The sequence below is a fragment of the Myxocyprinus asiaticus genome, chromosome 8 (genome assembly GCF_019703515.2).
Source record: "Myxocyprinus asiaticus isolate MX2 ecotype Aquarium Trade chromosome 8, UBuf_Myxa_2, whole genome shotgun sequence".
NCBI lineage: Eukaryota > Metazoa > Chordata > Actinopteri > Cypriniformes > Catostomidae > Myxocyprinus > Myxocyprinus asiaticus.
In genome coordinates this window covers 44,462,421-44,606,599 of record NC_059351.1, presented here as the reverse complement: position 1 = coordinate 44,606,599, position 144,179 = coordinate 44,462,421, and the positions used below count along the sequence as shown (strand labels likewise).

The following is a 144,179-nucleotide window of genomic DNA, read 5'->3' as shown; positions in this document are numbered from 1 at the left end:
ATCGCTTAATTGCCGTTTAGAAGACAAGAAGGGGCCCTAGGGACAACACAAAAGGAACATGGAGCTGACCAGCGCTCAGGTGGAATTGAATTGGAAATCTTCCACAAAGTTGTTAGCATAACAAAAGACCTTGTTGCTTTAGACAAAAGAAGGGGGTTTAATGTAAAAAAAAAAAAAAAAAAAAAAAAATCTTTCAGACGAGAGAGGTATTGTGCAGGCAGACGTACAGGTGTTCTTCCCCCGCTCCTTAATCAAAAGTTTCAAAACAAAGTTGGAAAGTTATCTTTCCTGATGCTGGCAGAAGAGGCGTGTGTGCATATGTGAGAGTGTGTTCATCTATTGTTACAAAGTGCAGGAGTTGTAAGATTTTTTGGGTACAGCATAGGCGCCTAGTCTGAGCAAAGCATTTATGAATATAAAGCAGGGGTTTTCAAACTGGGGTCCGGAATGGGTATGCTAGTGGATGGGGCACCTGCAGGATTTCATGGGAGGGTGCACACAGAAACCTGACCAAGAAGCATACCTTTTATTATCTGGGGGGGTGTATGTGCCCTTGGGAGAACATTTTTGCAAAAACAAAACCAAAGCATTCACTTCTGGAGAGAAGCATTTTTTCATTTTCTTGAGGATGTGTAGCATTCATGTAAAGCATTTCCAAAAGACTCAAGGGCCAAGCGTGTCCTTGCGCTAAAAAAGCAAGATGCAGCTCAAACAACAGAGCAAAATGGAGGTGTCTCAAGATGTGTTTTCAACAGTTGAAGTTTTTTAATGTGGCACATCGTCTAAAAAATGCAGCGCTCCAGTGAGAGATGTAAAAAACAGCAAAACATGGCACAGTGGTCAAAGACATACATCCTGTTTACATAGGAAAACAATGGAGAAATAGCATGAGCGGATGTAAAAGCATGTTCAGTGTATATAGCTCCTTATTCACATGACACACTAGTTGAAGTTTCTTAAAGTTACCTCTCAAAAAAAGTAGCCTTTTGTGTCAGCTGATTTTAGGTAAATATCCACTTCATCCAATCACACGGGAAGTCTGCATGTTGTTTCCAAGAGTTCCAGTACCCTAGGATCGGACACTATTGCCAACTCACTGAAAAGCGCCATTTCCCATCTGACGTTTTTGCATCGGATCCAGTGCGTTTACCTTTACTTTTCATTGAGTGTGTTGCATCAACAGCATGAGAGACCCAGCTTTGTATCCTGTGTTGAAACCAGGAAGTAATTGCTTTTACATAATCAGTGACGAGTGAGATTCGGAGGTTGCATTTTTCCATCTAACATTACATTTTTACTCCACTGATGGTTAGGGTTAGGTTTAGGTTTGGGGTTTGGGTTGAAGGGTATAGTTTATCAAATATGCATTCCACACAGCTGAAAACAACTTGCTTTTTGCACCCCTCCATGGACATCATTTTATAACTCTGTAGGCCAATTCATTAAAATGAATCAACTCAACAGAATGTTTAATTCGCAAATCTCTGGCTAGTTCTGATTTTAATCGGCCGACAGAAATACGGGACACACGTCGTGATTGCTGAAATATTTTCAGGGATAATGTTCCTGAATGTTGGAGTGCTTATGGTACACACAGTGCGGACAGCTGTACAGGTACAAAAAAATAATAATTTTGAAGAAAAATTGTGTAAAAAAAGTAATAAAATAAAAAATGACTACATTTCACATTGTTTTATTCTTCTTTATAAAAACGGGATATCTTGAGATTTCTTGAGCCATAGTTTTTAGTAAGAAATAATAATAATAAAAAAAGCTGCATATAGTTGTGAAAAAAAAATTCTACAATTATATTGTAAGTATTCATCTCTCTTTTCTTGCAATGCATAGTTTGTACTTGTGTATTTCTAGGGAGTTTCTTCTCGCCATTATTGCCCTAGCTTGTTTGCTTGGGGTTGTTTAGGGCAATATTCTTTGTAAAGCTGCTTTGAAAGTAAATATGACAATACAAAAAAACTATTTAATTTAGGAAACAACATATTGTCTATATAATATCATGCTTACTATTCTCACACAGTATAAATGGGCCTTTATACATGAACATTTTAGGGAGAGGGTCCCTTGCAAGGGGCCACCATAAATATATTTGGGGGTCCATCAAAATTTTGAGAGCACCAATCTAAACAGTCTCAGTCTAGAGGTCCTTAACATTGTCTAAAATTGTAAGCCCTTGTGAGGGTCTAAGAGTAATAGAGTGCAGCTTTGGGACAGGTGTCAGATTTTTTTTTTCCATCCATTTTCTCCAAAATATTTTTTTTTTAAATTCCTGAATCAAGAGTTTTAAACCTTAAACCAAACCAAGCAGTTCTGAGATGAGTTACAATATTACAACTTATGTTATTTGATGTGCAAAAAAACATAAATTGTAAATTCCAGAGAGAGATCTGCACTTAAAGGTGTTTGTAAAGATAAAGTGAGTCTTCACTTATCAGCTCACCTCCAGCCATGTATTATCATAAAAATGATTTAAAGGCTCACTAATCCCCTCTAAGTTAATGCATGTCTTCATTTTTCCCAGCCAGGAAGAGAGGAAGTTACGAGTGTTAATGCGTGTGTCTATCCACTAGGTCTGGCACGCCATCCCGGTGGGATTGTGTTGTGTGTGTGTGATACCCAGCGAGTATGATGGGTAATTTTCCAAATATGCCTCTATCATTCGTCCCCATTCACATTCAGTGCATCACTCTTTGCTATTGTCCCCACAGCCACACATGGATAATTTACCAGTGTTTATGGGTATTAACCTGCACACAAAGCTCACTATTCATGGTTGCTTCCATCCAGAATGCTTAACTGCACCATACATAGTTTGCTGGCAATCATTGTTGCTCCAAACTTCTTGTCATGCGTTTGAATGCGCTAAATGCTAATGCTTGTGTAGAATTGAACTAGCAGGTGAAGTAAACCCGCCCTAGGTTCCCTCCTCCTATTTTGGCCACCCAGTCAGCTGTGTAAGAACCAATGACCCCTTATTCTCTGGGGAACTGACCCGTGGGGACTCCATATGCAAACCAGTTGATTAAAAAACAGTTAGCGAGACACTCAGCCAGAACGGTATGCAGAAGGATGGAGAGGGGTTGACGTGGAAACGGGTGTCAAATGACTCTATACCGCAAATGTTTCATATCTTCTTACAGCCTGAAAGAATGCAGACTGAGTGATTAACTGGTCTGATGAAAATTTAATGATATGTGATGATTACACTGTTTTTATACATGTTGCAAGTTCACTCCATGTCTCCACAGACTATAAGGTCTAAACATGAGTTTATAGTTGTTTTGGAGAGAAATTTTCATTAAAATGCAACCTTATGTCAAGCTTACCAGAGTAGGGCCCTATCACAGAAATCCAGTCATTAAAATGAAATTAACTATACAACACAGAATGTCACCGAATTTGACATATTTGGGATCAAAATTACTCAATTTAAATTGCAATTTGTCCAAATGTAATTATTAAACCGTTAAATGCAGTGACTTAATTAAATATACAGTCTGCATGCCCTGCACACTTCAAAATGAATCTGTGAAGCTGTGCATACGCTGAATCACCACATCACACACATGAGCATGCTCTCTATTTGCAGTAGACGACAGAGTAAGGTGCTCATTCACTTTGAAGTACACAGCACACAGACTATATATATGTTATGTATTTAATTAAATTGCTACCTTTTGCTGTTTAGTAATCACACTGGGCAATGTAGCGAACTGCTTATCTAAAGGTGAAAAACTACCATCATAAAATACAGAAACTGAAAATGTTTCACACAGTTTTCCACCAAAATAAAAGCTCCATTTAAATGGATGCATGAAATTGAAAGAAAATGGGACATAATGTTATTTTCACTGTAATAATAATAATGATATAATATTATATTTAAGAAGTATCTTGCATCTGTAATGCTCTGTTGTGCAACACTTAATTTGAACTTAAACTTAACTTAAAATAAATGCACTGTGTTTAGATTGTGATGTGAGAATCTGGATAATTCGAAATTCAGGAAAAGTAAACAAATAATTTGGGGTAAAAATCAAATGGAATTTGGAAAAAAATAAAACGGATTTCAGAGGGCCCTACAGGTTTTTCCTTACCAACTCAAGCTCTAAAATGCTAGATGTGAACCTGCCATTATGGGTTTCTAATAAATGAACAGGCCTAAATCATAACCATTTATAATAGTCAGTCAGCAAGCATGTGTCCTGTCATTCTTATTTTTCATTCTTATTTATTCTAAAATCTAATATATACAATATATACTCCTGAACGAAACGAAAGCACCAAAGCACCTTAGGTGAACGAAGCCTGTGCTTATACTGTGCAATGTTGTTTTAAAATTTGTTTGCATCTAATAAAAAGTGTACATTTGAACAACCTTGGAGAGACGGGCTTCAAAGTTATCTATTTTTAATAAGATAGTATCCTAGCAAGCTACAGTCATCTCAGCTGGCATGTGCAATTGCAACTAAAGACTGTCATGTCCTACCACACCCACAGTTAGTTTTAAATGATAATCAATGCTCTTCAACTAGCCGAGTTCTACTACATCAAGAATTTCAGGGATGTGTGCGAACAGGAGAAATATCACCAATGGAATAATTTAGCAAAACTTACCAAATTTTTAGGCAAAAAGAAGCCTGTTTGCCCAGTAAGTGTGAATTAGCCTTAACACTGGACCAAATGACCAATCAAAAAATCAATTTCCTAATTTTTAAATCATATAAAAAAAGGTGCATAATACCTATCAGTAGCCTGTGTCTAAATACCATAATATTTTCCACATAAAACGCAGTGTTTTGATGACCATCCTGGTGTAGGGATTTGTAATTGGGTTGACTGGAACATTCTGTGGATTTTCAGGGTTTTAGCTTGGAATGTTGAATTGCATTCCAGAATACCTTGGCAAAGGCCCTTGCACTGTGTAAAAATAAACTTGGCTTGGATGATGCAGGCTGGATTAAGGATTAGGTTCAATTGTTCATTTATGCGCTGTAAGTTGGAAACCTTCTGCTTCGTTCAAACAGATGACGGCAAACACTTCACACGCCCAGGTTTATGCTTTGAAAGATGCAGATGTGAAAGATTCATAAACAAACCAAGATTATCTTGTCACTTTGATTTGGTAAACCACGTAAACTGTCAAGATGGCCCCGCCAATTTGGATTCACGGATTACAATTTGATTTAATTAGAAGTACAGCGAAAACTGTGATTCAAACATTCAGAAAATGATTTAAAGTGTTCACTGTCAAGAACAATGTCATCTTGCAAGCAGCATTACTGAAATCTGTCCTTCAAATCCAGAACAGTTGGCTCTGTGTGGTAGGCTATCTATCGTTAACGCGTAAACTAGCGTCCTTGTCCAACTCGAACAAAGAAACAGACTGACAGCATGGCCCTTCTTTGACATGATTCTTATAGAATCCATATTTCAAGGCCTGTCCTTCATTATTATAAACACACACAAAAGAATCACATCATACACTGGAGCTGCAAAATATAGCAGACTTTCAACCTCAATTACCTCCTCAGGGCTTTTGACAGGGCCAGAAAACAAGAATCAATTTCTAATAAATTTCCAGTGTTGTCTCACAAAGACGGACAGTTTTTGACATGAAATAGGCCTCATCGGTACAGCAACAGCTGTGGACGACAAGGGTGACTTTGCATTAGACCACATGCTCATCAAGAGCAGATGGCGAGCCGTTTCTTAAATCAGTTTCATCTGAAATCTAATGATGTGTGTATAAATCAGGTTTTATCTCATAATTTACTTGTAAGCATATGGTTTAGCAGGTAAAGAGTCAAGTAAGCATGACTAATAAAAGTTCAACAGATGAATATCTAATTCAGATCTCACTGCTGACTGAAATATCTACTCATCCTCATGTTGTTCTAAACCCATATGCTTTTATTTTCTCTGTGGAACACAAAAGAAGAGAATATTTACACAGAACTTTCCATACATCTACAATTCATGTGACAACATCTGTAGTCCAAACACTGTATTTTAAGTCTTCTGAATCCATGTAATAGCTTTGTGTGAGGAACAGACTGAAATTTACATCATTATTCACTTATTATCTTCCCCTCCAGTGCAGATTGTGTTTAATTTGCGTTCAGGTCAGACATTTTTCAAATTGCTCATTCGGTTATCAATGCCAGGAACACCTGTACACCTACTTATTCATGCGATTATCTAATCAGCCAATCGTGTGGCAGCAGTGCAATGCATAAAATCATGCAGATACAGGTCAGGAGCTTCAGTTATGTTCACATCAACCATCAGAATGGGGAAAATAAAATTTATCTCGGTGATTTCAACCGTAGCATGATTGTTGGTGCCAGACGGGCTGGTTTGAGTATTTCTGTAACTGCTGATCTCCTGGGATTTGCGTTAGGGTGCATTAATTTTTAAATTGCTCATTCGGTTACCAATACCATGAGAAGAACCAATGCCATTTTGGTGTCAATTACATTAGTGGACCATTTTTGAATCTGAAAAAAGCAGCATTTGGGTTTGGAATGACATGAGGTTGAGTTAATAATGATTACATTCTTGGGTGAATTATTCCTTTAAAACAATATTTTAAACCAGTTTGAACACTGCCAGGGGCCATGTCAAAATTTGTTTAAGGTAATCTCTATTTCACCTGTTGAACAAGGCCTCTTGTATAATAGTTGACTATGCAAACACCTGAACAAATCGCTTAATATGAAATGCTTCCCAGAAGACTGCAAATTAATAGAGGAACGTCAATATTGACAAAGGGAAGAGCAGTCACGCCATCTCTTTTTCTGTTCCTCTCATCCCCCCATTCCTCCCTCTCTATCTGTTTTCCTCTCTTTCTCTCTGCAACGGACAATTGGATGCCGACTCCACTTGCATATTCTCTGGCAGGTGTGTGTGTTGAAGACAAATAGTGGTCTTTCGAAATAGACTTCCAGCAAATGCTAAACAAACGAACGGCTGCCCCAGAGCACAGCACTGACTTCACAATCAGCAAATGCTCAAATTCATGGTCTCTGGTTATACACATGATAATCACAGCATACAACATTGAGAATACATGATGCAAAGCTCTTCTTAATGCATTTGATAAAAAATGTATCAGTTTCTTTTCTACTTCATCATATAATGATTGTGACAGAGCTCTGAAGAACATTGGATTAAAAATGCACATTCCAAATAACTCATAAACCTCTAGATTCTGGAAATCCTGTTCTTCAACAAGCATTTCTACTGTTGCCGGGGGATTCCCCGGCCTGAGGCAAGGGAGGGAGGAGTGTGACGAGGAGAAGGGCGGGGCCAGGCCGTGAGTATGCACGCCCCCAATCGGGCTAATCAGCTGAGGAGAGGGATAAAGGCAGCCGGATTCGGCAGTTCGGGAGAGAGAGAGCCACACACAGCTGCCATGTGTGCATTTGTGTTTTGTCTTTATGTTTTAATTTTACATTAATCATTACTCTGATGGTTTGTCTGGTTCCCGCCTCCTATTTTCCCATTTTAACCCCGTTACAAGTATCTGTCTATCTATCTATCTATCTATCTATCTATCAATTATATTTTAATATAATGAGTAAAATTATGCACATAATACTATTTGTACTGACCAATTGTATATTGAATTTGGAGAAAGAAAAAAGCAAAATAGCAAAATAGAAGCATTATCACAAGTGGCCTAATTTTTTGAACCCCCAGTATACAAGGAACTGTCTGAAAAACATGAGTATGAATGAAGAGTGTATGGTGTGTAAAAATATAGTGAAAGCGAGATGCAGAGAGCAACTGAGAGTCTATGATTGAACCACTCTGTAATCATAGGTTCCCCTCTGACTAAATGCCAAAGCGGATTTGTTTCTGTCTCTCAACACAGTGTGTTTGTATCCGTGGTGTTGACACTGGCATTTCCAAGCATTCTGTTTGTGATAATCAGTGGAATGGTACAAGCCAAAAAGACCACAAACACACACATACATAAGGGGGCCTGGGTAGCTCAGCGAGTAAAGACGCTGAAAACCACCCCTGGAGTCATGAGTTCAAATCCAGGGCATGCTGAGTGACTCCAGCCAGGTCTCCCAAGCAACCAAATTGGCCCGGTTGCTAGGGAGGGTAGAGTCACATGGGGTAACTGCCTCGTGGTCGCTATAATGTGGTTCTCGCTCTCGGTGGGGCGCGTGGTGAGTTGTGCGAGGATGCTGCGGAGAACAGCGTGAAGCCTCCATACGCGCTATGTCTCCGCAGTAACGCGCTCAACAAGCCACGTGATAAGATGCGTGGATTGATGGTCTCAGACACAGAGGCAACTGAGTTTCATCCTCCGCCACCCAGATTGAGGCAAGTCACTACGCCACCATGAGGACTTAGAGCGCATTGGGAATTGGGCATTCCAAACTGGGGAGAAAAAGGGAATAAAAAATAAAAAATACGAATAAAAAAAAAAAACACACATACACAGACACAGGAACCAATAGATAAATTACATATCAATCTGGAAAATTTCAGCCAATATCAAATAGGGGAGACCATGGCTAGTTGTTGCACTAAGTTGTCACAAGTGCTATATCTCAGTAACTATCACACAAATGTGTTTTCACTAACAGAGGTTTCATACTGTATGTTGGTTTCAAACAACTACTTCAAAAACCTCTTGAACTACAATCATTTTTGTGAATTCAAATTTTTTTTATTTTATTTATAATATTTGTTGGCCAAAACAATGTTAATATGACATTTTCATATAGTACCTTTTCCATTTTTTTTATTGTTTCGTGAATCATTCTGTGCATAATAAATATTTTGCCTTTTGTTTTCTTTTTCAGAAAAGCATTTAATAGACTGTTTAATGCAGGTATAGATTAAAAGAGAGGTGTAGATTTTGTTTTGGTGGTTGTGATGATTGGGTGACGAGTGGATGTGTCTGCCACAATGGCGATAACAGTGAAAATGTTCAATAGCTTTTTTTTGTAGTCTATTTAGTCTAATTAGATTTTAAGGTAAATGGCTATGGCTATGACCTTTAAAAATAAACCTACCTAGAGTAATATTTACTGGAGTAAAAAGTGTGATAACTATCCCCGGTTTCCCCTTATTTATTTGAGAATATGTTTGCTTTATAAAACTGCCCCCAATTACATTTTATGCATCCTAAAATGCATTTTTACTTAAAATCATTATTTCAGAAATGGCAAGGTCAGGAAAATTTTGTTTTCATATGTGAAGCTACAAAGTGGCTTTAATCCAGTACAAGAATGAGATTTCCCATCCTTATAATTTAATGGTGCTTGTTAATTAATTAGCCTGATGAAAAACACTTTTAAATGTGTTCTGACACACACATTCACACCACTGACTCTTCAGACTGTTGCCTTAGGCGTCTTCAGACATCTTTTTCTAGCACACACACTCCCAGATACCCCTCCTGCCATCCATATGCTCCAGGGGTTGCTGGGAGCTCAGCTAAACACATGCAGAGCAAACAAAACACTGGCACCAGGTGGTGAGACTCCTAACTGATCCAAGATCAGCTCAATTTAACATAACATTCTTCAGGCTTTAAACAAAAATTCACAAAACTGACTTCAGAGCATCATTCAAAAGTCTTCTTTTTCTCACACCAGCTGCAACTGCTATTAAGCACCATATTGAGTCATTAGCGTATTGCCTCTATGCTCTAGAAAGCCAGAGAGGACTCTAGGGAGGGACCCAAAGAGAGCGAGGCCTTCAAATGTTGATTATTTACCTCCTAATTGAAACGCTGATGGAGGGATGCCGATCTCCTCCTTCCCTGGAGCGTCTGCCCTACTGATAGCTGGATAATTAATTTTAGTGAACGCAGGTTAAATGTGACACACGGGGGTTTTAATGAAAATCTGCCGACCGAAAGTCATTTATCATCTGCTGGGGAGAAAAAAAAAACATTGGGAAACCGAGGCGGAGGCTGTTGACAGTTTGAAGAGGATGAACGGAAGACTTTTACGGAAGGAAAAGATGAAAAGCACACACACACTCTTTAAGTGAGAAGACAGCTAATGTTGTACAAATTATGCAACTGTGGTGACATTTTTGCAATATTATATTACGTGGTTCCTTACATGTATCGTGGCAGTTCAGAGGTGAAATGTCCAATGATCTGCACTGAAAGTAAGTTACTGTAAGCAGGTGAGGTGTAAGGTTAATGCTCTAACGAGTTTTAAATCAACAAAATCTACCTCCTTACCCTAAACCTAAAGCTAACCTATAGTGTCATAAAAAAGCAAATGACATGATAAAAGCAATTGCTAAAGCAACCATGCCATTTTGTGGTGCTTCTATGACACGTTTGGTTCATGTGTCGACTTGCATGCCCTTTAAAACTTAAACCTTTCTCCCAAACAGATGAGGTTTTTAAGATCAATGTTCTATCGAGTTTTAAATCAACAAGACCATCCTCCCTACCCTAAGCCTTAAACCTAAATGTAACCAATAGTGTCATAAAAAAGCCCCCTACTCAAGGTAAAATAATTGTTTGCATAGTCTCAAGTGGTGTATTGCTTTTATAAAATGACAGCAAGAGAATTACGATAAAAGACACTGATTATCTCTGTTTATTTAGTTAAATAATTTATTATTATGTTATATTAATAATAATTTCATAATATTTGTTTCCTCATTGCACCTAATGTGAAAAAGAGGCACAGAAAAATAGATACAGTTACTGAAGGCCTTTAATAAATAAAAGGTCTTTTAACTTTCTATCTTCTTTGTCCCCCTCTTTTATTTTGCTTCTGAAATTGTGTTTAAATTCAAACTTAGAGTGTGAGGTCAATCTTTCTGACACAAGTCTTCTGGTTTTTAATGCAAAATGAATTAAGATCTGACCAGTGGGATTAAAGTCTTTTATATTAATTTTATATTTTTCATACTTTCACCCTCAACAACTGAAAAAGAGAACAACAATGCCTTCACAAATATTTTCAAGGGCATTAATGGGTTGCAATTTTTTTCTGACAATTTAATGGAACTGCTATTTGAAGTCAAAAAATAATAATAATTCAAATGTTTTCCAAAGTTCACATATTTAAATCTAATTTACTCATAAGTGGTTCAGACAGTTTAATTAAGGGAGTGAACTCTGACTTAGAACTATATGAATGGATGAATTTGTGAATTGAATGTAAGTGCATTTATGGCTGGAAATACAAATGAATCATGATCCATGAACAACTGACTACACACACAAAACAATGTAACCTAAAAATGTGCTTAATATGTTAAGATCTAAATGAACCTGTTTAACTGTAGTCATAAATATTATTTAACATGTCTGAATCAACCTGACTACATTAGATTGTGCCAACAAAACCCATTTTAAGGGTTAGAACAGAGATAGCTCCTTAAGGCAACAATTGTAGGTTACCACTTTTTACAGTGTGCAATCATGCTTGTCATCCCATAGGAAGAGACTGTAATTCACTGACTATGTTTCATACAGAATATTTCAGAAAATGCAAAATGTGAACTACAATACGAGAAAGGGGCAGTTGCCTGCTGCCCCTGCAAATCTACATAATATCTAGTCACAGTGTGTCAAAGGAAGTGTTGACCCCTTCTCCCGTCTCATGACAACTCGTAGTAATTTGTACGAGACAGTAAAATCGTAATATGTTGTACGACTTGGCTCGTACAAAATGGTACAACTTTTATTCCTATAGATACCAACTAATCAACAAACAGACTTTTAAATCAATACAATACAGGTAACAAATTTTAGTTAGCCTCCTATTCAACACTTTATTTTAGGAAAGGAAAAATCAGTAATCAGTAACCTGTAATATACTTCCCTCGTTTTGTTCCAAACAAACATTTCACGTGATGAACTTCTCAGTGGCGAAGAATTTCCCCTTGCAGATTTCACATGGAATTCATGTTTGGTGAATTTTGACAGGCGAATTTGCCATGTTGACACATAGGAAGTTGCTTGGTTTGGCAGTGACCTCTGTGTGGACGGTGCTTCGTACACAGCAACACTGAATATTCACAATGGACAAGGATATCATTTTAGCTGTGGGTTTCTTTTTCACTCTCCCAGAGTATAAAATGCGGTATTAAAAAGAGGCAGTTATTTTTTTGCTTATTTCACACATGCTCAACATCCACCCACGTCTTCTTTGCCTGTGGAATTTCACCGTTCAAAGGTATGTGACCGCGCCTTTATGAGGAGTCCGGGTTGGGAGTTAAACTTAGAAAAATCCGTAATAATACTGTTCATTTGTTTTTCTTGTTACTAGCCAACTCATACAATTTGTCATGATTTTGCTATCCAGTGGAATAACTACCAGCATTGTGGGCGGGTCAACCGCACTGGGCCCACAGTCTAATGGCAATTTTTCACTGCACGTTACAGTTCGACTTGACTCGACTCTGCTCGCTCTACTTTTCTGAGCTTGTGTTTCCACTGCAGTTTACTGCTGCCTCAACATGGGTGGGATTATAGGCTGATTGTCATAGTTGCGCCGCCTCTACTGCCGTGACATCATCTTAAACGCGACACAAACATTACTGACCATAAACAGTAACACGACCGCTAGCTGTTAACTACTAGCTCATTGTGCTGCATAAAGCAGTTGTTGCATGGTGATTTTACACAAGTGTAACAGTTAAATTGGCCTGGTTGTTTTAGAAGCAAGCTTTCCAGTAGCCGGTCAACTAAAAATGTGAAGCTTTCAAGCAGAAAATAGAGTTAACGTAACAAAACGTACCATCCTCCATCGTGGACTCCAACAATGCCGAGTCCAGGGCACTCTCCCTCCCATTGCTCGCCGGTCTATTGCCATAGATAGCGTCCATTTGGTCGAACCACTTCCACTTTCTTCTGTTTGAACCACTCCGGCTGTTGTGGTCCTTGATGGTTCTGTAGTCACTTTTAAGTTTTTTTTAACTTTTCCCTACACTGTTGGTAAGTCCGGTGGTAGCCGTGTGCGGCCAACAGCTGAGACACTTCCTGAAATACTTTTTCGTTTCGCGTCATTTCGTTTGTCGCTAACAAGAGGAACGTCTGCACCTCGTTTATTGACCACGGCGTGGTTTTGCGCACAGCCATTTCTTTTTACAATTCGAAAGTTGCGTGAACAAATTATATTGCTGTCGCTAACTTTAAAACTAGCGGGTTGATGTCCTGTGTCGCAAATCCAGTGACGATGGTAGTGACGATTCTCTCTGACCAATCAGTGATCTGCATGGTTTTGACGTCACATTTAGTATCGGCTCAGCTCGCTTGGAACCTCGACCGAGGTGGTACTAAAAAAAGTATTGGGTACCAGGTACTATCCACAGTGGAAAACCCCCAAAAACCAAGCAAAGTTGAGTTGTACCATGCAGTTAAAAATCCCTATAAGTAACAGCCAGAATCTTACCTACTTCAATGAAATAGTCTGCTAATTATGTTCCTTTATCAGCATACATTATATACCCACAACATGAGTAAAGTAAGTGAGCGACATTGAATTTATTGCTGGAATATATACTATGCATCTCAACCATGGTGACCGTCTTTTTTTTTTACCTAGAAACTTCTCAATTACAGTTTTTTATTATTAACATAACATCTTACTCTAACAATAATTAGAATATTTAATTACAAATTACTCATTTTAAGCTATATATATCGAATGATTCTCTGCATTTTTTGTTCGACATCGTAGGCATTCTTGGTAAATCTTACTGAGCCAGTGTGGTAGAGGTCTGCAACCCGACAGGACCCGAGAACCCGATAGGTTTCGGGCCGGGTTCGGTCAGTTTTTCAAGTAGGACTTCGGGTTCGGGTTGTAATTAATGAAAAAAATAAACAGGCTTACCGAACTTGCGCGAACAAACGAGTTAGTGGCCGTTCACACCGATTGTAAACTGACAGTAAATTCATCTAGTCCCAAAAGCATGGCTATGATCAGCTGAATTACTGGTATAATAGTTTTTATTTTAAATGTAGCTTTTTTTATGTAAAATGCAGCCTTCCAGAATAAATAGCACTGCTCATATGTGGAATTCCATTTTAATTATTTAAAAAAGAAAGACATTTTAAGATATATATAAGATATTTCTCATAATTTTTCAAAAGGTGCTTTGAGAGTATCAACTTTATTGAGACACATAGTAACAATATTGTGCAAACAAAATAACTACATTAAAATGTCATGTGTTTTAAGTTCATTCTTGTAGGCTTCAAGTGGGTGGGGGTGGCAGAGGGCCCCATCAAGCTTTTTTGCACTGGGGCACACAAGATCCTAGTTATGCCACTGTCGCTATCTCATACTATTATTATGACTTGTCATGAGATATATATAAAATATATTATAGCTGAGCAAAACTAGAAAAACACTATGTTTTTTTAAGATTTTCAAAACCAGTTTTAAAATTCCTCTCCCTCTACTGTCTCGTTCCCTCCCTGTTTTAATTTGTGTGTGTGTGTGTGTGTGTGTGTGTTTGTCTAACAAGTATTTTAGAAATTATATCTGTGAATAAATGTTAAAGCTTTCCAAGTTTTCCAAGTTTTTCAATAAAGTATTTATAAGTAAATAAAAAATTGAAACAATCATGGCACTCTTACTACATAAAAAGCCTTTATTATCATGACTAGCTTTTTTTTTTACTTGTATGAACCCTTGATCATGAAGCACCTTAAGTTTACACCCCACTTTTGAAGCATTCTCTATTTTTGGATGTTGTTTAAATTATTTATAGAGTAAATCTGTATTTGTGCCAATGACATATCAAAATCTACCTTTATGTGGACTGAAGAAAGTCAAAATTTTGCCAATATCAAACATTAGCAGGTGACAAACACTGCCTATCTGTGATGCCGTTAGTAACAGTAATAACCACAGGATATTTAGCCAGTCTTCAGTGTTTGTACAACTGCCCCAGGTTGCCAGATCTCCATTAGCATTTTTAGGATTTGGCCTTTGTTTTACTTTGACCTGTATAATAAATGTCACATCCACAACACAACAAATCAAACATTTGTTAATTTCCCTGGCTTTCCTCTGCAGCTGCGGGCTCCCATTGTGCCACCAGTTTTTAATTAATGTGATAAGTAATACTTGCAAGGCAGCAATGTGCTTTTTTCCCCTCTTTCGCTTTTTAATTGGGTGGGATGAAGCTTTATACACTCTAGATTTTTTTTTAATTGGACGAACATGCATATGCTTAACCATTTTTATCAGTTTGAAAGAAAATTAATAATAAAACAAATTCTAAAAACCTGAAGCTACAATACGTACGTTTTTTTGGTTACAATTAACAAAAAAGTATTGTTGAGTAAGCACATAAAAATCCATGTTCAAAACCCCGTCCTTGTCTCACCCCAATTCACTATGGTAAGCCACAAATAATTATTTGTATTTAGAGCTGTCGAGTTGGATTTGGCGTGAAATCGCAGGCTTATGTCATTCATCCTTGTGTGTTTACGTCATGTCCATTAGCTCAGGAAGAAGGTCTGACTGTGTTCTGTGAGTGTCGGCTGTGGGGAAGCTATGCCAGTAGAAGCGGACATTATTCTCTTCATGGATGTTTAACTAACTCAGCTGTTTGGCTAAGTTGTTTACTTGCTGTAATGCTCAAATATGCTTTTTTGGTTGAGTTGATGAAGCTTTTATTGGTTGTCATGCTTTAATAAATCAAACAATACTCATGTGTGCCAATCGTGATGTGTTTATACGTTTTTTCCGTTGAAGTTACTGTACCATATTTACTAATAGTCAAAACTTCTGAGTATTTAAAAACAGACACAGAAATTTACCCCAGACACAGAAATGCACAAGTTGTTGTCACTTTTCATTGGCCTTTTATCAAATAGTCTGTTTAAACAGAGTAGACCATTTAAAAATGCATCTAAAAGCCATTATATTGTAGGTACAAGGTTCCCCCTGAATGTATGCTCGTCTCAAGTTGTTTACATCGTACCGATTTCATAGCACAGTAATGTATATTGAATTGTTTAGCGTGTAACCATCACTCTATTATAACTTTATTTTCAAAGAATTGATTGAAGAAACTGTTTATTTTTGTAATTGTTATAATTGCATATTTTTGCATATTATTTTCATGTTAAACAAAGTATTTTCATCCCCATCATTACTGAATCCTTGTTTTGTGTTTTTATATGACAGTCTTGTTGTTCGCAGTGCATAGACCTATTGTAGTATTATGGTTCACTTGCATTGTCCACTAAGGCTGTAGATTGTAATATAAAAATATAGTGTCTTCAGTTTAACCCATGAAGATGTGTAGAACAATACAAACATTAACATGTATTGTTTATGGATAAAACTCTTGAATAATCATATTATTCATATTAAAATATGTCATTAAGAGTGTTGTTTATCTTCCTCAAAGCAAGTAATGTTTAATAAAATAACATAACATCAACATGAAAATAGCACGTCATGACTATGGCTCTGCTGGCAATAATCTCTGTGATCACAGGCTCACCAGAAGAGCAGTGCTGAATCACAACTCACGTAAAATGTTCCTTGCAAGAAACTTGCAGTTTTATTCTTCAGCCGCTAGAGGGCCAAAAGTTACATTGTGTAGCTTTAAATATAGAGTTTAACGTGACCGTTTGAAAAACACTAATGTGATGAATAGTGCCCTCTGGAGGAGCGTCAAAGAAGTGCACTTCAGAGAAACCTCAGGAACAATGAAATGCAAATTCAATTTCTGTCAAACAAATGCACTCTCAAGACTTTCCTCATCTTTCTCAGTGCTAAATAATTATCCCTTTAGAAGACAGGTTGCACCATAATACAGAAACTTCTAAACAGCCTATGTATGTTTGGTGGCTAGTTAAATAAACTGATTCACATGGATCAGTGCTCTCGAGAGCGCCTCTGTAATAACAGAAAAATACCTCACCAAGAGTCACTCTATTGCTGGAATCACCACTTCTGACTAACAACCGCAATTATGCGGTTGTTAGTCTACACAAACTACCACCGATCTCTCTCCAGGTAGGGTTAGAAACAAGTGTCACCCACTTATCAGGAGGGCTGTTGATCACAACCACAAATCATTGAAGAGGCAGAGGAGGACTCCCCCAAACAGACAGACCAGTGCTGTCAGGCACCACTGTATGTGCACTACTGAAAAGTGCAAGACTAGGGCACTGGTAAGACATTTTCTCTATAGGTGTTTCTTCAACTTTGAGCACTTTTAGCACTGTGAACTTCTAGAAAGCACAGTCTCGTTAAACCATTTTTTCATACTTTCAATAATTGTTTTAATCTACTAACAATGCATGTATGTAAGTTTTCATTTTTCTGAAAGTCATAAACGTTCTTCTGCACCACATCTCAAATTCTGTATTGTTTAGTAGAATTCCGTGGTGGAAATGACGGTGATGGAAATTATATTTTTTAAATTTTACAAATAAATATTAGAAAATAAAGAAAGTATGGCATGAGTTTTCTTAAATTAAAATTACCATATAATTTAAACATAAATACTTCAAGTAGAGCGAACCTAACTGAACCAAGTAAACCAAACCAAATGAATATGTCGAAATTACTCAAATTAATCTATTTTAGTGATATGCTAGCGACAGGAAATTTTAGCACGCTAAAACATGCCAGTGGAAAGCACTATGGAGAACAACTCAGTCATTATGGATAAAGCAATATGGATAAAGCAATATGTAAAATGCTCATAATGTACTTGTTCTCAACCTAGGCTCAAGCTCCACTCTTCACCATGACGGTAACCCCCAAAACTACAACATAACAGAAACTCTTATAAATCTAAACATAACAAAACATTAAATATTAACAAGTCTCTTCGTTTATAATCATCTTGCAAAAAGACACCTAAAATTACAGAAGCCCTGAACCGCACTGTGAAAAAACAATTTTCACTAGGTGAAAATTTTTTTTTTAGGTGTCTGTGCCTTCCTGAGCCTATGTTCTATTATTTATTTTTTTCTCAAAAATATTTTTTTCTCTCCAAAAAAAACCCCATTTTTATCTCAAAAAACATTTTTTTCACTCCCCCAATTTTTTTTCTCCTCAAGTGGCAACACAGGAGAATTTTTTATTTTTTTTGCTTGCTAGCTAACAATTAACATGCGGTACCAGCCTCGGCCACCACGAGCCACTATAAGTAAGCATGAAATAGTGTGCTTATGGAGACAGATGACAGCTGTGGTACTTGATCTGTTTATTTTTATTGTTGTAAAATATAAAAGGAATGTTTTGCAAATCTTAATCAAGGAAAGAAACATACTGTATATAATGTTAGAGAGTCTACTAATATGTGAGATCCCACAATTAAATGAATATACATCAGGTTACTATGTTTCATATGGCATTCATTGTGAAGTGTGACAACGGGAGTTCTTTCTGGTTTTTTTATAACATTAACCACCGGGAATATCTGATGCTGTTATTGATATTGTGCTGTTTTAATTTGTTGGCCCATGTAAACATGCGCTACATAGACGTCTTTGACCGTTGCGACACCTCTCACTCTGTTTTCAGTGCTGTGTTTAAAGGGATGACTCGTGTTAGAGTTGTCCAAATCAATGAACTCTTTGGAGCGACACGTCAGCTTCAACCATGGCACCGTGTCGAGTTAAAGGAAGATGCAGAGCTGCTTGAGGAAATGGTGCACGCTTCGTGTTCAATCATCGTCTGGCTTTCTGGTTGACCTTGGTCTGTTAAATAAGGGGAAGCACTAAGAACTTTGTGTCTCTTAAATATTGCAACGTAGGCAATACCTGTCCTTTTGTTGTGATGTGTGTACAACTGGTAATGTTAATCTTGTTGTAAGTAATGTTATAATTTCTGGACGAATAAAATAATGCATACATTGACCTAACGTTTAACAAAAGTAAAGTCGTGCAGACTTCATCACAATCGAATCTCGATGATATCAGATCATGAAATACAGGTGAAAATCCAAAGCCTGCATAGAGTTTGCGAAGCAAATTGTTAGATCTTAATAATCCTATAATAATGTGGGTTGCTTTCGGATATAGGCTACCAGGATGGTGTGCCCATTAAAACACTTCCAGCTCACATTCTCATTTTCCATATTGTGTTCCAGCAGCATGTGGTCAAACATTCCATAAAAGAAGCTGTTGATTTAAAACGCAACAACTCCAAAAGCCACCTCACGAGATGTCGGGGGAGGAAAATCACCATAAGCAAAGATGCAGCAATCACGGAGATTTAATGACTAATAATCTACAGGTGGTGAGAGTGGATGGCGAAAACCATCGCTTACATCATTGCATCATTGCCTAGGTGAAAATCCTCAACACAGATAATCGAATACAAACTTGAAATGTCCAGAAGCATTTAGCATTACATTGGCCTCGGCAGTCCTAAATTTCATGTGGGCGGCCGCTGAAAATGTTTCAATGGGGGAACATGTTGTTCCTTCCCTGCTGTCTACAACCCTGTCTGAATAAATCTGTGACCCACCAGTTGAGAAACACTGCTTAGAGTGTTTTGTCTGCATGCTCTAAACCACGAGGATTTTAGTAATACAGGAGTCACAGTGGCGAAGTGGCAATTTTGTTCTTTCATTAAAGTTCATTAAAGTGCACGAGCACACCAACTCGCGTCAATCGCTCATCTCATCTCAGCCAGTCATGCTTCGTTATGGGAGCTGTCCAGTCCAAAGGTGCTGATCACTTTGGCCAGTATGTCCAGGAGATTGTCTTCTAAACTTGAAAATAATATGGAAATACTAACAAACGTGGAAGTTGTCTGTAACCATGTAGTGGTGCCGAAGCGTATTATCTATTACATAATTTAATTAAATAATGATAGTAAGACAGAGTTTCAGATGTATTGATTTTCAATCATGGAGATTAATGAAAGTGACACAATAAATGCATGTAAAGTGAATGCATGCGATGTGACTCATAAGGGGCTCTCCTGTAGCCTCAGGTTTTGTTACTTTGGCTGGAAGCTGAACAAATGCACACAGAACAGGATTAAAATGACAGACATCAGTATTGAACTACTCATAGACCTGTCTAAATATTAATAGATCATCTGGTTAGAGTTTAAGGCACAGTGTACTTGTAGCCATTAAACTGCAATTACGCAACATACAATTTGTTACTGCCTTGTAAAAAGACTATGCGAGCCGATTTGAACCACCCATTGGAGGAAGGAAGGAGATGAGGCTCTGGGCGGCTGCCCATGTCACCCTAAATCTGCTACTGCTTAATAGACTTAAGAGCGGTTCAAAACTCTCGTTAATTTACGAAAGTTTTTACGAACTACTTAGATAATGATGCTTTTGGGAAACGTGCCTTAGAGATTAAATACTACTTAAGTGCAGCCGAGTGGACCGGCTCACTGAACATTCGTTTGACTGTTTGAAGAATCTGCACGTTCTTTTTGTTCTGGTTCTGCCTAGGGGCTGGAGTTTATTTTGTAGAATAACACACATTCAGGACGGTTTTATGGATGAAGCTACATGCTCTTTGTGTTTATTCTGCCTATTGGCTATAGTTTGTTTTATAGATTGAGCAATCCGACAGCAATTTTATCGCGGGGATTCTCGTAGGCGTGCTTGGACCGTTTGAGTTTGAAGGGATGGACATCAGTTGGCACTGTTGTGTACGGGGTTAATGCACACATTTTCCTTTTTTCTTCTTTTGTTCTAGGGGATGTTCGGGGTTCGATTGTTGCACTAATATTGGAATGTGGTCTTTATAATCTTGTCTTTGACACACAATCTATTTTTTCTTATATGTCAAAATGTCAAATGTTAATATGAGTGGATTGTCTCTCTCCATGTGGAATGTGAATGGGTTGGGGCACCCCATAAAAAGAAGGAAGGTTATTTCTCTTCTTAAGCGTAAGAAATATGATATAGTGTTTCTTCAAGAAATGCACCTTTTTCTGCAGGAAGCTGAAAAATTTGGAAAGCTATGGGGTGGGCATTTTTTTTTTATAGTGCTGGCTCAAGTAAGAGCAGGGGAGTCATTACACTGATAGGTAAACTCCTACATTTCAAATGTCTCAAACAGAGTAAAGATAAATTAGGAAGAGTCATTATTGCTTTAGCTGAAATTCAGGGACAAAGTCTTATTTTGGCTAATATATATGCACCTAACATTGATGATCAGGGCTTTTTTATAGATCTTGAAGGGATGTTGCAAGCCGCTGGCACCCCTCATGATATAATATTGGGAGGAGACTTTAATCTTTTGATGGACTCAGTCCTTGATCATAGTGAAGCAAAAGTGTGCAAGCCCCCTAGAGCAACACTGACGCTTCACAGGATGTTGGTCTTACAGATATTTGGAGACTTCTGAACCCATCTGGTAGAGACTATAATTTTATTTCATCAGTCCATAAGATTTAATCTATAATAGATTTTTTTTATATATCTAAGTCCCTCATTACTGTCATTGATTGTTCAACTGGAAACATTTTAGTCTCAGATCACGCCCTGGTGTGTTTAGAGGTGTTGCCACATATGAAGAAAAGGAAATCATATAGTTGCTGCTTTAAAGTATCCCTCTTGCAAAATCCTGAATTCCAGCAAATGCTAAAGACTGAAATCAATGTCTATATGGAGACCAACTGGTCTTCAGTATCCTCTGTGGGCATGGCTTGGGAGGCACTTAAGGTGGTTCTTAGGGGCCGGATTATACATTATGCCACTTTCACCAAAAAATCCAAAGCACAAGAACTCGTGGAATTGGAAGGTAATATTAAAAGTGCCGTGGCAGAGTTGTAGCGCCAAATGTCGTCTCAATGAGAATTTACCCGATTGAAATACAGATATAATACTATTTTGTCGCAGAAGGTTGAGTTTTGGCTATTCAGGGCAAGACAGTCATACTTTGAGTCAGGGGACAAATAAGGGAAGCTTCATGCTAGATATATAAAACAGAGAGAGTCTTTTTCTACCATTACCTCAGTGAAATCAGCTAGTGGTGAAATATTTACCTCTGCACTGATATTAATAATGCCTTTAAAGAATTCTATCTTGATCTTTATAGTTCCATATCTTTGTCTACTGAAGAGGATATTAGAAACTTTGTGGAACCATTAGAACTTCCTAAACTTTTGGCTGAGCAAAAACATTCTCTTGATTCTGAGATAAACTTGGAGGACCTTGGTGAGGTAATTAAGGCCTTGCCTACAGGCAGGGCTCTGGAGCCAGATAGCTTTGACACTAAATTTTTTTAGATCTTATGCTAAGAACTGGCTCCACTTTTGCTAAAAGTTTATACAGAATCATTAAAGAACAGAAAGCTTCTGCCAACCATGACACAAGCCTGGTTCAGTCTGATTGTTAAAAAGAACAAAGATCCAAGCGAGTGTAAGAGTTACCATCCAATTTCCCTGAACCAGCTAGACGTTAAAATATTGTCAAACATTTTGGCTAACCGATTAAGTAAAGTTATGACATCTCTTATACATATAGATCAGGTGGGGTTTATTCAGGGCCATAGCTCTTCTGATAACCTTAGTCGTTTCATCAATATCATGTGGTCAGTGGCAAATGATCAGACTCTGGTCGCTGCCATCTCACTTGATGCCAAAAAGGCGTTTGATATGGTAGAATTGGATCATCTTTCTAAGATTTTGGAAATGTACGTGTTCGGGAATACTTTTATTGGATGGATTAAGTTACTTTATAGACACCCGATAGCGGTGGTACAAACAAAAGTTAATTTCAGATTATTTTACTCCGGATAGAGGCACCAGGCAGGGTTGCCTTCTTTCCACATTATTGTTCTGTCTTGCCCTGGAACCATTAGCAGCCGCGATAAGAAAGAAGGATGATTTTCCAGGGGTGATGGTGGGAGGTGTGGCGCATCAGCTTTTGCTTTAAGCTGATAATATTTTATTATTCATCTCTGACCCCACTAGATCTATGCCTTGTCTCCACAGAATTATTATTCCTTTTTCTAAGTTCTTAGGATACAGAGCTAATTGGTCTAAATATGAAGCTTTGGCTCTGACAGTGTACTGCCCGGTAACGGCTTTTCAGCCGGGCGCCTTCCGTGGCCCAAACAGGGCATTAAGTATTTGGGTATTTTATTCCCAGCAAATTTGTGTGATTTACTGAGTTAATTTTGACCCTTTAATAAAAAGGTTTTCGAGCGATGTGGGCAGGTGGGCTTCATTACATTTATCTATGATTGAGAAGGTTAATGTTATTAAAATTAATTGTATTCCAAAATTCAACTACCTGCTACAATCTCTCCCTATAGATGTCCCCCTCTCTTATTTCAAGCAATTTGATAGCATAGCGAAGTCCTTCATTTAGAATGGTAAATGTCCCAGATTACATTTTAGTAAATTGCATAGGCCGATTGACAAAGGTGGGCTAGGCCTACCCAAGATTTTGTTTTATTATTATGCATTCGGTCTCAGACATTTGGCTCATTGGTCGCTTCCAGCTGTGCTGTAAATACCTAAGCCGGCACTGGCAAGACACAAACATGAGTTATTAATTAAGATTTGCATGGGGGCCTGGGTAGCTCAGCGAGCATTGACGCTGACTACCACCCCTGGAGTCACGAGTTCGAATCAGTGTGAAGGGTGTGCTGAGTAACTCCAGCCAGGTCTCCTAAGCAACCAAATTGGTCCAGTTGCTAGGGAGGGTAGAGTCACATGGGGTAACCTCCTTGTGGTTGCGATTAGTGGTTCTCGCTCTCAATGGGGCGTGTGGTAATTTGTGCATGGATCGCAGAGTGTAGCATGAGCCTCCCATGATGTGAATCTCCGTGGTGTCATGCACAGCGAGCCACGTGATAAGATGCGTGGATTGACTGTCTCAGAAGCGGAGGCAACCGCCACCAGGATTGAGATGACAAACCGCGCCACCACGAGGACCTACTAAGTAGTGGGAATTTGGCATTCCAATTTGGGAGAAAAGGGGATACATTTAAAAATAAATAAATAAATACAAATAATAAAATAAAGATGTGCATGGTATTCAAATATCAAAATCACTATTCGGTTATTCCACACATGTTTAGATGTCTTCAACCCGATCTGAGTCCGACGTTGCCCGACAAACCTACAGGTTTTGGTCCAGGTTCGGCTAAATTGTTGCTACACACTCTCACGGCGAAATCGTAACGATTCATATGACTTTTCTAAATTTGGCTAATTCGTATGATATCGTACAACTGCACTCATATGAATTCGTGTGACTTCCACTACAGCCAGTGACGTCGCTGGACATCGTTTCCATTTAATACGCGACAAGTACTTGCTTCTGTCACACACAACAGCTTCCTATCATGTTTACACACTCTACTGATGGTTAGGTTTAGATAAGGGATATGGGTAACGGCATAATATTAATAAGCATGTCCTTAATGACTCCGCATTAGACATCCGGGTATTTGTACATGATGAAATCCTACAAATTCATACCAACGAACTCTCATGACGAATTTTCATGAGACAGGTAGGCTATAGGGCGAGTTAGTGGCTGTTCACACGTGTGTCGAGTCCATGTAAATATGCACTGGACGGACATCTTTGATCGTTGTGCCTCAACTCACTGTTAAGTTTAAAAGAACTTTAATATTTATAAACACATCTCAAGACACCTGCATTCTGTTTTACAATTCGTTGTGCAGGACCGTCGCATTTTTTTAGACACTGTTAACTTAAAAAATAATTTCTATATTTGTTAGCGCATCTCGAGACACCTGTGTTCTGTTTCACCATTTATTGCGGTGCATCAAGCTTTTTCAGCTTTGTGTCACAAATCGGTGAGCCAATGTTTTTTCCCCCTTTTGCTCTGGTGTGCAGACAATAATTACACAAGTTAAATGTTGAATCATTTAAAAATCAAAGCAATCCAAAGAAGTCCGTAGCATTCGTTGCCTCATGGAAAGTGAACCTGCCTGGACAGAATTATGCATTTTCCATTTATTAAGAATAGGCCGATTATGTTGCAGGCAGTGACAGATTATTTTTGATCGACTTTAATGTGATTTTATCATTTGAAGGTCTATGTATTGTGCTATTTAGGCTCATAGCTCACTGTGCACTTTATTCCCTGCTAATCTGAGATTGTGTTTGACGCACCGATGTCATTAAACATTCTTTATTGTCGAGTTCGACTCACAACACAATAACCGTTCGTGAACTCTCGCGGTTAACCAAATATCACAGAAGGTTACTGTGCACATATTTAGGGTATTAAGGCACCTTTCTCTTTATCATTAAACATTAAATGCATGCAGGACTTAAACATTTTAAAGTCCTCTATACTGCTGCACGAATTCTGTCGCTTATAGTAGTGTAGTCTAAAGCTGCGTTCACACTGCCAGCTACTTTGTCGCTGCATGTCGCCAGTGGCTGGTGGTTGGGTCGCTAGTGGTGTGTATGGAGAGTCTAAACAGCACTGTTTCTTTACAATTAATATTATTATTAAAATGTTAGTAAGGTTATTAATATGGTACATTTATTCACTATATCTGATCATTTATATGGTTTTGTTTGCTGTCATACATGTAACACATTTTCAAAACAAATTATTTAATAGTTAATTTTACAGGCTATTTGATGATTTAAACCTACTTGGAATCCCCATGATCTCAGATACACCTTTCCACGCATCATTTTTCTTAAATATGTCCCTAAACATGGGCAGAGACATATAATATAACACTGGTAAATTGCTAACAGCAAGGATTAGCCTTTCCTCCATCTTTCCGTCACTGCAGGAGCTGAAAGAGAAAAGGATCACGTGAGCTCTACCATCTTCTCTCGTATTGGCTGTCGCTCCCGAAAGTCGCTCTTCATTTGCATAAAGTTAAACATTTCTCAACTTTGTCATGTCGCTGGACACGTCCACATCCAGTCGCCAATGGTCGCCGTTGCTCGTGTCGCCGGAAGTCGCCAGCTCTCATTGAAAATGAATGAGATGAGGTCGTTTTGTCGCTGCGTGTCACTGGCAGTGTGAACGCAGCTTAAGGCATACGCAGGCAAATGCCATATGCCCACCTATCTTTCTTAGGATTTTGCGTATGCCCACCTGAAATAAGTGATGACATGTGTGGCCGCCAAAACAACGAATAGTCTTCTCGAGAACTTCTCGTGACCGGGAGCGACAGCACGTCACACAGTTCTGGGAGCATTATGTGTGCGCATTCCTTTATTCTTATGACTTTGCCATGCAGATCTCTGAGATATTTTTCAAATGTGCCAATAAACCTGCTCTTCTGGACATTTCAAGTTTGTATTCGATTATTTGTGTTGAGGATTTTCACCTAGGCAATGATGTAATGATGTAAGCGATGGTTTTCGCCATCCACTCTCACCACCTGTAGATTATTAGTCATTAAATCTCCACTTCTATATTCCTGTGATTGCTGCGTCTTTGCTTATGGTGATTTTCCTCCCTAGACATCTCGTGAGGTGGCTTTTGGAGTTGTTGCGTTTTAAATCAACAGCTTCTTTTATGGGATGTTTGACCACATGCTGCTGGAACACAATATGGAAAATGAGAATGTGAGCTGGAAGTGTTTTAATGGGTACACCATCCTGGTAGCCTATATCCAAAAGCAACCCACATTATTACACAATTATTGAGATCTAACAATTTGCTTTGCAAACTCTATGCAGGCTTTGGATTTTTACCTGTATTTTATGATCTGATATCGTCGAGCTTCAATTGTAATGAAGTCTGCATGACTTTACTTTTGTTAAACGTTACGTCAATGTATGCATTCTTTTATTCATCCAGAAATTATAACATTACTTACAACAAGATTAACATTACCAGTTGTACACACATCACAACAAAAGGACAGGTATTGCCTACGTTGCAATATTTAAGAGACACAAAGTTCTTAGTGCTTCCCCTTATTTAACAGACCAAGGTCAACCAGAAAGCCAGACGATGACTGAACACAAAACGTGCACCATTTCCTCAAGCAGCTCTGCATCTTCCTTTAACTCGACACGGTGCCGTGGTTGAAGCTGACGTGTCGCTCCAAAGAGTTCATTGATTTGGGCAACTCTAACACGAGTCATCCCTTTAAACACAGCACTGAAAACAGAGCGAGAGGTGTCGCAACGGTCAAAGATGTCTATGTAGCACATGTTTACATGGGCCAACAAATTAAAACAGCACAATATTAATAGCAGCATCGATATTCCCGGTGTCATCAAAAAACCAGAAAGAACTCCCGTTGTCACACTTCACAACGAATGCCATATGAAACATAGTAACCTGATGTATATTCATTTAATTGTGGGATCTCACGTATTAGTAGACTCTCTAACATTATATACAGTATGTTTCTTTCCTTGATTAAGATTTGCAAAACATTCCTTTTGTATTTTACAACAATAAAAATAAACAGATAAAGTACCACAGCTGTCATCTGTCTCCTGTCATCTGTCTCCTGACCCCCCTCACCATTCTAAACAGCACTGTGGCAGCAGTGGAGTCATTCAGGATCCTGGGCACTACCATCTCACAGGACCTGAAGTGGGAGACCCACATTGACTCCATTGTGAAAAAGGCCCAGCAGAGGTTGTACTTCCTTCGCCAGCTGAGGAAATTCAACCTGCCACAGGCGCTGCTGTTACAGTTTTACTCAGCAGCCATTAAGTCTGTCCTCTGCACTTCATTAACTGTCTGGTTTGGTTCAGCTACGAAATCAGACATCAGAAGACTACAAAGGACAGTTCGGACTGCTGAGAGGATTATTGGTTGCCCCCTGCCCTCCCTTCAAGAACTATACACTTCCAGAGTGAGGGAAAAGGCTGGAAACATCACTCTGGACCCCACTCACCCTGCCCATTACCTTTTTGAACTGTTGCCTTCTGGCCAACGCTTCAGAGCTCTGAGCACCAGAACCGTCAGGCACAGGAATAGTTTTTTCCCTCAGGCTATCCATCTTATGAACAGTTAAATTGCCCCATTGAGCAATAACTATGTGCAATAGACAGTTTAGTCCTTTTTATATTTATCCAACACATCCAACCTCTTCTGCCATTTCATTCCTCTGAAAAAAACATTTGCACTGTACATAACAGATTTGTATTAGATTTGCACTACCCAAGTGTATGTGTGAATATATGTTTGTGTGTGTCTGTACGTATGTGTATAATTTGTTTTATTTTTTATTTTTTATTATTATCTATGTCTTGCTGCTGTTTTTGTATTGTTGTACACTGGAAGCTCCTGTCACCAAGACAAATTCCTTGTATGTGTAAGCATACTTGGCAATAAAGCTCATTCTGATTCTGATTCTGATTAAGCACAATACTTCATGCTTACTGATACCAGCTGCAAGCTAGCAAGCAAAAAAAAAACAAAAAAAAAATTATCCTGTGTTGCCTCTTGAGGAAAAAAATTAATTTGGGGGAGAGAAAACATTTTTTTTTTATTTTTTTTTTTTTTATAGTTTGGATAGAGAAAGAAAATTGTTGGAGAGGAGAAATGTATTTATTAAATGTATTTATTTTGTATTTTTTTGGAGACAAATCTTTTTTTTTTTGTTCTTTTTTTTTTTTTTTTGAGAGAGAGAGAGAGAGAGAGAGAGAGAGAAAATAAATTTGAGAAGAAAAAAAATACAACATAGGCCCAGGAAGGCACAGACACCTAAAACAAATTTTACCTAGTGACATTTTTTTATTAATTTTTTTCACAGTGAGGTTCAGGGCTTCCGTATAAAATAACAATTAATTTGAACATTTACTGTCATGCAAAGCATGCTCGGAACTAGTAATCCTCTCTCCAGTTTCAGTTAACCAAACAAAAAATATTCATGTTTTCCCAAAGCAAATGGATCAAATAAAGCTTACAAGACTATAATTTTAGTAGAATCAACTCAGTTAAAAAAACGTTCCCTTGATTACATGAATTCTTTGAGTAATATGAACATGGGACAATTGAGTAAAACTGTGTTTTGAGTGCTGTTTGTTTTAATAAAAATCAACCCCTTGGACAAGAAAGTGTCCAAAGCTAAAAAACAAACAAACAATTTTTACGTATAAAAAAACACCTTAAGTATTTGCTTATTTTCATTTTTTTTTTTTTATTTCTTCCTTTTAATACAATCCAAAAATGCATATTTTAATATTGATATACTAAACTAAAATAGTATATTAAAAATTAGGAATATTTAACAGGAACCTAGAAAATCCTGTACGTACAGCTTAAAAACTCTCCTCCCTCTGGAGCTGTTTTACTGAAGCAGGTGCCTCTTCCCTGGGTTATTTTCCTCTGGAGTGTGTTATTTAGCTGTCACAGACCGAGGGCAACTTGCCAGCAAACAAGACAGAATAAGATCAACTCTGAGCTTTTTGAAAGGGACAAACTGTTAGTTCCACTACTGCAATCACCAAGAACAAATCCTGTCCTACTCTTCGAGAAGGGTTAAGGGAAACACGTAACAGATAAAATGTCTGACAGTCTTTGTTTAAGAGGGTTAGAACTGATGTGCAGTAACAGTTGATTGTGACCAATTTTAGAATCTTAGGATCATTCAATTAAAATCAAAAGATTTTAAAAAAAAAACAATGTATTTCTTGGCTCATCTGTAAATTACAGCACAATTACCACTGAATATTTTGTCTATAGAATAGAGATTCAAATGAGAGAGTTAAAAGGTTGCATTTCTGCTTTAATTAAGATAATTAAGTTTGCTGTCTAATGCATTACCTGTCCTTTTTGATGTGTGCGCAACTGAAAAGAGAGAGAGTGGTTTGTTTCAAAGGCACAGTATTAAATGTTCCTCTGAGGAATGCAAGGGGGCTATAAATTAATTGTCTTCTCTGAAAGGCTTGATAACCTATTCAAAAACAAGCACTAAAGATTTTGATAGGCTAATGGAAAATAGGTGGCCGCACACTCCTTTGTAATTGGGCATCATAAATCTGAAGAGGCCTTGGCAGCGATACAAAGGGCTGTTATTTCTGTCTTTCTTTGACCCAAGCCCTACCCATATATCTCACAGTTTCCTCAATCGCTGATCTGAAGGGTGTGATATACATGTTACGCATAAGACGCATGACCACGGCTCTGTGACATCGATTGCCTTCCACAATGCCCCCTCCACGACTAGGAAATGGGCAGCCATGGCACAATAATACTGCCCTTTTTCTTATCAAGGTCGCTGGTGTACATGCCTCTGTCAGAGGACATTAACCTTGCCTCTTTCATCCTGACAGTGGTGATTAGCCCAGCAGTCTGATCCTGCCATTGATGTGGCCGCATCAGGGCAATGGGTTCTGAAGAGCAAAGATGGAATAGACTGAGCTGATTATTGGTGGGCCGGCACACAATCTAATGACTGCTGAAAGATGCTGTGCGGTAGTGTTTCAAAGTGTAATTGTACTAACAAGGTATTTTTCTGCAGAAGAATAGTCAATAATATCCCTCTGAGGAATGGAAGGCAGTGGCGTTTGAAAGCTATTTTGCCAGTCCCGTAACCAGAGAGACTCCAATCAGAGTGAAGGTTCGGTTTAATGACCTGAATATGTGTTTGTTTGTGTGGCTGTTTTTTGTAGATTTTTCTTATAGATGGCAACAACATTTAAAAAAAAATATTGATTCAAAACAACATTTTACCTTTGCTAGAGTGGATACTGCTGTTCAGGCACAAAAATTCTCTGGTTAGCTTTTTTTAAGTGTTTGACCTTTCTTTTGACTACAGTTTTAACGTTATTGAGAATTTAGTTTTTACTTAAAAGATTGAAATAGGATATCCCACTGAATCTTTCCAGTGAATTGTTGCTAGCTCAATTACACTGTACACCTGAGTCCTACAGATGTGTCGTTTGACTCGTTTCAGTTTTCAAAAGTGAAAAGGAGCTAATCATTAGGATGAAGCCAGCTAAGAGGGAAAGTTCTTGGGTAAACCATCATGAAACCTTTGAAACTTTTATGACCAATGATACAATTTTGCAGACTTTATGAAATGCGGAAATAAGAATAATAAGTTCTTAAAAGTTTTAAGAATCTAAGTGACCAAATTTTTCAACAAAATTGAAAGAATCATGCTGGGTTTCAATAATGGTGACTTAGCATTTGACATTTGAATACCTTCCTATCGCATTCTCAAAATAGGGGGAAAGCACGTGGGGTGAAAAGGCAGAGTGGTCGCCTGCGGCTGTCATGGCAACCAACAGGGCCGTAGCTAGGGGCCCACAGGTCCGGGCATGCTGTGTCATGGCCATTTCTCCTACACGGTTTAAGAGGCCCAGTGGTTGGTCACATCTCTGTTTTAGAAGTTTCTTTATTTCTCCTCACCATTGTCCCTCTCTAACTGCCACGTGTTGTCAGGCAATCAAAAAGTGAACAGGAAAAGAGCTGAGACGGTGCAGGAATTCACAGGCAGTTTGGAGACTGCACTTAAAGTTCACTGGCCCTTAACATTCCTGCCTATTTTTAACCCTTCCTGTAAACCCGGGGGTGTCTGTGGAAAGCCCACGCAGCTCAGTTAATTGTGCGAGGAATCTATAGATCAGTCAAAAATGCAGCCGGCTGTCCGTGGGGATAATTGTGTTAAAAGTACTGTGCTATTTGCTCCTGCTGTGGTCCACTATGAAATTTTCCACATGCAATTCAAGCCAGAATGACTGTCGAAAACAAATGAACTCGGGTCGCATTGTGCCAGGCATGGTGTTTCATCCACTTTAATATAAACGTCTGAATCTGCTTGACGCCTCTGGATGGTGGCGGCATCGGACCGGTGGGATACTTGTTTACAGTAATCTGTTTACAGCTCTTGCATTTACACACAATGTATAAAATAGTAGGATGTCTGATGGCTGGCAGTTCCGCGCCATTCAATGGAACACTGCGCACATTCTGCGTCACAATACAATAGACACCACATAGTGCGTGCTGTAGTGAGTCGTTGTAGTAGTAATGTATTTGAAATACGCACAGTGAGGTCCTGTTTTATTTATTGGAGTTTGTGGCTGTACGGGCCCCCGATAGGTCACTGAATTATTATAGTAAGTATGAAATCAACCTCTACTTAAAAAAAAAAAAAAAAAAATATATATATATATATATATACACTATATTGCCAAAAGTATTCGCTCACCCATCCAAATAATTGAATTCAGGTGTTCCAATCACTTCCATGGCCACAGATGTATAAAATGAAGCACCTAGGCATGCAGACTGCTTCTACAAACATTTGTGAAAGAATGGGCCACTCTCAGGAGCTCAGTGAATTCCAGCGTGGTACTGTGATAGGATGCTACCTGTGCAACAAGTCCAGTCGTGAAATTTCCTTGCTACTAAATATTCCACAGTCAACTGTCAGTGGTATTATAACAAAGTGGAAGCGATTGGGAATGACAGCAACTCAGCCACGAAGTGGTAGGCCACGTAAAATGACAGAGCGGGGTCAGCGGATGCTGAGGCGCATAGTGCGCAGAGGTCGCCAACTTTCTGCAGAGTCAATCGCTACAGACCTCCAAAGTTCATGTGGCCTTCAGATTAGCTCAAGAACAGTGCGTAGAGAGCTTCATGGAATGGGTTTCCATGGCCAAGCAGCTGCATCCAAGCCATACATCACCAAGTGCAACGCAAAGCGTCGGATGCAGTGGTGTAAAGCACACCACCACTGGACTCTAGAGCAGTGGAGATGCATTCTCTGGAGTGACGAATCACGCTTCTCCATCTGGCAATCTGATGGACGAGTCTGGGTTTGGCGGTTGCCAGGAGAAAGGTACTTGTCTGACTGCATTGTGCCAACTGTGAAGTTTGGTGGAGGGGGGATTATGGTGTGGGGTTGTTTTTCAGGAGCTGGGCTTGGCCCCTTAGTTCCAGTGAAAGGAACCCAGAATGCTTCAGCATACCAAGAGATTTTGGACAATTCCATGCTCCCAACTTTGTGGGAACAGTTTGGGGATGGCCCCTTCCTGTTCCAACATGACTGCGCACCAGTGCACAAAGCAAGGTCCATAAAGACATGGATGAGTGAGTTTGGTGTGGAAGAACTTGACTGGCCTGCACAGAGTCCTGACCTCAACCCGATAGAGCACCTTTGGGATGAATTAGAGCGAAGACTGCGAGCCAGGCCTTCTCGTCCAACATCAGTGTCTGACCTCACAAATGCGCTTCTGGAAGAATGGTCAAAAATTCCCATAAACACACTCCTAAACCTTGTGGAAAGCCTTCCCAGAAGAGTTGAAGCTGTTATAGCTGCAAAGGGTGGGCCGACGTCACATTAACCCTATGGATTAAGAATGGGATGTCACTTAAGTTCATATGCGTCTAAAGGCAGATGAGCGAATACTTTTGGCAATATAGTGTATATATATATTTGAAAATTCCAGTCAGTACTGTTCAATCACTTATTAAGAAGTGGAAAATTCAGGGATCTCTTGATACCAAGGCAAGGTCAGGTAGACCAAGAAAGATTTCAGCCACAACTGCCAGAAGAATTGTTCGGGATACAAAGAAAAATCCACAGGTAACCTCAGGAGAAATACAGGCTGCTCTGGAAAAAGACAGTGTGGTTGTTTCAAGGAGCACAATATGACAATACTTGAACAAAAATGACCTGCATGGTCGAGTTGCCAGAAAGAAGCCAATGCCACAAAAAAGCCCGGTTACAATATGCCCAACAACACCTTGACACGCCTCACAGCTTCTGGTACACTGTAATTTGGAGTGACGGGACCAAAATAGAGCTTTATGGTCACAACCATAAATGCTATGTTTGGAGAGGGGTCAAAAAGTATGTGCTCCTTGAAACAACCACACCGTCTTTTTCCAGACCAGCCTGTATTTCTCCTGAGGTTACCTGTGGGTTTTTCTTTGTTTCCCGAACAATTCTTCAGGCAGTTGTGGCTGAAATCTTTCTTGGTCTACCTGACCTTGGCTTGGTATCAAGAGATTCCCGAATTTTCCACTTCTTAATAAGTGATTGAACAGTACTGACTGGCATTTTCAAGGCTTTGGATATCTTTTTATATCCTTTTCCATCTTTATAAAGTTCCATTACCTTGTTACGCAGGTCTTTTGACAGTTCTTTTCTGCTCCCCATGGCTCAGTATCTAGCCTGCTCAGTGCATCCACGTGAGAACTAACACACTTATTGACTATTTATACACAGACACTAATTGCAATTTAAAAAGCCACAGGTATAGGAAATTAACCTTTAATTGCCATTTAAACCTGCGTGTGTCACCTTGTGTGTCTGTAACAAGGCCAAACATTCAAGGGTATGTCAACTTTTGATCAGGGCCATTTGGGTGATTTCTGTTATCATTATGATTTAAAAAGGAGCCAAACAACTATGTGATAATAAATGGCTCCATATGATCACTATCCTTAAATAAAAGACATGATCAGTCATATTTTCAAAATCAATGCCAAAATTTCACAATTTCTGCCAGGGTATGCAAATTTTGAGCACAACTGTATATACTGCAAGGAAGTAACCAGGAAATTACTTTTGGATGGGCCTCAATAAAAATGGATGGGCCAAGTTTTCACCCAATTTTCCCCCCTTAACAACAGAGAAGCAGCACATTCAATCAGTTCTTTCACATTTTCAGAAATCAGAATTTATGCATGTTTTATACAAGTTTATAAATATATATATTTGAAATCAAAGAATAATCTAAACAAACCCTAAAACCCTCAAATAATACATGAGTTTTAACAGAAGAATTAATGTAAGTGCTTTTATAAAATTATAAGCTTCTCATTTCTGCTTTTAAACCCTCCAAAAATTGGCCACATTCACTTCCATTGTAAGTGCCTCGTTGTAACCTAGATTTTTGCTTTTTTAAAGAAAAAAGGGATGAGTTGAAATAAATTTTTGTGGTAATCAACATTATGTCACAAATGCTGTCGACTGAGCTTAACTTGTATTGAACCTGGAACATTCCTTTAAAGCAAAGTTTAAAATGAATGCAAAAATATCCATGATAGATGTATTTAGACAGAATTGACTTTATAATGGTAGTACTTGCTAATTGATTCATACTCTTATGTGAAGTTGCCACGTTTGGTTCTCGTTTTAATTTTATGAATTGATACGAAAACGATTTTTGGAGAGTTTATTTAAACATTAATATGGCCTACAAATAGGCCTACTCAAGTACTAGCTGAAACAACTGTAACTGAACTCTAATTAAAATACTAGGCAAAACTGCAAATAACCTTGCCTGCAGATTGATCTTTAAAAAAAAAAAAAAAAAAAAACATATTCTTTGTTTGAACCTATTTTTTTAAAGGAGTGTATTAACCTGCACACTTTAGCTTTGGGTTTTTATTACTGTAGCAATATTTGACAGAGCGAAGGCGCCCTCTGCCCTCTGTTATTTGAAATAAATGAATCACAACAGGGATTAATTGGGTCAGTGCTAGTGGCCCAAGATTTAGCAGGCGGAAGTTAGTCATGATGCATGATTTAAAGAAATGTTCTGGGTTCAATACAAGTTAAGCATAGTCGACAGTATTTGCTGCATAATGTTGATTACCACAAAAATAAATTCAACTCATTTGTGTGTACAGTAAGGCACTCACAATGGAAGTAAACAGGGTCAATTCACAAAATACGTTAAAATATACATCGTTTTAAAAGTACAGCCTCATGTCTAAAACATAATGTGTTGACATGACTTTGGTGTGGTAAAATTGCTTACAAACCTTGTCTGTGCAAAGTTACATCCTATATTTTAACTTCATTGTCATAACATTACCCTGGTGAATCCTGTAATCCCAGTGATTTTCCCATGATGTCCAAACAACATTGCCAAAAAGGTCCTGTTACTATATACTCTACTTTACTGTTACTGTAGACTGCGTAATCTGCGTATAGAGAGCAGTGGAACTGCAACTCTGTACATATCGTAAATGGGTCATTCCTACAATTCGATGACATTCCGGCTTTGAAACTTTTGAAAAATAAAACTTACTTTTACAAATTTCTTCATGTTTCATCATTACAGAGACATATTAAAGATTGTATAAGCCATACTTGTCAAGCTAAATTACTAAAAAAAATTCAGATGTCCATCCAGTTAAATGGGCAGCATCAGGGTGGACAATAACAGGGTGGACATTCAGTGGATAATTTAGCCACTACATGCTCTGTGATTGATATCTAGGAAACATATTTGTAAACTAATATTGATAATTATATTTTTGTTAAATAAATACTGTACAGTATATTGAAATTTTTAATTATATTAATTTCCCATATATATTCCCATGACAGGGTGGACGTTATGCTTGACCACATATGACTAACACCACAAAATAAAGGAAAACATAAATAAAACAATAGAGTTATAAACTTCAAATAACTCAAAAGTAATTTTGCAGAATAGGTGATGTACACTACCAGTGTGTGTGATGTAATTTCCTAACATACAGTATATCTTCAATGAAAGGTCATAGTATCATGACATAACAGGGTGCTCAATAAATCAAGGGATACACACACAAAAAAACTCCACTATCAGTGTTGAAATTACACATTTACCAAAAATGAATACATGTTTGTGAGAGAATGTAACACTAAACTCTTAACTGTATGTGGGGGAAAAATAGAAATCCAATGATTTAGCTTTTATTTTTGTCAAAGATGTTTGATGTGCAGTTTTTGGGACATGAGTAAATGACAGTGCAATAGAAATGGATTTCAATTATTTAAAATTTAACTTTTAAGCCCACAGAAGTGTGTCATATTATAAAAAGTCTTTATTCTTTTTAACAAGCCTTTCAAAATTGTAATAGGGTGAAATTGAATAAATTAAATACCACACACACTTGTAATGGTGACTTAAATGACACAGAATTATAGGAATAACCCATATTTACAGGCTTTCCTGTGCGAGACGCTGTTTTACATTGAAAAATAGCTCAGACGGACGCAAAAACTTGTTCAGTATGAACGTCCCCTACTAAACTTAAAATGAAAAATGCTTTAATACAGCGACCAGGAAGAAGAGAAAAAGGGAGAGAAAAAGCTCAGCATGAAAATAGTGTATTTCTTCTTGGATTAGTGTCATTGTTTTGGCATTAAATAGTGATTATCATAACGAAAATGTAAAAAAAACACATTAAATGTTTTAACTACACCTGTACTACTGTACTTTTATTTTGAATTAATGCAGTAATGCAGTTTTTCTTACCCCTCTCTCTCTACAAGAACGAACTCTGACATATGCAATAAAATCTAATAGCATGTCATGAATAGGTGCGTTTACTGGTGTTTTAAAATCCCAGTGGTGGGAAACAATTAATATACACTGGAATGCTATATGATTTTGATGAAAGTATCTTGCTTCTGACAGAAAACACACGCTGATTGTCACTGATCATCCGTGTAAAGCAACAGCCAATATCTAACACAACTCACGTGAAAGGTGTGTGTGTTTCAGGTTGTCAGGGGTGGGGAATGGCAGAATTCAAGTGATAATGCACCAATTACAACAAACAATCTCCAGTTTCACAAAACAGCATTCAATACAGTTAAAGGCAAATGAACGACAGTAGATTATGGAATTCTGAAACAAGTGGGTATACCGAGGATATACGCATATATTGATCCTTAGAAGTTGTTATATACAAACAGCCCTGGGATAAAAGTAAGCATATGGCGTATACGAGCGTATGGCCCCGACTACACCACTGGCCATACATGCCGGGAAAATGGCGTTTTAGCGTAATATGTGGTAAAGAAGCACAATTTATGATTCCATTATTATCAGATTTTATTGCTGATTTGAAACATGTTCTTTGGCCATAATCTTGACCAACTGTTTTTTAGATTTTGGTCTTTCTCCATTCAAGTAGATTGGAGCTGCACTGTCATGACTGGAAATAGCCTCCCAAGAGTGTTCCAAAGATGTCCGACAGTGGACTGACTTGCTAGAAAGACTTTGCTTGTATTTACTCAGGTGCATGATGACACACTTTGTTGATCCACCAAACAATAATCCCACCCATAAAAAAAACAAGGGACGAGCAATTAACATTATGAAACAAGTGCTGTTGATTGAGCTGGTACAATACAAGTTAAGCTCAATCGACAGCATTTGTTGCACCATGTTGATTACCACCAAAATGTATTTTGACTTGAAAAAAAAAAAAGAAGAAAAATCTGGGGAGTGAATGGGTCCAATCCGTTAACTCTAAAATAATCACTGTTTCAAAAGTATAGCTACAAGACGTGAACAATTGTCATGAATCCTACCTTTGTTGTTCCTCCTGCTCACCACCAGAGGGCTCCATCACCTGGGGATTGACTTCAACTCTCTGGACTCCATTTCTCATAATCCCCGTACCTGTCACTGATTACCTGCTCAGCTGTTTCTCGTCTATTCAGCTATTTAAGTCTCACTCTCACTCTCTATCATTGCAAAGTCTTGTTTTGCCCTGGCTGACATTTCTGAGCATTACCTGTGTTACTACCTTCTCTGTGTATGATCCTGGACTGTTTACCGTATTTTGACCCATTGCTGCCTGCCTACTATTACTGCCTTATTTATCTGGATTTAACCTGTGATTGTCTGCTGCTTGCCCCGACCTCTTGCCTGGTTATTGAATACCCCTCTGGACTGCCTCTGGTATTACTGCTGCTGGTGATTTACCCCTGCCTGTCTGTATTACTATGTTTATTGTTATTAAATGCTGCACAAGGATCTCAACTCCGTTGACTCATCATTACAGAAGACTTCGCCACAGACCGATCCAGCGGCTTTTTTCAACTAACCACCGAGGTCTCAACTCTTTCATCCAACCCAGCGGCACACCCGGCCTCATCAAGAACAATTCACCGCACCATGGATCTAGCAGCATTCTTTGTTCAACTAAGCCAGGCGAACTTATCAATAAGGGAATACTCCCATTTCTTTTCCACCATTGCCGCAGCACACTGGTTTTGATGATGCCGCTTTGAAATACATACACTGGATCGGACTCACAGCACGCCAGTGGAGGGAATTGCCAGACTCCGGAGACTACACGTGGGAGGTATAAGTGAGGCTAGTACTCGAAACACTAGCTTCGGGGGAACCTCCTCTCTCAATCCCGATCCCGGATTCTAAGTCTTCTACGTCTGAAGCCTTCCCATGCCATATCACAGCCATGTCTGAGTCTGCTCCACACCAAGTCACAGCCACGTCTGAGTCTGTTCCACACCATGTCACAGTCAGATCTGAGTCCACTCCACGCCATGTCACATCCTTGTCTGAGTCTGCTCCATGCCATATCACAGCCATGCTTCAGCCTGCTCCATGCAATGTCACAGCCAAGCCTGAGTATGCTCCATGCCATGTCACAGCCACGCCTCAGCCTGCTCCATGCCATGTCACAGCCACACCTCAGCCTGCTCCATGCCATGTCACAGCCTCGCCTCAGCCTGCTCCATGCCATGTCACAGCCACGCCTCAGCCTGCTTCATGCCACGTCACAGCCAAACCTCAGCCTGCTCCACACCATATCACAGCAATGCCTCAGCCTGCTCCATACCATGTCACAGTCAAACCTCAGCCTGCTCCATGCCATGTCACAGCCACATCTCAGTCTGCTCCATGCCATGTCACAGCAACACTTCAGCCTGCTCCATGCCATGTCACAGCAATGCCTCAGCCTGCTCCATACCATGTCACAGACAAACCTCACCCTGCTCCATGCCATGTCACAGCCAAACCTCAGCCTGCTCCATGCCATGTCACAGCAACGCCTCAGCCTGCTCCATGCCATGTCACAGCAACGCCTCAGCCTGCAACATACCATGTCACAGACCAAGCTCAGCCTGCTCCATGCCATGTCACAGCCAAGTCTGAGTCTGCTCCATGCCATGGCACAGTCCAGCATTCCGCGACTCATTGCTCAAAGGCCTTCATGGCCCTTGTCTCCAAGTTGAATTATCCGGCACTGATATCGGTGCGTAGGGCCACGAAGACTCTTTCCGACAAATTGTCAGTGCCCTTGCCTGCCACGGCTAACGAGCCGTTGCCCACGCCTGCCATGGCCAATGAGCCGACGGCCATGCCTGCCACGGTCAACGAGCTGGAAGCCTCGTCTGTCCCAGAGCCAGCGTTGCCAGCTTCGTCCGTCCCAGAGCTTGCGTTGCCAGCCTCGTCCGTCCCAGAGCCTGAGTTGCCAGCCTCGTCCATCCCAGAGCCTGCACCGCCAACTTCGGCCTCCCGGAGGAGGAGGAGGAGAAAGGCTTTCGTTTCCAATTCTCTGCCCATGTTCACGACCACAGAGGTCGTCTCCGAGTCATAGCCTATGTTCACAATCACAGTGGTCTTTGCCAAGTCTCTGCCCATGTTCACGACCACAGAGGTCGGTTCCAAGTCTCTGCTCATGTTCACGACCACAGAAGTCGTTTCCAAGTCTCTGTCCATGTTTACGACCACAGAGGTCGTCTCTGAGTCTCAGCCTATGTTCACGATCACAGAGGTCGTTTCCAAGTCTCTGCCCATGTTTACAACCACAGAGGTCGTCTCCGAGTCTCAGCCTATGTTCACGACCACAGAAGTCGTTTCCAAGTCTCTGCCCATGTTCACAACCACAGAAGTTGTTTCCAAGTCTCTGCCCATGTTTACAACCACAGAGGTCGTCTCCGAGTCTCTGCCTATGCCCACGACCACAGAGGTCGTTCCCGAGTCTCTGTCTACACCCACGGCCACAGAGGTCGTTCCCGAGTCTCTGTCTACACCCACGGTCACAGAGGTCATTCTTGAGTCTCAGTCCATGCCCACGACCACAGAGATTGTACCTGAGTCTCTGTCTACACCCACGACCACAGAGGTCGTTCCGAGTCTCAGTCCATGCCCACAACCACAGAGGTCGTTCCTGAGTCTCTGTCTACGCCCACGACCACAGAGGTCATTCCCGAGTCTCAGTCCATGCCTGCGACCACAGAGGTCATTCCCGAGACTCTGCTCATGTTCGCGACCACTGAGGTCATTTCCCAGTCATCCTGGACTCTTAGTCTCGAGCCTACCATGGTTCTGCCATCCACAACTCCGCCCCTCGAGTCTCCCACGGCTCTGCCTTCCATGGCTTCGCCCCTCGAGCCTCCTACGGCTCCGCATGCTACGGCTCCACCTTCTACTGCTTCGTTCCTCAAGCCTCCCATGGCTCCACCTTCTACTGCTTCGCTCCTCGAGCCTCCCACGGCTCCGCCTTCCACGGCTTCACCCTTCGAGTCTGCCATGGCTCTGCCTTCCATGGCTTCGCCTCTCAAGCCTCCTACAGCTCCGCCTACCACGGCTCCAGCCTCAGAGTCTTCCATGGCTCCAGTCTCCATCCAGGCCCCCTGACCCTGTTTCAGCTCTGTGGTCATCAACCAGGTCCTCTGATCCAGTCCCTATCCTGAGATGGCCTCCTGGGTCTCCTGGCCAACCGCCTGATCTGCTCTGGGTCTCCTCGCCATCTGCCTGATCTGTTCTGGTCTTCTGGATCTCCTGGTCATCTGCCTGATCTGCTCTGGTCCCCTTGGTCTTATGGCCGTCCACCTGATCCACTCTGGTCTTCTGGGTCTCCTGGTTGTCCACCTGATCTGCTCTGGTCTTCTGGGTCTCCTGACCATCTGCCTGATCTGCTCTGGTCTCCTGGGACTCCTGGCCATCCGCCTGACCTGCTCTGGTATCCCTGGTCTCATGGCCATCCACCTGGTCTGCTCTGGCTCCCTTGGTCTCCTGGTCATCCACCTGACCTGATCTGGTATCCCTGGTCTCATGGCCATCCGCCTGGTCTGCTCTGGCTCCCTTGGTCTACTGGTTGTCTACCTGATCGGCCCTGGTTTCTTTGGACCCCGGCGTCGCCTGCCTCCTCGCTTCAGGAGCCGCTCGTAGGGGGAGGGCTCTGTCATGAATCCTGCCTTTGTTGTTCCTCCCACTCACCACCAGAGGGCTCCAACACTTGGGGATTGACTTTAACTCTCTGGACTCCATTTCCCATAATCCCCGTACCTGTCACTGATTACCTGCTAAGCTGTTTCTCATCTACTCAGCCATTTAAGACTCACTTTCACTCTCTATCATTGTGAAGCCTTGTTTTGCCCTGGCTGACATTTCTGAGCATTACCTGTGTTACTACCTTGTCTGTGTATGATCCTGGACTGTTTACCCTATTTTGACCCGTTGTTGCCTGCCTACTATAACTGCCTTGTTATCTGGATTTAACCTGTGATTGTCTGCTGCCTGCCCCGACCTCTTGGCTGGTTTTGAATACCCCTCTGGACTGCCTCTGATATTACTGCTGCTGGTGCCCCTGCCTGTCTGTATTTCTACGTTTGTTGTTATCAAAAGCTGCACATGGATCTCAACTCCATTGACTCATCATTACAACAATATGCATTAACATGATTTTAGTTTGATTAAATCACTTAATAACCTTTTCTGCATAAAGTTATATCCAATTTTACAACTTTGTTGTCATGATGACATTGGCACAAATAATACACAAGTTTTAAAAGAAGAATAAGTAAAGGAAGTGCTTTTATCAAATTATAAGCTTCACATTTCTGCCTTTTAACCTGCCAAAATTGGCCCCATTCACTTCCATTGTAAATGCATCCCTGTAACCCAGATTTATTTATTTATTTTTTTTAAGAAAGGAGGGATAATTTGATATACATTTTTGTGGTAATCAACTTTATGCCACAAATCCTGTCGATTGAGTTGAACTTGTATTGAACCCAGATTATTCCTTTAATCTAATTGTAGGCCTAGATTTTAAAGATAACATTTGGTTTTGAGAATTTATTAACATGCAGTTTTGACAAATATAGATTCCTGATATTTACGAAGTTTATTATTGGGTCTGCTGATCTACTGGTCTTCAGGTTTGTTTGCTCATGAATTTCAGAATTCTAAAAAATTCTGAGGTTCAGGTTTTCTCTCTCTCTCTCTCTCTCTCTCTGTCTTTCTCTCTCTCTCTCTTCAGCTTGCTTTTTTTATTCACAAATTGAAATCAGTGTCATGTCTACATTTGTTTAAGTACTAAACCCACAAGTGCAAAATACACCTAAAATGTGGGATCTTATTTTTCAGTTTTTAATTTGCATTGATTAAACAAAATATAAAGGCATAGAATATTTGGTATTACCCCTTACATTGAGCCTCAATTGGATACTGAAAATGTATTCTCTTTATGGCTCTGTAATCCTCACACTGGAGGTTTAAAAAAACATAAAACTACAGACAAGTCATGGAGTATGCTGCCATCTTCTGGTGCTTGATTCAAATGCAGGAACACAGGAAGTTCTTTGAATTCAATACATTTTGAACAAACCTAAGCTTATAACAAATCTAAAACAAAATGGGATTTATTTTAAACCATCATAATAAAAATGTGCTGATGAAAAACTTTCTCTTTACTTCACTTTTGGAGAGTTCATTTCGGGGAACTTGGCAAATTCAATTCAGATATTAAATGTAATGAAATGAAATTGTGTACGAGTCAGTTCTCAGATCAGTTTAGCTGATTTTACTGTTCTGGTTCCGATTTGCTAAAGAATAGTCCTAAAGAAGGTAGTTGTCTTCTCATGCTTAAGATGCAGAATGTAATTTCAGAAACAGTGTCATTTTCACCTTAATCCCTCCATAATCTCACCAAAAGCCATGCCAAATGCAGTGTTTTCACGTGAGTGTATTTAAGCGTTTTGCTGAATAGAGCATTAACAGTACTGTATTGACTGTTTTAACTAACCAACAGTGCTGATCAGTTCTATTGATTGCAGTTGGTGACATGAAATGAAACTGACCCATCTTTCCATTTCTTTAAGTGCATTCTCACAAGTGCTAAACTTCGCTCGCTTGTCTGAAACACGTATACTTAATCATCTGTCATTATGTGTTCCATTATTAAAAATCAGCAATTAGTTCATCCTATACTAATATGGAATGACACTGATGTAGACATTTGGATCATATTTTAAAAACAACATCAATGACTAATTATCAGAAATATGTTCCACTTTGTATGTATTCACCCTACTTGCTAATGTAATTAAAATATACATTACAAAGGTACATAAACTTTTTTCACAACAAACCTCTCGCACACACCCTCTCTTTTTTATTTCTCATTCTCTCTAGGACAAGAAGAAAAAAAAGAGATCACCTCTCTAATCCGCTTTACCCGCTCCCATCAGAGCATCTGCTTTTCTTTTCTCCCCTTTTCTTTCATTCCCCTTCTCTGTCTCTCTCTTTTTTCTCTCTGCATGTCATTTTTATTTCCTCAGGCAACTTCCTGACCATTGCTGATCCTTAACAATTAAAATAAATAATCGGGGGGTTGGCGGATATGCCATGCGAAGAGCAGACGTGTGAGAGACAGCTCTGCGCACTTCGCTAATTTTTTAAATTATTTTCATGATATAATCTGGTGAAATACGATACACCCAGTTACACATTTACTGTTTGAGGTAAACATGGCAAAGAAGTCAAAATCCTTGGGCTCTGGAGACATTAAAAGACACTTTTGGGTTCAAGATTAAAGCCCAGACAAGCCTGTGGACCAGGGACTCGATTTGGATGGCGCGGTGGGAGAAGGAATCCAGCGTCAACTGTCCAACATGTCGGTGATGTTGACGAAGGTACTTGCGGACTTGGAGGACCTCGCTGTAATACGTCGACCGATTACGGCGATGGAAAAAAATTCTCTGAGCTAGTCACAAGAGTGACAGATGTTGAAAAACGAATTGATTATTTGGAGTCATCAGAGAGGGAATTAGCTGCTAATACGCCCACGACCAAAGTTGATTTGGAACGTGTTCTTGAAAAGCTTGAAGATCTTGAGAATAGAAGCCGCAGGAATAACATTCGAATTGTTGGAATTCCTAAGCATGAGGAAGGCAGAGATGGTGAAATTCCTAGACAAGCTTTTCCCGAGTCTGCTCGACATAACAGGCCACAAGCTGGAAATCGAGCGAGCTCAGAGTCCCAGCTCACAGATCTGCTGAGGGAGGAAAGCCCCGATCGATTCTGGCCAAATTTTTGAGATCATCCGATAAAGATCTCGTGTTGCACCAGGCGAGAAGCAAAGGAAAGCTTTCTTGGAAGAATTACAATATTTTCTTGTTCCCGGACTTTGCGAACTCGACAAGAGAGAAACGCAATCGGTTTAAGGAATGCAAGAAACTCTTACATCAGCGGAAGATCACTTTTGCTCTGATGTTTCCAGCCAGACTGAGAATAAACACCAAAGGCAGCAGCAAAGTATTTACATGTCCCAATCAGGCAATATCTTTTATTGAAACAATGGGTGAGTAACCATTGGGTGTTTTTCTTGTGAGTGGATTGACTCACTGTACATACTCTGGCTTTCGGAAGAAGCTGGGCGCCATATTTGTTTCCTTTTGCGTTGGCTCCGCTGAGCGGCTGGAGTTTGTTTTGTTTTGTGGATTAACACTTTTCCTTAAAGAAACTTTTGCATTGACAGAAGATCACTTTTACAATGAACGGATGACCGCAAAATATCTACATGCCCACACAAAGGATGTCTTTTATAAAGTTGGCAGACTGTGTAAATCATGGGATATACTTTTATGCGGCCTCCGAGTGAATTGACTCTTGACCATCCGAGGAACCGGGATGCGTGTTTTGTTTCCTTTGTGCTGGTTCCGCCTAGCGGTTGGAGCTTGTTTTATTAAATAACATTACTTTGGGACAGTTATGGATGAATCTGTCAGTTCCTTGTGCTTATGCCTCCTGTTGGCTGGAGTATGATTTGTGGAGTATTTTCGTGGGACATTGGAATGATTATGTCATCTGCTGCACTCATCAGCTGGCTCACTGAAGATTCGTTTGTCTGACCGAGGAAACTGAACGGCTTTATATCGGCTGGAATTTGTTTTGTGAAGGAACACTCCTTTGAGACAGTTCTGTGAATGAGTGTTCACGTTTTTTGTGATTATTCTGCCTATTGGCTGGGGTTTGTTTTACAAAATATTTGATGTTATGTAATTTTGCCTTACAAATTTGTGAGGCAAAATTGAGCAATCCGATGGCAAAGTTGTTGCGGGGGCTCTCGTAGGCGTACATGGACTCTTTGAGTTTAGAGGGATTGTCGCCGGTTGGCGCTTTCGTGCGTGGGGTTAATGCGCACGTTTTTCTTTTTTCTGTTTGTTTTGTTCGGGGGGAAGTTCATGGCTTTATTGTTGCATTGATGTTGAAATGTGGTCTTCATAATTTTGTTTTTGGCACACAATTTATTTTTTCTATTATATCAAAATGTCGAATGTTAGTATGAGTGTACTATCTCTCTCCACATGGAATGTGAATGGGTTGGGGCACCCCATAAAAAGAAGAAAGGTTATTTATTTTCTTAAATGTAAGAAATATGATATAGTGTTTCTTCAAGAAACACATCTTTCCCCGCAGGAAGCTGAAAAATTTGGGAAGATATGTGGTGGACATGTTTTCTTTAGTGTTGGCTCAAGTAAGAGCAAGGGATTCATTATATTGGTAAATAAACATTTACAATTCAAATTTCTCAAACAGTTTAATGATAAATTAGGAAGAGTCATTATTGTTTTAGCAGAAATTCAGGGGCAAAGTCTGATTTTGGCTAATATTTACGCACCTAACACTGATGATCAGGGCTTTTTTTATAGCTCTTGAAGGGATGTTGCAAACCGCTGGCACCTCTCATGATACATTCTGGGAGGAGACTTTAATCTTTTGATGGACTCAGTCCTTGATCACAGTGAAGCAAAAGTGTGTAAGCCCCCTAGAGCAACATTGACGCTTCACGTGATGTGTAAAAATCTTGGTCTTACAGATATTTGAAGACTTTTGAACCATCTGGTAGAGACTATACATTTTTTTCATCAGTCCATAAGATTTATTCTAGAATAGATATTTTTTTTTTATATCCAAATCCCTCATTTCATCTGTTGTTGATTGCTCAATTGGAAATATGTTAGTCTCAGATCATGCCCTGTGAGTTTAGAGGTGTTGCCACATATAGAGAAAAATAAATCATATAGTTGGTGCCTTAATGTGTCCCTTTTGCAAAATCCTGATTTCCAACAAATGTTAAAGACTGAAATCAGTGTTTATATGGAGACCAACTGGTCCTCGGTATCCTCTGTGGGCGTGGCTTGGGAGGCACTAAAGGTGTTTCTTAGGGGTCAGATCATACAGTATGCCTAATTCATCAAAAAAATCCAAAGCACGAGAACTCGTGGGGTTGGAAGGAAATATTAAAAGTGCCTAGGCAGAGCTGAAGCGCTGTATGTCGTCTGATGGCCTCAGAGAATTGACCCGATTGAAATATAGATATAATACTATTTTGTCGCAGAAAGTGGAATTTGGTTATTCAGGGCAAGACAGTCATACTTTGAGTCGGAGGACAAAGCAGGGAAGCTTTTGGCTAGATATATAAAGCAGAGAGAGTCTTTTTCTACCATTCCCTCAGTGAAATCTGCAGGTGGTGAAATTTTTACCTCAGCCATTGATATTAATAATGCCTTTAAAGAATTCTATCTTGATCTTTATAGTTCCACATCTTCGTCTACTGATGAAGATATTAGAAACTTTGTGGAACCATTAGATCTTCCTAAACTGAAGACTGAGCAAAAAAACGCTCTTGATTCTGAGATAACCTTGGAGGAGCTTGATGAGGTAATTAAGTCCCTACCTACTGGCAAGGCTCCGGGGCCAGATGGTTTTGCCACAGAATTTTTTAGATCCTATGTCACAGAACTGGCTCCACTTTTGTAAGAAGTTTATACTGAATCATTAAAGAACGGAAAACTTCCTCCAACCATGACACAAGCCCGGATCAGTCTGATTCTTAAAAAGGACAAAGATCCAAGCGAGTGTAAAAGTTACCGTCCAATCTCCCTGATCCAACTAGATGTAAAAATATTGTCAAATATTTTGGCTAACCGATTAAGTAAGGTTATGACATCTCTTATACATATAGATCAGGTGGGTTTTATTCGGGGCCACAGCTCTTCTGATAACATCAGGCGTCTCATTAATATCATGTGGTCAGTAGCGAATGATTATTTTACTCTGAATAGGGGCACTCGGCAGGGTTGCCCTCTTTCCCCATTATTGTTTTGTCTTGCCCTGGAACCGTTAGCAGCTGCGATAAGGATGATTTTCCAGGGGTGATTGCGGGAGGTGTGGCGAATAACCTTCTGCTTTACGCAGATGACATTTTATTATTTGTCTCAGACCCCACTAGATCTATGCCTTGCCTCCACAGAATTATAAATTCCTTTTCCAAGTTCTCAGGATACAAAGTCAATTGGTCTAAATCCGAAGCTTTGGCTTTGACAGCATACTATCCAGTAACGGCTTTCCAACCGGGCGCCTTCCAGTGGCCCAAACAGGGTATTAAGTATTTGGGAATTTTATTCCCAGTAAATTTGTCTGATTTAGTCAGAGTTAATTTTGATCTCTTAATAAAAAGGTTTTCGAATGATGTGGACAGGTGGGCTTCATTACACTTATCGATGATTGGGAAGGTTAATGTAATTAAAATGAATTGTATTCCAAATATTTTAGAGTGGAGTATTGAGACCTTTTGAAAATTTGGTTCAAAATTTTGGGATTCCCAGATCTCAATTTTACAGCTGTGCCACCTACTCTGCACTGTTTTTGGGAGTGGCATGCACCCCCCTGTGCGGCAGATACTCTGGGAGTGGTGATTACTGCTTTTGGAAAAGGTCATGAGGCATCAGTGTATTACTCCCTGCTAATTCAGAGTCTGGGGGATGGAGCTTTAAATTCCCTCAAAAGATTATGGGAGTAAGATTTAAATTTGTTTTTGGAGGAGGGAGTGTGAGCTAGGATTCTTAAAAAAGCCTTATGCAATTTAAGATTCTACATAGATTTTATTGGACCCCTTCTAAATTGTATAGGCTTGGTCTTAAGGAAACACCCACCTGCTGGCGATGCCATTTAGAAGATGGAGACACCACTCATGTTTTTGGGGGGTTTCGTAAGATACAGGAGTTCTGGTTGAGGGTCCAGAATTTTATGGCTGACGTATTGGGAACTCGGATCTCCTTTTGCCCCAGGCTCTGTATTTTGGGTGACAGGGCGGTCATTGATGTAGGCGGGCAGACAGGTTATCCTTAGAGGATGGAAGTCAGCTGGAGCCCCCTCATTTCGTGAGTGGTGCGAGGAGATGGGCAGGGTGGCAGCTTGGGAAGAGTTGTAATATAGAAGGCTAGGCAACATGGATATGTTCATCAGGAGGTGGGGCAGCTATTTGGCCTTTCTGGAGGGCTCTCGGGGAGGGGCAGTGGAGGGAGAGTGTTGTTTTAAATGTGTATGTTGTAGCCTTTTTTTTTTTGAACATATACTTTTTTTAAATGTATTTCTAAATATTTTCTTCTTCTATTGTTTGTTTGTGTGTCTTTGTCAATTGTATTTGACCACTGGGGTATCTGTTTGTGTTGGGTGGTGGGGTGGGGTGGTTAATGTTTGGGAGGAAGGGTTGTAAATAATATAATGTGATTCCAAATATTCTGTTATTTTTTTCTATACGTATATATTTATATTTTTTATTATATGTTATATGGAATCAATAAAAACTTTTAATTAAAAAATAAATAAAAATAATCAGGCAGAACTGTCTAGAAATCAACACTTCTATTCCTCTGAGTTTCTCATAAGGTCTCAGAGTCAGAGAGTTTAACGGTAAAACCAATGTGGAAGTCAGACATCGACTTTAGCTGAGGAAGCACCAATAATGGATGCAGCTGCCATTTATGGGGAGGAGAATGTCACATTTTTGTAGGGGACAGGTTTCCCATCTCACTACTATGCAATCTGATTCTCAAACAGTTCATCTTGAGTTGTTGCTCATCATATATTATACAGCTACACATTTTATACAGTGTAAAAAATAAAAAATAAAAACAAAATGCTGATGATCGCCATCTTCAGTATACACCCATATGCACCCATATACACCCAAATGCTTTTAATTGTGCTTTGCTCAGTGAGGACTCTTTAAATTAAGTGAAAGCTTATTTGATTTAGTAGAAGTTTAGGATTCTAATATTCAGGTTTGATCTGTCACTGATGAGTTACTCTCAAAAAAATATTTTAGCCTGTGTTTCATATTCAAGCATTTCAGTTTCAGAACTAAAATCCATCAAATTGAATTGTGTAATGTTTAACCAAATTAAATTAACAAAACTTAAAATATTTAGTTTTTTATTTTATTTTATTAAAGGTTACTCAATTCAGTTTGATGGAATTTTGTTATGAATTTGAAATGCGTAAATCTTAAAATAATTTTTTGAGTGTGCACTCAACCACAAAAAAAAACAAAAAAACTGAGATGTCTCTTCAAGCACTTGACAACAATGTGCAATCATATGACAGTCATTATCTACGCATTAATCATTAAGTAAAAAAATAGACAGATAGATAGATAGATAGATAAACAGACAGACAGACAGACAGACAGACAGATAGATAGATAGACAGACAGACAGACAGACAGACAGATAGATAGATAGACAGAGCATCTAAATATTACAAGTGCATGCAATTACAACCAGTATGTTATTTACTACAAATACAAGATGCATTTTAAAATTGGTACTGCCCAATGTCCTACTTAAACATGCATAGCAAATATATTATATATGAATGTGTTCAAATGTAAATCACAAGCTGTTTATGAATGCATGTCATTGATCCATAAGGTGGAACAGTGCAGGTAACAGCATCACACTAAACTAGCCTACTTCCTTATAGCACTACTGTAAAGTTCACTGCGTTAATTTTAGAGGTAAGATAAGGACAAACCAATGCATTTTTGGACAACATTGCCCAGCAGTAGCAAAACAATTGGAGCATTAATTAGTTCCAGCAGTACTGGGTCTCTACTTAAGATCATTGAGGATTAATTGATAGCCTACTTTCGACTGGTAATTTTTTCCTACAGAATTGTTCAAAAAGTTCAGAATGTTACATAAAGTTCCTACTCACCATGTGATCTTATGATCAATTCTTGGTCTTCACCGAGGTAAATAGAATAAACTTTTCCTCTGTCAGTATCCATCCCACTTGCATAGCATCGATGTCTATGAAGAGTGTCCTGTTTGGAAACATCCCATAGAAATCCACCTTCTTCCTCCCAATAAATCCAGTCAAAGTCCATGCAAAAGTCATCCTTTTTTTTTTTTTTTTTTTGTATTAAGAATTTCATATCATGCTGTCAATCCTTCCAGAGTGTTCTGTCTCCAATCCAGCATTCACCTCCTGTGCAGGTAATTCAGTGGTCTTCTGACACACCTGCTGCCAGTTCAGTTCACACCCACTTCTAAAGATCCTCCAGGCTCTCCTATCCCTGTCAAACACCAAAAGCCAGTGGAAAGGAAGTTATGAAGCACAGAGTGGCAGAGAGAAAGAGAGTGACTGAGAGAAAATTACAGTGATATACACGCAGAAAGAAAGGCAGAGAAAGTGAGTAGTGACAGAGAGTAACATCAGTTATTGCTCTGGCAGTAGCTCAAACCCCTGTAGCTCTTTATTCACTGCTCTTCAGTCCTGCAGCTACACTGCTGCCTCTCTCTCTCTCTCTCTCTCTCTCTATCTCTCTCCTTCCTTTTCCTTCCCATTCTCAGAGAGCATGAATATGTTATTATGCTCACAAAAGCCTTACGTATTGTTTATGAATTACCAGCCTTCCAGTCAACAAAGGCTATTTTCATAAGAAACCTCCATTTCATTTCAGCTTCAATTTGATTGCCAGCTAAAGAATAGAAGCCCTTCGGCCAAACCCCCAGCGGCTCCCCTCTGTTCTCCCTGGTTTTATTCATGCCGATTGAAAGACCTTTATTGCTTTCCTTTCATACTAACAGAGGGAAAAGCTTTTAGGTTAAACCACTGACAAAAAAATATTGCACAGCTATTTTGCACAATAACCAATGCATGCAAGCGCCCAGTCTATGGCATGAGCCCTAGCTGCTCTTGTTTCTTTATGTTTTATTTATATATTTCACTGTTTAAAAGGATGAGACGGTATTGCGTGAGCAGGGAATGAATGGCTGTTTGGAGATAAGACTTCTCGCAGCCACACAGTACATGTCAGTTTGAAATGATCACTACCTATTGAGAACAGTTGTTTGGGTGGAGAGAGGGCAACAGGTTTATAGAGTAGCTTGTGAGTTAAGCTGTTAATTTTTTCCTGAGCCACTAAAAATGTAGATACTTTGATGGCTTCAGACCTCAAAAATTGACCAGGTTATCTTTGGGACTCATACAAACCAACTGTCACTCTGTTCTGAACAGTTATGGTCAGGAGCCAGATATCTGGCCCTTGCAACACAACACAATCTCTCTGTTGTACTGTGGCCAGATCAGGGAAGCAGAATCATTTTTCTACATCTCAGTGAGGAAAGAAAAAGAAAAAAGGAAAGAAAGGAAGGAAGAAAGAAAGAAAGAAAAAGAAAGAACAAATGCATGAAAGAGAGAATGAAAGGACAAATGCATGAAAGAATGAAAGAAAGAACAAACGAATGCATGAAAGAAAGAATGTAAGAAAGGAAAAATGCATGAACAAATTAATGTGTGAAAGAAAGAATGAAATAAAGGACAAATGCATAAAAGAAAAAATGAAAGAAAGAACAAACGAATGCGTGAAAGAATGAAAGAAAGGACAAATGCATGAAAGAATGAAAGAAAGAACAAACGAATGCATGAAAGAAAGGGCAAATGCATGAACAAATGAATGTGTGAAAGAAAATGAAATAAAGGACAAATGCACGAAAGAAAGAACGAACGAATGTGTGAAAGGACAAATTCATGAAAGAAAGAATGAATGAAAGAAAGAAAGAAAGAACGAACGAACGAACGAACGAACGAACGAACGAATGTGTGAAAGAAAGAGAGAATGAAAGAAAGGACAAATGCATGAAAGAAAGAATGAAAGAAAGAACGAATACATGAAAGAAAGAATGAGAGAAAGGACAAATGCACGAAAGAAAGAATGAAAGAAAGAGAAAGAAAGAAACAAAGAAAGAACAAACGAATGTGTAAAAGAAAGAGAGAATGAAAGAAAGGACAAATGCATGAAAGAAGGAATGGAAGAACGAACGAATGCATGAAAGAAAGAATGAAATAAAGGACAAATGCTCGAAAGAGAATGAAAGAAAGAGAAAGAAAGAAACAAAGAAAGAACAAACGAATGTGTGAAAGAAAGTAAGGACAAATGCATGAAAGAAAGAATGAAAGAAAGAACGAAAGAACGAATGCATGAAAGGACAAATGCATGAAAGAATGAATGAAAGAATGAAAGAAGAAAGAAGAACGAATGCATGAAAGAATGAAAGAAAGGACAAATGCATGAAAAAAGAATGAAAGAACGAACAAATGTGTGAAAGAAAGAAAGAACAAACGAATGCGTGAAAGAAAGAATGAAAGAAAGGACAAATGCATGAACAAATGAATGTGTGAAAGAAAGAATGAAAGAAAGGACAAATGCATGAAAGAAAGAATGAAAGAAAGAAAGAACGAATGCATGAAAGGACAAATGCATGAAAGAAAAAATGAATGAAAGAAAGAACGAACATTTTAATGTGTGAAAGAAAGAGAGAATGAAAGAAAGGACAAATGCATGAAAGAAAGAAGAAAGAACGAATGCATGAAAGAAAGAAAGAAGAAAGAACAAATGCTTGAAAGAAAGAATGAAAGGACAAATGCATGAAAGAATGAAAGAACGAACAAATGCATGAAAGAAAGAAAGAATGAAAGAAAGAACGAAAGAATGCATGAAAAAAGAATGAAAGAACGAACAAATGCATGAAAGAAAGAAAGAATGAAAGAAAGAACGAAAGAATGCATGAAAAAAGAATGAAAGAAAGGACAAATGCATGAAAGAAAGAAAGAACGAACAAATGTGTGAAAGAGAGAATGAAAGGACAAATGCATGAAAGAAAGAAAGAACAAATACGTGAAAGAAAGAATGAAAGAAAGGACAAATGCATGAAAGAAAGAAAGAAAGAAAGAATGAATGTGTGAAAGAAAGAATGAAAGAAAGGACAAATGCATGAAAGAAAGAACGAACGAATGTGTGAAAGAGAGAATGAAAGGACAAATGCATGAAAGAAAGAAAGAAAGGACAAATGCATGAAAGAAAGAATGAAAGAAAGAAAAAGAACGAACAAATGTGTGAAAGAGAAAATGAAAGGACAAATGCATGAAAGAAAGAAAGAAAGAATGAATGTGTGAAAGAAAGAATGAAAGAAAGGACAAATGCATGAAAGAAAGAATGAAAAATAAAGAAAGAACGAACGAATGTGTGAAAGAGAGAATGAAAGGACAAATGCATGAAAGAAAGAACGAATGTGTGAAAGAAAGAATGAAAGAAAGGACAAACGCATGAAAGAAAGAATGAACGAATGCGTGAAAGAAACAATGAAAGAAAGAACAGAATGAAAGGACAAATGCATGAAAGAAAGAAAAAAGAAAGAACGAATGCATGAAAGAATGAAAGAAAGAACGAATGCGTGAAAGAAAGAATGAAAGAAAGAAAGAAAGGACAAATGCATGAAAGAAAGAATGAAAGAAAGAATGAACGAATGTGTGAAAGAGAATGAAAGGACACATGCGTGAAAGAATGAAAGAAAGAAAGAACAAATGCGTGAAAGAAAAATGAAAGAAAGAAAGAAAGGACAAATGCATGAAAGAAAGAATGAAAGAAAGAATGAACGAATGTGTGAAAGAGAATGAAAGGACAAATGCATGAAAGAAAGAACAAATGCATGAAAGAATGAATGAAAGAAAGGACAAATGCATGAAAGAAAGAACAAATGCGTGAAAGAAAGAATGAAAGGACAAATGCATGAAAGAAAGAAAGAACAAATGCATGAAAGAATGAATGAAAGGACAAATGCATGAAAGAAAGAAAGAAAGAACAAATGCGTGAAAGAAAGAAAGAAAGAACAAATGCATGAAAGAAAGAATGAAAGAAAGGAAAAATGCATGAAAGAAAGAAAGAATGAAAGAAAGGACAAATGCATGAAAGAAAGAATGAAAGAAAGAACGAACGAACGAATGTGTGAAAGAAAGGACAAATGCATGAAAGAAAGAGAAAGAAAGAAAGAACGAATGTGTGAAAGAAAGAATGAAAGGACAAATGCATGAAAGAAAGAATGAAAGAAGGAACGAATGCATGAAAGAAAGAATGAAAGGAAGAACAAATGCTCAAAAGAAAGAACGAACGAATGCATGAAAGAAAGAATGAAAGGACAAATGCATGAAAGAAAGAAAAAAAACGAATGTGTGAAATAGAGAATGAAAGAAAGGAAAAATGCATGAAAGAAAGAACGAATGTGTGAAAGTATGAAAGAAAGCACAAATGCATGAAAGAAAGAATGAATGAAAGAAAGAAAAAGAAAGTAAGAACAAATGCGTGAAAGAAAGAACGAATGTGTAAAAGAATGAAAGAAAGCACAAATGCCTGAAAGAATGAATGAAAGAAAGAACGAACAATTGCATGAAAGAAAGAATGAATGAAAGAAAGAATGAATGTGTGAAAAAGAAAGAATGAAAGAAAGGACAAATGCATGAAAGAATGACAGAAAGAACGAATGTGTGAAAGAACGAATGTGTGAAAGAATGAATGTGTGAAAGAATAAATGTGTGAAAGAAAGAAGAACTTGTATCAGTGACTCTGTCAAAAAACTCAAAGGAATGATTCACCTATTCATTGTGAATGATTCATTGTCTCCCTAATGTCTTTCCAATCCTGTATTATTTTCTTACTTCCTTGGGACACAAAAAAATATTTTGACAAATATTCACGCTGTTCTTTTCCATACAATGACTTTAAAAATGCTTGTGAACAGACACCGCCAAGTTCTAAAAATGTCAAAAAGCATCATAAAGCACCACAGAAGTAATCAATATGACTTATGCACTACATTCCAAGTCTTCTGAAGACATATGATAGCTTTGTGAGAAGAACAGACCAAAATTTAAGACCAAAATTAAGTAAAATCTTCCTCTCCACCACAGCTCTTGAATCCTATTTGCATTTACAACTATGGCACGTAAAGATGAAGCCAGGTTTGATGTTAGTTAAATTTAATTAAAAAAGATTACTTTAATGGTGCTTTTACTTTTTTTTTGACAGCATCCACACCCATTCAATTCAGACTGATCTCACTATGAATTCGGTGACAGTAGGGATTAAGTTCTTCAGCTGAAATCGGTCTGTGATTACTGAAATTTGAACCACTGCCCCCAGTGGCCGACGCCGGAAGTGTTGTTGAATGTGTGAGCTCCAGTGTCTGGGTGAAATGTCCACAGAGTGGCATCAAAAACAAGTTGTAAAGCGAGTTGTTTTTAGTTGTAAATTATATTATACAGTTAACAGGAATGCATATTTTATTAACCATACACAGAGGAAAGTCATATGGGTTTGGAGTGACATGAGGATGAGTAAATGACAGAATTTTCATTTTTGCATGAACTTTTCCCTTAAACCCAATGTCATGGACCCAGTTAAGCAGGTGTCCCCCCTCAAAATCACATCTGCCTTTTCTTAAAACCCCACATACATGTATGTGTGCACACTTTGCCTCTTGCCTCTTGTGTAACTTAACGAAAACGAAGCTGAACACAAAAGACAGCAGTCAGAATTACATCAGACGTTTGTTCCAGATACAGGAGACAGACATGTGAACAAAAGTGTTCTTCTTTTACCTGCCTGTCGTTAAGAAAAACAGATTGTGCACCGAGTTATTGCAGCGTTTGATCTGCACAATAAAAGATTAATTAGATGCTCTTTTATGTGTTTTATGAGTCTTTGTATTTATGTAAGAATATTCAGCAGTAGATAAAGGTGACTGATCCATTATTCATCCCTGGGCTATAAGGCAGGTCTGACAGTTTGAAAAGAGGCTGACATTTGAGCTTTTTCACCAGCATCTGCAAAATTATATCCTTGCTATTGTGAGTCAATTAGGGGCATTCAGCACCCATAAAGGAATTAATTTTTGCCTGTCACTTTCATAAGGGTGAAAGGATACAACCTTAACCCTCAAGTGGTATAAATGGAGTGAGGAGATAGAGCTGGCTTTTGTCTCTCTTCTAGCGTCGTTCAGTCTAATGGGGATTAGGATCTGGTCATAATAATGCTATACACAGCCTTAATGCTATACACAGCCTTATAGTCAAGCAAGAACAGGCCTGGCTCCAGCTCTAAAATGTAAGGTGGGCCATAGGACCCACCGGGTGGGCCGAACATTTGGAGGGGTGGGTGTAGGTGTAGTTCTCCAGGTGGGCCAAGTTCATGATTGGGTGGGCCAGGCCTGAGCAAGAATATAAAGTTGGACACATCAAAAAATCTACTTTTTAACCTGTAGGTGACTTTTGTTTCAAAATGACTGGGATCAGATCAAGCAGTACCACAAAGCTTTAACTTTTGAGCTTCAACTTTATGAACTGGACTAGATTTTTCCATTTTCTGAAGCTAATATTTGTGCCTGCCTGTGCAAAACTTGCTTTGACAATGCCAGGGTGTTGCTACGTAGTTGCTAAGGTGTTTTGAGTGGTTTTGGAGTGTTGCTATGTGGTTGCTCGGGTGTTCTGGGTGATGCTAGGTGGTTTCTAGCTGGTCCAAGTTAAAAGAGCCCACCCTTGATATGGATCGTGCCCCTTCTTCAGTGCAAGTATATATATATATATATATATATATATATATATATATATATATATATATATATATATATATATATTTTTTTTTTTTTTTTTTTTGCTTGTTTTATCATCTGCCAGGCAGAAATCATAAACCTGATTACTTAAAAAAGAAATAGCACACTGGTCCTCAACAAGCCCAAACAATTTGAAATCTCATTAATGTCTGTAACACAAACAGTGCGGGACAAGTTGTATTTTTTTTTTTTTTTTTTTAAATTGCGTTTATTTTAATTTTATTTTTTTTGCAGAGATTTGGTCTTGCAGTGAAAATTAAATTTGTGGACCAAAAATATTTTCCCAAAAGAAAAAAATATCTATGGATTTTATGGAGGCATTAAGACCACTCAAACCTGCATATCAGGCCATGTACAGTGTTGTCTGGTAGTTGATTTAGTTTACACAATTAAAACTTTTGAAACAGCATGCACAGAGTAGCTCAGTGTAGTGACAGCTAACATTTTCTGTCTCTCAATTCCATGCTTTTCAGTATCCTGGGCTTTGTCCTTATGCAAATGCATCCTAAACATCAGTCTTTCTTGAAATGTCAAAGTCACCTCTGTTCTTACACAAAAGATAAACATGCCTCCTTCTGTATGAGCCCCAGCCAATGATTAAATCTCCCACAATGCCTTACTGTCTCTGAGGATTGTGAGTCTTTGGAACCGTTTGGTGCCAGTCATTGTTTGACATAATCGGGTGGAGGTGGAGGTAGCGGTGTTGGAAAAACAGATGTGAAACACACATTTTTGCCACACCTGCATCATAGCCCTGTAGGTTGGACTATTACTCTGCCAAGATCTCAAACAATGCTCAAAATTATGAATTCAGATTTTCTTCATCAAAATACAAAGTTATGACAACACACAAAAAATTTCCCTATGGTATACAATGGCTTGTTTAGAAGAGATCTCTGAGTACAGTGAATGCCAATGAATATTGAGTTTGTTTGGAAAGACAGTACAGAAATATTTAGTGACAACAGACTCCAAAATCCACCCATATCTCTTAAGTGTTAGCCTGTGTGTTTGTAATGATGTGTGTCCAAATCTGTGTAGTTCAGATACACGTTTAGCAGCTGTGTTGCCAACTCAGCCCTGGATTACCCACAGACAATGAGAAGGAAACAATGGAGGAATAAACAGGAAGAGTGTTTAGGTTAGTGCCATTTTGGTAGTGGGCATTGCAGAGGGTTTGGGCCAACTGTAATAAATAAATTGCTGAGGTTTCACAGTATATTACTGAGAAAAACACTTGTGGTATAACAAGAGACTGGAGGTTCAAATCTACTTTCAATGTCATTGAGAAATGTATAAATGGAAGAATAATGATGCAAGACATTAACAAGAAAGGTAATTATCATTTGACATGTGGTAACAACTTTATTTAATTAAATCAGAAAGAAATAGTAAGATCGAGAGAGTTCTTTAGGGAGAAAGAGTAGTTGGGTTTATCTGGAAGAGAGGGATCAGTTTCACAATACACAGTAATTTTGCAGTAGACAATAGTTCATTTAAATACATAAATTAGACAGACAACAAACAAGACTTTTAATCTGTAGGTTTCTGACCACAGATTTAGTGTTAATTTAAAATCAATTTTATCATATGGTTCTCTCACAAAGGTTCTTTAAAATGCTGACGGAGCTAGAAATGCTGACAAAATTCTGGAAATCTCTGTCCAAAAAGGCATATACCTGAGCATTAAATAAAATATAAGATTATTTCTGTACAAAACAAAAATCTGTGAATTAACATCCAATAAGTATAGCTGATCGTAATAAAAGTAAAAAAGTTAAAAGCTGCAATATGCACGAGCAATCGGATGAAATTAAAATTGAGGTCATTTTAAAACCAACCTTAAAATGTTAAAAAAAAAATCTCTAAAAATAAAATTAGTTCCTATTGAATTGTCTCTAGTACTGTATTGCAAGGTTTTTCCATTGGAAAAATCCAAATTAATGTCATCACTTATTAAATATATTGGCTAATGATTCCAAAAGTCAGAGGACACAGGTAGTGATGCAGGCCTGGCAACATATTTGTATGTGCAGTATGTCTATCATCCCTGAGACATCCAATTTCCGACTCGGAACCAATGACCTGTCCTTGAGATGAACTAAATAATCCAAACAGCAAGAAGTCACTTGGAAAGGTTGATCAGACCACACCTGATCCTGTAGGACGAGATCACGAGAGGTATGTTTCTGGGGTAATACATGATGTCCAGACTCATATTCTTTATCATTAGAACATTTGAAATTGATCGAACAACATACTTGGCACTGCAAACAAAAAAGGCTCGAAAAGTGTTGGGTAAAAAAAAAAAGAAAACAAACAAAAAAAAAGGCTTAATACTGTGAGTGAGGGGATCAATATTTACATTAGTTTTTGGTCAGAAGTTAAGATTTATCACAATTATAGACACAATTATGGCAATTTCCATATAAAAAGTGATGCATTTAGACAGGAATGCAGTAAATGAGCTAAGCGTCATTGAATGTCTCACAAATTAGTCTCATCCCAGGACGGGTCGTTCATACTCTTTAACACTTTCCTGACAATCTTCTCCAGCTCTTTCCGTGCTTTTTGCTCTTCTTCAAGAGTTCGCTTCATTCTCTTGTTGTCCTGGTAATGTAAAATAAGAGCATCCGGGTCACGGCACCAGATTTGAATGAACATTCAACAAAATGGCATTGCTTTACATATAAACAAAAGTTTGAGGATTCACCTGCTTAAGTTCTTGCACCTCATCCCTTAAGGCATAAACTGTGTCCACCAGACTCCTTTAATGGACATAGAGGTTACATTATAATGATCATTATGAAAAGACATAGAGACATTTATAACAACAAACAGTAAATTAATAGATGAAACCTTTCTTCAATTACGGTTTGACCGTTGCTCTTAGTCTCTTCCACAATGATTTTCTCCTCTTCAGGAAAAAGCATATGTGGCCCCGACTCCTTCCTTGATCCTGAAAGAAGTTTAACAATGAAGCCTACAAAGTCATGTCATTCTTAAAGAAACAAGCTTATAGGATGGAGTACTATTTTGTCTTACAGTGTTCCCACTCTTTTGACCAATGAAATTCCAACTTTTCCAGGCATTTGTAATTACTCAATAAAGATTTTAAAAAATAATTTTGATTCAGACCAATTCGCTAAGAAATCATTTAGACTGATTTCTCAACCATTTTGACTAAATCATTAAAAAAAGAACTGACTCAAAAGAACAATTCACTGACAAATCAGACATAACTATGGCTTGGGAGCATGTTTTACTCTACAATATACCAATATCTAGCTGAATAAATATTTTAGATTTAAAAATCTATTCAATCTAGAAATTTCCATTACTTTTGAAATTTGATTCATTCCATGATTTTTCCAGGCCTGGAAATCACTGTTTTAAAATTCCCTGATTTGCAGGTTTTTCATGACCCTGGAAAACCTGGTCTTAAGAAGAAAAACAACTAATAAAAGCTAGAATAAAATCAACAAAAAAAAGAATCAAAACTCTTATGTCTTCTCTGTAACCCATCGAATAAAACTTAAGCAGTGAGAAACAAGGCAATCAGAAACACTGCCTATTAATCATTTTGTGGGTTCAGATTTGGTGAAATTGGGTTTTCCAACACATCTTTGGAAGACAGGGTTTTGGAAATGCTTACAACACCTTTATGTTACACTTAATTTTAAATTAATAAAGGAAATGTTAGGGTTTATAACCACAAAACATGTTCACAATAAATTCATTAAAGAACACAATTCTGTCTCACTAACACACCAACAGGCATCTGAATACAGGACACACAAGAACATAGGACCCAACATTACTTGTTTACCACCTACCATGACAGACAAAACAACTATGGAAAAAACATAGAAAGATATAAAACATGGCACTGAAAAAAACAATGGGGAAACAAGTTTGAGAAATCATAACATAAAAGCTTTTTCACATCTATATGTTAAACACTCAAAATAAAGGGCTCTTCACATTCAGTGAAGAAAGGAAAAGGCAGAGCGCTTTAATTTCGATGTGATGTGAATATATACGAGCAGCAGCTCTTACGGGACATAGAATCCATTCTGTTCGCATGAGCTATCCATATACTGTCGTAGTCCGAGTCTTCTGATTGGTCAGAAGAGGGAAATCCACTGCTACGGCAACCAACGGCATCCACACACGATAGGTCAACATCAGCCAGCACATGATTATGCATCAAATCAGTGCCCTGCCATGCTAATAAGGGATGGGGATCAAACCAATTCAATTGGAGAGGAGTTGAGAGGATGGACCAAACCAAGAGGTGTAAAATAAGGGAGAACCCAATAAATTATTAATAAGTGACAAAGGAAATTGAATAGAACAGAAAGCAATAACAATCACAGGACAACATAAGACAAGGAGAAATGGGCGAAAAGCAAAAGAATGAAGGAGGGGAGAGGAAGAGAGAAAGAGATGCATGTTAAAAGAGCAGAAAATATTAAAATATATCAACATAGAGGTAAAGAGTTTAGTTAACAGACAGTTAAAACACTGAAGGCCACAACAGTTCTGAAAGGTTGTTAATCTGACAGACGACCTTGAAAATGAGAAGTGTTCCTAGGCTGAATACATTTAAAGGCCCCGGCACACTCACGGCGAAGTGCTTCTTCGCTCAGAGCCAAAAAGAAGTTCAAAAAAGCTGAGAAACGACAATCTGTCTGCGAACATTCAGACACTGGCCACACCGCTCTGTGAGGTGTTTAGAGGAGCATTTAAATATTAGGACGCTAAAGACTAGCCTACATGTAAAACCTTAAATAATATGACAATAAATTGTGTTATCAATGACTTCATCCCTTATTCTATGAGTAGAATTTGCACAAGAATAGTAAAAGAAGCTGTTTTAACTACTTCATGATGATTTAAAGTAATATATATGGTATATGCAGTAGATAATTTGTAATTTGTCATTTTTACCTTTTGCATTCATGGCGCTAATGTGCTAGCACGCTACACAGGGCCACAGTATGCAGAAAATCATGCTTTAACCGAAAATGAAACTGTAATATCTATAAAGTCTTAAGAGTAATCATCATTGTCGAGCTTCAGATAAATTCGTAAGGTACTCAGAATATGTATCGTTATGCTTACTACTACGCTTTAACGTTTATCACCTTTTATTTAGTATGGCCTTTTGTTTATAGGTAATCAGAGAGTGTAAAAAGATGTGATGAGTCTGAGGGGTGTTGGCAAATTTGGTTTGAAAATATACTTTGTTTTTGGTATTCCGTTTGGTGCCAGTAGCAGCGCAGAAATTACACACTTCACCTTTAAAGCTAGGGTGTGCAATCTTTTCCAGAAATGTTTTTTGTTATACTGGTTGAAAGTCTCTTAACATCCTGATAGCAATCAATAATTTAAGTGGTCTAAATGTAAAAAAAATATATATATATCTTCTGTGGAAGGGACAGCACTAAAAAATTATCAACCAATCATTGCACTCGGTCCGAATGTAATGATAGGATGTCATTCCTGTCTGTCAATCTATATTTGCATACCGCTGCGCAACTTGTTCGCGAAGACAATAACACATCATCAGCGCGGGTTCCTTGACGCTGTGCAGAGCGAGCGTGAGAATGGAAGGCGAACCGTAGCTACCTTATGTTCCTCCTGAACCACCAGTAAAACGAAACAAGAAAAGAAAGACCATGTTAGAAACTTCTACAACGAAAAACGTCTGGATCAAGAGCGTGCTAAAAGCAGAATTAACACTGTGTGATAGAGGAGGCATGGCTTTGGAGACAACTCTGAAGCGAGGGCGGGCTCTATGCTTTCAAAGTTAGCTTGCTAACTGCTAGCCTCTCTGGATTACACACCCTAGCTTTAACTGACTGAAAGGGAATTAGCCTTAAAGAAGGTGGAGCTCCAGATCACACCTACCGATGAATTGGCCAATGGTAGTAACAGGGTATCTGCAGGTATCAGCTCATCCAATTTAATACTTTTTAATACCCTTTTCAAGACCTTTTCAAAAATATTTAAGACTTGCTCGTACTTCAATCACTATCGGGGTTAATGCATATACTTATATAGCTATACATATACCCACCATTAGATGCAACATGAAGTCACAAATTAAAACGTATGTTAGGATGATTTGTCCGAGGTATAGTAATGTAAGAAAGATATTGATTTCTAACCTTAAGAAAATTAAGTTTTGTGAGTCGACAGGCATTCTAGGAAAAAATTCTTGTATGTGTGTGTGTGTGCGCGCGAGTGCGAGCGTATGTGTGTGTGTGTATGTGTGTGTGTGAGCGTGTGTGCAAGCGTGTGTGCACACATGCGTATGTGTGTGTGTGTGTGAGAGCGTGTGTAAGTGCGGGGGAGACAAAGGAGGGCGAGGGCTCTTTTTAACCGAAATTTAAATAAATGTAGGATATTTTAGACATTGTTTTGACGTTCTTAACCGATTTACTTTAACCAATGTCTTTGTTTTAATTGGTTATTTTGTTGTGGTGGACTGTAGGGCTCTTTGAAATAACTGAAATAATATGGCGAAGTGATATGGAACCAATATGCAGTCAAGACCTGGAACTACTTTATAGGCGTGCGTTTACTTGAAAAATAATTGCACACCTTAGAACGTCCGTCAACAATCAAGCATTCAATAGACCCGTGGTGTAAGTATGTAAAATATGTACGTAACCTCGGTTCCCTGAGATGAAGGGAACGAGACATTACAATCTGCTAACGCATATGGGGAGTGTCCTTCAACATGACCTAGTTGAAACCTCTCTACAATAATGGCAATTTTCTAATATTGGCTATGGTGCATCGCTCGCACCTCAAAGAACTCAGAGTCTTGTAGAGCGGTCAGCATTCGCAATGTCTCGTTCCCTTCGTCTCAGGGAACCGAGGTTACGTACGTAACCGAGACGTTCCCTTATGACTCAGTACACTTGACATTGTGTTGTGCTAGCGCATATGGGGAACAGAATCCCATCACGTCGCACTATATGACATAACCTTCCAGAGAGGAAACATGTTGACGCAGTCCCGCGGGACGGCGACCAACATAAGTATGCCACAAGTGAGTGACCCTGGACGGGACGGGAGCACTCAGAATGGATATGTGAACTCTAGTCATATAGTATTAATTAACTCCTGCACGAACCCAGTCGGGAAGGAAGTTTATTTATAATGAAAGAGCTTGTGACTTTATGGTAAATTACAATGGCCTGAATGCAGGTGGTTGTGTAAAATGATGGGGAGCCTGTATTTAAAGAAAGGGGCATAAGTATATGTTTGGCAAACTAAATAGCAAGTGCTCTAAACAGAGAGGACTTTTGAAGAGAGTGACGTTATGTCTAGGTTGTAAAACCTTGCGAATGTGTTTTGAGAGGAACATCCTGCTGCAAAACCTATGTCTTGTAAAGACACACCGTTCGTCCATGCCCATGAGAAGGCCATGCCTCTAGTTAAGTGTGCTTTAACACCAATTGGGCAAATCTTACCCTGCGACTCATAAGCCAGGGCAATCGAATCAACGATCCAGTGAGAAAGTCTTTGCTTGGAGATGGACATTCATTTTGTGTGTCCTCCATAGCACACAAAGAGCTGATCAGACAGTCTGAACTGGCGGGTGCGCTCAATGTATGAGTGTTGTGCCTGCACAGGGCATAACAAATGCAAGGATTGTTCCTCATCCAAATTAAATGGAGGAGGAAAGAAGGCTTGAAGGTGAACCACCTGTGCTCTGAAGGGCGTGGTTAGAATCTTAGGCACATAGCCTTTTCTGGGTTTGACAGTGGCTTTTGAAAGACCGTGACCAAACTCCAGACATTAATTTTCAATTGATAGTGCATGTAAGTCACCGACCTGTTTTACTGAGGCCAGAGCCAGCAGAAATGCGGTCTTAATAGAGAGCATGCGCAAATCAACAGAGTTCAAAGGCTTGAAGGGGGGCCCTGCGAGTGCTTTTAGGACCAAAGTTAGGTCCCAAGTCGGGACTATAGCCGGTCAAGGTGGATTTAATCATCTTGCTCCTCTAAGGAACTTTATAATTAAATCATGTTTGCTTATAGTGGTGCCAGCTTCAGGCGCGTGATACGCAGATATAGTCGCCACATAAACTTTGAGCGTTGACGAAGTGAGTCCTGCATCTAATCTTTCTTGATGAAATATGAAAATTTCATGTATGGGGCAGTTTACTGGGTCTTTGCCAGGTGAAAGACACCAATCAGTGAACACATTCCATTTTAGCGCATAGAGGTGTCTCATGGACGATGCTTTGGTCTGTAAAATGGTGTTGGATCCCTCCTCAGTGGTATTTCCCATGGCGACCCATACAACATCTCTATCATTTCCGGAAACCATGGCTGATTGGGCCATTTCGGCGCAACCAATAGAATCGATTCCTTGTCATCTCTGACTTTCCATATGACAGAGTGAAGGAAGCACACTGGGGGAAATACATATTTGTGTTGCCGGCCATTTGTGGGCCATTGCTCCACTCCAAGAGGGGCTTGGGACTTCAAGTACCAGAGGGGACAATAGGTGTTCTCCACTGAGGCTAATAGATCGATTTCCGCTTTGCCGAATATTTCCCATATCCTCAGGACAGTCTGAGGATGAAGTCTCCATTCGCCCAGTATCACACCTTGGCATGACAATAGGTCCGCACCATAATTCAGCCTGGGACATGATGCTTGCTCCAAAGGAGGAGGAGACACGTCAGTCTCATCAATGGCGGTGAATGAATTCCGCCCTGGCAGTTTATATATGCTACAACTGTCATGTTGTCTGAGCGAACCAGAATATGACAGTTCAATATTTCTGACTGAAAAGCCTTCAAGACTAGGAATACAGCTGATAGCTCTAGGCGGTTAATGTGCCATGCCCCCAACCTGTGTTGGAAGCACCTGTAATCACCACTTTTTGAAAATCTGCCCCAGCATGACACCTTGCTGGTAAAAGGCAGGAGCTGTCCAAGAGCAGCTATACAGCGGCGGGATATAGCGATGCGCATGCGCCCAAGGCACCAAGCATGTCTTGGCACACGATGCTTGAGCCAGCACTAAAGAGGTCTCATGTGTAAAAGACCTAATGGAATAACGGTGGATGCTGCCACCATAAACCCACTGAAACAGTGGAAGTGTTCAGTGGAAGAGTTCTCCTCAGTTTGAACTGAGACAGACACTGTAGAATGGCCTGAACGCGCTCGCCCGCTCACGGAGTCAAGGCGGACTCCAAAAAAGGAGATTTGTTTGCTGGGGAAGAGCATGCACTTCGCCCAGTTGACATTGAAGCCCAAGCTGTTTAGATGCTGAAGCAGTAAGTCTCTGTGCTGGCATAACAGAGCCTCTAATTGGGCCAGTAACAGCCAATCGTTGAGGTAGTTCAAAATGCGCACACTGCTCAGTTTCAGAGGGGCGAGAGCCACATCGATGCACTTTGTGAATGTGCGAAGAGCCAGAGACGACCCTAAGGGCAGGACATTAAACATGACATTGATATGCCGTTCCCTCAAACACGAATCGCAAAAACATCCTGTGATGTTGTACAATTTGGACATGAAAGTATGCATCATTCAGATCTATCAACGCAAACCAATCATGTAGGCGGACGTGCGATAAGATCCGTTTCTGAGTAATCATTTTGAATGGGCCCTTTTCGAGTGCACGATTAAAATGTCTCAGACATAGGATTGGCTGAAGCCTGCCATCTTTCTTTGGGACAAGAAAATAATGGCTGTAAAACCCTTTTTGCGTTTGACCATTTGGAACAACCTCTATTGCGCTTTCACGAGGAGATTGTGTATTTCGGCTCGTAACACTGCTGCGTGTTCGGACGAAACCATGGAAAACAGAACGCTATTGAAACAGCGTGGCCGACGTGCAAACTGGATTGTATACCCATGTTCGCCAGTGGGAAGCAGTTGTGCACAATGTGTGGGCTTTGAAGAGGAAAAGAGGAAAATTCTTTATTAAGAATGTGTGAGAGTCTTGTGCTTGTGCAACGAGTGCTGTATTCTTTTTTGCATTTTTTATTGCATTCATTTGAATGTGAAACAGAAACATTTTAAACAATATTGTGAACGCAATATGCCCAATTCCCAATGCACTGTAAGTCCTCGTGGTCGCATAGTGATTCGCCTCAGTCCGGGTGGCAGAGGACGAATCCCAGTTGCCTCCACATCTGAGACAGTCAACGCATCTTATCATGTGGCTTGTTGAGTGTGTTGCCACGGAGACATAGCAAGTGTGGAGGCTTCACGCCATCCACCGTGGCAACCACGCTCAATTCACCATGCGCCCCACAGTGAACAAACCACATTATAGCGACCACGAGGAGGTTACCCCATGTGACTCTACCCTCCCTAGCAACCGGGCCAATTTGGTTGCTTAGGAGACCTGGCTGGAGTCACTCAGCACACCCTGGGATTCGAACTAGCGAACTGCAGGTGTGGTAGCCAGCGTATTTTACCACTGAGCTACCCAGGCCCCCTTTGATGAGGAACAATGTTGTGTGTCTCCAATCGAGCCTTCTTTGGAGCAGACCCGAAGGGAACAGTGAGCTCTGCATTCCACTTCAAAGGGCTGTGTGCTTCAGGAGCGCTTTTGCTGCACGGGGGGGGGGGGGGGGTTCACCATTGGCGCGGGGCCTGCGCTGAGAAGGCTGCTTCCATTTGGGCCACAGCATGCGTGGCCTCACCAGTGGCTCGGCGGTGGCAGATGGCGGCGCTGAGGCAGCGGACATGGGGCTTATGGCCGGGCACTGGCTCGAAACTGAGTCACGTAACGCACGGGAAATTCATTGCCGAAGAGGCCAGCTGGAGACACTGGAGCATCCAACAGAGTGGCTTTTTCCTTGTCAGGAATTTCTGTGAGGGTCAGCCAGATGTGACAATCCAGAGCTACCAGGATGCTCATTGACTTGCAAATGGCCTGTGCAGTGATTTTCGTGGCACGCAGCACTAAGTCCGTAGCAGCGTGGAGCTCTTTGAATGTCTCTGGATCGTAGCCTTGCTCATCCATTTGCTTGAGGAGCTTAGCTTGAAAGACCTGGAGCACCACCATCGCGTGGAATGCTGAACCAGCTTGGCCCACTGTTGAGTATGCTCTTCCAGACAGTGCGGACGTCAGTTGACATGACTTGGAAGGATATACGGGACATGATTTCCACGCCCTGCTACCTGCCGGACAGAGGTGTGCACCTACCGCCTCCTCCACAGGGGGTAGTTGGGTATAACCTTTTTCTTCCCCGTGATCCACCTTAGAGAGGATGGAATCACTGCGCAGGCGAGCTGAATAGGGTGCACACCAGGATTTTGACAGTTTGTTATGAACTTCAGGGAAAAACGGGGCAGATCTGTGGGATGTGTTTGCTTGATGGCGTCCAGACTGCAGGAGCCATTCATCAAGGCCAGATTGTGTAGGTTCCTTTGGAGTAGACCACTCGAGATCGAGCTCATCGACAACCCTTGAAAGGACACGAAGCATCTCTTTGTAAGTGGTGCGTACATGCTCCTCGCTCTCGCTGGGGGAAGGGGCGGTAGCGTCATCCACTGACCACTTGCCTAATGCAGCGAGAGACATGACATCGTCATCACCTCCAGCGTCAGAACTGCCGAATGAGACGAGGCCGTGCACTCCTGCAGAGGGCTGGAGCTCGTCATGCATATAATGTATCGGTATAGATGCGTTACATGGAGATTGAGGGGCTCGCGGGGCGTGTGCCGGCACGAGGTCCACCTCAAATTCATCCTGCTCTACCTCGCGGCCCTGCCGTGCCTCCTCGTGTGATCTATTGGGTGTCACAGAAGAGGCAGATGGGAGGATGCAGGAGGCTGAATCGTCCCTCAGAACAGTGAGGGCAGTCTGTCTCCATGATATATATATATATATATATATATATATATATATATATACATACATACACACAATATCACAATATGACAATTGCTTATAAGGATACACAACTCCTGCCAAAGCGCTGTGGGGAATCAGGATGCTGAAACGGCCAGTACACCAGCGAAGCATCAAGCGGTGAGGCGGAGTGATGTTCACCGGAGCACTGCAGGGGATCGGCAAGTCTTCTCATTGCCGTGAAGATCCCGACCACTGAGGTGTAGTTGACAGCGAAGCAAAAGATTTCTTAAAGACGAGAGATGAATCGCTGTCATGAAGGAAGAAAATTCTGAGGAATGGTGTTTGCATGCCTGCTTTTATAGCGGACAGCTTTGCGCCTAAAAGGGCGGGGCTCAAACACCATAGCCATTCGAATATTGGCATTATTGTAGAGAGGTTTCAATTTAGGTCATGTAGAAGGACAATCCCCCTATACGTTAGCAGAACACATTGTCAAATGTACTGAGTCGTAAGGGAACCACACACCCACTCCATTCTCTGCTATCTGCGAGGTGTGAAAGGTTTTCACTCGTAAAGTTTTTATTCAACCTTACGGCCCAAGGAGGGAAATGTTCAAACAAACAAACAAACAAAAAAAGTAATACCTCGGGTATTGTAATTTAAGACTTTAATAGACTTATTTTTTACCAAATTGATTTAAAACCTTTTAATACTTTTTAGTGACCTGCGAATACCCTCAGTAAGAATGTGTTAAGCAGCCAGTAAGAAGTTTTCCTGAAATTTAATCCTGGCATAATGTTACGAACCACCGAAACAAACTCTTTTTGGTCAGATTTTGTTCTAAATTATGTCATACCTATTCATTCTTCGATTTTGTAGGAAGTGTGACGGAGCCTTAAGAAAGAACTTCAAGGAAAAGTTAACCCAAAATGAAAATTCTGTCATCCATTACTCACCCTCACAAAAGGAGAAGCAGAATGACAGCTTCAGTCACCATTACTTTTTTATTATATGGATAAATATTACAATGAAAGTAAATAGTGACTGAGGCTGTTTTTCTGGCTAACAAAGTCACGCAGGTTTGAAACAAACCATGACGATTTGTAAACGATCACAGAATTTTAATTTTAGGCTGAACTAACCCTTTAAGAAGATTTTTCTAAGATACACTACTGCATATTGTTTTCTTTAACTTCACTCACAAATCTCAGTCACACAGTTTTGAAAAGGAGATTTCCAATTTCCTTCACAGCATATGAAAACACATGAACACACACATAATCATGTGAAGACTGCATAAAGCAGCAGTGCTATTTTCTGGCATATCTAGGTTGATCTTACTTGAGTTTAGTGTCTGCCGTGTTTTAGCGCTTGTGCAGTATGCTTCAATCACTTTCAGGATCTGTGCGTCCTCCTCAAAAGCCACAGTGCCTGGTGAGAAACAGGAAGGGAGCACAAAGAATCTTGGATCAATTTTGGATCATTCCTCTACAAAGAACTGAACACATCACAGTTGCAAGTGTAACACAATAAAATGTGCAACATTTAAGTGGCAGAACATTTCTATTGTGTTGTAACGTACTATTTCTCACTGCAACATCTTCATCAGATGGCTTCCTCTCTGGTTTCCTTTTAGGCAGAAGCTTCTTCATACTTTTGGGACTTTTACTGAGATCCTGAAAGACATAGGACACAAATATTAATACAAAAATTACATCAAACCTAGTAGTTAATAACTAAGCTGAAGTGCAGCCTAATCAAATCAGTGTATACCTGCTGTTTTATAATAAATAATTCAATAAAGTGTTCCATGAACAGTAACCACATAGTTAATCCAAAAATGAAAATTCTGTCATCATTTACTCACCCTCTTGTCTCTCGAAACCCGTATGACTGACTTTCTTCCATGGAACACATAAGAAAAAAAAATATTCACAAATTTTCACTCTGGGATGTCAAGCTCCAAAAAAACTAAACAAAAACAGAAAACCAGGAAAAGTATTTGAAGTGACAAAATTCAAGTCGTTATTCACTCTCAAATCAAATCAAACCAAATCATTGATTAACTCACACAAATCAATAGGACTGGGTAAAAATGTCAACTTTCCGATGTGGCACCCCTTTATAATTCAAGTCAAAATGTCAATGATTAGACACTGGCTGGTAAACTCGTTCCTTGTAATGCATGTCCAAAGATGAGATCCATTCCACGCAATACGTATGTCATTGAATAATGTCTCTAAATATTATTTCTGTTTACAGTCATTGATAAAAAAATAAAATAAAATTTAATATATGCGACAAAATATTGCGTTATGCGACTAAAATATGTCTGTTATTATTCACTGGCGAGTAATTATTAAGATTTCACTCGCCAGTGATTGAGTTGTGTAGTGGCAAAGCGCTTCAGCTGGATTCAGACTTTTGTGTTGTGTCTCGTGAGCATGCATTCTGAAGGAAATTGACCTTATTTGGCTGCACTTTTTCACAGACTGTTTTTACAACATACTCTGTTTTACAGCATGGCTTCAGACCAGTAACGCGCCAGCCATGTTGAATGGCAGTTGGAAGGTAATAGTGTTGCAAAACTCAAGAGCTTGTAGGACTAATTTGAGAACTTGTACAATAAATATTTACAATATATATATAAGCAAGTCAATACTTATTATGCAAGTTGAAGTTTCCTTTTGGCTCATTCTGTAACCAGCCAATCAGCAGCGTGCACAGGATGGGGGGTGGGGGCAGAGTGAGAGGGAAATTCATTAGAAGAGTGATGGCAAATCTGGCTGATGCGAACTTTCTAAACTCCAAGGAGGACAAATGGCTGAGAAACAGACCAAGAGAAAAAGGTCAGACGAATATAAACTAAAAAAGAAGGATTATAAGTCGAGGGCTAGGAGCCGCTTCAACATCGGCGAGGCTTTTCAGCGGTGGAGAGACCTCCGAGAGGTAAAAGGCTTGAAGACGGATGCAGAACTTGCTCTCGATAGGTGGGTAACATAAATTTTGCTATGTTTCACAGAACCCACATATGCTGCTGTTGTGATGTTAGATTTAGTAACAGGAGAGTTGTGAGTGTCTGGAGCTGGTGTGCATAAAACCGTCTCACATTCATGAATTTGGGGGGGTGGCCTTCCAAAGGAGCACTGAAGGGAGGGGTGTGTTTTAGCAGTTGAGTTTGAATATCAACAGTGTTTCTCAGGAATCGCTGAGTGCACCTTTAATGTGAGCTGTGCTCATTCAACCGTAAACACTTGCTCACGGAGCAGCCATTCTCTTAAAGAGACAGTACTTGTTAGTCATATAAATGTAAACTCAATGTAAATCGCACATAAAACATTCAACAAAATGTAGTAAGTGTAATAAATGTGTCAATACATAAATATTTAAAGGAACAATCATACATTATGAAATATTTTAACTTCAGAAAACACTGTAAATATGAAAGAATTTAAGAAATAGGCTTGTGCTGAATCTATGCAAGGGTATAGAAATGTTTTTTTTTTTTTTTTTTTTTGCATAGTTTTGATATAGTAGCACTTAAATATAATTTTTATAATATAACAATTAAATAATTGTTATATGTGTAATTCTACAGTTGAAGTCAGAAGTTTGCATACACTTAGGTTGAAGTCAATAAACATCCTTTTTTAACCACTCCACAGATTTCATATTAGCAAACTTTAGTTTTGGCAAGTCTTTTAGGACATCTACTTTGTGCATGATGAGTAATTTTTCCAACAATTGTTTACAGACAGATTGTTTCACTTTTAATTGACTATATCACAATTCCAGTGGGGCAGAAATTTACATACACTAAGTTAACTGTGCCTTTAAGCAGCTTGGAAAATTCCAGAAAATGATGTCAAGCCTTTAGGCAATTAGCTTCTGATAGGCTAATTGGAGTCAATTGGAGCTGTACCTGTGGATGTATTTTAAGGCCTATCTTCAAACTCAGTGCCTCTTTGCTTGGCATCATGGGAAAATCAAAAGAAATCAGCCAGGACCTCTAAAAATAAATTGTGGACCTCCACAAGTCTGGTTCATCCATGGGAGCAATTTCCAAAAGTCTGAAGGTACCACGTTCATCTGCACAAACAATAGCAAGCAAGTATAAACACCATGGGACCACGCAGCCATCATACCACTCAGGAAGGAGACGCATTCTGTCTCCTAGAGGTGAACGTAGTTTGGTGCGAAAAGAGCAAATCAATCCCAGAACAACAGGAAAGGACCTTGTGAAGATGCTGGAGGAAACAGGTAGACAAGTATCTATATCCACAGTAAAACGAGTCCTATATCGACATAACCTGAAAGGCTGCTCGGCAAGGAAGAAGCCAGACTACAGTTTTCAAGTGCACATGGGGACAAAGATCTTACTTTTTGGAGAAATGTACTATGGTCTGATGAAACAAAAATTGAACTGCTGGCCACAATGACCATCATTATGTTTGGAGGAAAAAGGTGAGGCTTGCAAGCCGAAGATTGGAGTGGCCATCACAAAGCCCTGACCTCAATCTGATGGAAAATTTGTGGGCAGAACTGAAAAAGCCTGCGCGAGCAAGGAGGCCTACAAACCTGACTAAGTTACACCAGTTCTGTCTGGAGGAATGGGCCAAAATTCCAACAACTTATTGTGAGAAGCTTGTGGAAGGCTACCCAAAACTTTTGACAATTTAAAGGCAATGCTACCAAATACTAACAAAGTGTATGTAAACCTCTGACCCACTGGGAATGTGATGAAAGAAATAAAAGCTGAAATAAATCATTCTCTTTACTATTATTCTGACATTTCACATTATTAAAATAAAGAAGTGATCCTAACTGACCTAAGACAGGGAATGTGTTCTACGATTAAATGTCAGGAATTGTGAAAAACTGAGTTTAAATGTATTTGGCTAAGGTGTATGTAAACTTATGACTTCAACTGTATGTTCTTTATTATGTTCCTATCTTGTGAATAGGCCTATTTTGTATCTCTATTAATTTTCAAATAGAGGCAATAGCTTGTGTCATTCTTAAAAAATTATATTTCATGACATTACATTTACATTTAATCATTTAGCAGATGCTTTTATCCAAAGCGACTTAGAAATGAGACACAAAGCAAGCAATTTGTCATACAAAGTTTAACAACATCTGCAGTATAGGACTGCCAAGTTCTCACAGTGGCTGGAGTAGCAAAGATGCTAGCACAGAAGAAAGAGACAGACAAAGATATTATTTATTTATTTTATTTATTTTTTTGTACATTAAGTGCTGATTAAGTGCAGTATTAAGTGCAATTAGTGTGGGTTGGTTAAGTGCTCGCGGAAGAGATGTGTTTTCAGCTGGTTCTTGAATGTTGAGAAGGTATCAGCAGATCATGTGGAGGTTGAAAGTTCATTCAACTACAGAGGAACAGAGAAAGTGAACAATTGTGTAACAGACTTTGAGCCTCTTTGTGATGGGACCACCAGGCGTCGCTCGTTCATAAACCGCGGAGAGTGAGTTGGAGCATAGACCTGAAGAAGTGAACTGAAGTAAGATGGTGCAGTTCCATTGGATGTCCTGAAAGCCAGAGTCAAAGCCTTGAATTTGATGCGGGCAGCTACAGGTAGTCAGTGAAATCAAGAGTGGAATCATTCTGGACCATCTGCAGTGGCTTAACTGTGTTAGCTGGAAGGCCAGCCAACAGAGCATTGCAGTAGTCCAATCTTGAAATGATCAGAGCTTGGACCAGGAGCTGTGGAGCATATTCAGACAGTATCTAAATCGTAATCAAATCGAAAGCTTGTGATTCAGAATCTAATCGGAAAATATGTATCAATACCCAGCCCTACAAATCAAATATGTTTGGTCATTACGCGCAAGAACAAATGTGGTTTGATGTTATTGACGTATCTGTATTATATGGTATCTGTATTACACTATATCGTATTAAATAGTGAAAAGACTTTTTCAGATTAAAAAAAAAAATTGTATGTGTTCCACAGAAGAAAGTTATACGGGTTTTGAACAACATGCGGGTGAGTAAACGATGACAGGATTTACATTTTGGGTGAACTACTCCTTTAAGACTACTTTTAACAAAAAACATGACACACAACATGATACCTCCTTGTAGAACAATGCAGCTGATGGCTTTAGGGGTGGTGCAGGTCGGAGACAGCCTAGACTCCAAGGTTTCTGGGTTTTGGGGGGTTCGAGGGGGCCCCAAATCATTACACTGTGAGGGGTACCGTGAGAAGAGAGGTGAGGAAGAGTGTGGTAGACTGGAGATCCACTTACACCTCGATTCTCTGAGAGTCTGGATGGCATGAGTGGGTGGGATGGCAGCTGAGATAGAGGAGAAGGTCAGATGAGTAATTGACACTGAATATCAATCATCAATTCTAATCATATAAGAGTGATTTAACCTAGTCGCTATTAGAGGCTGAGTTTATTAAGACTCTAAATTTCCTCAATACTTCCTTATTGAAAAGAGTGAGTGTTATTCTCACCGTATGGCAGGGTACATTCTGTGGTTTTAAACTGCTGGTTGAAGTGCGTTTGGTCTGGCGGTTTAGATTGTCCACCCACTCCTGAAGATCTTGCTGGTTATTACAGATAACCTGGATCCGCTCGATCATATTTCCTACACACACATCATTATGACTTAAGCATGTATGCTATCAACATCTAGCATGACTACATTTTTATACACATGATGGTAACTGGGCGGGAAACTCACCAGATATTTCAAAAGCATTTTTTGTCGTATCACTGTCCTCTATCTTATTAACAGCCATTCCTGTTAGAGGGAGTTTTCCCTGTATAAAGCCAATCAGCCAATGAGCTTCCAGTATTTTAAGAGAGTTACAAACACTTGACCAATAAAACAGTTAAAGGAATAGTTCGTCCAAAAATTAATATTCTCATCAATTACTCACCCTTGTGCTGTCTCAAACTCACATGACATTCTTTCTTTTGCGGAACACAAACGAAGATATTTTGATGGAGATATGATGTGAATTTATCCATACAATGCAAGTCAATGGGGTCCAACACATCCAAGCTCCAAAAAGGACATAAAGGCAGCATAAACGTAATCCATACGACTCCAGTGGTCTACTCCACGTCTTCTTAAGCGATATGATTGGTACACGCGCTGTACATGCACTTCAAATCATGGTCGCTTCTAGGAGACTGCAATGGCAAGATTTACAGTGAAGGAGGAGTTACATTTTGGTCTGTTTCTTATCCAAAAACAATTGTGTTGCTTAAAAAAACATGGATTAAATCACTGGACTTGTGTGGATTAATTTTATATTGCCTTTTAGTTCCTCTTTGGAGCTTTGAAGTGTTGGACCCCATTGACTTGCATTGTATGAATAAATTCACATAACTTCTTCATCTAAATACCTTTGTGTTCCGCAGAAGAAAGTCATACAAGTTTAAGACTACATAAGGGTGAGTAAATGATGAGAGAATTATCATTTTTGTGTGCACTTTTCCTTCAAGACAGCAATATAGAAATTCTGATGGAGTAATATAAGAAAACAGTGAAATAACAGAATAATATGGAGTAGCATGAGATTGCAGTTACACTATAATGGTGAAGGAGTGATTTACCTGGTAGATGAAACCACTCATTCGAGGGCTGGCGGACAACATGAGAAGAACGTGAGGAAACAGCAACAGGTATCGCTCATTCTTCTCCTGAGGAGGTAGAAAAAGACATCATTTACTCAACCCCGTGGAACACAAAATCAGATGTTACCCTCAGTCACCATTCACTTTCATTGCATCTTTTTTTTTTAAACAATGAACATAAGTGGTGACTGAGGCTGCCATTCAGCCTTTTGTGTTCCACGGGAGAAAAAAGTCCTACTGGTTAGGAACAACATGAGGGTGAGTAAATGATGGCAGAATTAGAATTTTTGCGTGAACTATTCCCTAACAAATTCCCTTGCATTTTAGTTAAAACATCCCAGATGAATTGCATTATTCACCTCAGTGCCGTGGTTCTGGATGAGGACCTGAGACATATAGAGAACAGAGCCCAGGGTCCTAATGCCCTCCCCTTCCCAACCCCGAATCAACTCGGTCAGAATCTGCAGCTCAAGTTCCTTCCTCTTCCTCACTTCTTGACACTGAGCCTGCAGCCATGACAAAAACCAACAAAAAAGAACAGCTCTACATTCTGATAATACAACATTTAATTGGTGATGTTGGCTTTTAAAACAAGCGAAAGACTCACAGAGAGATTTTTAAATGCTGTTATGCTCTTCTGAATGTCTGGACGGTCAGGGTGGATCTCCTACACAGAGGAAGAATATGAGTGTTTTATCCCTTCGATGCATGGGCATTTTGCCACACATTATTACATACCTCTAAGTAAAATGCATTCTGCTGGTCCTGGGGGCTATTGCACTTGTTCAGTTCTGTCTACACATTATTACATACATACAGTACTTTGGATCTTTAGCGACCCAGCACTTATATCTATCACAAATGGATCTAAGAAAATGCCCTAATTAGAAAATATTACAATAGAATATATACTGTTATATTTTGATGTTTTATTTTTCACATATCAAAGAGATGATGCAACAAATGATAGAACAGGATTCATTACTTCCACGTTGAAATTTTATGAGACTCAACTGGCTGTCAAACACATCTTGAGCTATACATATCACATACTCTAGACATATGTATTTTCTCAGGGACTTATTGAGTCCTAATAGACATACAACTTACAGAATTTCAGTAGTACATCCAAATGTCAAGAGCCAAATCATAATGTTCATATGTTACACTTGCTATAGTTTACTTTCATGTTGCTTCTTCATCAAAGAGCAATCTCAAATGTAAATCAAGTCAATCACTGAAACAACAGTGCCATCTTGAGTAAAAAATGACATGTATAATATGTGTGTACACGCTTACAGCATACTGATAATTCACCACCATTTTGCAGAAAATCGTCGTGATATAGCAGTCAATCGTTTGAATACGCCACACATTTTTCTTGTAGTGAACAATGAAATAGATATCCTTTGATAGTAAACTTAAATAGATATGAAATAATCATAAAAATTGATTTACAGAAGTAGAAATATATACTACGACACAATTATAAGTCTCGGGTCACTAAAAACACTATACACTGTTGGTAATTAAACAATTAGACTTTGTTTTTGTTAGAAGACTCATAAGAGAAAGGCTGAAGAATACTAAAGTAGTGGGGGCATAACTACAAAAAAATGGATGAGGAAAAGAAGGCGGAATGAGGTCCCGGGTCACTAAAAACCCGAGGTACGCAATTAAGGGTTAATTTACTATATTATATTATATTATATTATTATAATTGTATATATATTATATTATATTGTGGGATGTCAATCTATTCAAATTTTTAATCAAATTAATTACATGAGGTTTAATTAATCAAATTAATTTCATTTTATTTGCTGAGAAAGCCCCCCAAATAACATTAATTAAATATAAAATAATTATATTTCAATAATTATAAACATAATATATATTGTAAATATAATTTAAATAATTAAAATGCATTAGATGATTGTGGCAGATGTGTAAAGCATTGGTAATACAATACAAAAAGTGGCTTTAGAAGTCAATATATTACTTATTTCCATATAACTGAACATGTCTCGAGATCCCTTCATTCGGAATTGCGCTCTGTTCAGCTGTTTGAACAAATGAACACGTTCTCATCTTATGTTGTTGCTAGTGTCAAGCAAGCCTGAGTGTTGTTTGTTGTCTGTACAGCTGGAGTGTCACTTACTGCCCCCTGCTGAAAACAGGTGGTACTTCAAGCTTTAATTATTCAGATGCAGCGGAGGAATGTAACAAATTACAACTACTCTCATTACAGTACTTGAGTAAATTCTTCACATTTTTCAAATTTAAGTATAAATAATAATAGCACTTTTATTTGAGTTGATTAAAAATGAAGTATTCAACTTCACTACAATTATTTCTTAACACAATTACAAAGTCCAAAAATGCCACCGAAATTCATAAAAATATCCCAGAAATTAAAATTATGGGAGCAAAAAATGCCCACGCAACGAGTTCCCAAGTTTAATTAATAATATCTGATATAGTTACAATTACATATAGTCTTTTCTCTGAATATAATTTTTGCCTGCCATCCGGTTCCTCACACCATGGCTCTCCGCTTCTATCAATCCGCATCAGTTCGGTATTGTACTCCCGCGTTAAAATCCGTACCCGTTCGCCCCTCTTATTCAAATTAAACTGTCCTAGCGGGTAACTCTCTCGCTCACAATGCTGTACTGTAATTCCCTGCCCTGTGCTGCTGTGGGGTAACATAGGGGTAACCTCCTCGTGGTCGCTATAATGTGGTTCACTCTTGGTGGGGCGCGTGGTGAGTTGTGCGTGGATGCCGTGGTGGATGGCGGTAACGCGCTCAAGCCATGTGATAAGATGCGCGGATTGACGGTCTCAGACGCAGAGGCAACTGAGATTCGTCCTCCGCCATCTGGATTGAGGCGAGACACTACGCCACCATGAGGACTTAAAGCGCATTGGGAATTGGGCATTCCAAATTGGGGAGAAAAATGGGAGGAAACCCCCCCCCCCCAAAAAAAAACAACAACATTTCACTTGCTAGTGTAAAGCAACTTGTAAGAACTCAATACCTCACAAATAAGGAAAAATCCCACTGTATTGTGATTTCCGCATGGTAGCGCAACCATTTTCAATTGTTCTAATAATAAGAAAATTTTCTTGAGTACCAAATTAGCACTTTAGAATGCTTTTGTAAGGAATAGGTGACACAGTATACAGTATGTTTTCCATCACGATAAAGAAAAAATGTAATAAATACCACTTAAATCAATTATTTCAAATCAAAATAATAATTTGCAATTAATGATTTTGGCAGTATTTTTGATCAATTTAATGCATCCTTGGTGAAAGGAAGCATTAGTTTCTTTCAAGAACATAAATGTGCTTGTGTTCAAAAAAATGGAAGCGTATATATTAAATATAATATAATTTTCATAAAGTAACTTGTAAAGTAATTACTTGAGTATTTTTTCGGCAAACTACTTATTTACGCTTTCTTTATTTCTTAGTACTTCTACTTGTACTCAAGTGAATTATTTCTTCAGTATCAGTACTTTTACTTAAGTAAAAAAAAAAATCTGTACTCTTTCCACCACTGCTCAGATGGTAGGAATATTCCTTATTATGGCTTGGGAACATGATTATTTGTGTTAATTTTGTTTAGCGCATTTTTTTCATATAATTAATTGTACTGAATTAACGTATTAAATCAACAGCCCTAATTATATTATGTTATATTAAACTACATCTGTACACACACACAGATCAGTACCTCCATGTGTCGCTCCATCTCTTTGAGTAGTGTGGGGTATTTTTCCAGTCTCAGGAAGGGTTTGCTCAGGCCTGATGTGAGTGTGAGAATTCCAGGGCTGGTCGCACCCTTACTTTCCATAAACTCCCCTAATTCTTCACTGAAAACAAACAAACACACAAACAGATGACGTAGTTAGCAATATGAATCAATAAAAAGCACCTGCCCAAAGGTATCTATGTTCAGTGTGTCTGTGAGTGTGTATACATGTACCTGTATAGTGTTGTGTTTTGTACCTGTGTTGTGTGAGAACATTAACAGCAGATGGATGGTTGGAGCAGTAGGTCACGTACAGGCTCCTCAGCTGAGGGACGAGAGACAGGAAGAAGCCTCCTATTCTCTGTTGACTCTCTGGAACTCTGCAAAACACAACAAAACCAGCATTTAGAAATAATCATTAGTCATTATAGATATGAACTTCATACTATGGATTAATAAACCTCAATATTCTAAGCAAACTTACATTTAATTACAAACTAACCACAAATCTACAAAAACCACGATGAAGAAACAGTAATGGTACCATTACCAAGTCAATATTACAAGATACCTTTTCATCACTTTATCTTAGACTTTTTTTTATTTGTTTGTCAATCATGGAACATCTACAAATGTCAATACTGTTAACCTGATTTTGTAGACAATTTTAGTAAACAATTGATTCTGAAATTTTATATATTGCATATACTATATGATTTATGAAATATATATTTGACGTGTTATATTTGAAGGCATATCAGTATTCAATTCTCTTTTTTACCTTGTAGCATCAAGGCTCAAAGCAAGTACGGTAATGTTAAATTAAAGTGTAAAACTGTCATCCGTGTTACCTTTCTGAAGGCATAGCTAAATCCCACCATACACAACATTAAAACCACCTGCCTAATACTGTGTAGGTCCCCCTCGTGCCGCCAAAACAGCGCCAATCTGCATCTCAGAATAGCATTCTGAGAAAATATTCTTCTCACCACCATTGTTCAGAGCGGTTATCTGAGTTACCACACTGTTTTGGCGGCACGAGGAGGACCTACACAATATTAGGCTGGTGGTTTTAATGTTATGGCTGATCAGGGTATATTCGTACTTATTAATGATATGACCCGTTTGTTAGATTGAAACTTAGTTGGCCATAACATGAGCTATTCTGGGGCAGATCACCAGATTAAATAAACAACACATCCACACAATCTAAAAGGTCAAAGCCAGAACAATACAACAGCACATTACAGACACCTTGCTGATAATTAACACTAGATGTCACTGCAGACTGATTGAGAAAGTGTGTGTGTGTGTGTGTGAGAGTGCGCAATGTTAAAAACTCTTACTTCACACTTTCTTCCAGTGAATGTACCAGTGTCTGCTGAAAAGAGCTGATCTCTTCCAGATTGCCCATGATGTGACTGATATCCAACACACTGAGCCTAAGAGGGAAAGAGGGAGAATGATAGAATCCAGATCTAGACAATATTCCTCTTCATTTAGTGATGTAGGACATTCGTGTGTGCTCTTACCTGTCAGTTGGCTGTAACACTCTCAGATACGTCAAGAGGAGAGTCTGCAGCTCTTTAAAGTACTCTGTTTCCATCTGGACAATATTTTGAAGCACCTGCACATATGACAAGAATTACTGGAGAAATTAAACTAAATTTAGGAAATAACATAACATATGACATCTTAACCAATCAATAAGTTAGCTACAGTTAACTGACATACTGAGATAATACAGTTGAAGTCAGAAGTTTACATACACTTAGGTTGAAGTCATTAAAACTCATTTTTTAACCACTCCACAGATTTCCTATTAGCCAACTATTGTTTTGGCAAGTCGTTTAGGACATCTACTTTGTGTATGACACAAGTACATTTTCCAACAATTGTTTACAGACAGATTTTTTTACATTTATTTGACTATATCATAATTCCAGTGGGTCATAAATTTACATACACTAAGTTAACTGTGCCTTTAAGCATCTTGGAAAATTCCAGGCAATTAGCCAATTAGTTTCTGATAGGAGGTGTTCTGAATTGGAGGTGTACCTGTGGGTGTATTTTAAGGCCTACCTTCAAACTCAGTAACTCTTTGCTTGACATCATGGGAAAATCAAAAGAAATCAGCCAAGACCTCAGAAATAAAAAAAAATATGTGGACCTCCACAAGTTGGGTTCATTCTTGGGAGCAATTTCCAAATGCCTGAAGGTACCACGTTCATCTGTACAAACAATAGTACGCAAGTATAAACACCATGGGACCATGCAGCCATCATACCGCTCAGGAAGGAGATGCATTCTGTCTCCTAGAGATGAACGTAGTTTGGTGCAAAAAGTGCAAATCAATCCCAGAACAACAGCAAAGGACCTTGTGAAGATGCTGGAGGAAACAGGTAGACAAGTATCTATATCCACAGTAAAATGAGTTGTATATTGACATAACCTGAAAGGCTGCTCAGCAAGGAAGAAGCCACTGCTCCAAAACTGCCATAAAAAAGCCAGACTACAGGTTGCAAGTGCACATGGGGACAAAGATCTTACTTTTTGGAGAAATTTCCTCTGGTCTGATGAAACAAATATTTAACATTTTGGCCATAATAACCATCTTTATGTTTGGAGGAAAAAGGGTGAGGCTTGCAAGCCGAAGAACACCATCCCAACCGTGAAGCATGGGGATGGAAGTATCATGTTGTGGGGGTGCTTTGCTGCAGGAGGAAGTGGTGCACTTCACAAAACAGATGGCATCATGAGGAAGGAAAATTATGTGGATATATTGAAGCAACATCTCAAGACATCAGCCATGAAGTTAAAGCTCGGTCACAAATGAGTCTTCCAAATGGACAATGACCCCAAGCATACCTCCAAAGTTGGGCCAAAATTCCAGCAACTTACTGTGAGAAGCTTGTGGAAGGCTACCCAAAATGTTTGACCCAAATTAAACAATTTAAAGGCAATGCTACCAAATACTAACAAAGTGTATGTAAACTTCTGACCCACTGGGAATGTGATGAAAGAAATAAAAGCTGAAATAAATAATTCTCTCTACTATTATTCTAACATTTCACATTCTTAAAATAGTGATCCCAACTGACCAAAGACATTGAATGTTTCCTATGATTAAATGTCAGGAATTGTGAAAAACTGAGTTTAAATGTATTTGGCTAAGGTGTATGTAAACTTCTGACTTCAACTGTAGATTAACTTCATGTATAGTACATTATTCTGTGTTCTCCTGTATATAGTTTATTATTTATTTTTGACTACTATAATTTGTATTAAGAATAAATGACATTTGACAGAATCAGAATGGCATGGGAATTATTATTGATGAGTCCATGTCATGATGACATTTTCCTCTTGTACCTAATGAAAGTGGATCAGATCTTGTTAATGTAATAAAATAATGTAAATAAACAGATAAAAATGAACAAATCAAAAGTAAAATGCATTCTGCTGGTCCTGCATAATACTATTGCACTAGTAATATGATAAAGTTCTATCTACAGAATTTAATAAAATAATAAAATAAAATATACTTCATAGATAATATATTATTGTGTTATATATTAGATATGATTTATTTTGACTACTGTAATTTGTATTCAGAATAAATATTCAAAATAAATAAATAAATAAATAAGATAAAAATGAACAATGAAAAGTAAAATAAAATGCATTCTGCTGGTCCTGTGTTATTGCACTTGTAGTATGATAAAATTCTGTCTACTGAAAAAAAAAAATTATAATATAAATAATAAAATATAATATAGGTCTATAATAAAATATTCAAAATGTTTATACAACATATATTTTGTTTATAATATATAATCAAATATATTTTATGCATACATACATACATATACAGTATATATACCAACATATTAATACACACATATACAAATACTGTATATACAGCATATACCTATACAGTACATATACTGTATAAGTGTGTGTGTGTGTGTGTGTGTATGTGTGTGTGTGTATATATATATATATATATATATATATATATATATATATATATATATATATATATATAAAAGTTTTTGAAATTGATGAGATGGACCAAATAATAAAGAAAAGCAGCCAATAAGTGCCCAACATAGATGGGAACTCCAATACTGTTTAAAAAGCATCCCAGGGTGATACCTCAAGAAGTTGGTTGAGAAAATGTCAAGAGTACATGTCTACAAATTCTAGGCAAAGGGTGACTACTTTGAAGATGCTAAAATATAACACAGTTTTGATTTATTTTGGATTTTGTTTAGTCACAACATAATTCCCATTGTTCCATTTATGTTATTCCATAGTTTTAATGACTTTACTATTATTCTAAAATGTAAAAAAAAATAAAAATAAAAATAAAAAGAGAATGAAGAATGAGTAAAGTGTTTCAAAACTTTTGACCGGTAGTGTGTGTGTATATATTATATATATATATATATATATATATATATATACACACATATATATATACACACTGGCAGCCAAAAGTTTGGAGTAATGTACAGATTTTGCTCTTATGGAAAGAAATTGCCACTTTTATTCACCAAAGTGGAATTCAACTGATCACAATGTATAATAAGGGCATTAAATACATGAAAAATTACTATTACAATTTGAAAAAAAAAATTTCAGAACTTTTTTTAACTACTTCAAAGAGTTCTCATAAAAAAATCCTCCACGTGCAGCAACAGCTTTGCAGATCCTTGACATTCTAGCTGTCAGGTTTTCCAGATATTCAGGTGATATTTCACCCCACACTTCCTGTAGCACTTGCCATAGATGTGGCTGTCTTGTCGGGCACTTCTCACGCACCTTACAGTCTAGCTGATCCCACAAAAGCTCAATGGGGTTAAGAATCATAACACTCTTTTCCAATTATCTGTTGTCCAATGTCTGTGTTTCTTTGCCCACTCTAAACTTTTCTTTTTGTTTTTCTGTTTCAAAAGTGGCATTTTCTTTGCAATTCTTCCCATAAGGCCTGCACCCCTGAGTCTTCTCTTTACTGTTGTACATGAAACTGGTGTTGAGCAGGTAGAATTCAATGAAGCTGTCAGCTGAGGACATGTGAGGGGTCTATTTCTCAAACTAGAGACTCTGATGTACTTATCCTCTTGTTTAGTTGTACATCTGGGCCTTCCACATCTCTTTCTGTCCTTGTTAGAGCCAGTTGTCCTTTGTCTTTGTGTACACCCTGGTATGAAATGTTCAGTTGGGTTTGATTCAGTTTTGGCAATTTAAAGCATTGTATATTCATCAAAACAATGATTCATTGAGTTTCTAGAGAAAGCTGTTTCTTTTTTGCCATTTTTGACCTAATATTGACCTTAAGACATGCCAGTCTATTGCATACTGTGGCAACTCAAAAACAAACACAACGACAATGTTAAGCTTTATTTAATGAACCAAATAGCTTTCAACTGTGTTTGATATAATGGAAAGTGATTTTCTAGTACCAAATTAGCAATTTAGCATGATTACTCGAGGATAAGGTGTTGGAGTGATGGCTGCTGGAAATGGGGCCTGACTAGATTTGAACAAAAATGATTTTTTTCAAATAGTGATGGTGCTGTTTTTTTACATCAGAAATGTCCTGACTATACTTTGTGATCAGCTGAATGACACTTTGGTGAATTAAAGTACCAATTTCCTTCCAAAACAGCCAAATCTGTACATTATTCCAAACTTCTGGCTGCCAGTGTGTGTGTGTGTGTACACACACACACACACACACACACACACACACACACACACAACACCACCACCACCACCAACAACCGACAGATGCAAAAAGCTATTAACATTATGCTTTTAGGACAAACAAGTCAAATAAGAATAGACATAAAAGTTTGCTGTCTGAACCTAGATATTTGAAGAGTGCATTTCAAAATACTCATTATCCCTGCAGTTACACAGAGAGAGAGAACGAAGGAGAAAGACAGAGAGATGACATAATGGGGCCAGTCACTGCATGTTATAAAAGTGCCTGATTTAAGTCTAATGTGAGTTTGAGTATGAACTCTCCTGGTTGGGTAAAGCAGTTTGACCTCACTGGAAACATCCCACAATTCAAAGACGTCACAATACATTTTCAATTCATCACAGACAGTCCTTACCTGACACAGTATAAAAGTACACTATATGGCCAAACGTATGTGGACACCTCCTTCTTATTAACAAGCTAGGTTACTCCAATAATTCCAGTGAATATTAATCATAATTCTACTCCATACAATGGCATTTTAGGGCAATGTGTGCTTCCAACTTTGTGGAAGGGCCCTTATCTATTCCAGCCTGCCCCTGTGCACAAAGCAAGGTCCACAAAAAAATGGTTTAAAGTGCCTGGTGTGAAAGAACTTGATGGGCCAGCACAAAGCGCAGACCTGAACCTCATTGAACATCCTTGGGCTGAACTGGTATGCCAACTGTAAGCCAGGCCCCATCGCCCAACACCCAACACCAGCAACTAACCTCTGATGCTCGTGTCTGCTGTAAAAGACTGAACTCTGCCTGACTCTGAATTCTCTCATCCTGAAAAATACACACACATAGTGTGTTTGCTTTAGATCGGTCTTGTAGAGATGTTAGGTCAGTGGTCAGACCGCTACTAAACATTCTCACGAAAACAGAAACAGTTTGATTAATCACGCAAAACACAGACAGAGACAGCGCAGGACCTCCGGCACAGCTGTCCCAAGAGTCAATGAGATGGAAAAGATGACCTATATTACAGCGTGCTCCAGAGACAAACATGCACGCGCGCACACACACACACACCATGTCAGCATGATGCAATATGGAGAACTAAATTCAGACAGACATTCATAACAACAGATTTACATTTGAATGTGCAAATATATGTTCAAACTCACTCTTTCTCTATATCCACCTCCGATATATAACATCAGAGCATAACAGCACTAGCGTAAAACATGGGTGCGCACGGACACACACACGTTCCATTTAAATAAACTAAACAAGGGCATACCACATAGAGGGTTCCCACTCGTGTTTAACCAGATTTCCACGAGATTTTCAGATGTTTGTGATAACTGGATAAGGATTTTTAAGTCATTTTATTTAGATTGCACTCCCAAAGAGCAAATTCTAAACGATTAAATGTGTTACAGCAGAGCATTAGGAGAAAAATATATATTAACTACAGAAATTTCCACAACATTTCCATGACTTTTCCAGGTCTGGAAATCACAATTAAAAAGTTTTCCCATGACTACGGGAACCCTGCAAAGACATCATTTTTTTAAATTTATTTTTAAATTTATTTTTTTATAAACAGACAATTTTAATTACTATAACCTAACCTAAAAAACTAACCCTAAAAGAAAAATAATAATAATAATAATAATATTTGATTTAATTTAATACTATTTCATCAACCTTACATATAATTATTTTTATTTTTATTTATTATTATTTTTTTTTTTTTTACAAATGAGGGCATCCCAAAAAGTCCCTAAAAGGGAAGTTTTTGACAGATCTTCTGGGTACACCTTTGTCCCCAAATAATAGCTATGTACATACACGGACACATTCACATTAATGGCTCATTGGGTTTGTAGCGGCTCAGAGGGAGGCTACAAGGACATATCGCAACAGGAAATGGAGCACAATAAAGGCCATGACACACACCTACACACACAGCTTTACAAATAAATAAACTTTATTTCAAAGATGTGAAATGAAAACGACTTTCATATGCTGAATTTTGTACTTGTGGATGTCTTAACTGTTGATGTTAAATCAAACACAACTCTTCGCAGCATTAGCTGGCGGGTGTTTAAAGCCGGCGTCACACTAGCTGATTTTTCCAGCAATTTTCAAGCGTAACCTTTATTTACATAATCGCCGACCAGTAGGAAAGAAACAGAACTCGGTTTGGAATCTGCCACCGGGAGGTCAATAATCCTACTGAGTTAATGGCTCTGAGAACTGGAAAAGCAGATCAAACTTGTTAAAAAAAAAAAAAAATAATAATAATCGCTCTGCCGCTCAGCTAGGCTATTGTGGTCCTGACATCTGACCAATGAGCTTCTTTTACTAAAGAACTGACAAGACGTCTGTAACAGTTCAGGAAAGTAGGATGTGGGAGCCAAATCCACATTCAACGAGACTTTAATTAGAACACAACATCAAACTGAAAACACACACACAGAGCAGCCGCATGTGCGTGTGTGTGTGTGTGTCTCTCTCTCTCTCTCTCTCTCTCTGGCATCCCCAGCTCTTCCCTTATCTCCTTCCCGCTGATTAGGCAACTCAGCACCGGCGTGCATCCTCGCGGCCCGGCCACGCCCTCCTCCTCGTCACAATGTCATGCTGATCTGAACGTATCAGCAATCACACTCACAGCTGCACATCATCACAAATGCTGATTGTAATCCATAGTGATTCTGTCACCAAGCATTTTCCTGTGATTTTCTCCTACACAAAAACTACTAATAATCATAATTTAATGGAATCGCCTACAAATGGCCCTTTCACGTAGAAAGCGACGAAAACGTTTGATCAAAAAGCAATTTTAACCCAGTACGGTACATGCCGTAAAGCACCTATCAGCTGGTCTTACCCTCCATCCATCATGGACGAGAAGAATGTCAAGTTTACAAACAAACAAGTTCTCTAGCAATCAGATCGAAGAAAGAAAACAAATTCCTCTACAAGCTGCTGCAGTGATGAAGAGAAAGAAAACATTCCAGACCCTTTCACAAACTATTTCAGTTCTCCTGCTGGACAAGCTGACTGGCAGTATTATGATGTGCACGCAGTCTGAGGGGTAATTAGAGAAAATAAAGTGTAAAAAATTATATTAATGGTTAAAACATGTTATCGCTTGGAACAAGAGTGATTATATGCCACTGCCACGCATATACAGTATACTTGTGTTAAGTACATTTGTTTGAAATCATTGCGTAATGCACACTCTCAATTACTTTTAAAACAGAATGTTTAACTGTATCTAATTTGTTCAAAACCCTTAAACGTGATGACACTTAAAATCTCCAAGAGTCTATATAATGCACACAATAAAACATAATTCCTCTCCAACAAAACCCATAATCAGATACTTTAAATCTTAACTGCTGTTGGGGGCCTGGGTAGCTCAGTGAGTATTGACACTGACTACCACCCCTGGAGTCGTGAGTTCGAAGCCAGGTCTCCTAAGCAACCAAATTGACCCGGTTGCTAGGGAGGGTAAAGTCACATGAGGTAACCTCTTGTGGTCGCGATTAGTGGTTCTTGCTCTCAATGGGGTGCATGTTAAGTTGTGCGTGGATCACGGAGAGTAGCATGAGCCTCCACATGCTGGGAGTCTCCGCGGTGTCATGCACAACAAGCCACATGATAAGATGCGCGGATTGACGGACTCAGAAGTGGAGGCAACTGAGACTTGTCCTCAGCCACCAGGATTGAGGTGAGTAACCACGAGGACCTACTAAGTAGTGGGAATTGGGCGAAAAAGGGGAATAAAAATACAAAATAAAAAACTTAACTGCTGTTAATGACTGTAAACATAAGCACAGCAATAACGATTACATAATTTTGTACAGCACGTTTGTGGTATACAAAGGCATTATGATACAAATACATTTATACAGAATGTAGACAGTCACAGCAAAAGTATTAATATTATAAATATATGGGGGGGGGGGACACTTAAGATCAAAGATTTGTATTAAAAAGGTGATACAAAAGGCAAATATGCCGCAATATTTATTTTATTACTGAATTAAGAGAACGCACGTAAGATAAAATGGGAAGTGTAAAAATGTTGCAATACGGAATACATTATGAAGACAATCCTTGAGGTCAGACAGTTTTTAAAGGGGATACAAAGCAGTGATGCAGAAATATAATTTACATGTTAAGACAACCCACATGAGAAAATATGTTTCAGCTTTTAAGGCATTTGATGCAATACCTGCATGTTACGAATTAAACATGAGGAAATTTAAATGCTCCAAGAGTCTATATAAATGCAATAAAACACAGATCTCACCCAACAATCTGATCCTTTATTAGATATTTTACCAATGACAGCTGTTAATGACTATTAACAATAGCACAACAATAAAAATTTTGCGGAGAGACACCCCCAAGTATTTTGGTATACAGAGGCAATTTGAATACAAAGGCATACCTGCAGTCCACTGCAAGTCACAGCAATAGTAATGGCAAAGAATAACACTTAAAGTCTGTAAAGTTGTTTATTAAAAAGGTGATACAAAGGCAAAGATGTTGTGATATACAGTATATTATATTAGAGATATGAGAATTCACTGAATTTGAAATAAAAGGGCAAAAAAATGCATCAATATGGAATAAATTATAAAGAAAATCCAAATAAGATCAGATCATTTTTAAAGGGGATGCAGAAATATAATTTGATACAAATGAAATACACATCCTCACTGCTGGTTCAGGATTTCTTCCTCGAGTTCCTTCAGCATTTAATGTTAGTGGTCAAAACAGCTTTCTGTGCTTTCGTGCCACCTGTTGTGCTGGTTTTGGTAACTGCAACGGCTTCTGATGTGATCCAACGCTCATATTTTATTGGTCAGGGCATTTCATTGCCCAGCGAAGAAAAAACAAATTAAACACACTCGTAAAAATAAAGGTTCTTTATTAGCATGCATGGTTCTATGAAGAACATTTAACATCCATGGAACCTTCCCATTGCACAAAAGGTTCTTTAGCCTGGAAAAAGGTTCTTTAAAATGGTTCTTTGAAGATTTTGGGGAACCGGAAATTCTTCTATGGCATCACTGCAAAACAACCTTTTAGTAACCTTTATTTTTAAGAGTGCACTCGCCGTGAAAAAAGCCTCGCTTTGTCGGCATGGGATCCGGTGCACATGTTTGCTTCAGGTGTGAATGGTGTGAAATTTCGAGTTTGGAGTGTAAAGGCCTTAACAAGTACAACTGTAAATTCTAGGATTAATCTAAAGCTGAACCTGAAAAAATGGCACTGCTTCCAAAAAAACCCTCGAACAAATCTAATTTCCTCACAGGACACCATTTCAACACTAAACTAATAAATTGAGTTAAATTGTAAAGAAAAACATCTTTTTTTTTTTTGTGCTATAAATTTTCTTTAATAGTAGGGATCTGTCTCAAAAACGACCAGTTAGCAGCTGCATAATTTTTTTTAGCTCCTTGTTAGCCTATGAGAGCTGGTTTGTTCTCCTTGTGCACTCTACATACCTGCACATCAGTATGCAACAATGTCAATAATATCAATGGATACAGAGACTTGGACTATGATATTTACTTAAGTCCCGAGTTGAATATGCTCTTAATAGTTAAAGGCAAAATAATCCATATCACATTACCCTGTTCAAATATTTCAGGAGTGCAGTTCAGAGTCCAAACAGCTCAGGGGAAAGTCCAGACAGATTTAGAGAAGGCTTATTAAAAATTTAATCTTTAATTAATAAAGCTGCATTAGATAAACATTAGCGGGAGTCAAAAACATTTGCTTTGCATTGACCCCCTTTACTCAAGAACCTGTGAATCATATCTTCAAACAACTCATTTGTAAATTATACAATCATGTATCAGGAGAATGGTCTTATTTTTCCAAGCACAGACAGGTGTGTGTGTGTGTGTGTGTGTGTGTGTGTGTGTGTGTGTGTGTGTGTGTGTCAGTGATTATTTGGTTAGGGAAATATCTGTGCAACACAAACTCCCAAGCAGCACCTCTTCCACCTAACACACATCATAAATAATGAACCTGATCCATGTAGGAAGTGTTACATGCCAGTATCAATAATGCAGTGCTGCAGCACATCTCCCTTACCACATTATAGTAAGTCTTGCAGAAGTTAGTGGTCTCAAACCCCTTGGGTGGACTCTTCAGTGATACAGACTTGGGAGACACAGATTTGTCTGTTTGAGAGAGAAACAAAACAAATGGAGGCTCAACATCTGGAGTCATTTTCTTTCTGTGAGATTCAATATTACAGTAAACCTCTCCTGCAGTCAGTGGAGGAATATTAGATTTAGATACCTAGAGGGGGAGATCTGAGATAACAGGAATATATTACAAAATATTCCTCTCTTCAGTTCAAGATCATGTGCAAGATATTAATTCTTACTGGGTTTTTTTCCTTACATTGATTGAAATATGCATACTTCCTTTGTAGTGTTAAAATGTCAGTATTTGGTACCCATACCAGTAAAATTTCATGGTTCTCAATACCAATTTCAATACCACAGAATATGTTATATATGTTAATATGGTAATGTGCTATTGAACACACTCCTTTACCCCATTTAAAGTAAAATTTTGACTCAGTTTCACTTTTTCCAAAATCTTTTTATTTTTTATTATTATTTTTCCAGAATTCAGTGTGTTAAAGTTTAATTACATTTCATCATAAAAATGGTGTCTAATCAAATTAATTCATTAATTAAGTGAAAAATAGAAAAATATATTTTAAACTTTTAACAAGTAAAAAATAGAACAATTACTTTTCAACATAACATTGCATATTTTTAACAAACTTTTATTCAGTACAACAGAACTCTTGCTTGTAATTGCTTAATTTTTTATTATTTTTATATTATTATTACGATTTTTTTCACTATTGATATTACTACAGTGAATATTACATTTTACTATACAGCTGTAATATATTTCTGTTGCAATTTCTTAAATTTCAAGCATCTAGCTTTTATTTTTAATCATGCTTTCATTTTTACGTGATCTTTTATTTTAATGTTTGTTTAACAGAAACTTCACTTCTCCAGATAAACAGTTTGCTACATGGCCCAGTGTGTGATCGTTAAAGCGCATATGCTTTGATTTAATTATATAAATGAATAGTCTACATGTGCTGCGCACTTCACAGTGGATTAGTGCTCTGCTCTTGCATCTCACACAACGTGAATGACTCTCAATGTCTGAGGTTATTCCAGTGTATGAGAGGTCAGCTTAACACAGCTCATGCAGACTAAGATTGCAGCCTTTCGCAGCTTTATAATCACACAAGGATATATCATGATTTTAATTTGATTAATTGTGCATTTCAATGTAAAAGGAGTAACAGAGCACGCGTGTGTGGTATCTGATGGAGTCATTGCTCGGTTCTACCGGTACTGCAGAAACACTGATCTTGTGACATATTTTTTATTTTATTACCGACCTAGTACCGGAGTACCGGTACATTTGACAACACTACTCTTACTATATAGTATGCCAAAAGCACACTACAGTATGTGAATAGAGTAGGGTGACTGAATCCTCAGTGTTAAATAAAACAGTAGAGACGAAATACCCAGATGACCAGCTACATCTGGCAAGTATTTATAGAGCGCATCCACTGGACCTTTTACTATTTTATAATGCCACAGGAGCTGCAGATATGTTGCATGCAAAACGCTGAATAAAAATAAAATAAAAAACTGCGGAGAACTGCAAGTATTCGAGTCACGGAACAATGCACACTTTCCCGGATGAAGTATGTCTGGGAATGTATTCATACTCCTGTACTCTATACTACCTGCATTCCTAAAGAATGTATTTTTTTTTAACAGCAGAAGTAACATTTTTATCAAATGCAGTACAAACTCCTGACAGAACGCAATTTCGGACACAGCCAAAATATACTCTTTTGAACGTGAGCCTACACAGTTGTGTATGTCGAATGCACACCACAAATGCTTTGTGAAACTCTTTTAGCACAGTCAAATCCAGGCACATATGGCGTTGACGCGACTGTCCGCGAGACGTACCAACACATGGAAAACCTTAGTATACTTAGGCCATACCCATGTATAGAAAACTAAGCTACGCATACTGTGCTGATGATGAGATTTGCATCACATGCATTGTGCGCATAGAGAAAAACGAAAAATACTTTGGTCTTTAGGGTTAGTGGTGTGTTAAAATCCTGACCCTAACCCTAAGTATTAAACTTTGCCACATCCTGGTACCGCACCGTTTGTGCTACAAACATAAGTGATACCCCAAATCTGCTTATTGAGACGAGGTGTGCTATTACTTTTAATAGCTATAACTTAAGCAATTTAACTTACTGTAGCAACATGTGGCAACCATCCACAACACCCTAGCATTGTGGTGTCAAGTTTTGCACAGGAAAGCACCACTAACATTTTCTTCAGATAATGTAAGAGTTTAGTTCTAATCATGTAATCTGCACCAAACCAAAATGGTGCTATCAAGTACACTATGTCCCTTGGCGTAACTGAAGCCATTTGGCAGATGTAACGCATCTCCTAAAATTACATTAAAATACTATTACTGTCTACTACCCCAGCAAACATCTGTCATGCATTTATAATACATGTAAATGATATAAGAGAGTCTGGTTCACTAATTGAGCTCAAAGTATGGAGTGAAAAGGAGTGTGGAGCCATATTCAGAGGAAAGATGTAGTGGAGTCTTCTGGCTGCAGCACTTCCTGTCTTTGTTTTAAGATGGCGTTTCCTTCCTGTTCAGCCCTGGATGTTCAGGCTGAAATGTCATGCTAAAGTATTTCCATTCAAGCTGAGTTGAATACACATTAAGGTTGTTTTCCCATACATGTGTGGGAAGCATCTGTGTGGTATCATGGGGTGTACATTCTATTTATGCTTGGAATGGAGAACAAGAATGGTCAGGGAGGTTTGTTTATACTACTATGTGCATATATTGAGATAAGTTTTTTTCTTTTTCAAATATCCAAAACAAAACCTCAGTACTGACTGGGGGTTGCACTGAATAATTGACTAGTGGCAGAAGTTACTGACTACTAGTCAATCAATATGTTTAGATTCCAGTCAGACTAAAACAATAATTTGTCTTTTTAAAATGTAAACGCTTCAGTCTGGCTGAAATTGCTCCAGACCGACTTTTGTTGGACTAAAAGACCTAGATAATGTGATTGCAGCCCGGCTTCGTCAAGCATGTAGCCTATCCACATAATCGGACCACAGCTGGCCTCTGCGTTTTGTGCATGCATGCTTCGAAAGACAGAGGTGATGTGCTGCATAGATACATTATTTTATTAGTATCGTAATTGTACAGTATATTAATGTTTAATGGCTAGATACATTTGGAATTGCATAAAAGGTAAAATAGTGAACCGCGACTGTTTAGCATTCATTAAGCAACCACGCTGCATGTGCTGGGGGACCTAAGAGATGGTCTGAATTTAATTGGAGCATTGAAAAATAAAAGAAAAAATTCTTGCGAACCACTCTAAAACTAATTAAGTATCGCCCGGAGGATGACGGAACCTAAGCAATATACCCTTAAGGCTCGGCACACTCACGGTAAAGGGCTTCTTCACTCAGAGCCAAAAAGAAGTTTGAAACAGCTGAGAAACGACATACTGTTTGCGAACATTCAGACACCTGCCACACTGCTGTTAGAAGTGTTTAGAGGACCATTTAAATATTAAGATGCTCAAGACTACATGTAAAACATCAACTTATGTGATATGACATAAACATTTCTTATCAATGACTTCATGCTTCATTCTATGAGAAGTTTACATAAGATCAGTAAAATAAGCTGTATTAACTACTTAAGATGATTTGAAGTACACTGTAAAAAAAAAATTTTTTTTTACTGACATTTACCGTCTTTTTCATAATAAGAGAATATACCTGTAAAATACAGAAAGACCAAGTTTTTCCAATAAATCTGCTGTAAAAATACAGTCAAAGTCTGTAACTTTAAATTATAAGAATCCAGCGTGTTATAACACGACTGCACAATTTATTTTTCGGTTTTGAGTGTTTAGTAGATATCAGTGTAAAAACAGTTATCAGTGTCAAAACACTGACCATTAAATTGTTTTTTTTTACATTTTTCCTGCTCTGTGCGCATTTATTTAAAAACACAGAATTTTTGTTTTTTACTCATGTTTTCTGTAAATTTTAAGTAATAAACACATTATAAAACCTAATGAAAATCTATTTTACAGAACGGTTCTATAAAATTACTTCGAATAGAGTGTAATAAAAAAATATGACAACTGCAACTTAACAGTCATTTTCCGTTTTCTAACATTAAATGCATGGTCAATTTATTTAAGTTCCACATCAACAAAGACATTACATTTAATCAAAAACAGTAGCTTAACATCTGCATTTGACCAAAACTGGACTTATGGTCAAATATTGATTTAAAAGTAAAAATATATTTGGACAGGGATATTTTAATCTCTACACTCTAGCACAATACTTGTTTTTATTATAATGCACTGGTCCTCCATACACACACAGCGCACACACTGAACGGACAGCTAGCATACTGTGAGGAGATATTCGCTGAATTTGACAAAAAGACATGTATTGGATTAGAATCGCATACCCCACCTTCAAAGTCCCAATCCTTTACATTTTTTCAGCACACTTTCCATCTTATTGTTACTGTTGAAAATGCACTAAACAACTGTGTGTAGGCCCCTTTTAAGGACTGTAACAACTGTTTCAGTATTAGGTTCTGTGATTGGCCCTTGTGCTTTGTTTTGGTGGGGTGGGGGGGGGTGGTGGTTATATATGTAAAAATATTAAGAACACTTTACCCTATTATTTCACCATTTTAATTCTACTTAATTCTTAATTGTATGTGTGTGTGTATATATATATATATATATATATATATACACACACACACACACACACACACACATATACATATATGTATGTATATATGTATGTATATGTGTGTGTATATATGTGTGTGTGTGTGTGTATATATATGTATATACAGTTGTGCTCAAAAGTTTGCATACCCTTGGAGAATTGATAATATATGTACCATTTTTAAAGAAAACATGAGTGAGCAGGCAAAACACATTTCTTTTTTTTTTCTTATGGGATTCATATTCAAATGTAGGTTATAACAGAATGGCACAATCATAAAACAAAACATGGCAACAAAGAAAAAACCCGTAGTTCTTAATACTGTGTATTGCCCCCTTTAGCATCAATGACAGCGTGCAGTCTTTTGTAATAGTTGTCTATGAGGCCCCAAATTCTTGCAGGTGGTATAGCTGCCCATTCGTCTTGGCAAAATGCCGCCAGGTCATGCAAAGTCTTTGGTTGTCTTGCATGAACCGCACGTTTGAGATCTCCCCAGAGTGGCTCGATGATATTAAGGTCAGGAGACTGTGATGGCCACTCCAGAACCTTCACCTTTTTCTGCTGTAACCACTGGATGGTCAACTTGGCCTTGTGCTTAGGGTCATTGTCATGCTGGAAAGTCCAAGAGCGTCCCATGCGCAGCTTTCATGCAGAAGAATGCAAATCGTCTGCCAGTATTTTCTGATAACATGCTGCATTCATCTTGCCATCAATTTTCACAAGATTCCCCGTGCCTTTAGAGCTCACACACCCCCAAAACATCAGTGAGCCATCACCATGCTTCACAGTGGGGATGGTATTCTTTTCTCTATAGGCCTTGTTGACCCCTCTCCAAACATAGCACTTATGGTTGTGACCATAAAGCTCCATTTTGGTCTCATCACTCCAAATTACAGTGTGCCAGAAGCTGTGAGGCGTGTCAAGGTGTCATTGGGCATATTGTAACCGGGCTTTTTTGTGGCATTGGCGCAGTAAAGGCTTCTTTCTGGCAACTCGACCATGTAGCTAATTTTTGTTCAAGTATCGTTGTATTGTGCTCCTTGAAACAACCACACCGTCTTTTTCCAGAGCAGCCTGTATTTCTCCTGAGGTTACCTGTGGGTTTTTTTTGTATCCCGAACAATTCTTCTGGCAGTTGTGGCTGAAATCTTTCTTGGTCTACCTGACCTTGGATTGGTATCAAGAGATCCCTGAATTTTCCACTTCTTAATAAGTGATTGATGTGTACTGACTGGCATTTTCAAAGCTTTGGATATCTTTTTATATCCTTTTCCATCTTTATAAAGTTCCATTACCTTGTTACGCAGGTCTTTTGACAGTTATTTTCTGCTCCCCATGGCTCAGTATTTAGCCTGCTCAGTGCATCCACGTGAGAGCTAACAAACTCATTGACTATTTATACACAGACACTAATTGCAATTTAAAAAGCCACAGGTGTTGGAAATGAACCTTTAATTGCCATTTAAACCTGTGTGTGTCACCTTGTGTGTCTGTAACAAGGCCAAACATTCAAGGGTATGTAAACTTTTGATCAGGGCCATTTGGGTGATTTCTGTTATCATTATGATTTAAAAAGGAGCCAAACAACTATGTGATAATAAATGGCTTCATATGATCATTATCCTTAAATAAAAGACAGTTTTTCTGCATGATCAGTCATATTTTCAAAATCAATGCCAAAATTTCACAATTTCTGCCAGGGTGTGCAAACTTTTGAGCACAACTGTATGTATGTATGTGTGTGTGTGTGTGTGTATATATATATATATATATATATATATATATATATATATATATATATTGACATACAGTGCTCTTTTTATTGAATCGAATTGTTTTGAGTCGTGAATTAAGAATCGATTTAAATCTAATTTAATTTAAAACTCAAAAACACCTTTTTGGCCAGATTTTGTTCTAAGTAACGTCATATCCGTTCGTTCTTTGATTTCATATGAAGTGTGCAGGGGCTTTAACGGCTCTTACAAGTTTTACATTTCAATCTTTAAGGTCTTCAGATGAAATGTGCGAACATTTACTCTACTCTAAGTTTGCTGCATTGTGTTTGGCACCTGTACCCATTTTGGGTGGGATGTGCACAATTTTTCTCCCTGGTATGTCTGTAGTGTTCATATAATCTCACTGTTTTTAGATTTTGCGGACAACAGCCTTTCAGTTCTTTTCTGGTACAGTTTCCTTAAGCCTGTAAGTCTTCTTTTCATCACCTTTTTAATGGACCCATGAGTGTGGGCAGATTTCACATGCTTAACGCATAACATCTCAAACAGTCCACATAAAATGAAGCTTTTAAAATCACCCGAATATTTCGAATAGGGCTACAATGTTTAAAGCCTAAAACGCAGATGTCTGTAGCAGTCTGGTTAGATTCCTAGTGTATTTATACAGTCAGCAGGTCATTTATGAACATCTTATGGTAGCACTAAGACACAGAAGTCAGTCAGCAGGTAAATGGAGTCTACAAAACTCTTCTCTTCATCTCCTCTGTTTTCAGTGGCAGTCTGTGGTATATAAGTAACAAAAGCTAATTTCGCTTTCCTGGTATTGTAGCAGAGTCATTTTATTCTGTTCTCTTCTCCACGGCAGCCAATAAGAGTCTGAGTTAATAACCACATAAGTTGCAATAAATGACAATGCAACAAAACCTTTTAAATGTTTCAAAGTGACAAACACTAACCAGAGCCTTTGATCTCTTTGACATAGTTGCTAGGAAACCAGCCGGCCTTGCCATTGAGAGTCCCCTCCCACCAGCCGCCCTCCTCCTGCCGTGTCACCTGGATGATGTCACCCTTACTGAAGGACAACTCGTCCTCATTGGTCTGCTGGAAGTTAAACTTCGCTTTCACCAGCACATGAAGGCCATTGTTTTCAGACATGTCCTAGAGAGAGAGAAATACAGACAAAGAGAGTGGGGGTTGGAATAAAAAACAACAACCGATGTCTCAATTTAAAAGAACACTAAATATATTATTCACTAAATAAAAAAACTAAAGTTTCACTCCCAAAGAATAAAATAGAGTTCTAAAAAATATATTTATAATTCACTTACTGTACATCAGTGGCATATAAAAACCCTCCATCTGCTCTAATACAACAGTCTCACATCAGTCTTAATGTCCGACAGTGATCGTTTTGTACTGTTGATGCGACACTTTGATGGCTAAAACAGCTGCGGTGCATAAATGGCCTACACTTAAAGCATTAAAGAGAGGAAACTTCTTGCAGAAGGTTTTACTGTGCTGTCTAATATTCACTCTTAAGCTCAGCAAGCTTTCGTCATGCAAAAACGCTCTCCAAGAAGTTGTATTGCTCAATTAATTTGAGAATTGCATCTCTCATTAAAACCGCCAGCACTTAAAATATTAATGCTAGTAGTCGACCACACTACTCGACTAGTCAGTTGTTGGACGACTAGTCGATTAGTCGACCACCGTGGCACATCCCTACTTCGGAGTGCTGAGTTTAAGTGGGGGCGTGGCTAATCAACACCTAAGATTGGTGGAAGTTTCAGAATGGCTAAAATTGCTTACAGCACCTTTAACTTGACACACTGTCCTAAAAACAAGGTGCTCCTGCATGATATGCTGAAAAAACAAGATGTGGCGCAATGGTCAAAGAGTTAGACCGATATATCGGTTTTACCGATTAATCAGTCCAGTAAGTTGCTTTTCGAAACTATCGGTTATCTGAAGAAATATATGCCATTAGTTGCTGATATTTCATTTTCATTTTTTCCCTTATTTTTTTTAAATTACTGTGATGAGATGTGATAAGAGAGAGAGATTCACGACGCTGACTGTGTGCTTATACATTTTATGTTGTGCTGAACAGCAGTTTGTTGATTGACGCTGAAAAATGTAGAAATAAAACTCACGTTGGATTGTTTACCCGGCACCCGCTTCCTCCTTCAGAAAGAACTCAAGAAAGTCAGAGACTTTGTCACAATTACTTATCAAGAAACCTCATCTGGTGAATTATATACGTAAAAAACTATTTATCTGGTGAATCTATACGCTGTAAAAAGCTTCATTCGGTAAATACTCACCTATAGAGCATTGTTACGGAGCAAACTCTGTCATTTCAAAATAAAAGACCCGGTGTATTTCCGGCTTGTAAAAAGTCCCACTTTATTATTGGGATTTTGGTTGACAAACTGCTTATGTGATTTTATTCATTTTGTAGCCTCAATGTCTGTGCTCTTCATAGTAAGGAAATAATAAGATATTTTTTATTATTATTTAGATTGATCTGAACAAACTGTTGGCAGATCAATCCGTTATCGGCTTTTCCACCACCTTAGTAATGGGTATCGGCAAAATCCACTATTGGTCGACCTCTAGTCAAAGACATACGTCTAGCGCATATAAACATAGCAAAAAATTAAAAAGCAGTGCAAACAGACACAAAACCATGTTTGGTGTGAATAGCCCTCAATAATATAAAACAGGTTTTAATCTGACTGGTTCTTTTTGATCTGGAATGGTTGTGATGCTCACCAGACTGCGGAACTGGTTGTACTTGTGTCTGGAGGATCTACTGTGAGTGGACAGACAGTTGATGGAGTCAAAGGACTTGATCCTGAGAGAAGACGAATTACGAAGACACACAGAATCGCTCCTACCACCGCAATCTACAACCAGAGAGTAATAATCCACAAAATAAATGCCCAATCACTCAATGTCTAGAGTAAAAGAACACCATTAATATACACCAACACCTCTACCGCACATATCTACAGCCAGTCAATGCTGCTAATAAACAAAAATCACCCCAGAAACTTAACTTGTCAGACAACACATAATCCACCGAGTGATTACTGTTGTTGTTTTAGACACTTCTTACCTGAAGTCGCTTTGTTGAGAGCAACCAAGCAATTCAAGACCTTGGTGAAGTTCTGGCCCTGAAGTAGCTCATTGGCCTCAAATACCTGCAGAGAGAAAAATTTCATAATTATTTTTCTTCACTGTTTTTATTTGTTAATGCTCTCGACAAGGCTGATTAAATGGAAGGCCGGATGGATTATGAATGAATTCATGTTGAAAAGCTTCAGGCCTAAATCTACATTTGGACAGACAGTTTTAGGAGAGGGTGGATTACAACTCCTGCCATTTAATGCTACATATGCAAACACAGAAGCCATATGCAAAACAGCAGAACAGAAACAATCATTCACAAAGAAACATGAGCATCTTCAATAGCATTTCATTTCCATGGCCAAAACAAAAAGTTTTGCTGACAGACACATTACATATACAAACTCTTCCCTTACTGATTTTACTGTGCGAGACGGAATTGGCAGGTAACATAATAGAAACATTAAAGCATATTCTGGGTTCAATACAAGTTAAGCTCAATCGACAGCATTTGTGGCATAATGTTAATTACCACAAAAATTCATTTCAACTCGTGCATCCTTTTCTTTAAAAAAAAAGCAAGAATCAAGGTTACAGCGAGGCACTTACAATAGAAGTGAATGGGGCCAATTTTTGGAAGGTTTAAGGCAAAAATGTGAAGCTTATAAATTTATAAAAGCGCTAACATAAATTCTTCTGTTAAAACTCATGCATTATTTGAGCTGTAAAGTTGTTTAAATTGTCATTTTTACAGTCATTTTAGGGTTTGCTAACTTTACACAGAAAAGGTTAGTAAGTGATTTTATCACACTAAAATCATTTTTACACACATATTGTTTATATCTTGTGGCTATACTTTTGAAAAAGTGAGTGTTTTAACGTTAAAAAATTGGCCCCATTCACTTCGACTGAAAGTGCCTCACTGGAACCTAGATTTTTGCTTTTTTTTTTTTTTAAAGAAAAGGAGGGGCAAGTCAAAATGATTTTTTGTGGTAATCAACATTATGCCACAAATGCTGTCGATTGAGCTTAACTTGTATTAAAACCGGAACATTCCTCTAATGATGACCATACTTATCAATACAACTGAGGTGATATTTCCTTATGTGTACACACAACATTTACACACACAAACACCCCTTGGTAGAGTTTTTCTTTTTTTTTTTTTGTCCATTTGCATCTTGAAATACTCTATGATTGTTTTTGCTTAACTGAGACTGACTGAATGTGATTCTGCTAAACTTCATAAGAGAAATTGTGTGTGTTGCTTGTTCTCAGGCTACCTGCTGGTCTCTGGACCATCTGGACACATACGCCTAGCTCTCTGATCCTTTCACAAGCAAAACTAGCTCTCCTTTTCGGGACCTCTAAGGTCTGGCCACCATTAACTTGCATTATATGGACCTACAGAGCTGAGATATTCTTCTAAAAATCTTTGTTTGTGTTCTGCAGAAGAAAAAACATCATACACATCTGGGATGGCATGAGGGTGAGAAAATGATGAGAGGATTTTCATTTTTCATTTAAGTGCACATGCACACGGCAGCAAGTAAGTATTCAAGACTGTCCCATGTCTGAAACATGCCAAATCTCAGAGCACTTAACCCACACTAGCCCGAATGCTGCTTTGGAGCAGGCTAAGTGTATCCCAGAGTTCATCACGCTTAGGACTCAAGAGCCCACACCACGAGCGATCGGCATATTTTCACCATGATGACGTCAAGGAAAGCATTTCAATGTAAGTTATTAATTAAAATCAGATAGTAAAACATAAGTGAAGCACATCTTATTGTTGTACTTATGAATATATTCAACATAAAGCGTAATACAATGTTCACAACTGGTTGGCAGGGTCATAATTACTAAATATGTATGTATATGTATAATTATATACTTGTTATCCTTCTCGCCTAATAATCAACTTATTTTGTTTGTTCTTGCCCAATACTGCTTGTGATTTTGGTAATTAATCAGCCAGTGAGGTACTGTATACAGGATACGATTTAGTAAATGTTCTTTTAAAATTAAAAATAAGATTGTATTAACTACAGTGTTACCACTGTTGAAGTATTTGTTTTAAAAAGCACCTATTATGGTTTTTAAACGTGCCTAATATTGTTTTAAAGGTCTCATACAATAGATTTACATGCATCCAAGGTCAAAAAACACTTTAATTTGCTCATAATTTAAATTGCAGCATTACCTTTTTTCCCAGTGTCAAAAACGACTCGTTCAATGATCCGTTCTAAAGGATTCATTCTAAACTCCTCCTTTCAGAGAGCATACTCTGCTCTGATTGGTCAGATGTCCCAGTCTGTTGTGACTGGTCTACCGCTTAGTGTAATGTTTGAGGGCGGGTCAAAGCTGTTCGCGAACAGCCAATGAAGACCAGAGGCGGGTTTTTTGTTACCAAATTATGTAGATTAGTACAGGAAGTAAGTCTGGAATTACTAATGACTCGTATCAGGTGTTCAGAATCGGTTCTTTCTTTTGGGAGTCAATAACTTTGTCATGCACTTTGATTTTTTGAAACTTTGCAGAATTTTTTAGAATTACAAAATTAGGGCTGAAACGATTAGTCGACATTATCGATAACATCGTCGACAAAAAAAAACAAAAAACAAAAAAAAAAATTGTCGACAAACATTTTTGTTGTCGAATAGTCGTTTGATCTCATTTAACGTAACGAGATCACACTGAAAAAAATTTATTTTGGGGGTATTAATTACTAATTCCTCCACATTGATTAAAATATACCCAAGGAAATAAGATCTTCAGTTTACCTAATAATTTTTGTTAGATTGACTTAATAATTAACAGTAAAATATTTCTTAAATTAGAAGCAGTACATTTTCTCTGATAAAATTATACAACATGTCATCTAATAATGTAATTAAAAACTACCACATACAAAAGATAAAAATAAAATCTATTAAAATACATTTCATTCACATACACATGCACACATGCATAATCCACAATGAGAGACTCGGCCAGTGACAGAAATAACGGACATCTAGCAGGATCGACAGAAAATGTTCATTTGGACACAGAATTTAAAATAAGACACATTTGTTTTTTACATTTTCTTTGTGTTTTTTTATATTATACTTGGCAAATTGAAAGGAAATTGAAATTTTTAGCTAGTTTTATATCGGTTTAATCAAAGTGGCAAGGCTTTACAAGTTCATACATGGTCCCGTTTCCAGCTCAGGAACATTTTACTGAATGAAATTCTTTATCATAGGTTAAGATAATATGATAAAGTAACATTAAAATGATTGTTTTGTATTTAAAGTATGACCAAGCTTTACGTTATGTGGTGCACATTTTGAATCGGAGTATTTCTGAAACTGCAGGTTTTGCCGCCTTTGGGAATTAAAATCGAGCGAGGCCAGAAATATTGACAGACAAGATGCTTTTGTGTCACGGGTAAGTAGAAAAGCACATTTCTGTTTAGATACTAAAGACACGACTATTTTAATGCATGTTTATCGTGTTATGTTTGGTTTTTTTTTATCTGAAAATATTTCTTTTTTTCCATGCATTCTACTCACATTGGTCCTGCTGTTAAAAAATCACGGAAAGTTGCCAGCGTCTCACTCAGGCTCAGTTATGCGTTTTATTTCAACAATGAAGTAATCATTCTTCTGCCACTGTTGGACTGGGATACAAGTATGGACTAGCCATTGGGATTAAACCATGCAGTGTATCTGCCAGCCGCAGCGCGTGAGCAGAACGGGACAACCACTGGTCTCTCACCTGAGCCGCGCCGAAAAACCTGCATTGCACTCACACCCTCATATACTGTGGTAAACACAAATACATTTTATTTATTTTGGAATCTTGTAGCCTCCATGTTTGTGCCCGTCACAGTAAGGAAAGACTAATAAAGTGTTTTTACATTCTATAAATCAAATTTAAGAACTACCGGCCAACTAATCGGTTATCAGCCTTTTCCGCCATCTTTGTTATCGGTATCTCCAAAATCCACTATCGGATGACATCTATTCTCTCAAAAAAGAAAAACACAAAAGATATCATCAAAATTCTTTCTTCATAGGTGGAATTTGTTGATATACAGTTCAGTTCCCATGTGCAAACAATAAACTCACATCTTTTTATCACCTTTTCACAAATAAATCTAACTTACATCATCCACCATCACCGCAGTGAATCTAAATTCCCTTCGGCTCTCTTTCTGATTAAACCAAGCACCCAGCCCTGCCTTCTGAAAAAGCAGTTTTAGTGTGAAGTGCCTCTCTTCACTTTGCCTTGTGCCAAACCCCACAGCACCATTAATGAACTAGCAGCTCTGCCCATTCAAATAAGTCCATTCACCACAATAGAGGGCCCATCTTAACCTCTCACAGCTGGCTAGAAATGAAGACACTTGCACTCTGAAACGCACACCCACAAAGCCATAACTGTCCCACACAACAACACTCATATAGAGCAACAAATGTCATGAAGGGCAACATTCACACAGTGGGAAGAAATATCTCAGGTAAAAGATCAGGATGCCAAATGTTACCAAGCGCAGTCGTGTTTGTGAGAAAAATTACAGTTAGATTTATAGAGAGCTTTTTTGACAAAACAACAGTTGGTGAGAAAGGCGTCAAGTTCGAAACAGCATACGACTGCACTGCATTTGTGAGAAGAAAAAAAAAATCACAGTCTTCTCATTACAGAGCAAAAGCCTGCCGTCAAGAATTGCAGTAAATCATAGGTTGCATGACAATTTAGTGCATTATAATGTGAATCATTTATGACTGCGAACTGTGCACTGTCTTGCATGCCTTTTCAAGAAGCAGCATGCAGTCTCCTGTATAGCTTGAAAGCAGTGTGCAGTTCAATAACAAACAGAGTTACTATTGACTGTTCCAACACAACACCCATAACTGCAGGGAAGAAGGCAGAGCTGGATCTGAACCAACAAATCTGAAAGTATTTTGATTGGTTTAACAACAGCCCTGACTCTAATCCTACCCAATAAAAAATACTGTGCCGGTGAAGATGGATCTGATCCAATCTCACTCCAAGACCCATTTGGGCTCTAAATGGAGAATGAGCTGCCAGAATACCATGTTCATAAACTTATGAACGGAGTCACCTTTATAGTATATGATGCTTTTACGCAGCACTGCAACTTTTTTCAAAGTGCTTAACTTGAAGAAAAATGTTTTTTAAAAAAACAACAACAACAACATTTGAATGCCTTTGATTAAATATGACCTGACAATGACAGTTAACAGGGAGTTTCAGACCTGTTAATTACAGTAGGGAAAGTGTTAATTCTGAAATTTCAAAATCCTTTAGACATTTATGAAATGTAATCCATCAGTCCATGTTAAAGGGATAGTTCAAGCAAAAATTTAAATTCTCTCATCTTTTCAAATCAAATCAAATCAAATCACTTTATTGTCACACAGCCATATACACAAGTGCAATGGTGTGTGAAATTCTTGGGTGCAGTTCCGATCAACATAGCAGTCGTGACAGTGATCACGACTGCTATGCCATCACAGGTGTGTATATCTTTCTATCTTCTGGAGAACACAAAGAAAGATTAGGTTCATACAATGCAAGTGAATTTTTGCCAAAATTTTAAAGCTCCAAAAAGCACATAAAGGCAGCAAAAAAGTAATCTACAAGACTCCAGTGGTTTACTCCATATCTTCTGAAGTGATCCAATCAGTTTTGGTACATTTTGGTCTGTTCTCACCCAAAACCGCCTGGATCGCATCAGAAGACATGGATTAAACCACTGGAGTCATATGGATTACTTTTATGCTGCATTTATGTCCTTTTTGGAGTTTTAAAGTTCTGGCCACCATTCACTTGCATTGTATGGCCCTGCAGAGCTTAGATATTCTTCAAAAATCTTTGTCTGTGTTCTGCAGAAGAAAGAAACACAATTACCATAAATATCAACAATACAGATGGACTAAATACAGATAGGTCTGTGTGATGCAGTGTGCATTATTGTAGATTTTGAAGCGAACACAAAAGACTGCAAATTGCTGCACAGCTACAAAAGAGACATTGTAGCAGCTGAACAGAAAAAAAACCAAAAACAATAAAGCAATGCCATGGTTTCAGTCTTTACTCTGCTTACATTGTGTGCAATTCTGTTTACTATAAGCAAAACACACAGGATTAGTCTGCTCCCAACTCCAGCTGAGACCCAGTCTGGCGACCTGATTTGCTCGAAACCACACAAACAAGTCACTGAATCTATGATCAGAAATATAAATGAGCATGCAAATGAAATGCACGACTGAAAACAGAAGCTCAAATGTCATGCAGCACTCACCTCTATGTGATGATATGCACAGCCTTTCACAAACTCTCTGATATTGCTCAAACACTCGCTCTCCTTCCGCGGGTCCTGATGAATCTGAAAATAAAGCCGACAGATATAAATCCGCTCCCGAGCAGTACGTTTAAACAGGTTGCTCGAACAATAAACTCAAAATTATGTGGGAAATCCACATTTGTTTGTCATTGGTCATCGTCTCGTCTCTTAAAAAAAGGCACTTATTCTGCATCGGGAACTTGGCGGAAGAATAGCGGAAATGACGTGCTCTAATGGCTTGAGGATGGGTTCAGTGTGAGGGGCATGCTGGCACAGGCAAACATCACCTCACCTTTCTTAGCAAAGTCAAATTAATGCGATACTGACTGTTGATACAGTGTAACAGTTTTCGGATGGGACAGTGCCACATTGGAACCTGGTATTTGATTGCAGCATTCCTTGTTCAGTCTCACTGGAATCGTATTTATTCGTTAGAATGCATAGTACTTATCTTCTGCACCTTGTTTTGCCTTTTGCATTCTTTTGAAGTGATTTTTAAGAATCGATTCTTTGAGGAATCGACTCCCAGCTCTAATTGAAGCACTCTGACTGTGGTTGACAGAGCCACGTGGTCCATAATAACAATTATTTTTTTAAATAACTAACTCATTAGATTTAATCATTTCTATCGAAGCTGCAATGCATATATATACACACCGATCAGCCATAACATTAAACCACCTGCCTAATATTGTGTAGGTCCCCCTCGTGCTGCCAAAACAGCACCAACCAGCATCTCAGAATAGCATTCTGATATTATATTCTTCTCACCACAATTGTACAGAGCGGTTATCTGAGTTACCGTAGACTTTGTCAGTTCAAACCAGTCTGGCCATTCTCTGTTGACCTCTCTCATTAACAAGGCATTTCTGTCCACAGAACTGCCACTCACTGGATGTTTTTTGTTTTTGGCACCACTCAGAGTAAATTCTAAAGATTGTTGTGCGTGAAAATCCCAGGAGATCAGCAGTTACAGAAATACTCAAACCAGCCCGTATGGCACCAACAATCATCTATGCGATTCTCTAATCAGCAAATCGTGTGGCTGCAGTGCATAAAATCATGCAGATACGGGTCAGGAGCTTCAGTTAATGTTCACATCAACCATCAGAATGGGGAGAAAATGTGATCTCAGTGATTTGGCCCATGGCATGATTGTTGGTGCCAGATTGGCTGGTTTGAGTATTTCTGTAAATGCTTATCTTTTGGGATTTTCACGCACAACAGTCTCTAGAATTTACTCCGAATGGTGCCAAAAACAAAAAACATCCAGTGAGCAGCAGTTCTGTGGACAGAAATGCCTTGTTGATGAGAGAGGTCAACAGAGAATGGCCAGACTGGTTCAAACTGACAAAGTCTACGGTAACTCAGATAACCGCTCTGTACAATTGTGGTGAGAAGAATAGCATCTATTCTGAGATGCTGGTTGGCGCTGTTTTGGCGGCACGAGGGGGACCTACACAATATTAGGCAGGTGGTTTTAATGTTGTGGCTGATATATATATTAGGCCTACCTACAATTAATAATAAACTCTACACAATTAAAATAAGTAACGTTCCCTGAAAAAAGGACATTCCACCAGATTAAATATCATTAAAGCAGAGACATATGCAGTCAATTACTCTGCCCCCATTGGCAAATAAACTATTTATAATTTAAAAAATAAATATAAATGTGCTGAAAAATTGTCCCCAGTCCACAAGCGATTTGCTGTTCCTGTGGTTGTTCTCTCTCTCTCTCTCTCTGTCAATGGCGGCCAACTCATATGGATGAATGCCAAGATCATTTTGATATACTGGTTGTCACGTAAATCTTATTATTTTGATCACGTTTTAATTATGATTATGAAATATTCACATTAACCTCTCTTGCAACGTCACAACAATTGATGTTTACATCATTTTTAACTAATCCCTATTTTACAAAACATGGATAGAACTTAGATTAAAAATAACGTGTAGCAAAAGAAGAAGAAGAAAAAATAAAAAACAGAAATAAACCTTAATGATAATGTTCACATTTACCGCTGATTAATTCTAGCGCGTGCAGCAAAAAACAAATCTCTCGTGCGTAAAGCGCGCGGACACCGACCGAGCGCTCTCGAGACTGGAGGAGACAAATACAAGAGTCGTGTGAGTATCGGCTCCACAAAACACCCGCGTTAATGTTTGCGTTTTGATCTATTTCACAAGTATGGAACTACCTGGGCTCAAAAACCAATATCTTACCGTGTGAACCGAACCGGGTCGCAGCCGTTCCAATAGTTTACACAAAACCACTCCATCTCTGAGGGATGCTTGTAAAAACCCTTCAGGATCCGATAGCGTCTTTTTGGGTGATTCCAGGACACCCAGCGTTATTAACCATGTGATGGTCTGTTCGGCCGAATTCATGACTTCGTATGCAGTCAAATCTCAAAAGAGATAAGCCCATAAGCGAAGTTAAAGGCAAAAATGTAAATGAAAAAGGCGCTTGAAACGACAGATATCCTGTGTTATCCACACCAGCAGGATATTCAGATCAAGGGATCTGATCCCTCCTCTCCCCTGGATGTGAGAGATGACGATTTGTTTTGGTTTATCTGGCAGGTCCGGTTTCGTTCTCTTCTTTTCATCTGGCAGGATGTCAGCTGGTCATTGTGTTATAAACCAACCAAAATCAACAACCTACAATAATTTCCCGCCATATGATACCCTGTTCATGCAGCGCGAGACACTCAATACTTTACAGACGTGGGGAAACAAAAACATTGAAATATCAAGGATTTATCAAGACTAGACTGCACGTGAAAGAAGAACATTAGGACATGATATTAGTCAATATATTTAATATCACACGTCTACGGGTGGAGACATATACAAACTATTGGGTAGTAAGTCAATTTAAACAGTTTAAATGAACTCTTGAATAAAAGCCAATATTATGCTTTGCAGACTGCATACTTCTATAAAGTCCAAGGATGCAGTTTTAGAAGATAAAAACAAGCGCTGATGACAAATCCTTGTCATGTTGTAAATCAAATGTTTCTTTAGCGCCCTCTGCAGGATTTTCATGCCACACGCACTGCGCTGCTTCATCTGTGAAGACTATGGAGTTATATAAGTGCCACAATTCTGCGCGCGCAAAATTGTATTTTGAGCACACAATAATGTTCTGCGCGCGCAAGATGATATTTTGATTGCATTAAAGTATTTTGTATGCGCGCCAACTTAGTTTTGTAAAGCAATGTATCTTCTTGCAAAGATTAATTATTTTGAGCAAACAAAAATCAATTTTGCACTTGAATAAAGTTTCTTTGAATGTGAATTTTCACAGATTTCTGAAATGTATGTAACTCCACTGTTTTGTTGCTTGCGCAAGATCTCACTCGCTTTTATTTGTGGAAAAACATAGTGTCTTTAAACAAATGCAAGACTGCCAAAATATAATTCTTGCAATAAATAATGATCATAAATAGATATTTTGTACATTTATAAAATTGTGTCGTTGAAGTGCACTTTAGATTGGAGTGAGAGATACTGGGGGAGTGGCCGTCATGTTGCTCACAGCTGATTGGTCCAGTATCTGTATAAAATTTCTGATCGGGAACATAACCTGCCCCAGAGCAGGTTAGCCGATTAGCATATGCTACTATGGCGAAGAACCCAGATGAAAGCCTATCCACTTTACTGGTACTGCGAATTCAGAGTTCACTTAAAGTTTAAACTTATCTAGCTAGCTGCTTAATCCTGCTTTGTGACATAGGCCACATGTCAAAAACACAACTCATAAGACAAGTTAAACTTTACAAGAGACAATTTACTAAGACAAGGTTTAATTTCTGCTTTGAAAAGCATGTAAAGTGTAAAACATATGGTGTGACCAGGTGACTCTCATGATTTCTTTCTTTTTTCAACTTTTTTTATTTGGTGGTAAAATAAGAAATTACCGTATATTTTGCATAAAGGAAAATGAAACGTATTTTTTAAACCATTTTTTTGACAATTAAGCACATTTCTCCACCAAAATCTCATTACCATGCTGAAAAAAACTGTAAATATTACTGAAATTTGAAAAAAGTACATTCTTATTACTTTAACAGTGTTGTAAAACATTGTCTGAACACATTTTTTTACATAAAAATCTGCATAATACTACTATAATGTACTCACAATTCTGCTTTACAATTGAAATACATCTTTTTCGCATTATTGTAATAAGAATTGAGATTAAAATAACTTAAAATCTTAAAAGGGAGTTGAATGCAATTCCTTCAATTTCATTCAAGTACATATTTTTTCTCTTTTGAGGTGAAATAAGAAATTATATTTTGCATGTAGGAAAATAAAGCCTATTTTTAAAACCATTAAGTTTTTATTTTGTATTATGGCATTATTTTGACAAATAAGCACATTTCTCCCCAAAATCTCATTTATTGTGCTGAACCACATCGCTACTTTTTCATTATGATTATTAATATATTCACATTAACCACTCTTGCACACTTTCAACACAGTTGATATTTGTATAATTTATTATAACTAATTCATATTTTCAAATGGATATATTATCAAATGGATAGAACTTAGAAAAGATTGGGTAGCAAAAGGAAAAACTAACAAACCATTATGATAATATACACATTTTCTGCTGATTAATTCTAGCGCGTGCAGCATTTCACAATTCTGCTTTACAATTGAAATATGTCTTTTCGCATTATAGTAACAATGAGAATTGAGATAAAATAACTAAAAAAAAAAAAGGCCCTAAAACACTTGATTTCTTGCCAAATATTATGGAGTTGAATGCAATTCCTTCACTTCCATATGCAAAGTAGTTTGCCCCCTCTTTTGATTTTGTGGTGAAATAAGAAATTATGTATGCTCAAAGGAAAATAAAACCTATTTTTAAAAACCTTTAAGATTTATTTATTTATTTATTTTTTTGCATTGTGACACTATTTTGACAATTAAGCACTTCTCTTGCAAATTCTCTGTACTATGCTAAAAAAAAAAAAAAACTCATTCCTATAATATGAAAAAAGCATTCTCATACTGCAATAATCAAAATCATCTTGTCCGAACACAATTTTTTTTAAATAAAAAAAATCAGCATACCATAATATATTCACAATTCTGCTTTTCAATTAAAATAATATATATATATTTTTTTTTTGCATTATGGTGAATGAGAACTCCCGTCAAAAAAAAAATAAAAAGGACTTAAAAACGCTTGATTTATTGGTAAATATTGTGGAATCCTTCAATTTAATTTCTCATATGACATGGACATTTCTTGACAGTTTACATCATTACCAAATCAAAAACCTTTGAGATGAGAACAGAATCTATAAATAGGCCATTTCTTTGACATATCCGATTCAAAATGAGTAAAAGATGCCTTTCTTCCAAGTTGACACTCTGGGTAAAAGTATCTGGGTACAAAGGAAACCTGGAAGAGGAAGAGGAGGAGGAGAGAGAGAGACGGTTTCTGCCTGGGAGGAGGATGGATGGGGGGGGGGGGGTCATTTTAAAAGGACCTTTAAGAACTCTGCACTCCAAAAATGAGAATACTGACAAGGTAATAATTTTTTATATTAAAATAATGAAATCTCAGCCTCCAGCAGTCATCTGTGAAAGCATTATAGCCTTAGATTTAAACCTCAGCCTAAATCTAAGACCAGATCTCAGGACCAAATCAGCAGCTCAACTTTGACAGGGGCAATTCATGAAATTAAAGAAAAATCGATTGATAAGAGAAAACAGGCACATTTGGAATAGTTGTAAAGGTTGTCTTAACATTTCCTAACATTTGTCACTGTTTAAAACAGTGGGAATAGGTTCAGTTTCTCACAGAAAAACATTTTTTTTTTCTTCCTTTCCTTCCATTTCTTCTATTTTTTTTATTTTTTTTTCATTTTATAAACACTCCCCACCACCCAATACAAGTTGGAGGGGAAAAGGGGAGTGGTGTGAATATTCACCCCTGACCACACACAAGAAACTAGTTCCCAAAACAAGACTATGCAAGGTTGTATCTGTGTACAAATGTCTTTAAACGTTGGAGCAACACTGATGACTCCGTGATCGCAGGTGATCTTAGGAGTGCACAATGTATAGTGTGTATATGTGTGCACAGGGGGTCATTTGAGATCTAGCATCAGTCACAGTCACTGATGTGTTCAGATGATTTCAAAGGTTTTCTTCAGCTCCATGATTAATTGCCAGTCTGATTTCTGCATCTCGTCTCTGAACCAGTTCTTTAGAGCATCAATTGACTGACGCGTAATCTGCAAAAGCAAAGCAAATAAAGTTTTTTTTTTTTTATATGCCAATCCAGTTTAATAGGCCAGAGGGGCCGACAGCATACAGATGATAACAAGTGAAGAAAAAAAAAACACTACTAATTCTTGGCGCTGATAAAGATTCTGGTTCCATACACAATTATTTCAGTAGTTTTAAGGAAGATACATTTGGAAATAAGAAACGCACTTATTATTAGATTTACTGCCATCAACAGCCTGTTAACAAATTAGAGGATCATTTCATATTTGAACAGATCATATTCTTCCAAAAGATGTGATTACACAGACTTTAAGATATTTTTATGAATTTTTATAAAACTGCACTAATTACAAACAATACTCATAATGTGTATCTGTACCTACATTGTCATATTAACCACCATCCAGAATTAGATTTAAAGACTCAAGAGCCTTTTATACAAAACACGGTAACAATTCTTGGTTCATTTTATTCAGACACGATAAACTTAATGCCTTGCAGTTCAGTATGTTTTTGATTCACTAAAAAGAACTGGCGGATATGAGTGACTAGTTCGGGAGGCAGCACTGTATTTTTTGCTGCATAGAATCAAAAGCTTCAACACTGAGTGTCATTTGTTTGGGAATCGAAAAACACTGGTCGCACTTTTTTTTTTTTGCTTTGTGGATTCAAGAGAACCAGCTCATAAAGGCCGAAACATACTCTACACAAGTACGTGAACGCAGACGCATTTTGCAACACATGCTTGATTTAATGCATCGTCACGTTCGGAGATGTGTCAGACCGCAATTGACCGTTCGCAAAGCTCCGCCCCCCTTGGTTACAGTGGCCTGCTCTGACAGGCTCTGGAGAGCTCCCCATAGGAATAAATGGAAGATTGCCGTGAATGGCGTGGTTTTTGGCTAAATATTCCCATAAACGGAATGGATATTATTATTACATGGGCTGGAATGAAGAGTGGCATTGTAAAGCATATTTATCTGACTTTTTTTTATTTTTATAAATTGTTAAATTTCACAGTAATTTGATTGAAAACTGAGCAGACTTTGAATCGGAATTGAGGCAAACGATCATCACAGTCACATAAAAAGAGAAAAGCGTCATTTGATAGCGATAACAAACCTCATAACATTAGTGTAAGTGAAAAGAACTGCTTATAACGTCTCATTACACACTCATTTTGATGCTGTGAACTCTTTATTCACTAAGACCTGAATCAATACGCAAGCTAATTCATGTTAAGTTGCTAGCTTTGATTTACCTTGGAGGAAATGTAGGTGTCCTCGCTGATGTTATAGATGTTCATTTGGGAATGAGGAATGACGCTTTAATCCATAGCATGCTCTTCTCCAGATTTATTTAAAGATATTTTTAAAAAGAAAGAAAAAAAACACTGTGTGTATCCTCTCTGGGTACCTCGTGTCACTATTACAAGTGACCCAGCAACAAAGTTTTTTTTAAATTTTTTGGATCATTTCTATAAAATCCCGCTTAAAACTACTCAAACATACATTCCTCCCATTGGTTCTCATTGTAAAAAGGCAAACGCTTGTCAGAGAATTGGCTGCGGGGCAACATTTGCTAAGACAGGATTGGTCAGAAACACTTTCAAGGCAGGGCTTAGCGAAGGGTCAATTCATAATGCAACTACGCGTTGCATTCTCAACGTTACCACAAGGGGCGCGAGACAAGTGAACTGTCCGCTTCAACATTGAGTTTTCTCTTCCAGTTCAACTACTGTCAAGGCAGAGAAACAGATGAAAAGAATATTGCAATATATTTATAGCAATTTACCAGAATAATAACACATCTGGTTTAATGGCACAGACGGTTGAAGGTAACTCTGTTGCCCTCGAGTACAGCCACAGTATCAAGAACGCACGTAAAGCATGTTCAACCAGGCCGGGTGTTGGCAACGCGGTGGCCAAGCCCTCGCATCTGTGCTCACGTATTTGCGTAGAGTGTGTTTCAGTCATACCGTTTTTCAGTTCTCTGCTCCCAACCCATTGGGATTGAGTGAACTTAAGTGGCAGTATTTCTGTCTCTCACCTTCCTCGCTAGGTGTACTTCTCCAAGCAATTTTTGAAACATGTATTACAGCACGTTGCTACCGTCTCCCTTTGGATGAATCGCTTCTATTGTTCTCCTCATTTGCAAGTCGCTTTGGATAAAAGTGTCTACTAAATTAATAAATGTAAATAAATGTATTTTGGGTTGAAGCGAGACCATACCTTACTAACAATGATGTCTACAGCTTCAAAGTGTCGGCCAAACATCTTGGGAGATTCTCCAGGAATCGGGTCTATTTTCACACAGATCTCCTGTCCTTTCTTAGCGGTATCTACAGACTTATGATTTATTTCAATACTGGTAACAATACCAATATCTACAAACTGAGAGAGAGAGAGAGTGAATGACATACTGTATTCATGCAAACAACAGAAATACAAATTAAGATTTAAATTTAGCAAAGCAAACAGAAAAATTTTACAATTAATGTAGTCAAAGATTACATGAATAGAAGAATGTAGAATAAGCTTGGTAGAGTAAGTAATTTGCATTAATTTTTTTTACATTGTTGCACTAACACGCATGCACACTCACATTGTCTAATTTTCTTACCCCTTTGCTGGGCACACACAGTGGAGTGCCTGTTTTTAACACTCCAGCCTCCAAGGTGACGCCCATGACGATGGGATCTCTGGAGTTGAAGATGAACTGGGGTAATATACGCAGCTTACAGGGGAACACGGCTATGTACCTGAAAGAGGAACAAAATAATGACATACAGGAATTAGACTGCATACATTCAGAAGAGATTATTTCTTCTTCAGCAGAATACACAAAAACAACTTAAGATCAGCCACACATTCTTTTCCTGACCTTAACTTTCACTAACCCTTAATTTTGAACAGTTTCATTACGGAGCCCCTGAGTGGACAGGGCAGGACATTTTTCCTGAAATAGTTTTGCGTGCCTTCGCAATAAATTTACCATGGTTTTACTACATTAACCACATTTTAACCATGGTATTCATAGTGAAACCATAGTAATAATACATAAAAACAAAAATATTAATGAAAGAAATACTTCTGTGGTTACTATGGTTTTACTACAAATAGTTAACTATGGTTACTGTAGTAAAATGTAAAACCATGGTTTTATAACAGTAACCATAGTTTAACCATGGTATTTGTAAAAAACAAAAAAACAAATCTAGGGGTTAAATTGGGATTTCTCAGCTGGGGTAACCTAAAATCGGGTGATGTGCTTTTTGGAATCGAAGGCTCAATTTAACCCCTGGGTTATAGTAAAACCACAGTTACTGTATGGATACAGTTTATTGTATTAAAATCATGGTTTCCACCCAAAAAACATGGTTCCTTTTCATAGTTACAACTACGGTATAATACTATAGTAAAATCATAGTTAAAAAAAAAAAGGTCAGCCTACTACGGTCATGGTAACTCCAATATTACTAGAGTAAAATCATGACTTCTGCCAAAAACTATGGTTAATTCAGTCTACAATATTCAGGGATGCAGAATAGGTGAGTCATAGCAGGTGTTCCAGATGTACTGTTTATTTTTATTTGATTTGTTTGTTGTATTTAAAGCTTTTTGTTGCATTTAAAGTTTTTTATGGGTTTAAGCTTAAAGTAACCCTTTCAAGTGGTTTTAACAAAGAAATGTAGAACATTTTACCAGACAATTTGGGCAAATTAGCCTCAGAAAAGGTGACTTTAGCTGAAAGGTGAGTAGTTTGCATCCCTGGTATTTTCTATAGTAAGCCATGGTTTCTGCAAAAAAACATGGTTCCTACAATAACGGTAAGTACAGTATTACTACAGTAAAACCATGTTTCTGCAAAAATAAATAAAAAATAGAACTATCATGGTTACTAGAATAGAAAAGCTATAGTTTATCAAAAAAATGGTTTCTACATGGTTACAACAATATTACTATAGTAAAACCATGGTAAATTTACTGCAAGGGAACACAAAACTATTGCGAGAGGACACAAAAGTTATTGTGAGGGAACGTAAACTATTGCGAGGGCACGCAAAACTATATCAGAAAAAAAAAATCCAGCCTTGTCCACTTTTTTTTCTTTTTTTCTTCCAATTTGGAATGTCCAATTCCCAATGCGCTCTATGTCCTCGTGGTGTCGTAGTGACTCGCCTCAATCCGGGTGGCGGAGGACGAATCTCAGTTGCCTCCGCGTCTGAGACCGTCAACCAGAGCAACCGTCAATCTTATCACGTGGCTTGTTGAGCGCGTTACCGCGGAGACATAGCGCGTGTGAGGCTTCACGCCATCCACGCACAACTCACCACGCACCCCACCGAGAGTGAACCACATTATCAGAATCAGCTTTATTGCCAAGTATGCTTACACATACAAGGAATTTGTCTTGGTGGCAGGAGCTTCCAGTGTATAACACTACAAAAACAATACAAAAACAGCAGCAAGACATAGATAATAAAAAATTATAAAATAATTATACACATATGTACATACACACACACATACATAGTGCAAATCTAATACAAATCTGTAATGTACAGTGCAAATGTTTTTTTGTTTTTTATTAGAGGAATGAAATGGCAGAAGATGTTGGATGTGTTGGATAAATATAATAAAGACTAAACTGTCTATTGCACATAGTTATTGCTCAATGGGGCAATTTAACTGTTCATGAGATAGATAGCCTGAGGGAAAAAACTGTTCCTGTGCCTGACGGTTCTGGTGCTCAGAGCTCTAAAGCGTCAGCCAGAAGGCAACAGTTCAAAAAGGTAATGGGCAGGGTGAGTGGGGTCCAGAGTGATTTTTCCAGCCTTTTTCCTCACTCTGGAAGTGTATAGTTCTTGAAGGGGGGAGGGGCAGGGGGCAACCAATAATCCTCTCAGCAGTCCGAACTGTCCTTTATAGTCTTCTGATGTCTGATTTCATAGCTGAACCAAACCAGACAGATATTGAAGTGCAGAGGACAGACTCGATGACTGCTGAGTAGAACTGTATCAGCAGCACCTGTGGCAGGTTAAACTTCCTCAACTGGCGAAGGAAGTACAACCTCTGTTGGGCCTTTTTCACAATGGAGTCAATGTGAGTCTCCCACTTCAGGTCCTGTGAGATGGTAGTGCCCAGGAACCTGAATGACTCCACTGCTGCCACAGTGCTGTTTAGAATGGTGAGGGGGGGACAGTGTTGGGGGGTTCCTCCTAAAGTCCACAATGATCTCCACCGTTTTGAGCGTGTACAGCTCAAGGTTGTTTTGACTGCACCAGACAGCCAGCTGTTTAACCTCCCTTATGTATGCAGACTCATCGTCATCTCGGATGAGGCCGATGACAGTGGTGATGTCTGCAAACTTCAGGAGCTTGACAGAGGGGTCCTTGGCAATGCAGTCATTGGTGTAGAGGGAGAAGAGTAGTGGGGAGAGCACACATCCCTGGGGGGCACCAGTGCTGATTGTACAGGTGCTGGAAGTGAGTTTCCCCAGTCTCACAAGCTGCTGCCTGTCCGTCATTATAGCGACCACAAGGAGGTTACCCCATGTGACTCTACCCTCTCTAACAACCGGGCCATTTTGGTTGCTAGAAGACCTGGATGGAGTCACTCAGCACACCCTGGATTCGAACTCGTGACTCCAAGGGTGGTAGTCAGTGTCAGCCTTGTCCTCTTAAGGGTTCCGTATTTCATAACTTTACACCTAACAAACTTCTTCCTGTGAAACATTTTCCTTGTAAAGAATGCTTGTGATATCTTTCTTTAAAATAAATGCAACTTGGTTTGATATTTTCTTATCTAATGCACTGACATTTAGACATTTTTAAGTGTGGCTTAGGTATCCAAATAGACTTTAGGGACAAGGTCTGTTGACAAGAAACATACCTCATGAAATGTTCATCTGTATAAGATTTACAATGACCTAAAAATATATTGGGATGCTATAACCTTTTTGATGGTTATTCAAATGTAAAAAAAATTAAAAAGTGTATTTTATATATTGGTGTAAAAACAAATCAGGAAGAATCAGGGCAATTGTTAACTCACTTGAATTCATCTTGCTTTTGTTTCTTGTAATCTTCTCTGTACTTGGTGAATGCGTCAAACAGATGGTAGATGATCTCAGCGCTGAAAATGCGCACACCAAGACTGTCAGCCATCTCCTGAGAATCTCTCTCTATTTTTACATCAAACGCCAGGATCACTGCATACCTGCAGGAGGAGACAGAGAATGAGAGAAAATATTAGCATTGTGACAGTCTCCTAAGGACAGATATATTGGGTATCATTGAGAACACATACTGTTGATCATGTTCCAACATAGTGGATGCTTTCATCACATCTTTCTTGTGGACGGGACCAATGTTAATGCCAGCATACTGATAGACAGAGATGTACAGTAAACAACAGAGAGAGACTTAGACACCTATGAATCTAGACATCAAAGAATACTGTTTATTACATTCTAGTTTTACAGGTCATTTTGAATTAATGCTTCATTTGTCAAGTAAGCATGTCTGTTTCAAAGTATCTGAAAACGTTAGTTCATTTCTTCATAAAGGATTGAGAAACATTTAGAATTAGAAACCAGGCTTACAGGCACTTTGGATGTACGCAAGAACTCCAGGAGAGCCTCCAGAGATCCCAGGGTGGAGGCCTGGACATACACACCCTTCTCCTCCAGCTTTATAGCATTCAGCGTCTGCTTCAGCTCACGGATCAACTCATCCTACATAGTAAACCAAACATTTATAAATATGTAGGAATGGATATACACAAAAATATTACAAGGAGCAAGTCACAGTGCATCAATTTCATTGGCTATTATAGCCTAAAAATCACAAAACAAAAAAGGAGAGAACAGTATCATCACATTGAAGATCTGAACACTGAATAACTCTGAAAAATCCTAAGAGAGGAAGGTAGAGAAAGACAAAGTCACCCAAAAATATATGATGGAGTGTGATGGTTTGCAAAAAGCTGTGGCTACCTTCAGCACTGGTATTTCATCCTCTTTATGGGCGACGAGGAGGGGCAGACCTGCCAGCGTCTTCTCCAGATCTTTCCCCAGGATCTTCACTCCCTGAGCCGTGGACACCTCCTTATGCTTCTCATACTGATTCTGAACACAGAGCCAAAGCATGACAAAACATGTGGCCGATCCAAGACTTTACACTATAGTTATTATAGTGTCCTCCATGCAAAAGAGATCAGATTTGCATATTTCACAACACCCCAATATAAATATTTAATTTAGCCAATTTTATCATAAAGATGCCACATCATTTAGACAACATAATAACATGCATGTTCAAATTTTTTTCCCTTTTCCTCACAGAGATGAACAAATAAAGCATATTATACCTTAACTCTGAGCTCTTTGAGTGGTGGTGGGAGGAGCAACCCTCTGATCTGAGTGACGATTGGTCCGTCCACACCAGGGACAATAATGGTGTCACCCTCTTGCAGACGGCCGTTGATCAGGATCACATCTATTGTCGTACCCATGCCTGGCAGAGCTTTTACCTGAGATATGAGAGATGGACAGTAGAGGATATATTATTATGTCTGAATATAAGAGGAAAGCACTTTAACGCACCGGGACCCTTACCTCCATGACCTGGGCCCGGAGCTCATCACACTGGGCCAGTCTGCGGACAAGCATGCTCTGAGTGAGTTCCACAAGCAGGGCGATGAGGTTCCCCATCCCGTCGCCCGAGTGGGCCGAGGTGGGAACCAGGGACACAAACGTACGAGGGTCTTTATTCTCATAGAACAGTGCAGCATTAAGACCCTGAGGATTCAAAGCAACAAAGGACGACAAGTAAGTTGCACTTGACTAAACTCAATGGTATGCCAACTAGAGGCAGACCGATTTATCAGTTTAAACCAATTAATCGGTGCCGATAGTTGCTTAGTGGAACATTCGGTTCACGGTAAAAATCTATGCCAATAGTTGCCAGTATTTCTTTATTTTCTTTTATTCCTCTGTGGCTGGCCCTGGAGGATTCTAGTTAAAACGGCTTGGCTCTACAGTATAACAGCGGCCTCTAGAGGTGAAATAAGCATGCAATAAAAGCAATAAAAACAAACACTGATGCCCCGTTGCAATATGCTGCATCTAAATCTTTCCTCGTTGAAAATTTTCATCCATATTTTTATTCTCACTTCAATGCATATTTAGTTTTTTTGATCAGATAATCAAGTGTTATAAACTGAAGTGAGGGCATACAAAGAAAATGCAATTATATGGAAACGTGGCCCATCAGCACAAATATAGTTATCTCCAACTATAAATAATAAAAAACCTGATTAAATATTTCTATACAAAATCTGAAGAATATATAAGCTGTAAAAATCTAAATTGGGTAAATACTTAAATATACAGCATTGTAATGGAAGAAAGTCTCCGTCATTTCAAAATAAGAGTCCCAGGTGAATTTTGGGCTTGTTTATAGTTAAAAGTTCTGCATTATGCAGAAAATATTAATTTTTTCTGGTTATTTTTAGGATTTTGGTTGAAATAAACCACATCTAGCCTCTATGTCTGTGCCCATCACAGTAAGGAAAGACTTATCTATAAATCGATTTAAAAACAAATCGTCGATTAATCAGTTATCAGCATTTTCCACCACCTTAGATATCGGTATCTGCAAAATCCACAATCGGTCAACCTCTAATGCCAACTACTAACATGTGTTAACATTTATTAGTTAGCACAACAATGAACACTTAAGAAGGTGAAGCAAACAGACCTGCTGAGCAAACTCAACGATAACGGATTTAACCCTCTCATCAAACTCATCCTTGGTGTTCTTTTTTTGTTTCTTTAGTGTGGCCACCACATCTGTGTCTGGACTCTTCTTCCAGTCATACAGACGGTCAATCTGAGATATAAACATAATTTGTCATCACTATTCAATATTTGTTGGAATCATCAGTATTCATTAGCATTCAGTGCTCAGTATCTGGTACCTTGTTAAGTGCTACTATAAAGGGGCATTTCTTCTCCTTAAGCAGGTTGATGGACTCCAGCGTCTGCGGCTCTAGACCATGCATGATATCCACCACCAGGATTGCGATGTCACACAGAGAACTTCCCCTGTTCCTAAGATTACTGGAGGGAGGAGAAGAGCACCATTAAGCACAGTTTAAATGCCAAGAATGTACTGTAGGTTTTGTTCAACTAACTTTAGTTTGTACCTGAAGGACTCGTGACCAGGTGTGTCAATGATGAGCATCCCAGGAACCTTTACGTTCTCCCGGTCAAACTGACATAAATAAACCCACACACTCCTTAATCACTTAAAAATGTCACAGGTAAAATAGAATAAGAGTATTTGGCATTACATAAGGTGGCACTCACGTTTTTCACCATCATGGTCTGTTCCATTATGGTTTCCTGTGGAACATTTGTGGCACCGATCTGCTGTGTGATACCACCAGCTTCACCATCCTGAACATGTGTGTGTCTAAGCTAATGGACAGAGGAGAGGAAAACAACATTAAACACACAAATACCACCCAGATGCATCACCTCAACAAATGTTCCATTAGTACTTGACTGTTGACCGAGGTCTTCAAGTCTAAAGGCCGAAACTTACTCAATGCAAGTGCATGAACTGTCCACTTCTATAGGGAATTTTGTGTTTTAAACTTTGAGAAATAAGTTTGATGAATGTCTAAATATATATAAAAATGCATCAATTATTAATCTAATGTAAATGTAAAATTAAGTTACACAAGCAATCAGGCCACACACTCTCTGCAGCCATCTACTGGTTATTATTGTCATGACATGACTTTAGTCATGTCATTACATGGCTCTCTGGAAAACTCGATTCTGACTGGTCAATGGCACCATCTAATGGTGTGATATTTCTCTGTAACAACCGCACATCCACGTATTGTGAGCCATTGTTCCTGCTTCTCATATCAATGTGCGATCTATACAAGCAAGCTAATAAAATAATTTCATCTCAAATCTATGTTTCATGTGAATTTCTTTCTTTCTTGAAAAGTAGTCTTGCAATAAGCTGGATGAGCGGTCAGACGGTTATTTGCACAGAATAAACACAACAGAACTCTGACGCAAACCGGAGATAGATTTCAGCTGTTCATCGATTTATTTCTTCTTGCATAATTACATAAATTCAACGCATATACATTTTTTATGTTCATGTATTTATTTATTTGGTTAGTAGCCATGTAATAAACAGGATAACATGCAGTCAGCCGGTTGTTATCCCAAAATAAACCCATTTAGGCTGATACAAGAACAGGGCCCTGATCACTCTGTCAGGGTTTATTTTGGGATAACAACCGGCTGACTGTGCATTATCCCTTACTAATTGTTTTTTCATCCAACAGATATCAGCAATATTCCCCCAATAACTTACATATTCTCTTCATCTTATAGAAATCTAGGTTTTTACCAAAGAGAAAATAACATACATTTTCTTATATGCAAATGAATGGTGTAATTGCGAAAATTACTAAACAGCATACAATTACAAAAGAAGTGCATAATTTTATTGTTATTACTTCAGGGAAGAAGAAATGTTATTTCCTAAAAAAAAAAAAAAAAAAAAAAAAAAAGTTACACTCTTACTGTTTCCGGTCAAAAATGACCGCAAACAGCCAAGGTGTCGCTCTTTACTAAACAACCTAGGAGCATTAAGTCAGCTACTGTCATGGCAGAACAACAGTTTGAAGTCAATATATTTATAGCAACTTACCTGAGTAAAAACATATCCAGTATAATGGCACAGCCTTTTGAAAGTATCGCATAAACGCATGTTAAAAGTCGAAACATACTCTTAGTAAATACATGAACGCAAATGTGAGCATTTGGCCACCTCGTTGCCAACGCGCAGTCCGGTTGAACATGCGTAACGTGCATTCTTACATTACTGTGGCGGGAACAAATCTCAGTACTCAAGGGGGCGATAGAGTCACCTTCAGTCATCTGTGCCATTTAACTGGATGCCTTATTATTCTGGTAAGTTGCTATAAATATACTGACTTCATCTTACTTGCTCTGCAAAATTCTCTTCAAATTTTTGCTCCGCCATTAAAGTAGTTGGCTTGAAAGAGAAAATTTAGAAGTGGACAGTTCACACTTTTCTCGCCTCTTTAGCGCCTCTTGTGGCAATGTTGAGAATGCAACGTGTACTCAAGTTGTGTTTTGAATAGCAGTCTGACATTTTGGAATGCAACAACAACTACACTTGCTATACTGTTTTTCGTGTTTCTGGCCTAAGCAGATGTTCCAAGTCCATGTAAGGCACTTTCAAACACACCTTATCCAGGATTTTGGTTTTTCCAGTGTCAACATGGCCCAGTACACAAACTACCGGAGCTCGGAGCTTGTCCAGGTTAATGTTCTTCAGGTTTTCCTGCTTCCGTTTCTAAACACAAAACAGTACAATAAACAAGAGTCGTGCAACAAGGACCTGTGCAATTTGTATATTGCAAGTCGAGAATTGTACCAAAGTGCTTTTGGGCTGCATGTACCTCTATGCGTCTCTTGGCCTTGTCGTAAAGTCTCTCTTCTTTGCTTCGATCATCATCGGATTCGGTCTCGGTACTGGACTCTGAACTCGGCTCTTTTCCTGCTTTGTTTGATGCCGTCTTGTTGCTGCCATCTTTTTCCTCCTCTTCCTCGCTCTCCTCCTCTTCGTCCTCCTCTTCCTCCTCCTCCTCTTCTTCCTCGCTGCCATTCTCTTGGTCTTGAGCAGGTTTTTGTGTAGTTGTAGCAATTTCCTTGACCTGGATGTGAACCTTCTTCATCTCTGTGAGTGCAAATGAAAGTCTGATTAATCAGCCACTGCAACAAATAATGGCTATGTACCTTTCCCATTCACACAGTATAATACTTTTTAGTATCTCTGCATGCTATATTTGTAAGATCATTAGTCATGACTTAAAGACTCTAAGACCACTCACCTTTCTCTTCGTCAATGGCCATTGCCTCCCAGTCATCTAAATCAGCTGTCTCCACCTTTGGCTCCTTGACTGTTAAAATTGAAATTTATCAATCCAAAGTTTTAAAGTAAGAATGTTTAATGCCATCATCCTTTCTTACAACCATAAATACTGAAGTGTAGACAAGTTCAGACAAAACTTGTCAAAATTAAAATAAGTCAGCATTAAAATAATCCATAAGACTCCAGTCGTTGAATCAATGTCTTCAGAAGCGATATGATGGGTGTGGGTGAGAAACAGATCAATATTTAACTCCTTTTTTTTACTATAGTCTCCTCCCTGCTCAGTCAATCGCTATTTTAACTTTCACTTTTACATTCTTCTTCTTATGTTTTTGGTGACTCACAGTCTTCATGCATATCGCCCCCTACTGGGCAGGGAGAAGTTCTGTTTCTCACCCACACTTATAATTTTGCCACGCATTCACTTTGTATGGACCTACAGAGCTGAAACATTCTTCTAAAAATCATTATTTGTGTTCTGTAGAAGAAAAAAAGTCATACCCATCTGGGATGGCATGAGGGTGATGAGAGAATTTTCATTTTTGGGTGTACTATCCCTTGATATATAAGCTTCAGTCAAGGTAAATCCAGCAAAGCTGACAGTAATTGGTCATTACCTGGCTCTACTTTAGACTGGTCCACTTCCATCTCTGCTGTGATTGGCTGAGGTGTCTCTGATGTTGGTGATGCCACCTCTGAAGTTTCTGACAGAAGCGAATGAAACGTCAAAATGTCTTTAACCATGTTTTGCTACCACTGATTAAACTTGCAGTCAAATACACAATGCAAGAAATAACAGTAGTTTCGACAGAAAATACTAACCTTCAGGTGTTTGTGCTGTTGGCTTCTTTTTTCTCTTATCAGAGTAAACAGGCTTCTTCTTTGGCATTGCATCTTTGGATGGCACTTCAACACCTTAGAGAAAACAAACAACATCAGACCAAAAAACAAAAAAAAAAAAAAATATATAATTTCATTATCTTGACTTAGAAAAATCTATTTCTCACCCTGAGCCTGCAACGCTCGCAGTGTGGCTTCTGCTCTGGCTCGAGCCTCTTTCTGGGCCTTGGTTAGGAGCTTTCCCTCCTTCTTCAGTCTCTCTTTACGCTCCTTATCCTTCTGTTTCTTCTTCTCCCTCCTTTCGGCCTCTAGACGCTCCTGTAGATGCAGGTTTCAGAGATGAAGGGATCATAATCATAGCATTTGACATGAGCTCTAGAGCGTCTCTCTTTCCACTAACCTGCTCCAGTCTCTGAGCTTCCATCTCCTCCAGTCGTCTCTGTCTCTCCTCCTCTTCTCTTTTGGCTCGTTCCTCCTCTTCTTTCATTTTGGCCAGTGCCTCCTGCATGGCTTTCACCGTGGCTTTGCTTGGGCCCTTTTTCTTCTCTTTCTCCTCTTTCTCTCCTTTCTTCTTCTTCTTGTCCTTTTTCTTTTTGTCCCCCTCAGCCTCTTCTGTAAAACGGGCAGAGGAGAGAAGAAAATAAATTTGAGAATAAACAAACAGTGATCACGGATAACTAAACTGGCAAGACTTATTAAAACAGGGGCATCTTAGATGACAAATAACAATAATTTTTTGACCTCACACTAGGACTGGGTAAAATATTGAATATTCCTGATAAATTTGCAATCATTTTACCTGTAGCATAAAATTAAACGACATTGTGAATATTGAGATGATTTTAATGTGATTTATATTTGCCAATTAAAGGAATAGTTCACCCAAAATTGAAAATTCTCTTATTTCACCCTCATGCCATCCCAGATGTGCATGACTTTCTTCTGCTAAACACAAACGAAGATTTTGAGGAATATTTCAGCACTGTAGGTCCTCACAATGCAAGTGAACAGGTACCGAAACTTTGAAACTCAAAAAAGCACTTAAAAGCAGCATAAAAGTAATCCATACGACCCCAGTGTTTTTAATCCGTATCTTCAGAAGAGATATAAGTGTGGGTGTGAAACAGATCAATATTTAAGTCTTTTTTTTACCATAAATCTCTACTTTCACTTTTACAGACTTCTTTTGTTTTTGGCGATTCACATTCTTCATGCCTATCGCCACCTACTGGGCAGGGAGGAGAATTTATAGTAAAAAAGGACTTAAATATCGATCTGTTTCACACCCACACCTATTATATCTCTTCTGAAGATATAACTTTAACCACTGGATGCATTTGAGAGCTTCAAAATGTTGGTACTCATTCACTTGCATTGTGAGGAACTACAGAGCTGAAATATTTTTCTAGAAATCTTTGTTTGTGTTTAGCAGAAGAAAGAAAGTCATACACATCTGGGATGGCATGAGGGTGAGTAAATGATGAGAGAATTGTCATTTTTGGGTGAACTATCCCTTTCAGTTACCTAAAGAGCAATACCATGCGACCTGCGAGAACTTAAAGATGATAAAAAAACAAACAGATAAAAATGTCCCGGACTTAAACTTCAGTAACAAAACTGGCATTAGAGTTGGTAAATTCCATCCATTTCTGTGAATCATTTCAAACTGTCTGTTTCAACGAATTGATTCAAAAGTCTAATTCAATTCACTCAAAAATGTTCATGTAAGTCCCCAGGTGGGATTTCTCGTGCATTAAAATGGTTTAGTAAACCTATGTAGGTAAATACTGCTGTTCATAAATTTGTATTATATTTATTGCATATAAATAAAAATTCTGTTCATTTAGTGACTTGATTTTTACTTTTAGTTCTTGCATTAAACATTTTTAATTAAACCTAATTGACAAAATTAGACTCAAATTGGAAAAACGCACCTTCTCCCTGGACATCAGCTCCATCCTGTTCCACTGATGCCTCAACTTTTTTGCTCTCTGTTTGTTCAGCTGGTTTCCCTTCCTCCTTTGTGGCCTCTTCCTCTTTCTCTTTCTTGGCCCTCAGCTTGGCCCTCTCCTCCTCTTTCTTCTTCCGGTCCCTCTCTTTTTTCTCCGCTTTCTTCTGTGCTGCCGTTTTCATCTTGAAGGACCCTTCTTCTCCTTCCTCTACATCGCTGTCCTGCTTGGCTTTTGCTTTGCCTTTCTTTTTCTTGCGTGTAACTTGGGAATCATCGTCTGATTCATTGTCGTCACCCGCCCCTCCTCCACCCTTTTTCACACCACCATCCTCATCGTCGTCCTCCAAGTCAGACACACCCTTTCGGCAGCCATTTTTCTTGGCCTTGGGCTTTTGCCGTGACCGTGAGCCCTCGTCCTCAGAGTCTGAAGCAAGACCAGAAGGAGCAGGAGTCACCACTGCCTTCTTATCTTTCATCTTGTGGTTGTTTTCCATGTTGTTCTGACCCTGATCCTCATCACCCTCCCCATCCTCCAGGTTCGCCTTCTTACCCTTCTTGGCTTTCTTCTTGTCTGCTTTAGTCAGAGAGGGCTCTGGTTCGGTGTCATCAACTGAATCTGATTTCTAAGAGGGAAAACAAATGGAAACAAGGCTGTCAATGGTATGAGACTCTTAAATGGTAACATCTGCTCTATAAGGAAGTCACATAATATAGCTCAAACTAGAGTGTTTTAAGCACGTTTCTATGTGGTCTCAAAGTTGTTCTTGCAATTTCCATTTGTCCAAAGTCAAAAGAGCCCATCCCCAAGTGTCTATAAGCCCTTTTCCACCGACATGGTTTGTGTGCAGTTTCCTGGGCCAGTGCGAATTCTCGAACTGTTCCGTGCATTTCCACCGCAGAAAAGGCCATTCCGGGGCCGAAAAACTGGTTCCGCACCAGCCCCAAAAGCTTGCTGGTCTCTATGCAGGAACCGATAATGTCAGGGGATGGAGGGCGGGATAATGTTTCGTCACCATGGTAAAGTTTTCCCAAACAACTACAGTAGCTACCGTCTGCAGCAATGAGTACTTCTTTACTCTATAGCAGAAATTCCCAACCATGTTCCTGGAGGTCCCCCAACACTACACATTTTGGATATCTCCCTAATCAAACACAACTGATTCAACTCATCAGCTCATTAGTGGAGACTCCAAGACCTGAATTGGGTGTGTCAAAAAAGGGAGATATACACTATATGGCCAAAAGTTTGTGGACACCCCCTTCTAATTAACAAATTTGGTTACTCCGTTAAATCCAGTAAAGAAAAATCTTAATGTTTCTTTATGTAATGGCTTGGGCTTTGTGTGATTCCAAATTTGTAGCAGTTGTTTGGGGATAGCCCTTTTCTGTTCCAGCATGACAATGCCCCTGTGAACAAAGTGAGGTCCATAAAGAAATGGTTTACTGTGTCTAGCATGTAAGAAATTGACTGGCCTGCACAAAGCCCAGACCTGAACCCCACTGATCACTTTTGGGGTGAACTGAAACAGCAACATTAAGTCAGGTCCCATCGACCAACATCAGTTCCTGACCTCAATGATAGCCTTGTCTGAATGAGAGCAAATCCCTGCAGCCATGTTACTACATACAGTATAGTGGAAAGCCTTCCCAAAAGAGTGGAAGCTGTTATTACAGCAAAGGGGGAAACTGATGCCTAAGGTTTTGAAATCAAATGTTGATCAAGCACATATGGTGTCCACAAACATTTGGCCATATAGTGTACAAAATGTGCAGTGTTGGGGGGCCTCTAGGAACAGGGTTGAGAACCACTGCTCTATAACAACAATAAAAAAACAACAAAATTATCAGACATCAAAAGCGTTCAGGTTACATGACGAAACGAGTGCTCTACTTGTGATATGGTATTTACAAAGATCCGAGATAAACTAGAGAGATCGCAAAAGAAAAATACTCTACAAGAATGAAGATACAGCACAAAATGATGCACGCCGCCTTCAATCGGACAACTGACCAAATCATAGACAAATTGAAAAACACTTAAGGGAGTACAGGGACCATAAGAAGGACATAAGCAAAAGCAACAGTGGATGGAGCAATGATGTTTTAGACTCGGACACCGACCAGCCTGCTAACTAACTGGGGCATTGAATTCAGCAAGTAAAACTCGTGACAAACAGTGAATCACCGGTGTCCTCTGCAGCTGATCTCAGTTAGTTGTTATATTTGCCAATTTTGTTAGCTTTTCTTACACTGCTGTCATCATATTTTGTGCATTGTTTTGTTCTGTAAGGGGATTTTTGACCAGCCACTCACTAAGTTTGGAAGGTCATGGCCATCTGTTAAGTAAAACAGTGGGATTCTCAATCAATAATATCATATGCTATGACAAAAATACAAATACAACCATCTGCTACACCAATGTTAATAATGATTCCACTGTAACAGTTTACAGAACTTAGCAAGTTAAGCCATAGTTCATACAATATAATGTAATTACATTACCTGTCGTCTTTAGCGTAGATGTCGTCTCTGACAATCTTGTTGAGCAATGTAATAACGATGAATTGCATTAATCTGCATGTTTAAATATGTCCTCAAAAACAAAGAGTAAAAGCTGTATACAAAAACACTGTGACGCACCATCTTTGTTTATGTTTGAGGTAGTCATGTGAAACTACCATGTAGACAGTAACCCGTTACGAAACCGTTCGGCTCTCAGGTCAGTGGAAATGCGCGGTCGGTTTACGATAGGCTCCAGATTGCCCCGGCTGTGAACCAGCGGAGTACAAGCTCGGCATAAGAACCATCACAATTTCGATGGAACAGGGCTATGTGATATTCAGGTTCCTAAAAATGGCTCTGGTACTGTACCTCCTCCAATGTAACTATAAGACAGTGGTTCTCAAATGTTTTTCAAATGGTTCTCAAACAGCTAGCATGTTGGCATGTAAAAGAGTTGTTATCAGTTTGTGTTCCTAAAGAATACCTTTGCGGTTTCTTTTACTGCTTCTTTAGACTTTACTTCTTGGTTTTCTATTGTTAGCTCCTCAAGTTCTTTCAGGATGTCGTCCTCACTGCAAGACAAACAGTTCATCAGTAATGCTCAAACACTTTCGACTCTGTCAGTGTCAGAGAGACATGAAGACTTACTCAAAGTCGTCTTTCTTTCCTTTCTTTTTCTTGCTCTTTGCTTTGCTCTGCTCCTTGGCTGTTCCTGCTCCCTCAATCTCTGCCGCAAGTGCATCGATGTCAACACCATCATCTTTGGCACTATGCAAAGCAGACAGATAAATGAAACATGCTTGTTTAATTTTTCACAAAATACATCTGTGTTTTTTAATGGTATACAAGCAATTGCAATGCTACAAGCACTACACTGAACTACAACCAATTGGGTTATAGGTTTTTCTTTGCATAAGTCTAATCGGTTTTACAGAATAATCAGTGCAGATAGTTTTTTTTTTATTCGTGATTAACAATCACGTGGGGATTTGCTGTATCTAAATATTTCATCATTGACAATATCCATCCATATTTTTATTCTCACATAAATGCATATTTATTTTGATTAGATATTTAAGTGTTCTAAATTGAAACGAAGGCATTCAAATAAAAATGCAACTATTGGAAATGTGCCCTGTCAATGTCTCCAACTTCATATTTTGTGAAAAATCTTATTTCTCATCAAGATCCTCATCTGGTGAAATATCTATATATATCAAACTCTTCCTCTGGTGAATATTTAAGCTATAAAAAGCTAATTTGGTAAATATATAGCATTGTAAAGGAGCCAAGTCTCCGTCATTGAATTGTAATTTTGAAACATATGTATAAAATCATGACCACTCACATGAGATGAGGAAAACTATTGATTTTGAATGATGCTGCATCCACACCACTAGGTGTCACCGTAAGTCCAAAAAGAGAAAACATTTCTGAGTGCACCTTCAAAAGTCCCACATTCTGCACAAAATCTTTCTTCTTCTGACTATTATTGGAACTTTGGTTGCACATTAAACTGCATCTGGGATTTTATTCATTTTGGACTCTTGTAGCCTCTGCCCATAACAATAAGGAAAGACCAAGACATTATTGTTTTGCATTTTAAAAACTAGTAGCCGATTAATCAGCCTTTTTCACCAACTTAGTTATCAGTATCGGCACAATCCACTACCGGTCGACCTCTACTAATGAGGTACTGTAAATGCAGGTTTAATCCATTCATTTAATATTAAATATTGCAATTAACAAATAACATTAGTACATACAAAATTTGATGACTTGAAAATTAGGTTATGACACGTACAAAGCCATAAAACACTTAGGCTAAGAGTAAATACTGACCACCAGAAATCATTAACCAAGCAATGAGCCAGGATAGCTCACATATGTCACCAGAGATTTGGAAACAACAACATCCATTGTCTGCTTTACATTACACTATGACCAAACCAACTAACATTATTCACAACAGGTGAACGAAAAATTCCATTAGGACAAAATAAACCAAAAACACCACCATAAAAACTTCTTTAGGTAACCAACAAAAGCACATCAATATTTCCACACCTCAACAAAATAGAGACTGAGCATATTGAAGATCTGATGTTAACCACCTTACCTGTTACAGGAAAGACAACAGTAAGGAAGAGAGAAACTTGTGCCGCTTATATAGTGGAGCTCACAACCCTTCTTGCATGTCTGTTGCATCAGCAAGGAAAAAGTACTATTCAAAGGGTCGGTCACCACAGGGCAGGACCCTCATTCATACAAACCTGCTGCCCTTAGCAAACACAGGGCAGATGATGAAAGACCAGTTGATGGAGAGATGAATTAATGGAGGAGAGATGGAGGTATGTTTACCAAATGCGAAAAGATTTCGGAAGTGGAAAAAGGTTTTGACCTAAAACAGGGCCTTATCAAATGGCGGTAATATGATTTTCACACTGGACTTGAAAAAGTCTTTCATTCACGATATCATTGGCACCACAGGAACAGGGAACTGCATAGCAACCACCAGTGCTGGAGAATCTGACCTGTGAATCTGAACTCATTAGGGTGCTAATTAACTTAACCACCTCCTGCAAGGCCGGAGAACTAATGTTAAGATCATCATCTGATCTTCTCAGCATCAGACATGACTAAATTTAGCCATTGGAGAAGCTATAATAGACTGAGTTCACTGAGGAAAAACAAGAAAAACAAAGGTCAAACCAGGAGCACTACCTGTCCTACATTTCCACAGTGACCTCAACATTACTGATGCTCAAACCTAAAAAAAGAAAACTGAAAACTAAAACTATAGAATTAAAGAAAATGAGAAAGAAGTTTTGTAAAACAAAAGTACCAAACTGGAAAAAAAGAACAATTTGAGAATGAACTATATCAAGTGTTCCCACTCTTTTTGACCAATTCATATCTATGACTTTTCCATAAGCTTTCTAGTCATTTGTGATTAGTGGACATTGATTTTTTTTTAATTTATTTTCAGACAGATTCGCTAATGAATCATTCAGTTTTTTTGTGAACCTGTTCGAAATGAACTGACTGAAAAGAATGATTCGTTTACAAATCAGACATCACTATAATAAGTTTTACTTATATTTAGCCTATGAAATACTGAATATGCTGCTCTGGACTCAAATATGTATTTAAGGAATAGTTCACCCAAAAATGAAAATTCTCTCATCATTTTCTCACCCTCATGCCATCTAAGATGTTTGTGTATGACCTTCTTCTGCTGAACACAAAGATTTTTAGAAGAATATTTCAGCTCTGTTGGTCCACACAATGCAAGTGAATGGTGACCAAAATTTTGAAGCACCAAACCACATAAAGGCAGCATAAAAGTAATGTATAAGACTCCAGTGTTTAAATCTATATCTTCAGAAGCTATATAATAGGTGTGGGTGAGAAACAGATCAATATATAAGTCCTTTTAGACTATCAATCTCCACTTTTATTTTCACATTCTTCTATTGTTATTGGCGATTAACATTCCTCGTGCATATCACCACCTACTGGTCAGAGCTGGTCAAAGTTGGAGATTTATAGTAAAAAAGGAAATTAAATATTGATCTGTTTCTTGTCCAAACTTATATAGTTTCTGAAAATATAGATTTAACCACTGGATTTATGTGGATTACATTTATGCTGCTTTATGTGCTTTTTGGAGCTTCAAAGGTCTGATCACCATTCACTTGCATTGAACGGAGCTACAGAGCTGAGATATTTTTCTAAAAATCTTTGTTTGTGTTCTGCTGAAGAAAGAAAGTCATACACATCTGGAATGACATGAGGGCCAGTAAATGATGAGATCATTAAAATTTTTGGGTGAACTATCCCTTTAATGATGTAATTTCCCTTTCTAAGATTTTTTTAATTTCCATTACTTTTCCAGGAATAAAGCAGAGATATTCAGCAATACTTGTGGTAAAAACTTTAAATTAAAGTAGTAAAATAAACCAACATGTTTCAGCAAGTATAGGCCTTCGTCGGTTATTTTTTAAATGTGTATATTTTACCCCAAGTGTTGCTGGATACCTCTGCTTCATTCTTGTTGATTTATAATTGTGCTCAAAAGCTTGCATACCCATTGATTTTTAAAATATGACTGATCGGCCTGGGTAGCTCAGTGGAAAAATACGCTGGCTACCACCCCTGGAGATCGCTAGCTCGCTAGTTTGAATCCCAGGGGGTGTGCTGAGTGACTCCTAAGCAACCAAACTGGCCCGGTTGCTAGGGAGGGTAGAGTCACATGGGGTAAACTCCTCGTGTTCGCTATAATGTGGTTCGTTCTCGGTGGGGCACGTGGTGAGTTGAGCATGGTTGCCGCGGTGGATGGCGTGAATCCTCCACACGCACTATGTCTCTGTAGCAACGCGCTCAACAAGCCACGTGATAAGATGTGTGGGTTGACGGTCTCAGACGTGGAGGCAACTGGGATTCGTCCTCCGCCACCCGGACTGAGGCGAATCACTACGCGACAACGAGGACTTAAAAAGCACACTGGGAATTGGGCATTCCAAATTGGGAGAAAAAAAAAGAAAATATGACTGATCATGAATATGACTGATCGTCTTTTATTTAAGACAGGATCATATGAAGCCATTTATTATCACATAGTTGTTTGGCTCCTTTTTAAATCATAATGGTAACAGAAATCACCCAAATGGCCCTGATCAAAAGTTTACATACCCTTGAATGTTTGGCCTTGTTACAGACACACACGGTGACACACACAGGTTTAAATGGCAATTAAAGGTTAATTTCCCACACCTGTGGCTTTTTAAATTGCAATCAGTGTCTGTTTTTTTTTGCATGATCAATCATATTTTCAAAATCAATGCCAAAATGTCACAATTTCTGCCAGGGTATGCAAACTTTTGAGCACAACTGTAAGCTAAACACATAGTTGTGAGTGGGTAAAGTTGCACCAGATCTACCCTTGCAACCATGGATTTACCAGGCCTGGAAAACACCATTTTAAAATTTGGTTTCCCAGATGACACAACCTTGCAGAATCCAAAACCAGATAAGTGGACCTTAAACTCTAAAATACAATCTGGACCAAATTCAATATAAATAATCATTATAAAAAAGGTTTTATAATAAAAGTTTGGCATGTCCCCAACTTTGTGTTTGCAAGTTTGACAAAAACAATCAATTGCAACCTGTTCACATCCTTAGATCCTAATGGGAAAACTCTTCCAGGTCAATCCAGCAGATATCCACCCATAAAGAGGAGAACGACATTCCCAGAGCTTCAGATTCCTTATGGTCACTCTTTCTACGTGAACAAAGGTCGCTGCCATCCCATAGAGAAGCGTGTTACTGAAGACAATAAAGAACAGCAAGGCAGCACAATGGAAAGGGATGAGGTTGCATTGCCAGGCGATGACAGATCAGATACTGCATGTAACATACAGAGGCCATGGCGCTTAAACACAGTCTGATATGACAGCAGATGTGATCTGAAACTAATCTGAGACTCACAGCTGGTGGATCTCCAATGACAAGACCTCCTCATGCCTGATAGTAGAGCCACTAACTGGAGAAATACACAGTGTTTAGTTTAAACCGCCCCATCAGCCCGGTGTCCAGTCCTGTATCAATAAATGTCAGAACACTCTGATAATATTCTTCTATTTATATGATCAGTTTCGTGACAGAGAAGCAGATGAGCAGTACAGGCCTAGCAACAGCAGCACATGAACTCATGCCCATCAGAGGCTAGCCAAGTGGCTAACAGTATGTCTTATTACACTGTACCAGTCACAATTATAAACAACACGGTCAATGTGCTGTCAACAGAGTGCGAGACACGTGTTCGCCGATGCCCTAACTTACCCGTCATCTTCCTTATTTTTCTGTTTCTTCCCCATTATGTGTGTGGCTGTAACCTGTGCGGTGCGGCGTAGTCGGTGTTAGCACATCAAGTTGGTCGTGCTCGCATTGCGCATGCGCTCTTTGAGGATGAGTAATTGCGCACCGCCAGAGCGCTTCTAGTTAGGGGTAACACACTGGCAAGGAGACAAGAGGCCGTTCTTTTTGAATGGATGTCTATGGTGGAGATGCTTAAGTGTGCTGAATAAACTGCTTTTGTGAGGAAACAGCGCATCACTGAATTAATTGACCACCTGCCCTCTAATCTTCAAGAGGACAGTTTTACACTAAACAACACTTTTGTAATTAACTATGTGTGGAGTTTGCTACAATAAAATTGCTGTTTTTTTTAGAGAAGACAAGGACAATTTTGCGACAGGATGGTGTCAGTTTACGGCTCTCCCCATGCATTTGTATTGTATCCGCAAACGGTGACTTACTGTCGTAACACGCTAGTTGACCGTTTGCCGTTACTCTCTCTAATATGATGCGGAGCGTATATATTTACAAATAATCTCTGGCATAACGGCCTAAACGCAGATCTATAGCGTATCTGGACAGTCTGTACACATCTAGTTTTAAGGGGGAAAGATGTAATTTGATTAAAAAAAAGGATAGCCTTCACTCGAAAATAATGTCGTTTTTGTGCTGTTTTCCCGTCTAATCCCACAAATGACAACGGAGAATCCTATAATTCAGTGGAAAAAATCTTAGGCAATCCAATTGAGTGACTAATCCGTGCTAAACTACGCTATCTAGTATCAGGAAGCACTACACGAGCACTGCGCACGCGCAAACCAGTTGCATCGATCAGTTTGCAGAAAAATCAGCAAAAATGCTTATTTCTTCACATTTTATAATATTATATAATGATACAATATATTATTAAAATACATAATTTTTATATATAATATTTTTTGTATATTTATATATACACTCAGTGTTATACAGTGTATAACATTTAAAAAAATATTTTTTATAAATAATGTATAAAATTATACTATTGTTTTAGTTTATAGTAGTAATTGTATACTACTAATATTAATACTAATAAACAATTCATGGTTTACATGATTAGGCATTTATGAGCATTATGTCTGCAGTACTACATAGTATGTAGTACACAGTACTACTTTGTAGTTGAGCACTCAAACAAACAAAAAAAATCAATTACTTGAAATCTCAGAAACACACATTACAAGTCTTCTCAAGCAATACAATCACTTTAAACAATGACAGAATTTTCCATTTTCGGGGCAACTATTCCTTTAACAACATCATGCAAGATTGTAATGGCAATATTTAGGCGAGAGAAGTGGATTTATTGTTGCCCACGGCAGGCAAAGGCACAAAGGAATATTAAATTGCCATATTCGAGTAGTTTTTTTACTAGTCAGATATTTTTTAATATATATTTTTTACTAGAACTCGAATAATCGATTACTCGTGCACATCCCTAATTTATATTTTGATATAAATTAATTATGATACCTCTAGTCTACACCATAAATAAAATCCCTGCTAGATGCTTAAAAATGTATTGTTCGAATTGGTTCGAGACGCCTCAGCATAGCATTAGTATGAGGATTTGTGTGTATATGTTTCATATCACACGACTGTATTTGTAGGTAGAGTTTCAAGAGTGTAGGAGGCCTCTTTGAAGTTCATTGTTATGTTTTTGGAATATTTGTATATTCATAACAACCTAAGAAAAAAAAAACATCTGATATAATTTTATGTTTTTATTCACATTACTGAAACCACACCTTCATACAAGCTATTCTTAGCAGCATCAACTGTCAGTGAATTAGTTCTCATGCCAACAGCACTGCGGTTTCATTTGGACAGTATTTGTTGCCATTCAGCGTTGATGTAAACTCATTCACTACCTCTGGCGGAAGCCAGTATTTGGGAATTCCCATGGCGCATCTTTCTATGCTACCATTCACATCATCTACCACTAAAGATGGGCAAACACTGAAACTTGGAGTCCTGCCATAAATCCAATCCCATGTCAGAAGATCTTAGGCCATTTTATGAATGCCAGGCATGAGACCCTCAAGAGTGAGGTCAACCGGGATGACTGGACTATCAAACCCAAATTCTTTATTATATTGGGAGCAAAGTACCAATTTCCTTCTGAAACAGCAAAATCTGTACATTATTGCAAACTTTTGGCCACCAGTGTGTGTGTGTGTGTATATATATATATATATATATATATATATATATATATATATATATACTGGCAGATTTAGCTGTTTCAGAAGGAAATTGGTACTTTAATTCACCAAAGTGGCATTCAACTGATCACAAAGTATAGTCAGGACATTACTGATGTAAAAAACAGCACCATCACTATTTGATCAAATCTAGACAGGCCCCATTTCCAGCAGCCATCACTCCAACACCTTATTCTCGAGTAATCATGCTAAATTGCTAATTTGGTACAAGAAAATCACTTGCCATTATATCAAACACAGTTGAAAGCTATTTGGTTCATTAAATAAAGCTTAACATTGTCTTTGTGTTTGTTTTTGAGTTGCCACAGTATGCAATAGACTGGCATGTCTTAAGGTCAATATTAGATCAAAAATGGCAAAAAAGAAACAGCTTTCTCTAGAAACTCAATGAATCATTGTTTTGAGGAATATACAATGCTTTAAATTGCCAAAACTGAATCAAACCCAACTGAAGATTTCATACCAGGGTGTACACTAAAGTCTCCAAAGACAAAGGACAACTGGCTCTAACAAGGACAGAAAGAGATGTGGAAGGCCAGATGTACAACTAAACAAGAGGATAAGAACATCAGAGTCTCTAGTTTGAGAAATAGACGCCTCACATGTCCTCAGCTGACAGCTTCATTGAATTCTACCCGCTCAACATCAGTTTCATGAACAACAGTAAAGAGAAGACTCAGGGGTGCAGGCCTTATGGGAAGAATTGCGAAGAAAAAGCCACTTTTGAAACAGAAAAACAAAAAGAAAAGGTTAGAGTGGACAAAGAAACAGACATTGGACAACAGATAATTGGAAAAGAGTGTTATGGATCTTAACCCCATTGAGCTTTTGTGGGATCAGCTAGACTGTAAGGTGCGTGAGAAGTGCTCGACAAGACAGCCACATCTATGACAAGTGCTACAGGAAGTGTGGGGTGAAATGTCACCTGAATATCTGGAAAACCTGACAGCTAGAATGTCAAGGATCTGCAAAGCTGTTGCTGCACGTGGAGGATTTTTTTATGAGAACTTTTAGAAGTAGTTTAAGAAGTTTTGAACTGTTTTTTTTTTTTTTTTTCAAATTGTAATAGTAATTTTTCACATTATTAATGTCCTGACTATACACTGTGATCAGTTGAATGCCACTTTGGTGAATAAAAGTACCAATTTCTCTCCATAAGAGTAAAATCTGTACATTACTCCAAACTTTTGACTGCCAATGTGTATATACAGGTGCATCTCAATAAATTAGAATGTCGTGGAAAAGTTCATTTATTTCAGTGTAATTCAACTCAAATTGTGAAACTCGTGTATTAAATAAATTCAATGCACACAGACTGAACTAGTTTAAGTCTTTGGTTCTTTTAACTGTGATGATTTTGGCTCACATTTAACAAAAACCCACCAATTCACTATCTCAAAAATTAGAATACATCATAAGACCAATAAAAAAAAACATTTTTAGTGAATTGTTGGCCTTCTGGAAAGTATGTTCATTTACTGTATATGTACTCAATACTTGGTAGGGGCTCCTTTTGCTTTAATTACTGCCTCAATTCGGCATGGCATGGAGGTGATCAGTTTGTGGCACTGCTGAGGTGGTATGGAAGCCCAGGTTTCTTTGACAGTGGCCTTCAGCTCATCTGCATTTTTTGGTCTCTTGTTTCTCATTTTCCTCTTGACAATACCCCATAGATTCTCTATGGGGTTCAGGTCTGGTGAGTTTGCTGGCCAGTCAAGCACACCAACACCATGGTCATTTAACCAACTTTTGGTGCTTTTGGCAGTGTGGGCAGGTGCCAAATCCTGCTGGAAAATGAAATCAACATCTTTAAAAAGCTGGTCAGCAGAAGGAAGCATGAAGTGCTCCAAAATTTCTTGGTAAACGGGTGCAGTGACTTTGGTTTTCAAAAAACACAATGGACCAACACCAGCAGATGACATTGCACCCCAAATCATCACAGACTGTGGAAACTTAACACTGGACTTCAAGCAACTTGGGCTATGAGCTTCTCCACCCTTCCTCCAGACTCTAGGACCTTGGTTTCTAAATGAAATACAAAACTTGCTCTCATCTGAAAAGAGGACTTTGGAACACTGGGCAACAGTCCAGTTCTTCTTCTCCTTAGCCCAGGTAAGACGCCTCTGACGTTGTCTGTGGTTCAGGAGTGGCTTAACAAGAGGAATACGACAACTGTAGCCAAATTCCTTGACAGGTCTGTGTGTGGTGGCTCTTGATGCCTTGACCCCAGCCTCAGTCCATTCCTTGTGAAGTTCACCCAAATTCTTGAATCGATTTTGCTTGACAATCCTCATAAGGCTGCGGTTCTCTCGGTTGGTTGTGCATCTTTTTCTTCCACACTTTTTCCTTCCACTCAACTTTCTGTTAACATGCTTGGATACAGCACTCTGTGAACAGCCAGCTTCTTTGGCAATGAATGTTTGTGGCTTACCCTCCTTGTGAAGGGTGTCAATGATTGTCTTCTGGACAACTGTCAGATCAGCAGTCTTCCCCACGATTGTGTAGCCTAGTGAACCAAACTGAGAGACCATTTTGAAGGCTCAGGAAACCTTTGCAGGTGTTTTGAGTTGATTAGCTGATTGGCATGTCACCATATTCTAATTTTTTGAGATAGTGAATTGGTGGGTTTTTGTTAAATGTGAGCCAAAATCATCACAATTAAAAGAACCAAAGACTTAAACTACTTCAGTCTGTGTGCATTGAATTTATTTAATACACGAGTTTCACAATTTGAGTTGAATTACTGAAATAAATGAACTTTTCCACGACATTCTAATTTATTGAGATGCACCTGTAGATATAGATATTATTATTATAATTATTATTATTATTATTGGTTTAGCTATAGATTTGGCTAAACTATTATCTGATTACTTTTATAAGACACAGACACTGGGATCTCCCCCTCCCATCCTGCAGTACTAAACAGAGAGTCATTTAAGGATACTGTCCGACTTTATCTGTTCAGAATATCTCGCTGTTGCACCATTCTGTGACACCATAAATTGCACAAACCTTCTGGCCTTGAATTTTTTTTTCTCTTTTTTTCCCCATTTGATATTCAGAGTTTTGTAATTTCATCTTAATTTAACATCTTAACTGATATAATACCTCTAAGATTATTCTCTATATGCTGTTAAGGGAAATTGTATGAAACTGCTAGTGAAATATAAATCTTGTTCAAATTAGCAATTTTAATGGACGTTAAATTATTTGCTATTAAAGACAAAAAGATATAAAGTATAAAGATTTGGTTTTTTTTTCTGCAGTTGGGAAAGTTGAAGAATATGATTTATTTTACCAGATGACCATCAACAACCTCAACAACACCTTCCCAGAGGCCAAACTGGGCAAAGAGAAATAGAGGGCTTGCAGATCGGTGAGATAGGCCTACATGCACCTTTTTAATAAACAAACAGTTTCGTCTATATTTAAATCAATGACACTAAATTACAAAGCTTTTTTTCTTCAGTCTAACTGAAGAATTTACCTGTGTGATTTTTGTTCACTGTTATCTGTTGGTGTCTGTCACACATTGTGAACAATCGTCATATTTAGAGACCACCAAAAGGTGGCACTAGAGAGTTAATTCCTTCCAGTGCAGTTTGTCAGCTGTAATGTGATCATTTCTCAATGTCAAGTTAATAATTAAGATTCAGAATGAGATTGTAAAATTACTAAATGCAGTCAACATGAAAGAATTTTGATAAATAGCGTTCAATTAGCTATTTAGTTTCCCTGTGTGCTTAGTTAATGTCTGACTTATTCAGAAAATGAG

The 144,179-nt window shown here is 38.5% G+C and overlaps 2 protein-coding genes across 6 annotated transcripts; both read right to left on the bottom strand.

Annotated features, from left to right (window-relative positions):
• Positions 1–58,995: 58,995 nt before the first annotated feature.
• LOC127444876 (rho guanine nucleotide exchange factor 7-like) lies at positions 58,996–111,285 on the bottom strand. 4 transcript variants are annotated; one of them, XM_051704485.1, is made up of 22 exons: positions 110,950–111,285; positions 108,679–108,762; positions 102,352–102,436; positions 102,006–102,139; positions 100,187–100,388; positions 92,696–92,784; positions 82,402–82,496; positions 82,216–82,311; positions 81,127–81,249; positions 80,852–80,990; positions 77,717–77,776; positions 77,469–77,615; positions 77,089–77,175; positions 76,208–76,286; positions 75,978–76,111; positions 75,592–75,813; positions 71,078–71,171; positions 70,837–70,926; positions 61,709–61,879; positions 60,509–60,608; positions 60,363–60,417; positions 58,996–60,259 (listed from the first exon to the last, which is right to left on the bottom strand). In XM_051704485.1, the coding sequence occupies exons 1-22, from the start codon at positions 111,112–111,114 to the stop codon at positions 60,137–60,139; spliced, it is 2,574 nt and encodes an 857-aa protein (XP_051560445.1). In that variant the 5' UTR covers positions 111,115–111,285; the 3' UTR covers positions 58,996–60,136. The 4 variants fall into 4 exon arrangements, 3 of the variants coding, with proteins under 3 accessions (XP_051560445.1, XP_051560446.1, XP_051560447.1); XM_051704486.1 differs by lacking the exon at positions 61,709–61,879; XR_007897888.1 differs by lacking the exons at positions 58,996–60,259; positions 60,363–60,417; positions 60,509–60,608; positions 61,709–61,879 and adding an exon at positions 71,363–71,396 and having other exon boundaries at positions 70,872–70,926.
• Positions 111,286–113,924: 2,639 nt separating this feature from the next.
• LOC127444872 (eukaryotic translation initiation factor 5B-like) lies at positions 113,925–138,238 on the bottom strand. Of its 2 annotated transcripts, XM_051704469.1 has the most exons (25): positions 138,123–138,188; positions 137,769–137,823; positions 132,924–133,043; positions 132,760–132,847; positions 129,757–130,396; positions 128,223–128,434; positions 127,990–128,140; positions 127,805–127,897; positions 127,600–127,686; positions 126,942–127,010; positions 126,510–126,787; positions 126,296–126,403; positions 124,360–124,470; positions 124,197–124,264; positions 123,969–124,110; positions 123,749–123,880; positions 122,605–122,787; positions 122,358–122,519; positions 121,984–122,115; positions 121,591–121,722; positions 121,296–121,372; positions 121,041–121,205; positions 117,607–117,745; positions 117,216–117,377; positions 113,925–114,989 (listed from the first exon to the last, which is right to left on the bottom strand). In XM_051704469.1, the coding sequence occupies exons 1-25, from the start codon at positions 138,127–138,129 to the stop codon at positions 114,882–114,884; spliced, it is 3,621 nt and encodes a 1,206-aa protein (XP_051560429.1). In that variant the 5' UTR covers positions 138,130–138,188; the 3' UTR covers positions 113,925–114,881. The 2 variants fall into 2 exon arrangements, with proteins under 2 accessions (XP_051560429.1, XP_051560430.1); XM_051704470.1 differs by lacking the exon at positions 137,769–137,823 and having other exon boundaries at positions 138,123–138,238.
• Between the last annotated feature and the right edge of the window lie 5,941 nt (positions 138,239–144,179).

What these genes read in the sequence shown, in the direction of transcription:
- LOC127444876 (XM_051704485.1), bottom strand. Translation starts at nt 111,114, where the DNA reads ATGAATTCGGCCGAACAGACCATCACATGGTTAATAACGCTGGGTGTC. An exon ending in GTGCATATCATCACATAGAG is followed by an intron (nt 102,437 to 108,678) that starts GTGAGTGCTGCA and finishes TTCTCTCTGCAG; the next exon opens with GTATTTGAGGCCAATGAGCT. An exon ending in AGATGTTGCAGTGAGAAATA is followed by an intron (nt 70,927 to 71,077) that starts GTACGTTACAAC and finishes GTTTCTCACCAG; the next exon opens with GCACTGTGGCTTTTGAGGAG.
- LOC127444872 (XM_051704469.1), bottom strand. An exon ending in AAGCTCAGAGACTGGAGCAG is followed by an intron (nt 128,141 to 128,222) that starts GTTAGTGGAAAG and finishes CTGCATCTACAG; the next exon opens with GAGCGTCTAGAGGCCGAAAG. An exon ending in TCCGGGCCCAGGTCATGGAG is followed by an intron (nt 122,520 to 122,604) that starts GTAAGGGTCCCG and finishes CTCATATCTCAG; the next exon opens with GTAAAAGCTCTGCCAGGCAT.